The 121,896-nt window shown below is 32.2% G+C and overlaps 13 protein-coding genes and 3 long non-coding RNA genes across 20 annotated transcripts in view; 11 read left to right on the top strand and 5 right to left on the bottom strand.

Annotated features, from left to right (window-relative positions):
- Positions 1-1,584, top strand: part of LOC114411917 (histone-lysine N-methyltransferase SETD1A-like) — a 1,615-nt gene extending 31 nt beyond the window's left edge. The window contains exons 1-3 of the mRNA XM_028375663.1: positions 1-208; positions 319-385; positions 473-1,584. The exon at positions 1-208 is cut by the window's left edge and continues 31 nt beyond it. Of these exons, the coding sequence (XP_028231464.1) occupies positions 134-208; positions 319-385; positions 473-1,329 (999 nt within the window). The 5' untranslated portion in view covers positions 1-133 and the 3' untranslated portion in view covers positions 1,330-1,584. The remainder of the gene's footprint in view (positions 209-318; positions 386-472) is intronic.
- A 984-nt stretch (positions 1,585-2,568) lies between these two features.
- LOC114411918 lies at positions 2,569-4,156 on the top strand. The gene is made up of 2 exons (XR_003666553.1): positions 2,569-3,400; positions 3,861-4,156. It is a non-coding gene; the product is annotated as an uncharacterized LOC114411918 (long non-coding RNA).
- A 3,533-nt stretch (positions 4,157-7,689) lies between these two features.
- On the bottom strand, positions 7,690-8,478 carry LOC114413792 (formin-like protein 8). Its single transcript, XM_028378327.1, has one exon. It carries the CDS (start codon positions 8,476-8,478, stop codon positions 7,690-7,692), a length of 789 nt encoding a protein of 262 aa, XP_028234128.1.
- An 8,662-nt stretch (positions 8,479-17,140) lies between these two features.
- Positions 17,141-19,612, bottom strand: LOC114411919 (two-component response regulator ARR5-like). 2 transcript variants are annotated; one of them, XM_028375664.1, is made up of 5 exons: positions 19,314-19,612; positions 19,151-19,227; positions 18,983-19,060; positions 18,667-18,740; positions 17,141-17,629 (listed from the first exon to the last, which is right to left on the bottom strand). In XM_028375664.1, the coding sequence occupies exons 1-5, from the start codon at positions 19,465-19,467 to the stop codon at positions 17,377-17,379; spliced, it is 636 nt and encodes a 211-aa protein (XP_028231465.1). In that variant the 5' UTR covers positions 19,468-19,612; the 3' UTR covers positions 17,141-17,376. The 2 variants fall into 2 exon arrangements, with proteins under 2 accessions (XP_028231465.1, XP_028231466.1); XM_028375665.1 differs by having other exon boundaries at positions 18,667-18,737; positions 19,314-19,609.
- A 9,490-nt stretch (positions 19,613-29,102) lies between these two features.
- On the top strand, positions 29,103-32,412 carry LOC114411920 (arginine/serine-rich coiled-coil protein 2-like). The gene is made up of 6 exons (XM_028375666.1): positions 29,103-29,705; positions 30,272-30,323; positions 30,786-30,869; positions 31,380-31,444; positions 31,545-31,700; positions 31,780-32,412. The coding sequence occupies exons 1-6, from the start codon at positions 29,202-29,204 to the stop codon at positions 31,828-31,830; spliced, it is 912 nt and encodes a 303-aa protein (XP_028231467.1). The 5' UTR covers positions 29,103-29,201; the 3' UTR covers positions 31,831-32,412.
- Positions 32,413-34,218: 1,806 nt separating this feature from the next.
- Positions 34,219-37,786, top strand: LOC114411922. The gene is made up of 3 exons (XR_003666554.1): positions 34,219-34,680; positions 34,858-34,949; positions 35,331-37,786. It is a non-coding gene; the product is annotated as an uncharacterized LOC114411922 (long non-coding RNA).
- Positions 37,787-38,844: 1,058 nt separating this feature from the next.
- LOC114411923 (E2F transcription factor-like E2FE) lies at positions 38,845-42,378 on the top strand. 2 transcript variants are annotated; one of them, XR_003666555.1, is made up of 12 exons: positions 38,845-39,127; positions 39,209-39,276; positions 39,359-39,411; positions 39,491-39,568; positions 39,650-39,709; positions 39,822-39,930; positions 40,598-40,665; positions 40,774-40,846; positions 40,941-41,002; positions 41,118-41,523; positions 41,941-42,029; positions 42,117-42,378. XR_003666555.1 is itself a non-coding variant. In XM_028375667.1 (11 exons), exons 1-11 carry the CDS (start codon positions 39,048-39,050, stop codon positions 42,203-42,205), a joined length of 1,146 nt encoding a protein of 381 aa, XP_028231468.1. In that variant the 5' UTR covers positions 38,848-39,047; the 3' UTR covers positions 42,206-42,378. The 2 variants fall into 2 exon arrangements, 1 of the variants encoding a protein (XP_028231468.1); XM_028375667.1 differs by lacking the exon at positions 41,941-42,029 and having other exon boundaries at positions 38,848-39,127.
- A 948-nt stretch (positions 42,379-43,326) lies between these two features.
- LOC114411924 (betaine aldehyde dehydrogenase 1, chloroplastic) lies at positions 43,327-47,617 on the bottom strand. Its single transcript, XM_028375668.1, has 15 exons — positions 47,424-47,617; positions 47,202-47,344; positions 47,047-47,127; positions 46,814-46,962; positions 46,601-46,693; positions 46,361-46,484; positions 46,000-46,065; positions 45,752-45,818; positions 45,518-45,594; positions 45,297-45,410; positions 44,829-44,906; positions 44,572-44,723; positions 44,404-44,464; positions 44,212-44,318; positions 43,327-43,663 (listed from the first exon to the last, which is right to left on the bottom strand). Exons 1-15 carry the CDS (start codon positions 47,530-47,532, stop codon positions 43,573-43,575), a joined length of 1,512 nt encoding a protein of 503 aa, XP_028231469.1. The 5' UTR covers positions 47,533-47,617; the 3' UTR covers positions 43,327-43,572.
- A 5,624-nt stretch (positions 47,618-53,241) lies between these two features.
- Positions 53,242-53,869, bottom strand: LOC114411925. Its single transcript, XM_028375670.1, has one exon. The coding sequence runs from the start codon at positions 53,714-53,716 to the stop codon at positions 53,474-53,476; it is 243 nt and encodes an 80-aa protein (XP_028231471.1). The 5' UTR covers positions 53,717-53,869; the 3' UTR covers positions 53,242-53,473.
- Positions 53,870-63,120: 9,251 nt separating this feature from the next.
- LOC114411926 (protein JINGUBANG-like) lies at positions 63,121-67,756 on the top strand. Of its 2 annotated transcripts, XM_028375671.1 has the most exons (2): positions 63,121-64,364; positions 66,732-67,756. In XM_028375671.1, exons 1-2 carry the CDS (start codon positions 63,216-63,218, stop codon positions 66,771-66,773), a joined length of 1,191 nt encoding a protein of 396 aa, XP_028231472.1. In that variant the 5' UTR covers positions 63,121-63,215; the 3' UTR covers positions 66,774-67,756. The 2 variants fall into 2 exon arrangements, with proteins under 2 accessions (XP_028231472.1, XP_028231473.1); XM_028375672.1 differs by lacking the exon at positions 66,732-67,756 and having other exon boundaries at positions 63,122-64,595.
- A 602-nt stretch (positions 67,757-68,358) lies between these two features.
- Positions 68,359-74,332, bottom strand: LOC114411927 (ribosomal RNA small subunit methyltransferase G). 2 transcript variants are annotated; one of them, XR_003666556.1, is made up of 8 exons: positions 73,989-74,332; positions 73,719-73,911; positions 73,517-73,626; positions 73,037-73,115; positions 72,878-72,945; positions 71,913-71,979; positions 71,505-71,607; positions 68,597-68,702 (listed from the first exon to the last, which is right to left on the bottom strand). XR_003666556.1 is itself a non-coding variant. In XM_028375673.1 (7 exons), exons 1-7 carry the CDS (start codon positions 74,181-74,183, stop codon positions 68,590-68,592), a joined length of 825 nt encoding a protein of 274 aa, XP_028231474.1. In that variant the 5' UTR covers positions 74,184-74,328; the 3' UTR covers positions 68,359-68,589. The 2 variants fall into 2 exon arrangements, 1 of the variants encoding a protein (XP_028231474.1); XM_028375673.1 differs by lacking the exon at positions 71,505-71,607 and having other exon boundaries at positions 68,359-68,702; positions 73,989-74,328.
- Positions 74,333-83,975: 9,643 nt separating this feature from the next.
- LOC114411928 lies at positions 83,976-84,741 on the top strand. The gene has a single exon (XM_028375674.1). The coding sequence runs from the start codon at positions 84,055-84,057 to the stop codon at positions 84,400-84,402; it is 348 nt and encodes a 115-aa protein (XP_028231475.1). The 5' UTR covers positions 83,976-84,054; the 3' UTR covers positions 84,403-84,741.
- Positions 84,742-90,273: 5,532 nt separating this feature from the next.
- Positions 90,274-93,313, top strand: LOC114411929 (putative DNA glycosylase At3g47830). The gene is made up of 4 exons (XM_028375675.1): positions 90,274-90,699; positions 90,789-90,989; positions 92,632-92,688; positions 92,760-93,313. Exons 1-4 carry the CDS (start codon positions 90,343-90,345, stop codon positions 92,997-92,999), a joined length of 855 nt encoding a protein of 284 aa, XP_028231476.1. The 5' UTR covers positions 90,274-90,342; the 3' UTR covers positions 93,000-93,313.
- Positions 93,314-95,103: 1,790 nt separating this feature from the next.
- On the top strand, positions 95,104-101,456 carry LOC114411930 (alpha-mannosidase I MNS5-like). Its single transcript, XM_028375676.1, has 15 exons — positions 95,104-95,353; positions 95,716-95,758; positions 95,841-95,906; positions 95,991-96,052; positions 96,190-96,289; positions 96,468-96,650; positions 97,872-97,920; positions 98,001-98,180; positions 98,381-98,501; positions 98,641-98,722; positions 98,813-98,898; positions 99,025-99,125; positions 99,576-99,717; positions 99,853-100,003; positions 100,945-101,456. The coding sequence occupies exons 1-15, from the start codon at positions 95,223-95,225 to the stop codon at positions 101,161-101,163; spliced, it is 1,716 nt and encodes a 571-aa protein (XP_028231477.1). The 5' UTR covers positions 95,104-95,222; the 3' UTR covers positions 101,164-101,456.
- Positions 101,457-103,521: 2,065 nt separating this feature from the next.
- Positions 103,522-105,372, top strand: LOC114411440. The gene is made up of 2 exons (XR_003666437.1): positions 103,522-104,074; positions 104,958-105,372. It is a non-coding gene; the product is annotated as an uncharacterized LOC114411440 (long non-coding RNA).
- Positions 105,373-114,417: 9,045 nt separating this feature from the next.
- Positions 114,418-115,939, top strand: LOC114411931 (snakin-2-like). The gene is made up of 4 exons (XM_028375677.1): positions 114,418-114,570; positions 114,717-114,779; positions 114,911-114,953; positions 115,512-115,939. The coding sequence occupies exons 1-4, from the start codon at positions 114,514-114,516 to the stop codon at positions 115,694-115,696; spliced, it is 348 nt and encodes a 115-aa protein (XP_028231478.1). The 5' UTR covers positions 114,418-114,513; the 3' UTR covers positions 115,697-115,939.
- Positions 115,940-121,896: the final 5,957 nt, after the last annotated feature.

A 121,896-nucleotide genomic window follows, 5' to 3' on the forward strand; every position in this document is an offset into this window, starting at 1 on the left:
GAGGATCAGAGGAGTTACCGTGATACATTGTTTTCATTTCCTGTCTCTAGAATTTTCTATCCGCTCATCCCCCTCACAAATTAGGGTTTTTGCGAATCTTTTATCGTCTGAAATCGAATCCAACGTTTCAGCCATGGTTTCCGATTCAATCGCCGCCGTACCGATTCCCTCCGCCGCAAACACCAAGAACCCGGGGAAGAAGAAGAGGGTTCGATATTCAATTCGATTTCGATTTTTCATTTTTTCTCTCTCTTACATGCATTCCGTTCTCCGTTCTCCGTTCTTATTAATTTCATCGTAATCTTGTGCGTGTTTCAGACTAACAGGTCCGCGAAATTGAAGCAGTACAAAATCGATGCGCGCCGCGAGCAATGGTTATCTCAAGGTACGCGATGTTCGCACTATTTGTTTTCGTTGATCCATTCATTCGCTGATTCCGTTCCGTTTTCTGATTCGTATCTGTGAGTTTCAGGTGCGGTGAAGAGCAAGGGGTGCAAGGACGGAGTGGACGATGACGGCCACGCACCGCCGCCGTCTCCAGCGGTGGTGAAACACTCGTTGGAGCCGCTGAACACGAGGCGCAGAGGCGAAGAGGACGATGGATTGATCCATCATGACAGCGATTCGGAGTCTCCGAGCAACTGCCCCGCGGGCGTGTTGTGCGGCACCGATTCGGGGACGAATTTCACCGGCAGCAGTAGCGGCGGCAGCAGTAGCAGCAGTTCCAGCAGCGGCGGGTGCTGTTCCGGGAACGTCACCGAGGAGGAGGAAGAAGAGGAAGGTGATGACGATGATGATGATGGATGCTTGGATGATTGGGAGGCTATGGCAGATGCTCTAGCCGCCGATGACAAGCGCGAAAACCCTTGTCCGGATTCGCCTCCAGTGGTTTCGCCTTCAGAGGGTTCCAATTTAGGGTCTCCGAATTCGAAACCCGAGAGTGATGGATTGGTTCCTTGGGGCTCTGGTAATAGCAGAGCGTGGAGGGCAGATGATGCCTTTCGCCCTCAGAGTTTGCCCAATTTGTCTAAGCAGCACAGTATGCCAAACCCTGATCGGCGTGGGGTGCCTTGGGGTCGCGCCCCCACGCCATCCTCGTGTCCAATTTGCTGTGAAGATCTCGATTTGACTGACACGAGTTTCATGCCTTGTCTCTGTGGGTTTCGGCTTTGCCTCTTTTGCCACAAGAGGATTCTCGAGGAGGATGGGCGTTGCCCTGGGTGTAGGAAGCCCTATGAGTGTGAACCTGTTGAGACAGAGGCCAGTGTGCTTGGAGGCAGCCTCACTCTTCGGTTGGCACGTTCGTGCAGCATGATCGAGAGGTCCTGAGCCCGCGGTCTGTCCTTTTTTTGCTGCGTTGTTACATCATCGTCTGTACTTTTAGGGAAGTCTAATTTTCATAGATTTAGTTGGCCTAGTGTTATGAGGCTTTGGGCACCTTGAAATCAACTTGTTTCTCATTTGATCTTATGGTGCATGTGTTAATGTAGAGTACTCTTGTTGGTATGTGAATAGATAAGGTGGTATAGAAATTCAATACATTGAAAATGGTTAAATAATGCAGCTTATTTCTTTTCCTTTATACTTCTACAGTTCTACTTACTCATGTTTTGGATTCAGTTTCTCTACTCCAAATTCTAATACTTCTATTTTGAATTTCAGTTTTGATTGAACATGCTCATATTTCTGATTATGCAAATTCAATTTTTGGTGGTGTTGCAATGTGCTATGTTTATACTCTCTGTCTATCTCTTACAATTGCATTTATTGCACTCTGGGGCTACTGATGAAGCCATCCTGTTTCCTCTTCTCTCTCTATTTAAGATATTTTATAGGTATATATCAATGAATTGAAGGTATATGGGCTGATTAAAAAATAGAATTATAGGTATGTGCTAATAATGATCATTAGTCAAGTCATAAACTATGTTTTTCCTGTCTTTTTATCGTCTGTGAATGGTCTTTTGATTTATGGATTGTTTTTTGTTTAATGTAGGGGGATGGGGGGGAAAATAAAACCCACCCTTGGAGGGGAGTTGAGAGCAATGTTGCCCCTCTCATTTTCCTTTCCCTCTGCTAACCAAACAGAATATTAATGTTTCATTGTCTCTAGTGATAGGTAACTAAAGTTTTTTCAAAAGCAAATATTTAATCATTCAACTGGCCTGCGGATTGTTTCTGTCCATCAAGGATGGTTCAAAAAATCTCTGTTTGTTTGTTTTGTTTCCTTCTTCTCTTTCATTACATTTGACGGAATTTCATTAATGCAAAACTAGAATTTGTTAACATGGATGCATCTTTTTGTTGCTGGACCATCTTGCACAAACCACAAATCAGATATATGTCATTGTTAAAAGCTTGGTCCTTCTATGCCTATAACTGACATTCCCCATACTTGAAAGGGATCTGCGATATCCTGTTTTAATGTGAGTTAACATTGTAAATATATCTTCTTTCTTGACATTTGAACATTGTTTTTTGTTTCCCATTGATTCTCTTTTAGGAACCAATATACTGGTGTTTAGTGTAAATATGAAGACAATCATTAGGGTTTTCAAGGTATGGGAATATCTTTATGGCATTGTTGTATGTGAATCTTATGAGTTTGGTTCAGTCTTAGTCAAAGAATAATTTGTCCTTCCTTATTCCTTGGGGTTTTGATAATTGGCATTTGACTTACCTTTCATTTTAATCAACCTACCATCAGATCATTGTCCTGACTTTCAAATTGGTACTACTTTTAAATTTTGTTTGTATGAGTTATGAGTAGTTCTTGTGCAAAACAATCATTTATTATGTATACAACTGCTGACTTATTCTACATTGATATGATTTGTTTTTTGCTCCTTCCTTTTACTGTTTCCATCGATGATTAAGATACCCTCAGAATAAGTGAGCCCAATTCTAATCTCAACATAAAACAGGTGGATTATTTGTATAACTATCTAAATATTTATAGAAGTGACTTACTTTGAAAATTCTTTCTACAGTAGTAGTTTGGTTCTATAATATGAAAATTGGATCTTAGTTACTTAAAACAATCATTTTCTGATAGAACAGTAGGCTACTTTTATGAAAATGAATGACACTTGAGACAATGAATATCTTTATACTTTAGTCCGAGGGCCAGCTTGATTGAGAAGATAGAGTGTGGGAAGGTGGAAATTTGGGAATGAAAATCATTTTCACTTGCTTGTATATTGAAAGTATGAGAATTCTGAAGATTTAATTGGTTGACGGTTGCATGTTTTGTGCTTCTCTCATTGTTTATCATATTCTCATCTGTGGTCCTTTTCCATACTTGGTAGCATGCTTTTCACAACCTTTTTCTCTGTCTCTCCTGCAGTTACTGGTTTGGGGTTTTGTTGTAGTGTAAACAATGGAATCGATCACATGAAAGGTACTAAATTTGTCATTGCCTTGTTAGCTTTGGGTTATACAATCTGTACTTGCATTAATGTTACTGCTCATTTGAAGATGATTTGGTATGATTTTCATCCCCTATGAAAAGATAAAATTATTTATGATTTGTCTTTGGTTGTTGCCTTGTTAGCTTTGGGTTTATACAATCTGTACTGGCATATGTTAATTCTCATTTGAAAATGATTTGGTCTTATGAGAAATATAAGCCATTTACTCTCATCCTCTAAGAAAAGATAAATAATTATTATTACCAATAAATTTGATGCCAAACAAATGAGACACTATTGTTCAAGAATTTGTGATACTTAATAAGGTTTCTCTGCTAGTGGTAGGTCTATCTTTTTTGTTTGGTGATGTTTCGAAAAAAGCTATAGATTGGGAATCCCTTGGAAACTAAGATAATTTAGTTCGAATGTTACTGATGATTATTTAATTAGTGTGAAAAAGTAACTACAGTTGCTGGAACGTCGCATTGCAAACTGAAGGTCTTTGGGCTATTGGGAGTGGAAATATGTACAAGAAATTCGCTCTTGGAAATGTAATTGAACATGCTGCGCATGGGAGTAAATTAGATATGGGACGTACCCCTTTATAACTTTTCTGGTTGCCTGGTTGTTTTGTATTCTTAAACTTGTTGGTGTAAGGAAATGACACGAGACCTTTATTTCCTAAAATGTGCATGTTCTACACACCAAGAAACCAACTATAAGATATCCTTTTATTGTTATTGGTATTAGTTGTTGTGGTAAGAATAGGACGGTGGGTAAGATTTGATGAACTTTGATCTGGTTTGCTGCGTTTTTTTTAGCGTATGCTTGTGGTTTATAAATTGAAGATTTTTATGGACGTCCAACTAATATCTTGAGAGAGAACTTTTTGCTGTCTTTAGCCATTGTGTTTTCCCTTTGCTGGTATGTTTCGTTTGTAGTTTGTAAAATATGGTTTGGCACAATAGTAAACTAATTATTTTTACAATGCTTGAACGCAACTCAACTGTGATTTTTCAAACAAGATATTTAAGGATAAAATTCTGTTTACATTCTCCACGTTGAAAGTTTGAGCGGTGAAAGCTATAATCCTAACCTGCATTTAATATTTGAGTTGACATTGTGCATTTAATTCCCTTAATATCTTTGCTTGTTTTGCAATATTCTTGGTTGTTTTCTTTCCAGCTCAATAAAATTTTCTGTTGGCGGCTTGCTGTGATTAACAATCAATTGGTTGCTTATTTGGGTTGCTGCAATTCACGAGCATGCTAGCATACTGTAATTGGTATGTTGAAATTTAGTTTCGCAGCAGCCAGGCTTTTGTAACGCGTCTGTTCTTTGTTGAGCCATATAGTTCTTTTAGGATAAGATTCAAGTGCTGCAAGTAATTGCGTTGAAATTCATAGTTTATTTTCTTGCGTAAAAATCGAGTATTTTAAACAGGATCCGATAATGTATTCAATGTCAAGTTTTCAACTGTTTGCGATAAAGTGATCGTATCTAGTTATGCCCAATGTTCTTAGAATTAGAATCGGATAAACCGGTGAAGATATTATTTCAAGGATCAATAGTTGAATTTAAATCGAATTTGAATTGGTTTTAATAAAATATATTTTTTAATATTTTAATATAATATTATAGTAATATTAAATAAAAAAATAACACAATATAAATTAATAATAATAATAAAAAAGAAATTTCACTTAAAAGTGTTGTAAGTCATTGTATTAATTTTTTTTTTTTGAACGGACGCATAAATTTTATGAAACATTAGACACACACGTGATCGGTCCCGGTGAAATTGACCTGTGTAATCCAGATTTCAAAAGCATGGTTATGCCTTTCCCGTGATGGTCTGTTAAATGCATGTACTTCATTTCCTGGCTAGTTTCTGTTTATGTTAGGCGCATCTTACCCCTTTGAGTATTTAAAAAAGAGAGAGAGAGAGAAAAGAAAGGGACTATTTAGTTATCAATCTGAATTCTTAATTAAATTAACTTTTAGGATACGTTTCGCTTAAACAAGAATCGAATCTTTTAATTTTGTTAAATGAAGCTGGGTTGACCTTTTAAGCAGGGTTGTGCTTACAGACTTGTTATTTTATAAGTTTTGAGTAAATAATTCTAAAGAATTTTACATTTCATTATTAATATTAAATTGTATATGATAAAGTTAATTTTTATAATATTTATCTTAAAAGTCATATTTATCATTGGATAATTTTTTTATATTATTTATGCATACAAATTAGTTAACTCTCGAGCAGTTAAGTTTTGAGAGGGGGAAGAAGTAAAGGACGTAACTAACTTTTTGGTAGAACGAATGGATAGTGGAGTGGAAGTGCATGATGTATGCTGCACGAGTGTCTTGGAAAACAAATGTGTGAATAATAACAAAGAAAGAATAAATGACATGGTTACTTTCCATGAATTGATGCGTTTATTGAGGGAGTTAGTTCCAAACTTTGACTACTTCTATGCGTCCTTGCACATATACATCCATTATATTTGTCAGTTTCCTTCACTGCCATGGACCATGGCTAATAGCATGCAATGGAGGTGGCTTTGGCGCTTGCATCTCCCACAAAGGTGCAAGATCTTTCTATGGCTAGCCTTGAATGATAAACTCCCCACAGCAGTTCCTCACGTTGCAGATTTTGCATTTTCACCTTGTCCCTTTTGCCGCGGACACGAGACTCTCCTTCATGTGTTGCGTGATTGCCCTCGAGCCGCAAGCGTGTGGCTTCCTCTTGTTGCTCCCCAATACCAACGTGGTTTCTTCTCTTGCTCTCTATGCAATTGGATGGTGACTTATCTTCAGCAGCCTTGGTCCAGTGTTAACTCGGATGATGAGGATTGTGTTTTGTTCGCTGCCACAGTTTGGTTGCTGTGGAAGGATAGAAAAAGTTGGGTCTCTGATGGGTGTGGTTTTTCTTCTTCTGAAAGAGTGCTTCATCGTGTGGGTGCTCTAGCTGATGATTATGGGGGAGTTGTTGAGTTGGAACACTCTGCTCCTAGTGCTTCTGTACGCTATGTTTCATGGTGTTTCTACTGGAACCAACCTCCTTCGCAGCTTCAGTTGCGGTCGGTGGCAGATGGTTCAAATGTCGTGTCTCCCAAGTTGTAGATTTGCATGGCTTTCATTTGCCTCTTAGGTTGTAATAGTGAATTAGAAATTCAGAATAAAAATACTATTTTTATGTGTTGTCAGATTATGCCAAAGCTATTGATACAGTAATTCAAAAAGGATGAAAAATGATAAATTAACAGTCGGGGACAAGTGGGTAAGAGAAATAAATTCTAGTTCAGAAATGTTGTGTAATTTCTTTTTCTGAAATAGAACATGTATATTTTCTTCGAGCAGCAACTGTTTGATGTTGATTCCTGTACCCTTCATTAACTTTGAACCTTCTTTGGAATCTCGTATGTTTTACTTTGCTAGCTAGTCGAGCAATTAGTCGTTGCCTTCACTCTTTCTTTACAGAGATAGAAGACATTACTTTGCAAAGATTGGATATATTATGCCAAAAGAGAAATGCTAAGTACACATTCTCTCACACGTTTGAACACATGCTTTTTGATTGATTATAAGCACAAAATGTAACTTTTTTGTGTGTGTTCACTTGTCCATTGTCACTCTTTATATTTTCATTTTGACCAAACGCCATAGATAACAAAGGTCCCATTCAAATCGATAGTCACAATTCCATGCTTATCGTGCTTTGTTAGAAGCTATATATTAGCCGTTGGATATAGCATTACCCCAATAACATGTTGGTAAATATTTTGTTGTTAATTAATGTTCCTAAAAGAATTATCAACTCTACAAGGCTCATAACGTTAAAAAAATATATATATCTACTCAATATATAATCCCAACATAATAGGACTTAACGGATTAAAAAATATTGAGTTGGTGAACATAATTTTTTAGGAAGACTAATTAAGAAAAAGATATTTTATCTTTAAAATATTAAATTTCAAATAAAACATTTACCGGCATAATATCTTCCAACCTTTCACAATCACAATTGTTTTCTCCAAATTGTTAATCATCTCTGGCTGTAAATAGAAGACACAGACAAAACATTTACTTTCATTTTTTATATATTTTTCACTCCCACTTTGCTTTAATTAAGTTTTAATGCTTCTTTGGTTACGTTCATATTTCATCAAAGTGAAAGTTCTTATAAACCAAACTTTAGATCCAAGAGCCAACATGAACCCTCCAATCAACAATATGCATCAGCCAAATTGATACAAATACATAAAATATGGTTTTAAAAATCATCATCAGATTGGCTGAAAGATGTTGCTCCTGACATGCTTGGCAGAAATGTATAAATCGAAGTTTGATAATCTGAGTGGTGCCTTCTTTGATGGAGAAAGAGGTGGTGTTGATCAGCTTTTCCTCCTGCATTATTCCTTTCTAGCTTCTTTCTAAAATCTATGCAAACCTCATCTACCATGTCAACAAATTCTTTTACGGTAACAAACAGTTGAAAGGGGTCTGATATGTTATCTTTGGAACCTCCTATTAGATAGTACTCATTGGTTTTCTTCACAAGTTCCATGACTCTTATCTGTTCCTCTCTCACCACCTTAAGCTCCTCCTCACATTTCTCTAGAAACCCTTTCATTACCTTAATAAATCCATCTCTCTCACTGTTACCACAGCATTTTATTATCTGTCGAATTTCAGTAACATAAGCATTGGCAGTAGAGTACATACTAATGAAATTTTGATGCTCAATGATTGCTGCTTTCTTTACTTCACATAACTCATCCCTTAGACCTACCAACACTGGCAAATCTAGCATTAGATACTCTTTGACTTCCTCTTTTTGTACCAGGTTATCTGAATGTAGTTCACTGGTGTTGCTTGTTTCACCAATGCTAAGGTTGTGCTTTTGACTATTAGCTTGTTGTCTTCCTTCAAATGGAGCTAACTGCTCAATAATAAAGTGAAGCAAACTAGTCTTCCCATCTGTGCTTTTTACATCTGAGAGCTTTTTAAGAGCACTGAAGTTGAAACCATGAGCATTGCCTCTTGAAGTTCCAGCATTCATTCGATTGCCAGCTTTGAGAATGGCCTCAAGGAATTTAAAAAGCAGACCTAGTCTTCATCTCATTACAACCCATTTCAAGAGTTTTTGGGTGTTCTTTAAGCTGAATAACTTCGCAACCATAACTCGATCTTATAAGAAATGCTTTTAAACGAATGGATGCCATTGGAATAAGGTTAGCGCCATTCCCTCTTGAGCTCTCCCCAACCATAGCCTTTTTAGTGTTTTGTATGTTTGCTTTGTCTTTAGGTGGTGATGGTGGTTTTAACAATGAAACAAAACCACTGACCTTTGGTGGTGACACTGCACCTTCACTATTCATGATAGGAGATGAATGCAAAGGTGATGCTTTTGGAATTTCCATTCTTAGAGAAAATGGTAGCAGAGGAGAAGGAGGTGGCGGTGGCCGAGGTGGTATAGTTCTATTCTTAAAATAAGTCAATGCTTAATTTTCTTAAGAAATGAACCTACGAATCATAAAGATAGTTTCTCTTGTAACGAGTAATATTATTCATGTATTACAACATGCTTAATATCCCAAGTAGTATACTCAATGTGGTAATAAAACTTAATGAATAAATTCAATGTTTATTCTTGGTCCAAAACATTTTTTTCTCTCAAATAAATCAATGTTCACCTGAATATGAGAAAATATCATAATATAAAAGTTTCAACTTTAACTTGTATGTATACAATCATAAAGTGGAACCAAGTCTCATCCTCACTATATGATCCTTGAATTTAAAAGGCGGCATGCCCTTAGTCAAAGGATCAGTGATCATCAACTCAGTGCTTATATATTCAATGTCCACTTTCTTGTCTTTTACTCTTTTCTTAATGGCTAAGTACTTAATGTCGATGTGCTTACTTTGACTTCCATTTTTGTTATTCTTAGTCATCAAGACAACAACTGAGTTATCACAGAAAATTCTCAAAGGCATTGAAATAGTATCAACTATCTTCAGTCCAGAAATGAAACTCTTAAGTCATACACCATGTGATGTAGCCTCAAGGTAAGAGATAAACTCAGCTTTCATGGTAGAAGTAGTAGTCAAAGTCTGCTTAACACTCTTCCACGAAATAACTCCACCAGTCATCACGAAAATGTACCCAGATGTTTATTTGCGAGAATCAACACAACCAGCAAAGTCCTGAGTCTGAATAAGCAATCACATCTAGATTGTTTGTTTGTCTATACATAAGCATCTAATCTTTGGTCCCTTGAAGGTACCTCGTCACTTTCTTTGCAGCTCTCCAATGGTCAATACCTAAATTACTTTGATATCTTTCTAACATTTCAACTGCAAAAGCAATGTCAGGTCTTAAGCATAAATGAGGCTTCCAACAACTGAAGCATAAAGAATGTTTTTCATCTGTTCCCTCTCAAAATCATTCTTTGGGCATTGGTTCAAATTAAATCTATCACCCTTCACAATGGGAGCGATACCTGGTGAACAATCTTTCATCCAAAATTTCTCTAAAATTTTATTAATATAGGTTTCATGTGATAGACCTAAAATACCTCGAGGTCTATCTCCATGAATTTTATGCCAATGACATAAGATGCATCACTCATATCCTTTATGTCAAAATTCTTAAAGAGAAATTATTTTGCCTCATGTAACAAACCCCAATCATTGGTTGTAAGTAAAATATCATCTACATATAAAACAAGAAAACATATTTTACTCTCACTGACCTTGTGGTAATACATTGACCCATGGGGTTTCCATTAAAATCAAATGAAGAAATTATCCCATAAAACTTAAGTTACCACTGACAAGAGTCTTGATTTAAATCATATATAGATTTCTTAAGCTTGCAACCCAAATGCTCACGACTGCTAGAGGAAAAGCCTTAAGGTTGTTTCATATAAATCTCTTCCTCTAAATCACCATTAAGAAATGTTGTTTTCACATCCATTTGTTGAAACTCAAGGTCAAAATGAGCAACTAATGTCAAGATAATACGAAGATAATCTTTCTTAGATACAAGAGAAAATGTCTTTGTATAATCGATTCCTTCTTTTTAAGCAAATCCCTTAGCAACCAGTCTTGCTTTGTATCTCTCAATGTTGCTTAATGAATCCATTTTAGTCTTAACGACTCATTTATAGACAATGGCCTTTGCCCCATTAGGCAACTTTACAAGGTTTCAAACTTCATTACTCTGCATGGAATTCATTTCGTCCTTCATGGCATCATACCATAAATTTGACGCTTTACAACTCATGCTTGATCAAAAGTTTCAGGATCATGTTCAACTCCAATATTATTGTGAAATTCTTGCAAATGTATATTATAATCACTAGGAATAGTTGGTTTTCATACTCTAATAGATCTCCTTAATGTTGCATCAACATTTTCTTGGGGATCATGTTGTTCAGTTGGTTGTTCATCATTTTCAGGAATTTGATGATCTACTGAATTATCAGCAACAGGTTATGGAATGTCAATCATTTGTTGAGACTCTATATGAATTACAACTAATCTTTCACTTAACGTGGAAGGTTGAGACACTATATAATCAATTTCATAACCTAAGTCCCTCAATTGATCACTCCTACTGATCAAGTTATTTTCAAGAAACTTGAGATTTCTTGATTCCACAATCCTAATAATATGATAAGGATAGTAAAACCTATAACCTTTAGACCTTTTTGGCATATCCAGTGAAATATCCACTAATAGTCCTCGGGCAAGTTGCTTCTCTTATGGGTTATATTTTCTCACCTCAAACAAACAACCTCAAACACGCATATGTTTCAAACTCAGTTTCCAACCTTTAAACAACTCAAAAGGTGTCTTTTGGGACAACCTTGGTTGGAACATAATTTAATATATATACCGTCATTTTTAGTGCTTCAGCCCACAAGGATTTAGGAAGATTGGAGTTGCTAAGCATACCTCGTACCATGTCCAATAATGTTCGATTCCTTTTTTCTGCCCCACCATTCTGATTTAGAGAACTAGACATAGTGTACTAGGCAACAATCTCATGTTCTTGGAGAAATTTTGCAAAAGGAAAAGGTGTTTCTACATTCTCAGTATATCTGCCATAATATTTTTCAACTCTATCTTATCTCACTATTTTTATTTGCTTGTCACGTTGATTCTCAACTTCAACCTTAAATACTTTGAAGGCATCCAATGCTTCATTTTTGTTATGAAGCAAATAAGCATTCATATATTGTGCATAATCATCTATAAAGGTGATAAAATATTTCTGACCATGTGCATCCATATCTGGACAACAAATATCAGTCTGAATTATTTTTAATATGTTAGAACTCCTATTAGTACCTTTCTTAGACATGTTGGTCTGCTTACCGTTAATGCAGTCCCCACACAAGTCTTAAAGTCAACAAAATCTAGTGTATTGAGTACCCTATCTTTTACTAACCTTTTAATCCTCTCAGTAGAGATATGTCCTAATATCTGGTGCTATAACATAGAGGAATTCTCATTAATATTACATCTTTTAATACCAATTTGAACATGCATTGAACTATAAGTGACATCAGTTTGTATACCAAGAACATAAAGACCATCAAACAAGATATCATTCCCAACACATTCAAAATTATAAAGTAACTCAAACGATGTATCTTTAAAATTGAAGGAATATCCAAAAGGTACTAGTTTGGAGCCAGAAATCAAGTTTCAAGAAAAAAGTGGCACATAAAAGGTCTTTTCTAATTTCAAAATAAAGCCACTACTTAAAGTTAAAATGCAAGTTCTAATAGCCTCCACAGGTAAGCCTAGGTTATTGCCTGATAAAATGTTTTGTTCACTTTCCACTAGTTTCCTTAGGTTTTGCATACCCTGTAAAGAATATGAATTATAAATCTAGAATCAATCCACCAGGTGTTAATATTAACACTAGCCATATTAGATTCATAACATACTAATGAGATTGATTTACCTTTCTTCTCAAGTCATTTATGGAATCTGGGGCAATTTTTCTTTATTTGTCTCTTCTTCTTACAAAAGAAACCCTTTGTCACCTTCTTAATATCAACTTGAGGTGGTATTTTACCGTTCGCCTTCTGATTAGCTTGAGACTTAGTTAGCAATGCACTCTCACCCATCTCCATTACAAGCATTTCTTCTTCCTGAATGCACATGGTCATTAATTCATTGATAAGTCATTTGTCCTTATGTGTGTTGTAGGAAATCTTAAACGGCCTATATTCCGACGGAAGGGTGTTTAGAATGAAATGCACCAGGAAGGACTCAGACATATCAACCTCAAGTTTCTTAAGTAGAGTTGAAATATCGCGCATTTGCATTATGTACTCACGCACACCTTTCACACTGGTGAGCCAAAGAAAGGAGAACTTCATGATCAGGGTGTTTGCTAAAGTCTTATCTGAAGTGATGAACTGGTCATCAATAGCCTTAAGTAAGTCTTAGACCTTTTCATGTTGGTTGACAAAACCATGTATCCCTACTGAGATTTAGGTCTTAATGAGCATCACGTTGAGTCGGATGGATCATTCCTACCGCTCATATAGCGTAGCAGTAGCTGTGCTACTTTTATTATTGATTATAGGTGGTTCGTCTTTCCTTATAGCATAGTCTATGTCTATCCATCCCAATTGGAGAAAAATTCTCTCCTTCCATATCTTATAGTTATCTTCTTTGAGTTCGGGAGCATCATATTGAATATCAGAAAACCTAACAATTTAAGAAGCTACAAAAATTCAAAGGCCTATGTCAAAATTTGAGGCATATTAATCTTAATTGTATGTTTTACCAATGTAAACATACCAGAAAATCGAATATTGTGACATAAAAATTGTCTATGGGCTAAATTTTTAATTCAATAAGATACAATTAAACTTTATGATAGAATAATCAAATTACATATTCAAATTCATGTTTTACGAGTACAACATGAAAATAATTTGATTTTTTATCGCAAATATTTACTTTATGATAAAACTAACAAATTATACATACCTCATGATCCCTATGGATAAACCATGAAAAATAATATGACATTTTATCCTAATTAATAATACAAATATAATAAAAATTCCTATGGGATAAAATTCATTATATAAAGTATAATTAATCACAATATTATGTCTAATTCCTTATATGATCTATAAACAACTTAATATATAATTTTAATCAAATTATAAATGTTGTGACTAATCCATAATTACTCAAAATTATAAAGATCACTTACACATAAAACTTAATCATACGAGAATAAATCATATTATGCACTTCAAGATCAAGATATAATACAATGATAAATAAAATTCTCATATATATAATTGTATAATTAAAACATAATATTATGCATTTGATTTTATATATATATATATATAGAGAGAGAGAGAGAAAGAGAATAAACTTTTTCAGAATATATTCATACATAAAATAAATCAAAAACTGCACAAATTAAAAAAGTGAACAGAAATGCATAAGCATATAAGATACAGGAAAACAAATAAGTATTAAAGAACCTTAAATGGCAAGATGGCTCATGCAAATTTCCATAAATAGCAGAAAACAAGAAAATCAATCAAAATAATAATTTTTAATCTTATTTTTTAACAAATGAGGCTCCAAACACCAAAAACGAAATTAGATAAAAAAAACACCAAAAATCAAAAATGGAAAAGGTAGAGACTACTGCGGCTCCGATACCAAATGCAAAACTAAAATATCAAACTTTTGATGTTACAAAACAATAAAAATGAATACACATGTCATTAACATGATGGTGTATTAGACGAAAATGAAATATGTGAGCTAAGGTACCAAACACAAGTATTATATATAGACATTTTACCATTAAAAATGTATTTAATAGCGATTATCACAAATTAGTGGTATTTATCACCCATTAGTAATTATTTAATATTTGACTTTTCAACTTCAAAACCATGAAACACTTCACCTTCTAAAACATAGAGACCAATTTTAACAAAATTAGTATAGGCTGGTGTTGAGTTGGTGTCAAAGATGCTGAAACTGAATAAGGCACAGACGATTCTTCTGGTAATGGCTTAACTAGATTCTCGTGATCAATCAAACCTGGGCCTAGAGTTTCACATAACAGCGGAACTGTAACCTCCTGAAGCTTAATTCGTTTGGATCTTTGGACCACTAAATCTTTTCCCTTTTCTTCATCATCTTCATAACTAGGATTATATCATCTATTTGGGAATCTAGTTTTGAATTGACTACCTTCTGTTTCCTTCATATACAGAATATCAATGTCATTTTCTTCAACAAGTAATCCTTTCATATTGCCACCAACTTTCTTTATATCCTCATGGTTCATTCCTGCTTCTCTAAGAAAACCTTCTGCAACTATGTGCCTATGGGGATATCGAGCAAGAACAAATTTTTGGAAGAAGTAAAAAAATGTCACAGCAAAAAATAACATAGCCGCAGCAGTAGCTGCCACTACTATTGCAATTGTTTGACTTGGGGTCGACATTGATTAGTTTGGAGGTTGAATGATTCATGTGATTTGTGTTGAGGCTCTATTGGACCTTTAGGTGATCAAAGGCAAGAGACACATCAACAATGGATAGTAGGTTGAAACATTATAGAGAAAGAACTAAGTAGTACGAAAATAGAATAAGAACGGTTGGATGAAAAAAAAAAACGCATGATGGTAAAATTTAAAAGAAATGAACATAGTATGTTGTAGAATTTTGTAAAACATCTTTCATTTCAAATTTTCGATGTTTCTAACTAGTAAATAGGGAGAAATTATCAGGATAAATAATTTCTCCTAACTAGGACCGCCGATAATTTCAAAGTGACAGTTGTCAGCTTTGTATTAAGCTCTTTGTGAGGGCCTATGGCATGTCAATAGGGGCATAAATTGCCATCACAAATGTCAATTCATAATTGATGCCAAATGAGATCATACATAAGTCAGACAATTTTTTGATGGTGGAGTATAATTGTTCCTTTTGTTTGTTTATGGTGGGTGTGGGTGTAATGGTGGGACTGTACCACCTCGAGATCTATTGCCATTGGAAATTAGGTACAAAATTGATTACCTTACTGTTGATATATTATAATGCTTCTTTGAATGATAATATTTGTTATGCTTTGTTGGTCAGAATGATGCTGGTTCTGAAAATTGTAACTTGGAAGGTAACAATATTGCAGCAGCTGCTGCATTGGGTAATAAGCTTTTGAAGGACTTTGAGTGCTACTTGTTTGTCGTACTGACGGTCGGTTGTGCTCACTGAGATTCGATTGAAAACTCGCATCTTCAAAGTATTGTGGTGAGTCCTTTTTGGTAGGTTGCAAAATATTAATGAGAATTATTCCGTGTAACTGAGTTGAAAGCACTGAGTTTGTGGAAAAAGATTTGATTTAATTTTCACAATTGAGAAAGAATGAAAAGTTTAAGTGTGAATAAATTGACTCACTCAAACGGCTGAAACATGCGGAAATACCTCGAGATTTACAGAGAAGACAAAAATGCTAATTATGTAGTTAAAAAATATGCTAATGAGAATTCAATAATAATTAATGGAAAGTGCCATCCAGTTTGGACTCACTTGCGAGCTTATGAGCGGCAAGATTATTTAAATTACTTTGCAATAATGGGAATTGATTAATAACCCAGGCCTAGTTCTTCTCCTCTTTTTTATGTAATGAAAAGTTTTGGCCTTTTAAGAATAGGAAACAGCAAAAATACAAGGAAAACTTTCCCACTATCGGAAGGAGGGCGTTGATAAAATCTTTTCATTCAAGATTGTATCATCTTCCTCGTGATTTTCCCTAAAAACTTTCAAGACTGACTCCATTATTCTTCCAATTTTTTTAATGTTGAGCATGGCATGCATGATGCATTGCTCTAGTTTAGTTTTTTTTATTATTCAATTTTTACAAGATTCAGACACTTTAGAAAGTTAAAATAAAACCAAAACCGGTGAAGAACGAATAAAATAGAATGAGGTATTTATGTAAAATTGTTAGATGGATGGAGGTAAAAGAAAAAAAAATAGAATGAAAATTTAATAAGAATAAGATAATAATTTTTGAATTATTGGAGAAATAAATTTTTAAGAGATGAAAACAAGTATTATATTTTTTTTAGAAACAAATATTACATGTTAAAAACATCTTGTTTTTATTTATTATTTTTTAAAATTAGAATGAGTATATTTTCCTGTCTCAGTTGGAGAGATTTCTTTCTATATATAAACTTTACAGTATTTTTTTTTTAATTTTCTCCTGGTTTTAGGAATGTTTTTTATGTGTGTTTAATTTCATGTTATAGATTTGATTTTAAGTTTAAAATTAATTTTAGATAAATTTTCACGGATTTAGTTTTATGTTGAAAAATCGATCAGAATTCATTATGAATCTAAGCAATTTTGGATTATTTTTAAGTTGGATAAAAAATAATTTTTACTTCTAATTTATTTTTATAATAAAAATATTCAAACATAAAATTACATTATTTTAAACTCAATTTTAACTAAAATTAATTTTATAAAATAAATTCTAAACAAGACTAAGAGAAGCACTTTTAATTTTTGTTTTCTTTGTCTTAATCAAACAAAAAAAGATTTATTTATTAATTAGTTAAATTAATTATGAGTTAGATGTTCCTACTTTTGATTTTTAAGGTTATTACAAATAGATTAGGAAATATTTATTAGAACTAAAAATTGTTGGTCAAAATAACGCCCTATTTTATAAATTATTGATAAATTTCCTCTGTACATAATACATAGCAAGATCAGGAGACCAAGTAGAGGCCAAAAAATTAGTGATTCTGACATTAGCTTTTCTGATTCCTAAGGTATAGAGATTGGTGAACAAATGCAAAATACACTACATACTTTGATATGAACACTAGTGTAGGCAAAATTGGAGACATAGCACACTACTACTCAATCTCTGATCACAATCTAGCCTTCTTTGAGGATAATGGTGAGAGTAATGATGATGAGGATGATGATGGAGGATCGCATGGAAGAGACACTGGTGAGCATGTTGCAGTTAGAGGTGGACTGCAATCAATTGACCTCATTCTTTTGTTAGATATTTTCTCCCCTTCCTTCACTTTCCCTTTCATGATGAAATCTTTTAAGCGTCTTACATCAGACAATTTGACTGGCTTCAACAGAAAATCCTCTGCTCCTTCCTCCAGGCACCTGCCAATATGAATGAACTGTTAAGAAACATGCCTAGAGGAAATACTCGTTACCAAATAGAAGCACACATTATTGCTAGGTGTAGAATATGATAATATTTTAATAAAATTTGATATATTTCTTAGAATCTTAGCATGTGAATTTAGGCCTAACTCAATCCCCAAAAGGGGTAAGAGTTGTCCCTCATTTATATATTCTAATTTGATTTTATTTTTAGTCGATGTGAAACTTGAGTTTTTCCCAACAATATTACCAATAGGTTTATATCACCAAAAATGCTTAATATAACAATACAAATGCATATAATTTTTGGTAGAATGGCAAGTTTGGTTCACTAATTAGAACACTTACACATGATTGGCAACGAAACAGAGCATCAGAGAATTTATGACACAACCCTCCTTAACTTAGGTAAAGGATTTTGTCTGTGTTTTGTTGAGGGAAGGGGGACTTATTTTGGAAATTTTGATAAGAAATTTGGTTACTATTTAATATTGGAAAAGCACAATAATACGCAAACACTTCACGCTTGTATCCCTAATCCCTATTATGATTTATGATGGGTTAGTGGCTTCCTGCATGATTATTATCAATCATGGCATACCCAATCAAGGTGCCAGCTTATGCCCGAGTGGCTATCAAAGATTTCTAAGGAACAAAGCACTCTTGCCTCCATATTATGATTATTATCATTTCAATATTCCGGATCTACACAGAAGTTTATTTTCTGATTTGGCAAGGGACAGGTACATGTTTAGTGGTAACTATTTCGGTTAGAATAAGGCTAATAGACAGGACTCCTCAACCATGTCCAAATTCGCATCTTATTCAGATTGTATGCAATACGATGGTAGATCTCAACTTCCATGAGACATTTGATGCCTTAATCTAGTCGGTTAACAAACACGATCGACAAACAACATCCAAATTGTAATTGTTACCATAATTAAGAAATTATTTCAAGAGTTCTTAGAAAAACCAATGTTCTTCCTAAGATTCCATTAGATCCAACAAGTGTAAACTAATCAAGAGCATACCTATCAATTCGGGTCAAAACATTCTCCGATGACATGATCACCACCGGAATCTCTCTAAACACAGAAGACTCCTGCTGAAATTAACACAAGAAAGTATAATTAAGAATCAACTTCCTCCTAGTTCACAATTTAAATGGCAACTTCAAACCCAACCAAAAAGGCAGAAAAACACACTAGACCTCTGCCCAACTAATTAATTCAGGAAGCTCAACAACACAGACACTAGCAGTCATCAATCCTCACACAAAAAAAACTATCCTAATATCACTAAAACCCTTAAAAGATAAAAAGTAAAATCAAATACACAACTACACACCTTGATTTTCTTGAGTAATTCATATCCAGTCATCCCCGGCATGGAATAATCCGTCATTATGAGATTAACCTTAACACTCTGTAACCACAACCAAGCAAACAAACAAAATAAGCACCAATTTCAACAACCAACGACAAAACAAACTCAAAATCATAATAATGCACTTACATCAAACCCGAGAGAACTGTTCCCTCCGTCCAACCCCAGATACTGAAGAGCACGCGTTCCACTCTCCACAACCGTCACTGAAAAAAAACACACACAACACTTCATAAACAATCTCAATTTCCCAAACAAATTCACAGACATACAATTCGCAACGCCGGGTTACCTTTGCAGGAAGAAATCCTCAACAACCGCTCTATCACCTTCCGATCAACGAGGCTGTCGTCAACGGCGAGAACTTGAAGTTCCGGCGCACCGGAAGGAGACTCCTCAAGCATTTCCTTTATGCTCTGTCGGAAAATTTCGCCGGTAATAGCCATGAGAATAAGAACTCGAACTCTACAAAAGTGAGTTTTCTTCTTTCTTCTAAGAATAGAAAGTACACAGATACATGGAAATGGAAAATGGTGGGCTTTATTTACATGGTGAAAGGAGAGAGAAAGAAGGACGCGTAATAAATAATGAAAAAAATAAATGGGGAGATGAAAAGTAAAGGGTTACAGAAAATAATAAAGACGATAGATTCGGAGGATCCAAATCTGAGAGATCTTTGCAAATCCATGACAAGCGATTATGCCACCTCCACTTGTCTCTTCTCACGTCAATATCAAAATCTTATTTTTATTATGACATATTTTGTTTTAATTAATAAAGACTTAAATATGATTTTCATATTAAAAAATTATGTTGTTTTTAAGTTATTATTTAAAATTTATTTTTTCTCAATTATATATTAAAAAAAAAAGGTATTTTGTTGGTTTTGTTAAGTGATAACGTGATAAACAAAATGTTATATCATCAAGTCTAATCACTTAAATCTAAGAAGTCATGTTATTATTTTTCATTTAAAATCATTTTCACTACTCACTTCACCACTTCCTTTCGACTCTTTGAACCGATGATTAAATCCTATAATCTCCGATGAATCGAACGTAGTCATAGAGAGCTCCTCATTATAGTCACCATACATCTCCAATATGTTGGAATCACTTTGGTCGCCACCACTGCGATTCACCTCTATGACGACTCCTTTTCCTAAACTGAAATTCTCGAAACCATTGCCTGTGACAATAGAAGCAAAATAGAAATCGGAGAAATCTTGGAGGAGAGGGACATTGCGTGAGGGGTTCTGGTGCAGTCGACGTCACACGTGACAAGCATGCAAGCAGCAACAAGTCATGTGTAGAAGGAGAAAGTGGTGGTCGAAGCCATGAATGAAATCCAAGGGTGTGGTTGCAAGCAAGCGAGCAAGTGAGTCAATGAGTGAATGTGCCTAATCAACAACAACAACAAGTAGAAACGATGAGACACATCAAAGTGAAGTAATGCGTCGTTGTTTTGGTTTCAAAGAAGGGGGTTATTGAGATTTTGAGAAACCCCGACCTTCATTAATGCATTTTGTCTCTCTCTTTATACTCATTCTCCAACACGATGTTGTTGCGTGCCCATCACCGAGTTGGCGCTACAACGGATTTGTTTGAGCCCCGAACACGTAACGGAGAAAATAAATCCAATGAAACTGACCTCACCGTATAATAATTCAATTTTTAAAATAAATTGAATAATAAATAATGACATGATTTCAAATTGATTACATATTAAATGATTAGATTTGATGACGTGACATCAGTTAATAGAATGAGACTAAACATAAAAAAAAATCATATATATAATTAATCAAAAGTAAAATTAAGGTAATAACTTGAAAAAACCTATTTTTGAGATATGAAAATATTTAAGTCATTAATAAATAGTAACGTTGGTCACGGTCAAAGGAGGCGAAACGTATCTCGCTTGGGGTCAGTGTCCCTGTTCTTGTTGCAACTTCACAATGCTAAGTTTTGACTTGGTAATGCCAATGCCACTTTCTTTTATTTTATTGGGTAAATAGTCATTTTTGTCCCTAAATGTGTATTTCGCTAACAAATACATCCATGTAAGATGAAAATACAAAATTTAGTCCTTAAAGTGTAAAAAGTGAGACAAATATATCCGGTCGTTAACTTTTCTCTGGCGCCGTTAATAAAATAGCCTATGTGGTACAAAGAGACAAATTTGTCACTAAAATGATTGTCAACATACTGACTAGATTGGATAAAAATGTCAACAAGATATCATTTTTGGACTTAAATGTCAGTACGTTCCATTAGACTAAAATGTCAATAAGTTACCATTATTGGACGAAAATGTCAGTAATTTTTTATTGACTATATATCAGTATGTTTCTATTGGACTAATTTGTTAGACCTAAAATTTCATTTCATTTAAAGGTAAAATATAATTTAGGGTAAATTTTGACCATTTTTTATCATTATAAACATAACATTACAATAATCATTTAAAAAATATATTGGTAAACATAATCTAAAACAAACATAATAATAACAATAATATTGATTATCAACTATAATTTGTCTGTCATAATAAAAATTATCCAAAATAAACATTGTACCAGTTTACCAAAATAAATATTGTAACAGTGTACCAATCATTATAAAAATTTTCAAATTATAATTAGTCACAATCTACTATAAATAAAAGATAAATATATCATATATTTTAATTCTTTGAATCTTTTTATTTTATTAATGGTGACGGACATGAATTAACGTCCAGATATATTTGTCGCACTTTTGGGGACTAAATTTTGTATTTTCATATTTCAGGGACGCATTTGTCAATGGAATGAGAAGACGAAAAGTAAAAAAAAATATTATATGATAAATATGCCCTTGTGTTGCAATTAGAGATTACCACATTGAAAACCATTTCAGTGACAAATTCGTTCCTTTGTGCCACGTAGACTATTTAGTTAACGGTCGGATATATTTGTCGCATTTTTTACACTTTAGAGACTAAATTTTGTATTTTCATCCTTCAGTGACGCATTTGTCAATAAATTACACATTTAGAGACAAAAGTGACTATTTATCCTATTTTATTTTTTACAAATTAAAAATATTTTTTATAGCACAATTCTATTTGAGTTGCTATTTTTTATTCATAAAAATCATATGCAGCATCAAAAATTTATAATAATTCATATATTCAAAATTATTATAAACTTTATAAAAAAAGTAAAATATGTTTTGAATTTGAATCCTGTAAAATTTAAAAAACATTAATTCCATCTTAATAAAAAATTTCATATTAATTTGGTCTTTATTAAAATAAAATAGTTTTTCCTTAATGATAACTTTATTAGATAATATTTTAAAGCGTTTAACAAACTTACACGTGTAATTTGATTAGGAAACAATTTGTGGTGGTTAATCCCTTTAAAATAACAGTAAATTTTAATATTGAGAAGGTAAAATATATATATATATATATATATATATATATATATATATATTTAATTTTTACTAAGACAAAATTAATAAAAAATTATAAGAAAAAAATTAATATTTTTCAAAGATGTCAAACAAAATATTATTATAGAGAAAAAAATTCTAAATATTTAACATAATTATATATTTATTTAAAATCATCATACTAGAACAATATTTAATTAGTTGATAGATCTAATCAATAGCTAATGCCACTTGTTTGAAAGTTCAGCAAATCTAGATAGGGAAGAAAAAGAAGAAAAGAGGTTGAACGGTCTTTTTCGATCTTCAATTCTTGGTTTGATTTTTGGTGGGGCTTAATTGCACTGTTAGGATTGGAATTAGGGTGGTAACTGGGAAGAAACGGATAAACGAAGGACGCTTAGAATATTTTGTGATTTGTCTTAGTCACTGCATGTTAACTGCTAGATTTTTAGTCTTTCTTTTTTCTTTTTGCTTCTTCGTACATGGAGTCTTTAGGAAAGAGATGATAAAAGAAGAAGAAAAAAAAATAAAGCATTTTATAAATCCAATCACACGTGTCTTACTCTTGACAAGCCGGTTGAATTTTCAATATGAAAATGAATTTTAGGTTTCTTTAGTAGTATTAGTTAAATAATACCTAGTTTTTTTTTTTTACAAAAGTTAAATAATACTTTTAATATCATAAGATGTGTTATGTTCTACATTTCATTAAATAAGTAGAAGTATGAGGTAACACCTAAACTATAAGGCGTACAAAATTCTCTGGTGTTATAGTTTTTCAAGTTGGGTTCTTAAAACATTACCAAAACTCCTAAAGTTCTCATGCTTTTAAAAATAATTATCATATACATTAATAAATAAATAAATAAATATCAAACACATAAGTAAAGTGAAAAAATGAGATAGTGAATTCAAACACATAAAAATAAAATATGTACGTAAATATAAAAATTTAAGATAAATATTTATAATTTTATTAAAGTAAGGAATATTCATTTATTCTCACGTAAAAGTAGACTGAGTGTTCAAACATATAAGATTAAGGTGTGCAAGATATAAAATTATAAGATAAATATATACAAGTTTATTAAAATGAAAGGCGCATTTGCTCACCTTCAAATAAGTGTAGGTTCACCCTTCATAATAAGATTACTATAGGCAACATAATTATACATTTAAGATAATATTTAACATAATTAAATATTCAAGACTCAAACCTATTATTTTATTTTTTCATAAAATAATCAACTAAGAATGTGTTTAGATTTTCAGCAAAATATTTTAAAAGTATATTTGAATCTAAAATTTATTTAAGTTATATTCATTTTTAATTTTAAAAGTAAATTTGAGATTAAATATCATTAAAAGCACAATTTATAAAAAATAAGTTTAATTCAAATTTAAATTTATACTAAACTTTAATTCAACAATGCATTCAGATATTTCAGACGGTTGGCTATGAAATTGATTATGTTTTTCGTATTAATTTTGCTACGCTTGTTTGATGTTGTGAAGGCGGCGCAGCGTATGGGAATGAGCGATGGCGTTAGTTATAGTTATAAATCATACGTACAGGATCATATCTTAGGATGATACGATAGCAGGTGGAGCCCACACCTGATATTGTCCCCAAACCACAATCTATATTGAATAATCACATAATCAAAGATACATTATCTCATTCATCCATTCATTTCCTTCTTGGGATTCGCTGCTTTACGCTCCACCTGCCTTTTCATGCTCCATTCATCATATCTTAGGATGAGAGTAGGCACCTATATTTTTTATACTTATTTATATTAGTACAAGATTTGAAAGTTTCGGATTCTATAGCTTTATAAGATTTTGGATTTTTTTTCAATTACAACAGTGATATGATTCTCTTACACTGTGTTTGAGATTATTTTTTTAGTTAATTGGTAGGAGACAAAATGAAAAAAATAAATATTTTGTTTGATTAGTTTAAAATAAGAAAAAAGTACATTTATAAAATAATATCAACATCCTTAAATAAATATGGATATATGGTAGTATAATGAAAGGTTTTTTTTTTGTCCTTTCAATTTAAAGTGTCTGACTCCTCTTTCCAACTTTATTTTGTTTAGGTAAGAAAAGAAAAAGAAAATGAGTAAAAACTATATAAAAAAAAAGTGAGATGAATCATAGATTGTTTGGTACAAGAAAAATTGAAAGAAAGAAAAATATTTTCTCTCTTGTTTGATTGTAGATATGAATAATAAATTCCTATTTATGGGTATCGCTTGCACATCTTTTTTTTTTTTTTTTCTAACTTTGACGATAAATTTTTGCTTTGATTGGGTATAGAGGTAGGTAATTTTCGATACCTATACCTATATATAATTACTGGGTTTAATGTCAATTTTGATTTATTATATTTCACAGTTATTTCATTTTGGTATATTAAATTTTTAAAAGTTTCGTTATGAACTTATGATCCTTTATATTTTCAAGATGTATTATTTTGTTCATTTTTATAATTTTTGGTTAAAAATATTAGTGTTTTATTAACTTTTTAATTTTAAAATGATTTAATGTCACTTTTGATCAATTATGTTTCATAGTTGTTTCGCTTTGGTCAATTATGTTGTAAAAGTTTCATTCTCATCCTTTATATTTTCGAAATGTATCATTTTAATTATTTTTACAATTCTTTTTAGAAATGCTAGTGTTTGTCATTATTTTAAATTTTAAAATAGTTAAGTTAACATAGTGACACTTAAAAATCGTTACTATTTTTTTTATTTAAAAAATTAAAAATTACTAAGTAAATCAATAAAAGATGGATCTGAAATCACGAATAATAACCACTTTCACTCTCATATTATTATTATCATCATCTTCATTCAATTTAATCATTTAATAGTAATAATAATTTCATTCATAAATTATTTTCAATCACAATAGGTAAGGACCTTTTTTTCTTCTACTGCTTCGGCTCTTACCATCAACCAAAAAGAGCATTGCCCTACTCCTGCTTCCATCTCTGCCACAATCTCCCTACATGATCGGAATAGTCACCTCACCTAACAATAACCACCATCTCATCAACGTCACCCACAGTAGCGCATTGACGAAGGCAAAGAAGAATCCCTCTTTGTGTTGCTCCTATTCACCCGACCCAGTTGTAAATATTAGATGGAAAATCCTTTACTTGCTGGCCCAACCATGTGGGACAAAAGAGGTATTGCTTGTAGGCCTCAGCAATAGCAACATTATAACTTTCTCATCCAAATCTGGATTAATTTGCAAGTTAGGTTAATTTTTTGTCTTTTATCAAAGATAACTCTTGCTTTAATGTCTCTTGCTTCTATTTTCAATAGCATAGTTGTATGGAAGGTTTTGGTTTTCCAAGGAGGAATATACGGATTTTTGATAATTTCAATGAAATTATGTGATGACGATCTTTGAGCTACATTTGCTATCTTTTCAAATATGAAAAAAAAGTTGAAAGAGATGATAATATTTTTTGTTGTTTATTTTTAAAAACATAAATGAAAAACAGTGGAGATTTTTAACTGTCACTATGCAAAGGTTAATTATTTATTTAGCTGAATGTCATATTTTTTATTCATTATGTTTCGTAATTATTTCTATTTGATATATTAAATTTTAAAATTTTCATTATAGTCCTTTATGTTTTCAAAATGTATCCCTTGATATTTTTTAAAATTTAAAAATTAATAAAATATTAACGTTTCTAACAAAAAATTTTAAAATAATCAAAATAATATATTTCAAAAATATAGAAAATCATAATGAAATCTTTAAAACTTAATATATTAAAGTAATATATTAAAGTGAAATAATTATAATGCATAATAAATCAAAAGTGACATTAAACCTAATTACTAAATTACTATTATTTTATGTTATTCGTATTACTTAATTACTTTTATTATATCGTTATCTATTCTTTCTGTTATTTTAGTATGAGGTTTATACGATCTTAGGGTGATAATTTATAATTTGATGATTTTTTATACTATTAATGTATTTGAATTAAATTCTCAATTGTAAAATTACAGCTTAATAATTGTCATTACGTGTCAATCACGTTTTAATAAAATCCCATTCCTTTTAAAAGCTAAAGTATAGGTATAATTATTAATTTAAAAAATATAAGTGTGGTTTAAACTTCTCAAATTTTATTATATATGTTTATCGAAAATATTTATACATTAGAAAAAAAGTAAAAAAAAAATAGATATAAGAAATACATTTTTAATATTTATATTTTAAAACATTATTTTGGCTGAAAATATCATTAATTTGAACATATAACTTACGTATGAAAGAAAATTCACGCAATTTTTACTAATTAACAAAGAATATATAAAAATTGGAATATTAAAAATATGTTACTGATATTTCTCAATAACATCGCAACAACTCATTGTTGTTTTTTTTTTTTTTGTTAAGCATACTTTATTATCGTGGAGAAAACCAATAATTTTCAATGGCAAAACAAAATCAATCCAAATTCTTATAGATTTGATTTAGTTTGGTTAATTAAAATTTTTCATAAGCCTAACCAAATCGAATCCAGACCTAAATAGATTTGAACTTTGTTTTTATTTTACTCTGAAGTACAATTCAACTTCCTGGTTGCTGTCCTAGGTAAAATCACAAAAAGAAACATTATCTTAATCTCGTGGAAATCTACCACATACCACACAAGGAAAAAGTCGAATACAAACAGAATCTAATCTTGTTGATTGTGAATGTTTAGTTAGGTTTTTTTTTTTTTTATCTGTATGTGAATGTTTAGTTTAAATTTGATATAAAGGTGGGAGATAACTTTGTTTCCTCCCTAATTTTGGCTCACCTTATACTATTAGCCGTGCAGGTTTTTTAATTAATTATTTTAAAAGTAAATCACACTTACCTTTTTAAAATTTTGTAATATTATACAAAAAAATATTCTTCTATTTTTACACTAATTCTCTTTGAAACATCTATATTATTGAGTTGCTTATTAATTTACATAAGTTTTGGTGAGTCTTACACAACACCTCACATTTACGAATTTTTTTCTGTTTTTTTTTCTTTCTCCAAAATGATGAGTGATTTAAATCTGATGATGGACTAGAGATCACAGGTCTCTTGTATTTATGGAATAAAAAATAATTAATTTGACTTGTGATGCGTAATTATTTTTTATTTAAAAATATTTTATATGTAAGGATAATTTAAAAGTTACTTAAACATACTCAATTAAAAATATTTATTGAAAAAGTTATTTATTATTTAAAAAATTGTTAAACAACTTTACTAAAATAAGTAATGCCAACTCACTTCCTCCAATGCTAAAATCAATTAACCACTGTTGCTCAACACTAAGAATTTTACATAAGCAATCATGTTGGAGTTGCTTTAATTGTTTGAGAACATATATCGCCATCATTTATACATTACACTATCTTTCTTAATTATTTCAAAATATTATACGGTGTCTTCCTATAAAAGAGATTTTTTTTTTAAAAAAAAGAAAAATTGGTGTAATCTCACAATACTTAAAAATATTAGAGTAATTGCTCTTAATTTAATACTGTGTTTAATAGAAGGGACAATTTGGGAGCACACCCACCAAGGCGGGTTGCACCTACTTGAACTTTTCTAGACTATAAATTTATTGCTTTAGTCCAATCTTAATCTGGGGCACTAGTCATATTGATCTCAATAAAATAAATAGAAAAAAATTATATATTTCAAATATACAAATCCTAAGAAATATGTTTTTACGAAAAAAAATCAAGTCAAGTTAAATAGGTCAAATATTTTTAATATACAAATCCAAAAGATTGGGGTAATAGTATAAAATTTTATTAAGTGAAAATGATTTTTATAGTATTTTTTTACAGCAATATTTTTATAGTCCTTTTCCATTCAAATCTGGACAATTGATTATAAATTTATAATCCATGAAACACAGCAAACTCTTTTTCCATCCTTTAGTACACAATACACTCATAACAAAAAAAAAAAGGTTACGGTGGTGATGTATATTGTTTTTCTTCACCAAATCACCCGCTTAGTCATTTTTAATGAAATATTTTTATACATATTTTTAATTTTATAAAATTTAAGTTCAAGATCAAACTTAAAGAAATTTGGTAAACAAGTTACGAGAAATTTGTAAAATGTATTGAATTAACGTGCAAAAAGATTAAAATTTTACATAAATTTAACTTAATTATACTTATAAGATACTCAAGAAGCGCAAATCCATTGTATGAACGTCTAATTAGATGTCTAAGATTAATTTTTTATCATTATAATCAGATGGAAGAATTCAATTAAAAAAACAGGGATTCAATTAAAGAAAAAAGTGTCGACACCTAATGATAAATTCAGTTAAAAAAAAAAAGAGATCCGCGGGATAATTAACCTATAGTTAAAGTTTAATTTGTATGCACGACTAATGTAACAATTTTTGTATTTAATTAATTAAAAATTATGTCAGAAATGATTTTTAGAAATATTTATTATAAAATAAATAAATTGTTATATATAATAAGTTTATGATTAGTGGTGAATATAAATTATTTTATACATTAATGATTAACGCATATATTATCTATTCATATAATAATACATTTAATTTATTTTTATTTTACGTTTTCTGGGGTCTAATTCTATTGTGTTTTCTTACAATTCATGGAGAGTGAAGAGTTGTTGTGAGAAGGATGAAGAATGAAATTGAAAAGTGAAGTTTAGAGATGGAAGAAGAAAAAGCAGCGGCGTACTACGACGAGCTGGCCCGTAAGGGCGAGGGAGCTGCGAGGTTCAAGCAAGGTCTAGGCTTTTCCTCTTCAGCACCAAACGACGACGTTCCAAAACCCTCCTCCTCCTTCCTCTCCAAATTCGTCAAAGCCTCCTCCGAGTCGGAGAAGCAAGCGCAGCTCCAATCCATCCACGACAAGCTTAAGAAAAATCCCTCTTCCGAGTCTAGGGTTTCGAGCAGCGACAGAAGCAGGAGCAGAGAAAAACGTAGGAAAAGGAGCAGAAGCGGAGATAGATACAGGGAAACGCGGAGGCGAAGCAGGAGTAGAGAGAGACATAGGGATAGTGAAAGAGGGAGACGGAGGAGTAGAAGCGTTTCTCCTCGCAAGCAACGCAGGTCGGAGAAAGACGCGAATTATAGAGGGAAAGTCAGTGAAACGAAGAAAGGGAAGAATGCTGAGATTGATTATTCCAAGCTTATTCAAGGTTATGACCGCATGGTACGTTCAACCCTTTTAATTTCATTATTTTTTTTGTTCTCGTCGTTGGGCAGATGAAGATGATGTTTTAATGTTATGCCATAGGGCTAGTTGGTGCATGATTGATATGAGATTCAGGTGATTGGTTTTGAAGAATAAATTGAAACAGAATGATTTGTGCTGAAGCTGCATTCTCTAGGGACTCACCATAATGCTGAATAAAGGATTCACTACGCGTGATACTTTTGATTTTTATATTTCAATTCGAATGATTATGCCATGCCAAACTAATTGTCTGAACTCTGAATTTAGGATATGCCAAGCTAGTAGTGTCTTCAAAGTTGAAACCCTCTACTGGATCTCTAACTTGGTGACTTTAGGATATGTTAGTCAGTAAGAATTTGGAAGGAAAGGGATGAAACTCATGAAAGGATCAATTTTTCATTTCTAATGAATATTCTCTATTCCATAATTTGATGATATTTTATAGAAAAATGTCAGCAACATGCTTTTTTCTAAACTCTCTTTACTATTGGCTGAAATTTGTGTCAAGATTCATGGACATCTGTTGTTGCTATTGTCTACAGTCATCTGCTGAAAGAGTCAAAGCCAAGATGAAGCTTCAGCTTTCTGAAACTGGTAAGGCAATAAATAGATCTTCAGGGCAGAACTTGTTCATACCTCATAAATACATTTTCTTCATATGTTTTGAAATGAATTACTTTTCTTGCTGTATGTAACTCTGATATTAAATGTTCTCAAAATATTTTCTCTAGTGAACTAGTTTAAGAATGATTTTCAATAAATTATCATGTTAATCTACATGGAAAACTTAGTTTTTGACTTGAATGTGTTCTTTTCTTTCTCTGATCTTCTTGTAGTATTTGATCATTTGATATTAGAAACTGGGTTAGGTTGCTACTATCTAGTGATATATATGATTGAGACTTGGTATTATGAACCAAAATTTTAATATTTCATACTTGAAGTGTTGATATAAATTATAATTTATAAATATTTGCTTTCTAGCTTGCCAAATGAGATGGTTTATACATATGGTAGTTATTTCTTTTCTCAGATTCTTAATACTTTTAAATGCAGTTGCACAGGATTCAGAAAAGGGTGTGGGCTGGGAGCGATTTGAGTTTAACAAGGATGCCCCTCTTGATGATGAAGAAGTTGAAGGTCAGACTTTTTTCTTAATATTGCATTTCAAATTTATTTGTGGGATTTCTTTCCAGTGTGTACCTATGAATTCTTCAATTTAATCCTCTTTGTTTTTAATTCTTTTTTAAGGCTGTAATTACAATTTGCTTTGATTGGTGGTTGTTTTCCATTCTTGGTAAAAGTTACTAACATTCTTACATTTATCATTTCTATCTAGACAGACATTTTTTGGGTCTCCATGTGCTTCTCCTCAGCTCTCCTGTTAATGTAATTAATATGGTTTTAATATAGTGTGAATGTTTCATTCATTTTGTCAGTGGAAATTAAAGTAATGCCTTTCTCAATATTGATCACTTAATTGTATGCTTGTCAATCCTTATACTTCTAAATTATTGTGTTTTTAATTGTTTATAATTTTGCATCATTGGATGATGGTCTTTCTAGCTATATTTGTTTGTAATTGACAGTAGTAGTGATGGATTTGGGTTGAACTTAATAGAACTGATTGTACATGCCTTCCATCTGCAGTTGCTGAAGATGACGCATCCTTAGTCAAGCACATTGGCCAAAGTTTCAGATTTTCTGCAGTTGAGGTATCTTCCTTGTCTCTTATGCTCAAGCAGTCAATTTAGCTCCTTTTTATGTACATGCCTGATCTATGTTTGGAAGACTGAATCTCATTTTGTTATGTAGGCAAGAAGGGAGGAGCAAATACAAGCTGCTCATGAGGAAGCTATGTTTGGTGCTACAGCACTTCTGCCTCCCACCAGTACAGACAGTGAGCCTGAAAGGGAGAATGAGAAGGAGGCTGATAAAAAAGAACTGGTTGCAAGCCTTTTAAGTGAAACAGTAAGCATTTTTCTATGCCACAGTACACATGGATAATCATAACAAATAATTTAAGTAATCCCGCTATATTTGGTTTCAGGTGCTGGCCAAGCAAAAGGGGTCTTGGCGTGATCGGGTTCGTCAAGCTTAGAATTTGCACCCTTAAAGTTGATGCTGATGATAGAAAAGTTGGCTGAATGCTGCATGGAGTTGAGCTTTAACCATGTCTAAAGCATTCAATTTTGCATTGCTCGGTCTCTATATGGTGTGAGATGGGCTTTAACCATGTATACTACTTGTATCAGGTTCCTATGCAATTGCCATTATTGTCAAGCCTACAATATCACTAGTGAGGTAGGCTGTGTGTTACTGTTTATCGTCTTCAGAGAGGAAAGCAGGATGATGTGTGAAACGCCATTTGTCTTTTGTGTAATGTCAGTTTCATAATTAAATATTTAAAGGGAAAGCTTGCAAATGGATCTAGAATAATGTTATTCATCTCTGATCTTCACAGTTTTCATCATCTGATTACAGTTGGTCACTTGGTCTGATATTGGAACAGTTTTCTCAAGAATTTCATTTCAGACTGTCTGATATTGGAACATTTAAGGCAAGAACTATTTGTTTTCATTGAAAGTGTCGCTATCTTTAGATCAAAGCATGCAAGTAATTCAAATTTTATTGAACGTGTCAACATGGTATCAAATGTAGAAAATATGTAAACTTAGTTCAACTGCTTTTGGTTAATCACGTGTACTGTATGATATATCTTGATATGATGAGGTGCAGTTGGCTATGATCTAGTTACACAATTTTTTTATTTTATCATTTAGCAGAATAGCCGGCTCTGTTAGCATTTTGCACATCACAATTGTTTACACAGTATTTATTATATATTTTGTTTAATACTTATATTTATATACATGCGTGTGTGTTGGAATCTGTGTTTTTTGTAAACTAATTCTTAAAATAAAGTGATCTTACTTAATTTAGAAACCGGCAATTAGAGTAACTTAAAAAAAATAAAAATTAAATGGGTTTCTTAAATTACTTTTCCTGGTTTTCACATTATTTTTTCTGATCTCTAAAACGTCATATCATTATAAGAAATTTATACATAATTTTATCCTAATAATAAAAAACTCTTAAAATATTTCAAAAAATTCACATTTTTATATTTTTATTTTTACTTAATTATGATTTAATTATAATGTTGTTATATATCAGATAAATATTATTTTTATTATTATTTTTATTATTAAGAAACAGTTTCTCACATATGATACATATTTTATTTTTAAAGAAACTTTCTTTACTAGGTAAATCTACTCAAAGTTAAGAAATCCTTCAGTAAATCTCCATTGGAGATGCTGTTAGATACTTGCATAGACTATGAGAAAATTTTGAAGTACACGTTGGAAGGGCTGTAAGTGCATCTTTGAAAATCCGGTGCAAAATAAGTTTTGAGGCAAAAGTTATGCGAAAGATAATGATCCTTGATTTTGTTTTTACCCTTACTTTTACTTTTATTTTATATTTATCCGTTGAATTTCTATTAAAATATGTGTCATGGCATTAAAACGCGTAAGTCATAAGATGATTCAGTAATGAAGAGAAACAGAGAAAGTATCAAAGAATAAAACAGTGATGAATTTAGAAATTTTGGAATTTGGACTTAGTAAATAAAGTAATGCAGTAAAAATTACTGCGGTGATGAAGTAATACAGCGAATCAGTAATGACAAACATTTTCTGAAGTTAGCAAATTAAAATAAAATGAAAGATATGTCTATTATTGATCTGGATTAAATTACTTCTAAATTAATAATACTATATTTTTATTTTCTCGTTAAGAAAAACCGTTACAGAAAAAAAATTATTTTCTTATTTTACATATTTATTCACTTTAGACGTTAAATTTATATCTATATTTTTAAACATGGATTCATTCTTGAAGTAAAGAAAAGTGGATGAAGATATACACATAAATTTTGTAGACAAAGGTAACACATATACGATATCTTATGCTTCTTTTGGAGGTCAAGATAAGAGAAAATAAGATATCATAATTATTTTATTCTGTTAGTTATTTCTTGTGCCAATAGGATATATATGATAAGATTATTCTGTCACTCATCCTATTCTTTTGAGAGAGAGTTAAGTTATGACCAATAAAACAAGATTATTCTGTCACTCATCCTAATTTGTTTATAATTGTAAAAAATAATAAAATATAATTTTGTAGTTTAATTAAAATTATATCTTTTATAATTTTGATAGTTTATAAAAAAATTAAAATTTTATTTTTAGAAAATTATAGGTAATTTTAATGAAAAATAATATTTTTTAAATTTAAACATATCTAATGCACATCAAATATTGGATGGAATTAAAGTTTATCTTATTCTTATCATATTCTGTTCTCATCCTGATCATATATGTTATCCTATTCTATCCTCACCATCAATCGAACCCTCAAAGAATATATAATACACACTCTCTTCTTCTATGCTGTTTTGAAGTTTGTGTTAAATTAGTTAGTTTTATTTCAAAATATAAAAAAACATTTAAAAAATTTGATTCACCCCCACCCCCATAAAATGTTCTACAAAATTTTCGAACATAAAAGAAATTGTTATAGCAAAACAAGGTTCTGAATAAGCACAATATGTGATTTTCTCATTTTAAAATGCAACCTTGTATTTTTCATTGTTACGTTGTGCTTGGTAGTATTGATTTTAGGAAAAGCATACGATACAGTACATGCAATAAGCCTACAATATCTATGGACGGAATACCATGTCCACCAACCCTTGGGCATCCTTTCTTTTCGACGTTGTCACAGTTTCACGTAAAGTTTGTGCTCTAAGTCTACTCTTACCCACTAATTATCTTTGTCCATTGCAAATTTGCAATTTGCAAGCTCTATAACCTGTGTTCTCTCTCTCTCTCTTCCATTTGTAACGCTACCATAGATGGCCAATCGATGGCTTAGGCCTGAGGTATGTTAATGTTCCCACAGTTGATATATATTTCATCATTTTACATATTCCTTTGTGGCATTTACCTCATTTCAGCTGTCCTTTCTTGGTTTTCACTGATCCTAATCTGTCTTAATTTTATTCATGTTTATGAGAGTTATTGATTGTGTCTATGGATGCATTGCATTTGTATTGTAGGTATACCCTTGTTTGCAGCTGTTGGAGTTGCTGTTGGGATATGCGGTTTGCATGCAGTTGGTTCGCAATATCTGCATCAACCCCGATGTCAGGTCTCTGACTCTCTCTCTCTCTTTCTCTGCACTCTTGTGATTTCTAGCTGTGGTAACTTTTGATATTTGAAGCGGTTGATTTGATTTTTCATGTTTTTTTGGGACTCCATAATACATATATGTTTTATTGATAACCTTGAGTTGTCTATAATTTGAGAAAGAAAAGAAAAGGCGACAGATAAATTATCGATTTAGCTTGTAATGTGACAGGAAGAGAAAGAAAATAGAATTAACTTTGTGATGTTTAGAATTTTTGGTTGGCAAAATATAGTCACTTATTGAATTATTAGTGTTTGGGGGGTTCAAGAATATTATTTTACTGCTTCCAGTAAAAATTCTGACTTGGTTACTTTGCCCTTGTAATTCACACTGATTGAGCAGGAGAGAGGAGGATGAAGAGGAATTATTTCACATATTTTGAAGGATGTGTCTGATGGTTATGCAAGGGAAGGGTTACCATCACTGGGTTTATGTTTGTGCATCTGTTATTAGGAGAGTATTACACTGATTTAGTATAAAAACAAACACATGGTATAAACTATAAACTATAATGTATAAAACATGAGTAGATGTCATTTGATTAAATTTATAATATTATATAAAAAATTAAACATAAAATATGGATAGTTGAAAGTATTACCCTTAAACATTTATAAAGAGATTCAAGGATGTTACACAAAAATAGGGATCATTTGTAGTTGAAAAACAGTTACACTTCGATGTTATGCGCTTCACCCTTCTATGTTTTGCAAAGATGAATAAATGTGTGCATGTATATTAATTGTGGTTGAGATTTTGTAGAGTTTGAAGTTGTTGTGCATATCTGTTTGGTATTCAGAGCAACTTCACTGATTTTTAAAAATTAAAGCAATTAATAAATCGATGAAGTGATTAATTAATGTTAAAGTTGGGTTTAATTTCCTGTTAAGAAGTTTCAAATGGTCATTTAACTCAATGACACAAGATCTGTCCATTGGGAGCATGTAAACTGAAACTAAACGCGTAATATTTTAGTTAAGGGAACCAATGTGTGCATATTTTTTTGCTTCGGGTGGAAAAATAAAAACAAAGAGAACAGACTACCCTATGCCATCACCAAGCAGGGAAGCATACAAGGTAGCATGAGGTTGCTCCCTCCGATATTACCTAGGCTATGACCTATGAGCCACTCTATTGGCATCACGTCCCCAAAACCATCAAACGTGGAGAAACCACCTTCCAGTTTCCTAGTAAAAATAAACATAGAACGTATTAGACTTAGCTGAAAAATTAACTTAAAAAAAACATTTAAGAAATAAAATCATTTTCTCTTTAGATTTTTCCTATCAAACAATCAAATAATTTTCATCTTTCTTTCTTCTTCCAATTTCCTCTTTACCAAACAATTGGGATCTGCTTGTTGAAAGAAAAAAGAGAGAAATTTTGATGCAGAGGAGGAAAAGGAGAGTTTTTTTTTTATATAAAAAATATTACTAAACAATTATGTATGCTTGAGAGGAGAAAAAGTAGTCATTTTCTTGTTTGATTCACAAGATGAGTTTTAAAAATTAATTTACTTTTGTATATCCTTGTAATTTTAAATCTCAAACCATAAGGAAATTTTAATCCTGTTGAAATATTTTAAATTTCTTTCCCCAAAATGAGGAAGATTTTTGTTTCCCTCTTAACTCTTACAGTAAAAGAAAGAATTTTGTCCCCCCAGTAGTCTCCCTTTCATTTTCTTTCCTTCATTTTTCTTCCAACCAAATACTATTTTAGAGCTAATACATTTATAGATATAAATTTCTCTGCCTATGGTTTAATGAAGTTGAAAATTGCTATTAGATGAAGGACTTTCCTGTGAATATCATGTTTATGTATGCATCTGATGCACCAAATAAGTTCCCGTTAATAAAGGAAGGATAAATTTAAAGAGAGAAAAAAAGTGACAAAAATACTTACTTGATATTTGATTTTAGACTTATATTTTGAGTATTGTAAACATGACTTTTTCTACCTGTACTTACAAGTAAATTACAAATTACAAAAAGTAATGACCAAAATAGAAGAGATGAATTTTATAAGAATTATTTTAGTTTCAAAATGTTAATCTTTTCTTTCATTTTGTTTCTACGGCAAATTCAAGCCTCGAAGTCGAAGATTTGCAACAAATATAGGGGGTGGAAGCGACAATGGGTAAGGAACATGAGGAGGATATCTTCGAGATCATTATAGTCATCGTCATCAAGATCTCTTTAACACCAATGTTGTTCTTATACACAAGAAGTTGTCACTTGATATTTGTATTCCAATATTTCTTCCTCCTCCCCTTGGAACAATTTGGCTTTGGCTCTGGAGATGTAGACGTGATTCATGGCAAGGATGTTGATGAGGATTTAGAATAGATTTGTGGTGTCAAAGATGTGAGATCAGAGCGAAGTTGTGACGTCAGAGTTGCAACGTGGGAGTCACGACGTTGTGCCAAAACGCAGAGCCATGATGTCAGAGTTGGTATGGTGAGAGGGGGTGGTGACGGTGGTTTCTTAGGTTTGGGGTTTTCTTTTGTTTTGAGGAGTTATTTTGCGTTAGGAAGATGGAAGGGTGGAAAGGTCAAACATGCCAATGGTGTTGTCACCATGATGGGTTTGGGATGTCAAAAGATACCGCTGAAATGCCATCGAAAATCACCTCCAGCGATGATGAATAGTGGTTGGTGGCGATGAACAATTGTTGGGGTTGGGGAGAGAGTTGGAGGTGAAATAATCAGACATGTAAGACACATACTCTATTTAGATAGATTAATCTAATGTCTAAAATTTATCAAGGTGGTCCACCCCAACCTTTACCTGCAAAATAACTTCCACACATTTGAGAGAGAATTGATGACACATGTCACTTTTATCTACAAATTTGACACCGTTCATGTGTCTAATATGCAATTAACTTAGTTTTCCTTAGTTTAAACTAATAACAATAGTAATATATTTTAATTGAATATTTTTTTTCTTTTCTTGCCTATTAAACAATTTAAATCCAAAAGTTTTATTTTTCCTTTATTATATTCCTTTTTAACTAAACACCCTTTTTTCTACCATATCCATATTTTTTTTTATTTTCCTTCTCACCTATTTTCCTCTAATTCTTCATTTTACTTTCTCACAACCAAACACACGGGCACTTAGTGATCTAGGTTGTCTAAAAAAAACACTACAAAAACACCAATAGATTATTATAGGTGTTTTTATCAAACTCCATAACTCTCCGACATGTCAAGATGGATGTGGTTAAGTGGAATCCCGAATTTCATACGTCGATCGTGAGGGATGCCTTTGACAAGAGGGGTCCCGAATTTTAGACTTTGATTACATATTATTGCTCAATAACTTCTAGTCTTATAATCAAGGACTTTAATTACAATTCAATTTAGACGTGAGTTATGTGTCCTTTTATAACTTTTTTTTTTAACTTTCCTATTACGTTTCTACTCCATGAAATATTAAATATTTATTGTGATGAAGACTTTTAAAGAGGTTACCCGACCAGGCTTTTAAAAAGGTTAGGCCGAGCCAAAATAAAAGTCTTTGATAGGCTATAGGCCAGGATCAGGCCTCAAAGATTCATCGTAGGTTAGATTCGGGTCTTTCAAAGTCTGGCCGGACCTATTTTCACCCCTAGTCATGGACAATAATAATGATAAATAATCATTTTCGATCCTCACAAAATAGATTGTTGACAAATTCGTTCTTGAAGAATAAATTTTCAAATTTTAATCCTCAAGAATATAAAAGTAGGACAAATCTAATATGGGTAGGGTATTGTCATATCAGAATAATTATTTGAAAAATAATAATTATTTACCCTAATGGGAATAGTAACGGCAGCATGATGTAGCAGAATAAAACGGGGGAGCGTGGTGACTGGTGAGTGATCGCGGTTGATAAAAACAGATTCCCGCTTAATTGGTTGTTTTTATTTGAAAACGAAAAAAAGAACAAAACATCCCTCCGACTCCCCCGTTTGAGATCCAAACGCAACTTTCAAATTTTTGGCTCGGCTCCGCCAAAACACCTTTCCCATCCCTCACTTCTTCTGGTCTCATCTCGTTTGCCATCTTCATCTATGGCTTCTTCAGATCCTATCCCTTCCCGTCATTGCACTTACAACCGCAAGCAAAAATCCCTCGGCCTTCTCTGCACCAAGTAATTATTTATTCTTCTTCTCCTATCTTTTTCCTTCCTTAATTCAATTTCCGATTTCACTTTTCTCTCTCTTCAATGCAGTTTTTTGAGTTTATACGATCGAGGGTCTGTTCATCTGATCGGCCTCGACGATGCTGCCATCCGATTAGGTCTTTCTCTTCTCATCTTCCTTCTTTTTCCTTACTCTGCTTCGTCTATTGTCCCATCTACACTTTGTTTTCTTCTTCTCAGGCGTTGAGAGGAGGCGGATCTATGACATTGTTAATGTCCTCGAGAGTATTGGGGTATGCACATTTTTTCTTTAATCTTCCACTTATTTGTTTTACCTCGATTTATTCATTCTGATCCGTGCGCGTGTTACAGTTGCTATCAAGGAAGGCGAAAAATCAGTATATTTGGAGAGGTTTTGTCGCAATTCCTCACACTCTTCAGGAGCTCAAGGTAAATCTCGTTTGTTTTAACTCATGATTAGCAAGCTGCTTCAAAATCTAAGGGTGTAATCTTTTGCTTATGGTTTCTCAGGAAGAGGGGTTGAAGGATAATTCCAATTTCTTGCGTGGTTCTGGAAACGACAACGACAAAGTGAGTTTGAGTTATGCGCCAAATAGTGAAAGTGGCTGGTTTTAATATTTCGGAACAATTAGGTTATTATTTTAGTTTGGGAAGTTAATTTGTTGTTGACGGCGTGTTTTAGGTGTCCGACGACGAAGATGACGAGGAAACACTGTCTAATCCCGCTACTGGAAGTCAAAGCGACAAGTTGAACCCTAATTCTTCTACTCTTACTAAATCTCTGAAAAATGGCAAGTATATTCTAAACAAAGAATTAAAATTCAAGCTTTGTCTTTTGATGTCTGAAAATGCTTTACTGTATATCCTCATACTCTAATTCTAATTAAGATTATTTATGCGTTCGTTCCATATTATTTTCAAGAAACGATTTTTCGTTTTTAATAATTTTATATGTTTTCTAAAATGCACACATTTTTTTCCCCATTTATCAGTTTGCTCAAGGTTGAATATTTTTTTTGTTGGGAAATTACATAAACACCGGGAGCTAAGTTTTTAGACATTTCTAGATATAACATGCAACGATATGATGTGCAAGATTCAAAAGAAAATTGACATTCAATTGGACCGGCAATTTTATATTAAAACTGTTATTATTAATTTAATTATGATGGTATTTTCATTTTAGTTTTTCTTTGTTACTGGCAATTTCAATTATTATTATTATTATTATTATTATTATTTGGAAATCACTAGTTAAGAAAATTGCAAATCTGAAGTGTGGTTTATCTTTGTTGCTGGCAGCGGAACCAACTGTTGCATTTTGGTTAGTACTAATCCGTGCTTGTAACTTTTCTTTGTGAAATGGCTGTGATAATTACAAAAACATTCGGGAAAATGTAGTTTCCCAATTGTAGTTTTTGCAAATGTGGTTTATAGTGCTGCTTCAAAATTTTGCAGAAAATCGAAGGGAAAAATCTCTTGCTCTGCTTACCCAGAATTTTGTTAAGCTCTTTGTCTGCTCTAATGTGAGGGTTACCATAAGTTTCCTGGACATTCCAATTTCATGTATCTTTTTATTTGCCGTGTAACAAGCTGTTATGTTGAAAATTAACAATGATGACTCTACTCTACAGGTGGAGTTGATCTCCCTTGACGAGGCTGCAAAATTGTTACTTGGGGATGCCCATAATACTTCTGTAATGAGAAGTAATACAATGATTAATGTACCATGTTCTTTATCTGTTGACAAAGGTATAAACTACTTACATTTTTTCACTTACACTCCGATATGGCCTTGCAGCCAAAGTTAGACGCCTATATGACATCGCAAATGTGCTATCCTCCATGAATCTTATTGAGAAGGTGATGCTCGCCAATCTTTTAATTCTTATTTATGTGCATATATGCTTGTCTTTGTTTTGTTTAATATAAGTGTGTAACTAAGCATATTCGTTCTTCTGATTTTACAATTTGACAGACCCATACGACAGATACAAGAAAACCAGCATTCCGGTGGCTGGGTTCTGAAGGGAAGACATGGAATGAGACACTTCACAAATCAAACCTGAACGAGTCTAGGAAAAGGGCTTTTGGAAGTGATATCACAAACATCAGTTTTGAGAGGAATAACGTGGAATTGTTCACGAATGGCGACTCAAATCCGAATCCTAAGAAGCCAAGAATGGAATATGGCAGTGGGCTGGGTCAGGCAGATGAAAACAATTTAAAACAAGGCACAAAACAAGCTTCAAAGAACTATCAATTTGGTCCTTTCGCTCCGGCTTGTGTGCCCAAAGTTGGAGCCTCTGAGAATAATAATCTGAAGCAGGTGCATGGCTGGGACAGTCTTGCAACTGCAAATAGCCCTCAGTATCAAAATGAAGGTAATATATAATATCTAACCTTTCCATGACACAGGCAGATATAAAATGTTTGGCATTGGTTGTTAACCCATGTTTCTATTTTTACGTAAATGAATGTTTGGAAGTTTTTAGGAATTTGTTGATAAATTATCTTGTATTTTCATTTTTTTAATATTTATTTTGTTTCATCTCATTGTTCACCCGTCTTTCGCCCCCATACTACAAACTAACTTGCTAATTCCCCATCTTTCACCTCCGTTGTGCTTCTCTTGCATAAATTGATTGTTTGTATAGTTAGGCGTGCCTCCTTCGTGTGATTTTCAGAGCATTCTTATGCACATCTCTCTTCGAGCAAGCGATAGCCAGGTTGCATGCATTTATTGTTGCGTTTTCTGCATACGATTTTCGTACTGAATAGTAACACTGTTTTTGTCATAGCTGAGGGATAGGTCAGCTTCCTCCAACCGTTATCCTACGTAAAAAACTGGTTCTTAAACATACGAACCTCGTAAGAACTGGCGTTGGAGGTGCTCTAAGCCTCATTTGACCTCTATTATTCAGTATTTGGTGCAGAAAATTCAACCAATCTGATGTCCGTTTTACTTGTGAAACAGCCTTGAGAGAACTGTACTCGCATTACATGGAAGCATGGAAATCGTGGTACTCAGAAATTGCTGGGAAGAGGTCATTACAAATTTTGTAAATGTCTGCCAGTCGAACATGTTTAGGAAGATGGAGGATGAAGGAGAAGGAGGTAGGTGAATGGCTGGTGCCATGACGACTCAAAAGGAGATTCTCAATTTTTGATTTTTTTTCTTTAATTGAATTTGGTGGTTTCTAATTATCAAGGAATTGTAATTTTAAGTTTGAAACAAATATAAATAGTTTCTAAGTGGTAACAAATTGTATCATTAATAATTTAATGAACACATTATTAACTGATGATAAAAATCTAACTAAACTTTTCAAATGTTCAAATGTTAGGGAGCAAATGTTAAAAAAATTATTAGCAAACCAACACAAAATTTGACATTTGACTATATATTAAAAATAAAAAAACATATTTAAACCTTAATTTTATAAACCTACTTACAAGTAATTGGGGTTTTATAGAGGTGACATCAACAAGAGTTACATATTCCTTTTTTTTAATATTATAATTATAAATTTTATTGTAGCCTTGATAAAAACTTATTTGTTTTTGCCTTTTTTATCTTTACTTTTATTAATAAGATTATGTGTTTTTAGATTTTCATTAGGAATTAAAATGAAACAATAAATTTCATTATTTTTCCTAACATAAAAATTAAATGAAAAACCATTTTCTCCAACAAAAGCCAACATCTTTCTCATGAAAATCAATGTTTTTTTCCAAAGTAAACATCATTCCTTAAAGGGAAATTAATCATCCTTCTATTGAATGACTGGTGCTATCCCATTAAACACCCACACCTTGAGATTATTATTTAAACATGACAACACGCCGTACACTATAATGTAAAATACACACAAAATACTATTCATGATATTTATGGGAATCCTTATTGTGCAAGGAGCGTGTAAAATGGCATATCTTCATTGTTAGATAACTTACCGTTGTGTATTCTCTCATGCATAGAGTTTAATTGACATGTCCAAAATCCCCAATAAAATGACTTAGGTTGTACTATTCTTACATATTTTTGGGACTCGATTTGCATTTAAACCAGACAAGGGACTAAACCAGACAAGGGACACTTGCTAGTAAAAAACATTTCAGTTTGACTGAAGGGTTGGACATTTTTTTCAATTTTAAGTCAGATCTATTGATGCATGATTCGTAACTTAAGCGCAAGAAATGCTTCAATATAATGTAATGATGGAAGTCTTCCATGATGAAATTCAAACATTAGAAGCATGTGGTGGAGCCAACCATAAACAAATCAAATAAAAACACTACCAACATAATCTTGACTGCAAAGTGCAAACCATTTCAATGTTATACATAGACATCATGTCTTCTCGACTTTGGGGTCATAATCGTAATTTGATATTACCCACAACTTATTAATGTTAGCTTTTGGATACCTATCACAGCCTTGAAGGAGACTGGTACCAGCCCCACGGTTCATCAGAGATATATTGGGTCACTTGCTTCACACTCAAGTAATTATCAAGTCCCCTGAAAAAGTTAATAAGAAAAATTACTCAGAAGCTCAAATAAAAGCTTAAAAGTTTTTATTTTCCACACCATATCTGAGAATGATCGAGGTGAAGGTATGTTTTCTCTTTTGCAATTGTGCGTGAGTTTAATCTACTGTCTCTGTGACCCTATTCATTTTTTATGCTAGCTTCAAACCAAAGGAACGTGACAACTTAGAATAAATTCACTCAAATCGTAGGTGACTTTTTTATTATTAGTTTATTAATTTAAATGTGTCAATGCATCACAATCCCTATGATTTAAAATTACTCCAACTAAAAAGTGCAAAGCTGCACCAGTGCCACGATGTTACACAGCTTTATCGACCTTTTGATTAAATTTGGTTGTACAAAATCTGATGGTCAACAAACTGTCAACGGTTGAGTGGTACAGGAGCATTCAACAATCCATGGACTTCAACTTATAAATGTAAGTTTCTTTTGCATGTTAGACATGATATCCAGGCAAAGAGAAGAAAGGTATTTGAGGTTACTTGCATTTGTTAATTTAGGAAATAAGGACCATACCATTCTCCTAATTCACGACCAAAACCACTGCGTTTAATGCCTCCCCATGGGGCTTGAGTGAAGCATGGTTGAGAGCAATTAATCCACACAATTCCAGCCTTAAAAGCCTGCATTGAAGCAAGATGAACTATTTAGCTGCAGAAACAATCCAATCATTTTTTGTTTTCTGTGATAACCTAGGATTAGTCTCACCTTAGTAATGCGCTCACATCTTTCTAGATCATTTGATATTACAGCAGAACCCAAGCCATATCTGTGGAAGGTTAAAGTATATAACTTAGATATCAAACCAAAAATGAAGGGAAATTTTTTTTTACAGAGGAAGTTAATGTCGCCAGTTCACAGAAAACATCAGCTCACACAGTGTCATTTGCTAGATCAATAGCTTCTTCCTCAGTGCTAAATGTTTTTACACAGAGAACTGGTCCAAATACTTCTTCTCTCCAAATTTGCATGGAGGTAGTTACATCAGTTATGACAGTTGGTTCAACAAAGAATCCCTTCTTTAGATGCTGCCATTGAATTTCAGAAAGAAAAAAAAAATCAATTCTCACAACAATTGCAGAAGCACATAACCAAAACACACCTTCAAAGAAATTATAAATGTATAATCATACCTCTGGGCGAGACCCACCAGTCAAAATGGTTGCACCCTCACTCTTAGCATTTGAGATAAACTTCAATATCTTTTCATACTGAACCATATAATATAAATATTAGATAATCTTTGTTCAAGAAAAATATGCTTATATCAATAAGATGTTTTAAGTTATAAGAACAGAGAGAAAGCTAAATCATAGGAACATATACAACAACCAGGAGAAGGTTCCTTCTCTGACTCCTTCTCATAATATATATATAGCCAGCCAACCAATAATTCTTCTAAGGAAGCTTATGCATTATTCCATACTACATTAAGCTTGATCATAATTCATAATTAATGATGATATCATATTAATCACATTCTCATTTTGAATATTGAATAAGGGCATTTGAACATACCAAAGCATACCTGCCCTTTACTTTAGAAAGAGAGTAGGACGTAAATGCATAAGATATACAGAAATGAGAAACAGAAAATATACCTGTCCTTCACTAACAATAGGGCCTAGTCTGCAACCTTCTTCCAAGGGATCAGAAATTTTGATGTTTTTGACCCATTTCACAATCCTATTCAAAAATTCTGTTGCTATACTTTCCTGAAAAATGAGAGTATCTTAGTTTTTGAAGATAAATGCCAACATAATTTCTATCAAGGTGCTGAAAAAATTCAACCACAGTTGAAGTTAAAGAAGACAAAACTTGCATGTACAATAAGGCGGGAAGTTGCACTGCATATCTGACCATTTGTCCAGAAGCAACCAAATATGGTCCATTCAGCAGCTGTTTAAATCATGGAGAAAGGATCTAAATCATGCAATAGGAAATAGATGAAAAAAAATTACTCATCCTCACTCAGTATTTAAGGAAATGTGATTTTGTGATGCAAGTAGACAAGTGCTGTCCATAACTAAATCACTATACTTGCGAAGTCACTGACCCTTGTCAAGGTCAACATCCTCAAAAACAATGATTGGGCTTTTCCCACCAAGCTCTAGTGAAACAGGCTGCCAAGAAACCACACATTTTATGTTAGAGTGATTCATGAAGAAAACACAATTAAAACATGTAAGGGGAAAAAAAGGGGTTCCTATCTCTTTCTGAGCATGCCTTTATTTGTTCTTTGTTCTATCAAAACAAATGGAAACACGAACTGTTCATAACTTACAGATAACTGCTCAAAAATACCTTGATCAGCTGAGCTGCAGCTGTCATAATTTTGCTCCCAGTTGCAGAGCTTCCAGTAAAGGCAATCTATTGGAAAAATTACGGCCACAATGTCAAACTAGCATTGCAAACTCAAAGAAATCTCAGTAATGATACACGCAAACGAGGTTTTTCAAAAACAGCGCGTGGCCGCAATTTTGGCTGGGACATAAAGTTTTTTTTGGCTTTCCGCGACCACAATTGTGACCACATGCATCTGTTTGTAATTGAAGGATTGACAAAATTGCGACCGTGACTGCAATTTAAAACCTTGTGTGCAACAATGTGAGACATAAAAACAAGATATAGCCCCATACAGCTTCAATTCTTTTAAAAATTGAACCTTGTCTACATCGGGATGAGCTGCTAAAGGAGCACCCGCTTCAGGTCCTAATCCAGTGAGAATGTTCAACACGCCAGGAGGAAGCCCGACTTCTTTGCAAATTTCAGCGAGCTCCAAACATGTCCTAAAAATTGCACACAACAACACATGACAACATAGAATGAGAAGAAACCAAGCAACGAACAAAACAAAACAAAGAAGCAAGACAGCAACAGACAGTCATGGAGAACAAAAACATACACAGATGCCAACTCAGAGGGCTTCAATATTGCAGCACAGCCGGCCGCCAGAGCAGGAGCAACCTTCCACGTAGCCATCAACAGAGGATAATTCCTAAAACGCCATCAACAGAGGATGATGATTCACAAATGCAATGCAATGATTAAAGTAAAGCATCGGATTCAGTTAAAAAAGAGCAGAGAGAGAGAGAGAGAGAGAAGGAGAAGGTAGTACCAAGGAGTTATTAAAGCAACGACTCCAATCGGCTCCTTAAGAACATAACTCTTGAATGTGTCCATGGGAAGAGACACATGAGCCTTTTGCTGTGCGTCCAATTTTTCAGCAAGGTCAGCATAGAACTCAAAGCAACCAGCAACATCGTCCTACAGAAACAAATAACCGAACACACAGTGATACAACTTTAATCGGTGTTTCTTTGCTTGCAATTTAGGGATGTGAGAGATTACGATGTCCCAGGCGGCTTCATCGAGCGGTTTTCCACAGTCAATAGCTTCGAGTTTTGCTAGTTCAGGCTTTTTCTCGGTGATCTGCGAGGGAGGGAGGGAGAATAATGGAAATAAGGAAAAGAGCGAAAATAGAATAAAAGTGAAATAAGAGGAACCTTGGCAGCGATGGCGCGGAGGTAGCGAGCCCGAACGGAGCCGGAAGCGGAGGCCCAATCGGCGCCCTTGTTGCGGGAGAGGGCAGCTTTGGCGGCAGCGACAGCGAGATCAACGTCTTCCTTAGTAGCTGCTGGGATATCCCCTGCATTGAGAAGACAAGGAAGGAGATTGAGATTGAGATTGAGATCTGATGAGAGACAGAGAATGGGAAAGAAGAGAACCGATGATGTGTTGGGTGGAAGGGTTGATGATGGGAATCCGATTCTTGAGGACGGGGACTTTCCAGTCTCCGTCTATGAATAACTGCCGATGGGGAATTGGGATGCTCATCTTGTCGTCAAAGGAGAGATGACACTGCCTGCAACTCACCCTAACTCAGCTAGTCCAGTCTCTCCTTCTTTATCCTAAATAGAATAGTTTATCGTTAAGTTGCAAAGATAAAGTATGAATTTGTCTGCAAATTTAATTTTTATTTTTTTCATATTTAAAATATTAATTTTCAATTTTTTTTTATTTTTCAAGATTAATTTATCAATGTCTCACATGAGATGTAAGTAGGCATGAATCATCTCTGAACTCGAATTAATCCAGACAATTTGAATTGAATAATTTTTGAAATTATGTCATATTTAGACTAAACTAATCAAATACGTTGAATTTTGGATTAGATTACAGATTTTAACATTTAAATCCCACTGATTTAGTTCGTTGACTTGCTAATTTGTATTAAATTATTATTATTATTATTAATATATCTATATGTAATTATAATATATTTTCTAAAATTTTTAAAAAATCAAATAATATTGAGTATTTGATTACATAGACTTATTAACTTGAATTGAGTAAATATTAGTGCATTTTTAATCTTCAAGATCAAAATGATAAGAATTTTATTGATTAAAGCCATTTCAGATAGGTTTCTAAAAATATTTTAGGTTTATTTATAAATAGTAAGCATGACAATGTCTTATTAATTATGATAGAAAAAAGTGTTCATTCTCATTTATTGAAATTTTTTATCTTAAATATGATATGTTTAATTTTTTCTCTCGATAGATATGAGTAAGTAGAGTGAAATAGGGTGTGACAGTATCACAATTTTTTTAATAAAAAAATCTAATAAGAAATAATTGTTTTTGATTCATTTAATAAAAAATATAACTTATAAAGAATATTACATTTTATAAAAAATTGACAAAATTAAATGTTTTGATATGTTGACTTAACTCAACCCAATCTAAACTATTTACAAATGTTTGGATTGAGTTTATTTTTTCGTAGAAAATCAACTAAAATCAACCATTTAAATTTAACTGGGTTGAGTCACAGTTTTTACGTATCGAATCTAAACCAACTTGATTACACTTGCTAGTCTCATGTTTTAAGGATAAATTTAATTATTTTCTTAATAAATTAACTTTGTTGAAAAATAAATTAATTTATATTTTCCAAATACACTATATACACTAAGAGCCTGGAGTAGTTTTTAGTTCTAAGTTTTTAAAAATCAGTTTTGATTTTTTTTTTCTTTTAATTTATACTTTCAAAATAAACTTTTTTTAAAAATTCTGTATCCTTTAAATTTGAATAAGATATATTTGTTTGATTGTGGCAATCACTGAAATAGTAGTCACAATTATGATAACAATCACCATAATGAAAACAAAAATAATGGTTACAATGATATATTACGCTCTCAATAATGTGTTTTCCTAATATAAACATGTTCTATTTTAAAAGTTACATGTAAAATTATTGTAGAACAGATTATTAATTTTTTGATCAGGTACCTATTATATTTAAAACAAAGAAATTCGTTTAATGCTATTTCTTATATTTTTTTTATCGATCTACTTGTAAAAAATAAAATGTTTCTATTTACTTATTCATTTACAAGTTTAAGATAACATTATTTTTTCCTTTTATTTTTTATTTTTCTTTATAATTAATTTTAAATTATTTAAATAATTATCATAAACAAAAGATAATTTTTAATATGAATATTAAGAAAATAAAATGATTTTAATTTCAACAAAGTTATTAACTATATCTTTTAATTTGTGCATTACTATCTTTTAAAAGAAACGAAGAAGCTATTTTCATTTAAAAATTCATTTCTTCATAATAATTCCTCTTTGTCGTTGCATTCTTTTTCCTTAGCACAATTGACTAGTAAGATGAATAAAGAGTATTTTTTTTTTAAAGATGGTTCGGGTATTTACCACATATTTGTCCTCATTTACAAAGATAGATTTTTTTTTTCTTTCTAAAACAAAGATAGAAACATGTTTTTCTATAACACAGGATATGCTTGCCAGAGAGGATATTATAATTAATTTCTCGAGATACTAAAGTTTATATAAAAGAGTTATCATTTTTTAACGGATCTCTCTCTCTATATTGATTTCGAACCACGTATTTAAAAAACAACGCTATCTATGACTATGCACACTATCATAATGATAGAAATATGTTTAGTTTCGCAAATATACGCAACCAAGGAGTAGAAATGGACATATGAACTTATAATTTCATTGAAAAAAAGAGAGCATAGTTTGTTTCTGTGACTACTTACTTCTTTATCAAAAATTCATATATATCGTGAGGACTAGTTTTTCATCCTCTACGGAATTTCGACTGCAATGTGTCAGGGTTTAACCGTGAAACCTCAATCGACAATGATTCTGACATTTCTGTGATTCAATTTTATTTTTCTTAGCACATGGTAGATATGTGCATGATAACTGATAAGTTTGATAACGAAGTTAATGCCTTTCTTGCACTTTAATATATCAACTAGATGTACTGTAAAATTGAATAGCTAAGAAATGATATATCATATATGCCATTTTAATTGAGTAGTTATATATAGTAGACTTGCTCTAACACGCAGCAGTATCTATGTTGAATTAGTTTTGTTTGGCACAAGCACATGCAGGACGGCATCTCTGTCTCTCGCCTATATATAGATCTTGAACCTACTATACCCACCAATCTTTTTTCCAGAACGTGAAATACACTAATGGTCCCCATCATCTTTGTGGGTATAGACTGAACTTGAAAAAATCGATTTTAAATGAAATTAATTTTAATAGAATTAAATTTTATTTTTTCTTAGTTCAACTCTATCATAATTCTTATGTATCATATTTTATCATGATTTTAAAAACAATTTAAACATATAAAATTCCATTAAAATCAAAATTAACTCATCAATAATGATTTTGGAAACTATCCAAACACACTTTATCCTGCCTATAGCCTAGTATTATAAGTTCACTCACAGATTCCAACAGAGCTAGAGGACACATGGCTTTTCTTTTTCATATGTTTTTTCTTATTTGTTTTGATGCATCTGAGATGAACTGTTAAACTTTAATTACAGCCACATCATTTAGCAATTATGAAGTTAAGCAATACAGTATGTAATAGTAGGGACTAATTTTCTATTAATTATGGAAGTGAAAGCACTAAAACTCAGTTTTTTTTCCAGAAACTAATGGAAAAACAATGCCAACAATGGTGAAAGAGAGGTGGGTAATTAGTATTAATTACAATGATACTCTTATGTTTAAATTAGTGTATAATACAAGTTTGTGTACTAAGGAGTGCTTGTTTTAATGTATAATATTATATTTCTAGGAATCACATGCATTCTCAAAAATATTATATGAACATGTTTTATTGAAATTTAGTAATTTTAGAAAACAAATTAAAAATTGAAAAAATTAAAGTTGAAGAATAAGCTTGAAAAAATGAAGTAGAGACAGATAATTATTGTAAAAAAATGACTTCTATTCTCGTAAAAATATAAGATACTCGTCTTTTATTATGCAAATAAAAAGTTAGAAAATGATGAATATTCTACAGTACTGAAAATTAACAATTCATGAGAATGCTTTTGTTTTTTCAAGACTTATACAAATATAAAAATGCGATATTTTCAAGTTTAGTTTTATAGAATTTTTTTTATACCTTAAAACAAATGCAACCTTGGTGTTTCTGTCGTTAGTCTCATAATCAAGGTATTTGGGTGGTGCAGTCATGAGATAAAATTTGTGAGCGTAGATCCCTTTAACTACTGCATATTTTGGAACTCTTATATAGCATGTGCATACCGATGATGCTCTAATAGGCTACAGAGAGTAATTAGCGAAGTAGGCCTTTATAAAATTAGTAAAATATCATATGAAAATATTTCGAATCTATTTTTACAAAAATTTAAATATGTTTTTTTTTCTTATAAAATTAAAATGTTACTTTTTATTAAGAGTAAGGTTCAGATAATCGAACTTACGTGTATAACTTTTTTACATAATTATATGTCTGATGTAAAAAAATATCACATTTTACTTTGATTATATATATAATGATATAAAAAGTCATCATCGTAGGTTTGGATTTATTTGAATTTACATTTGAATAAAAAAACATACATTTTAATTTTGTGGGAGTAAAAAATGTACTAAAAATTTTACAAAAATAAATTTTGAACATTTTTATATTTATGAGGACAAAAAACATATTTTAACCTTATAAAAATAAACATTCTACAGGTTTTAGAGGCTAAAACTTTAGGGGAGTTGATATTAACCCCTTAAAAATTGTTTTTGGTCCTATTATCAATGCATAAATACCAAAATATCTTTTATTTTATTTCCTCCAATACTAATCCCTCTAAAAAATAAATATACAATCGAAACATAGTTTTATTGTGATCTTCGTTGATATACACAACATAATCATATTTTCGTCGTGTATTTTTTATTTTTTTAAAAAAATACACAATGGAAATACAATTACATTGTGCATTTCAACCAAGATCACAATAGGAGTGAGTTTTCTTTGTGTTTTTTTTTTGTTTTTACATTTTTTATTAATTATACATGCAAGTTACATTATTTAAAATAATTAATTTAATTGTGATATAATTTACTATTTTTAATAGTACTCAGTATCTTTTTTAATTAAAATTAAATTAATTAGATATAAGTTATCATTTATAAAGGTAATCAAATTAATTATTATAAGAATTACCTCTATGATATTAATTTATTATAGTTAAAAGAGTAATTTATGATATCACTAATTTAAATTTAAATAAGAAGGATAATTTATGTAACAATTAATTTAATTATTGTTAAAGAAATTAATATGTGTCGTTATTAATATAGTTTATAATAAAATTAATTAAGTAAAAAAGATAAATTATTTTTATAATTAATTTTTTCATGAAAAAATATCGGAACCATGATTTGCAAAATTTTTGGCACCCTCTTAGTACAAGAGAGTCATAATTCTGCTATCTTTGCAAGAAAAAGTATTTTTGGAATTTAAAAATATTAGTAGGGACCAAAAGTAATTTGGTTGGGACCAATAATAATCCCCGAACTTCTGATTACCCACGGCCCAACGTTTGGTATTGACTGTCGTGGGCTCTATTGGTGTTTGGGCACATGATGGAGCATACCACCTGTATGCCTCAAAACAAATTTCATGTAAACCTCTTCCTATTTGTTGATTTTGTTTTTATATGTTCGAAATTGAAAATAATATTAAAAATTTTATAATAAACATGTATCCTTGTTTAACTAATTAAACTAAACCCTTTTAGTTATTTGTTGAGTTTTATATGATTTTTACTTAATAAAAAAAATCGGTAACACATCTCTAATAACTTTTTTTTTGGGTTTCCTATAATATCTTCTCAATTGATAATCTTCTAGCTCTAGGACACCATTGGCGCTGAAACGAGAATTTCTCCCACAAGAATATCTTTTTTTTTTCCCATACAAATGAATGACCAATGATATGGGTTCTTTTACAAGGATGGTACCTCCGTTCTAGGACGCGCATTTTTGTCTTGCTCATATAACAAGTTGCATCGGTTCAATCACGTATACTATCAATTTATTTTAGACGACCATGACAAGGGTAAAGAACTTTGAAGAATTCAAACCATTCCCATTTGCAGAGTTTGGCTTATATATCCTTTATGAATTATGATTCATGATCCTTGTCAAAACACAAGCAAAATTAAATGCAATCTTTGAGTCTTAAAGACGGATGACGTAGAAAATAATGTGTAAGCTAACATATATAATTAAACTTAACATAACAACTATGAAACTAATACAGATACACCATATACATGGATCACATATACTTAATTACACACTACCAAGAATAAAGGAATTCAAAGGCCAAACTGAAGACATAGACACGAATAAAGAAAAACAAAAAACTGAAAGTAGCATGTAGTTTACAATCAATGTTTCTGTGTGGCTTTGGAATACTTGGTCTTGATCCAGTGGAGGCCAACGGAGGTACCATCCTTCAACTTCTTCACACCGGTGGAGGCCACTGCTTTGGTCTTGCCAAAACCCTCACCGAGCTTTTGCTTGTATTTGGCGGTGTTGTCGTTGCTGTTTTTGTTATTGGAACCAACCATCACAGGGTCTGGCCCATCATCCCACTGATCAGCCCAGGAATTGTAGTTGTTCCCATCCATTAGAATTTTGAGGGAAAGGAAGTGATGATCAATAAGATATAAGGGTGTTTAAGGCTATAGAGACCAAATTCAATGCTTTTTATAGTGATAGACGCTTCTACTAGTAGTTGATCATGAAATTAACCAACTATATATCCAAGTGCATTAAGGGTCTTAGGTTATGTAATCGTGTGCATTTTGGCGCGTGGAATCTCCTTTTTATTTGTTATATAAATTGCAATAATATTTCGAAGAAAACTAATAGTTTATGATCCATCGTAAAGGATTAACAGGGAAATTTCACGCGGTCATGTTCAACACTGACGCCTGGAAGGAACCTTCTCCTAAAGAAGTTTATTTGACCAAGTTAGAAAATAAAAATCTGCAAGTTTTGGATCAACTCCGTCCACGGCTGCGCTTACGTTGCAAATTATTTGTTTTTTTTGCATGGTTTTCTCACATGCAGAAGCTTCGAGGACCATCTGGGTGATTTAACTACGGTCATATTCAACAAAGAAGTCAAATAGCACCACCCAAATAAGAGAGAGAGGATAAACTATGATTACGTATACCATCTGGGTATATATTTTTCAATTAAGCTGATAACCGTTCCCACCAGAATGGATTTTTTTTTTAAACCAGCAAAAATAAATTTTATTTAAACGAGGGTGAAAAGATTACTCGCTCCAACCCAAATATTCCTCCAGAATGGATTAGTAGACCTGAGTTTAATTTGGTGGTAGCTAAAGATGCTTATGATATTGCGCCTTGTAGGTTGTAAGATATGGTGCATTACATTAATAATCTCAGTTAAATTTATTGATAATGAAGCTTTTTTTTTTTTTAATCTTTTCACTTTTTTATTCGGTTGCCATGCTGCTTAAACACAAATTCTATTTGACTTTTTCTTTCCTTATTATGTGATTTTGGTGGTGGGTGAAAATAAATTCGACTAAATCTATCCATTAAAATTGAAACTTCTAATTATTGTGACTTTTTTAAGTTGTTTTTTTGGATGATTTCGGTTGTGTTTTAAAGTAAAATTGATTAAATTTCTCCATTGACAACAATGTTTCTTTTGATCATTGTGCCTTTTTTATCTTTTTATGCGATTTTGTTGTTGCATGAAAACAAACTGGACGAAATCTCTCAATTGAAAATGAAGCTTCTTATTGTTGTAACTTTTTCACTTTTTTGGGTGATTTCAGTAATGGGTTGAAGTAAACTCAATCAAATTTCTTCCTTGGTAATGAAACTTCTTTTGATAGTTGGATTTTGAGTGGTTTCAATAGTGTGTTAAAATAAACTCAATTAAATTTCTCTATTGACAATGAAACTTTTCTTGATTGTTATGGCTTTTTTACCTTTTTACATAGTTTTAGTGGTGTGTGAAAATAAACTCGATTAAATTTTTTCATGTAGTGCATTAAAATAAATTTGATAAAATCTCTCCATTGACAATGATACTTTTTTTTCGATTTGACTTTTTCACCTTTTTACATAATTTTAGAGATTCCGGAGGAAAACAAACTGAATTAAAATTTTCAATTGATAATGAAGTTTATTTTAATCGTTATTTTTCTTGTTAACTTTTTTTACTCAATTTTGGTAGCACGTGAAAATAAATTCAATTGAATTCTCCATTACAAATGAAACTTCTTTTAGTATTGTGATTTTTTCACTTTTTTAAGCAGTCGAAGGAAACCCACCACACAACCAAACATGTGATTTTAGTTTATCATTAAAGTTTTAAAAATGTTGAGAATTAATGTTAGTTGATACATTAATATTAAAATGTGGATAAAATACTTTATACATTCTTTGAGATTATTTATAATTTTAAAAGAAAAAATTAAAACAAAATAGGAGTATAAAGTCCCAAATAAATGCACAAATCATTATCTAACTCTCAACACAGTTAGAACCAATCAACCAAATATCGCCTTTTGAAGCAAATATCTCCTATCGCAAGCAACAAATCAACAATCCAATTGTTTAAATTGGAGAATCACATGTTGTGAATCTGCTAACAAAAGGTTAATCTGATCCAATAGTTGATAAAATCGCAAATGTGATTACAAAGAATGCTTTCTAAACCGTGAGAATGACTTTCTCTCTTATTCTGTCTCTTTATGAATTTAGTTAATTGCTGGCCAACTGCCACAATACATGGTCATGGTGTCTGGGAAGAAACTTGGGCTGCGCAACTGCTACAATAATGCAGTCTAAGGTATAAAGAGTATGGGACAATCTAAAAAAAACATGGAGGCTTTTGTTTCCTACACATTCAAGTTGCTTCTTTAATGCCTTTTTTTGGCTTTCGGAATGACAAATATGAAAGGTAAAAAAAAATATTCTGGAAAGGATGCAAGAAAAACCTTAGAGGTGCAAGAAGCAACAACCAAACGTGGACTATAGTATGAATTAAGAAACTTGGGCTAAAAAAGAAAAAGGTACACCAACCAGCTTATATGTCGTCAAAAGCAAAAAGAAGAAAATCGTAGAATGCTTCTTCTTGGGCCACAAAATTTGTTTCTGGACCAAATACAATACTATTATACCAATCCTAAAAAATATATAATCTTGCAGTTCTTTTTTTTTTTTTAATAAACAAAAGTTAAAATTCAATTTTGGTTTTTCTACTTTACCCAATTAATAATTTTAATCTTCAATTTTGTCTCTATTTATTTTTTATATTTTAATTAATTAAATAACTTTTTTTGGTACCTTAAATGAACATGTCAGGACTAAGGTTTAATGGGACTAAAATAAAAAATAAAACTTATATAAAATTAAAGATTTGACCAAAATTAATGATTTTTAAAAAATTAAAGGACTAAATGTCTCTATTTTAAAATAAAAGGACAAAAATTACTAATTGAATAAAATAAAAGGACTAAAATTATATTTTAATCTAAAAGAATTAAAAAAATATTAAAGTTGACAGTGTTAGTTGGAGTAGAATAGAGCTCGAATCCGTTAAACAAGGTCTCAAGTTCGAGTTGAGTGAAAGTAAAAAAATTGGTTGAGGAAAAAGATGCTACTAACAATGGTTAACTAGATTTTTTGATGGATGGTGACATTGCTTCTTATACAAAATGGGATACTTTTGCACTAATACCAAAAAAATAAGAGGTAAAAACAAATTTCATATACAAAAATAGTGATAATAGAATGGTCATTTCAATAATAGAGTGTAAATAAAGTCATCAATTAATTTTTTATAAAATAATATTTTTTCTTAATTTTAAATCATTGATTTTTTTAAAAATATTTTCTAAATTCATATCTAATACCAAATTTTAATAAATCTCATAGAGGGATCAATTCCACTAACCATTCTAATTTTAAGGACTAAATTGGTAATTATATACATGAAAAGAAAGAAAAAAAACACTTTAGACATTTAAATAAAACTAATCAACCTAATTTAATACATACTTTCTATCATGTGAATTATTTTTTTGGTATAATATATCTTTGTTTGATTGAAGAGTATTTTCAATTTCTATAGTATGCATATACATAAAATACATTACACTACTAGAATATAAGAGAACCCTGAAATGCATATCTATTTTATATTTGAACTCAATTACTTAGTATAAATGAAATACTTTAATTCAATAGTTCAGAAATTAAAAAACCCAAGTAGAAAACAAAATGGATACTTTGATCCCTTAACTCAATTTTGAATATCCCTAGAGTCCACTTCTTCCCTGTACTAGGAGGGAAAGAGAAAATGAAAAAATTACCATCGAAGCAGCCCTAACAAGACTTATTATGTCCATGTAAATTTTGTCTCCTATCTCTAAAAATATGAAAGAATTATTTAATTATTATTCAAAAAAAATTCTTCTAATATTTTCTTTTGTATTATTCACTAAAAAGACTATAATAATAGTGGAATTGCTGTTAGTAAAAAAAAAAGATTATGGGCTAACACCATTGAAGAAAAACATGTGAATTTAGTACAACATGAAATACATACTTACTTTTTAAATTCTTTTTTTTGTCATTGTAGTGTGTGACTCAAAATCACAAATGGTACAAGCGAAAAGACTTTAAGAGGTGCTATCATAACTGAATTCAGTTATGATAACTGAATTGGTTTTGGCACCAAAGCATAGCTAGAGTGTTATACATATATATCCTTGATCATGTAATTGGGTGGGTGGTTTTTGAGAGTGGCTGAAAAATAGAGAAACTGAAAAAACTGCAGAAAAACAGAGAGTTCAATAGAGAAAGAGTTAGGAGATTGAGAGAGGTTTTGGAAAAGAGAAACCAAGAAAGATCAAAGCTATCTGCTGCTTGTATTGAACTTGTAATTTCATAATCAATGTGATGATGAGGAGTTGCACTTTCCCGTGAATGTAGGCACATTGTCGAACCACGTAAATCTTTGGTTCTTGCTTGCTGTGTTTTCTATTTTTTTTCTTTTTTTTTTATCTCGTGCAGGTTTAAGAGTTGCAAAACTGATTCAAAGAACCAACAGTTATGTTAATAATTGATGTAAAATATCTATTAATTTTGTTGATTATTAATCTTTGTTGGATAATTTGATTGAGTATTTTTAGTTTAATTTTCCTTCACAATCTCTTTTAAATACTTTTAACTACTTAAAAAGGATATTGATAATTTTCTAAATATAATAATTTTTAAATATTTTTTCAATGAATATTTTAAATACTTTGTTACATTTTACCTTAACAATTTATATCTACTTATAAATAGATTATGTTTTTTTCATTAAAATACGTTTTTATCTTATATTTTACTTCTTTTTTTTCGATGGCACCTTCTTTATTAAATTCATAAATACATATATTTAACTTATTTTATATTTTTATTTATTTAATTTTAATGTATATACACGGGTGATATACAAGTATTGCTTGAAGAACAAAATCAAATATAACACACCGACACACATTTCTTCCCCATTATGTCTGAAATTCATTGAACCCCTAGGGTGTGTATGCAGTGCTGTAATTAGGACAAATCAAGCACAAATAGAAGTTGCAAGTAAGATTCAACGTGTCAGACGAAAAATCGACCTTCACTTATAAATGGTGGGACATACAAATTGAATGGACGACCCCAATCAATATTGGATCTGTTCCAATGGGAGCAAAGGGCGTGGAAAACGGAAACTCCTAGTATGAGGGTCCAAATTAAATGAGTGTCCAGTGGTTATGACTTATGATTTATGAAGAAACTGACCATAAACTGCAAAGGATATGGGGCAAGAAAATTCAATGACCAGTTGAAAAAGAAAAACAACGAAAATGTTTGATAGAAATCCAATATATTATTCAACATTTAGAGAGGGAAAAAAAGATCAAATTATAGATATAATAAAAAGAGATAGATTGAGGGGAAACAATATTAATAAGATGTGTAAAATAAATGATAGTTTATGTATGATTGGTTAATAGCCAGGGTCGTGGGTTCCCATCAGAGGTCACTATTATTATTATTTAATTGATGCTTAGAATATCACTTAAGGAAATGAAAGTCATTTTATAAAAATAAGTGTTGTTAATATATTTTCATTATAGTTAATGTCTTATCCATTTCTACCACCAAGTACTGGCCAGTGAGATCCTTACTATTATTGCGGTATCACATGTTCTTAAGAAACTAGAACGTATACATATTTTTTTCTCAAGAAAAGTCACATATATGAAGGATTGAGTGAGACATAAATGAAGACAAGCAGACAAGCAGAGCATGCATGGATACATATGGGGCCAGGGGCTAGCCCAAGCCAAATGGATCGAGTTGACCTGTCCCGGCTAGGGTTCTGATTAATAAATTTTTTATATTCTTTTTTCTTTCTCTTTTCTTCTATGAAAAAGAAAAACAAGCCAGCACTTTTTCTTCGCAGTGTCAGCCGTAATCACCCCATCAACCAAGACACAAAAATGAAAGAAGAAAAACATTGATACGTATATGACTCCAATTGTAAGCATATTTAGATGATTTATTGATTTATTCTAAAATTATGCTTAACAGTAAAACCTAACATAAAATTTTATATATAGCGTAAAACGTTACCTAAATATACGTACAACATCTATTTAAAATTAGGAAAACAATAAGATTGTACTATTTAACACACTCTTTTAAACATATTTTGTTGAAATTTATTTGAAATCATAAAATTAAGTGGATCTCACATCTTATTTAATGTTTCTCTCTCATAATTTTATAGTTTTTAATACATTTTAATTAATAAAAAATAGTGTGTTAATGATGCTACTCTTAAAATTATATTAAATGTGGGTTTGTATTAGGGTTGACAAAATTAATTTAGAATTGAATTAATTTTATAAAATTAATTTTGGAGTGATATGATTTATGTATAAATATTTTTATTATAAAATTAAATTAAAAATAAAATTTAGTATAAAATTTTAGAACCAAAACAAAAATGTCACTCAAAGTTACTTCAATCCATAGTTAATTTTGTATCTAAAATTAATTTTGAATTCTTCTCTAATGTAAAATCAAACTTATAAAATATATTTAAAGTTAATTTTACACTCAAAATCAATTTTAGAAAGACAAATCACATGTGAACTTAATTTCGTTGTAAAATCTATTGGTAATAAGCCTTTTTCTTGTAGTGACACACATTAGTTGATATTTAACTGTGATGTAGATGATAATCCAATATGATTTGAAAAGGGTGTATCTTACTCATGTTGCCCAAAGTGTATGGGACCTGGACCATGAGTAAAATAAATGGTGTAATACTGGAAGAGACACAAAGACAAGTAGACTCGAAATCCTCCACTATTGGTGCAGCCATCACAAACCTGATGTCTTTGCTGTTCTTTTCCCATCTTTTCCGCTACAGGTCTGCTTAATTTGTTTGTACCTTACTCCATCAGTTTCATCATTAAGCTAGCCAAGTCTCTAAATACAAAAATATTGCTTAATAAATTAAACCAATGCCTACTTAATTAGCTTGGGACATCAAGAAATAATCAAAAGGGTGCCTTCATAGCTTTTCATTTTATTTTAATATTTTTTTCTCATTATGGCCGGATCACTATATGGTTGTTAGCTTATCTATCCTCAGACATATCGATCAGTCTCTGTCTATGATAACCGACAAATTTCTTTCATTCATTTTTTTAAAATCTGGAATATATATGGGAATTTAATACTTTATTTAAGGGATAAGATTATTGATGAATCAATGTAACACTATTTTGGTAACCTTTCTTTCGTTCATATGGACTAATTAATCCGGGCAATTGATTTCATGATTTGCTTTCCAGCACCAGCAGCTGCTAGAAAAGATGATGGTAATGGACACCTGATTCTAGTGCACAATGTATCCATATAGTCACTGACAGATCATTCTGCACAGATTATTTTATGCGGTTTGTTGCCAACTTGTCGAATTTCAAGTGGAATCACTTACTTGTACTTGGAAAATAACACAACCTGACACCAGCCGGACCTCAGTGTTGGATGAGAACTACTTTTGCTGAGATTAGCAACAAACAAGGCTAAAATAATTGAAGTTTTAATTAACTTAAAAGGGTTTGTAATATATATACATTTTCTTTTGTTGCAAATTCTCATTTCATCTGTTGCGCATTTTTTTTTTCTTTCCAAATTCTCGTGTCATCATTTTTACGCAATTATTGCGCGTTTTCGATTCAGACACGTGACTCCTTTATTATGGATGAACAAAAGTCTATTAAGGATTGACCCCAACTTTTAATGACGAAAGTAGGCCTTCCTTACCTAACAGTATGGAGCCCGTTAATAACTTCAAAGCTCGCCTCATGTTTCTCGACTTTCTTGTGTGTTATTGTTTTGCGAAGTATATATATACGTGGATACTTCAAACCCAACAAAGGTATTGATACTTGAATGAGGTTAAACCCCACTGTAACTCATTAGTGCAATTAATATATGTAATTAACTCTCTTGAAGTACATAAGAAATATAATATTTCATTATTTTTTGCTTTCACTTTTTCCTATATACCTTTTGAAAATCAATAAGACACAAAGAGTAAATAAAAAATATTTTCTCTAATCAGACAGTCCAATTAATTAATCATTAGTTAGAATCGATTGACTCAAGTTTTGTTCAAATGTGAAAAATAATCTATTTAACAAGAAAATCTATTTAAAATGTGTAAAATTTTCAATAATAATCTCTTACTATGACTAAAATTAGGTTTTAAATCATGAATTCAAATAAATTAACTTTGCAACCCCAAATCATTATTTTACTCTTTCTTTTTGTGAAAGTATATACTAGGTCATTATCAACTACACATTTATATATTAATATGTTGTTGATTCGAGTTAAATTTCTTAATCAAAAGATCTTGAATTTAATTTTATGTATGAAAAAATTGATTGAAAAAATACTCTACTGAAAATCGTGCATGGTCAGTCAAATTATTCAATCAAGATTAATAATCAATTATCTTTAGTTATGATGACTCAAAATAATACTATATACAAATTTATATAGGAAATCTAATTGGACACGCCGGATTTGGTTTATCTACAGACATGAAACACGTGCACATAATCCAAATGAAAATTATTATATTGCACTTTTTTTTTATCATAATTTTCATTATAAAACTAAAATTCAAATAATGACTATTGGATGAAACAACTGCACCTTGTGTATGTAGTTTAAAATTTTCGGCAGTAAAGAAGACTTTGATGTTTGAACACTCGTTTTAATCATGTATGCATTTCTGTAGAAATCATTGTCTTCTTTCCTATTTCTTCAATTGAATCATTTTTAACTCAGTCAGTGGTATAAATCTGAGGAGTATACATAATTGCAGTATGACAGTAATAAAATAATGAAACATGTCGATTTAATAAAAAAAACAGTTGACAGCAACAGAGAGTCTTACTCTGAGTTGAAAAAGTGGAAAATTTTACCAACTTATAATCAACAATTTATCACTACTGTTCAATTATTAAAAGGAGAAAAAAGAAAACATAAATGGATAATATATATATATATATATATATATATATATATATATATATATATATATATATGATTAAATTATATTTTTCTTCTTTATAAATATAAAATATTCATAACTTATTATTGTAAAAAATTTAATATATTTTTTATCATCATAAAATTAAAAGATTATTTTTTCAGAGATTTGGACGTTTGAACCTATGTCATTGTTTTTTTTATAATGATTATATGCACAACCAAGTAAGTTTTAATTTATTGGAAAAATGATACATTTTATGAGAAAATGAAATACATATTTTTTATAGCATAAATAGATTAATCTTCCCAACCCAAGGGTTAGGCTAGGTAGTAGCCATTTATATGGCTCCATGGCCCCCACTCAACAAGCTCTAATGGATATAATATAACCCTACACATGTTGGAGGGAATCTCTCTACGTACCCAATACCGCCAAATCAATTTTGTTCAGCATTTATATAAAGTCAATTACCCCCCAACCCTTTTGGCCACACCCTCATCTGATCTCTCCATGGAACACAGCGCATCCTTCAACAATAACAGCCTCTCTTCACAACGCAGCCTCGCTTCAGTCCCTTCCCTCAACTCACACTCTCACCTCTTCATTCCTTCCACTACCTCTCACTCGTGCCTCACCACTCTCAAACCCCACACTTCCTCCTCCGTATACATCTCCTGCCTTACCCTCGCCGGCAACTTGCTCTACACTGGCTCCTCCGACAGAGAAATCAGATCCTGGAACCACACTCATTTCATCCAAAAACCAACCACCACCAACAACAACGTTGTAATTGCAGGAAAAGGTGCTGTGAAGTCCATAGTGGTCCACTCCGACAAACTCTTCACCGCCCACCAAGACAACAAAATCCGCGTCTGGAGAGTCACAAACCTCGAACACGACCAGAACCAGAAGTACACACGTGTGGCCACACTCCCCACGCTCGGCGACCGCTTGACCAAACTCCTGCTCCCGAAAAACCAGGTGCGCATTCGCCGCCACAAGAAGTGCACCTGGGTTCACCATGTGGACACCGTCTCCTCCCTCGCACTGTCCAAAGACGGAACCTTTTTGTACTCCGTTTCATGGGACAGAACAATTAAGGTTTGGCGAACCAAAGACTTCGCGTGCTTGGAGTCCGTGCGCGACGCGCACGACGACGCCATCAACGCGGTCGCAGTCTCCTACGATGGGTACGTCTACACCGGATCCGCGGACAAGAGAATTAGGGTTTGGAAAAAACTCGAAGGGGAGAAGAAACATTCACTAGTGGACACGTTGGAGAAACACAACTCTGGGATTAACGCGTTGGCGCTTAGCGCCGATGGCTCTGTGTTGTATTCTGGTGCATGCGATAGGTCAATATTGGTTTCGGAGAAGGGTAAAAATGGTAAATTGTTAGTGGTTGGTGCTTTGAGGGGGCATACTAGGTCGATTTTGTGTTTGGCTGTGGTTTCGGATTTGGTGTGTAGTGGTTCGGAGGACAAAACGGTGCGTATTTGGAGAGGGGTTCAGAAGGAGTATTCGTGTTTAGCTGTTTTGGAAGGGCATAGGAGTCCGATTAAGAGCTTAACTGCTGCGGTTGATCGTAGTGAACAAGACCCTAATTCAGAAGAACCGTCTTTTCTTGTCTATAGTGCCAGTTTGGACTGTGATGTTAAGGTTTGGCAAGTTTTTGTTCCTCTTCTTTCAACTTAATTTTCTCTTATATATATATATAGTGATTTTATACGATATTTTTTTACATGTCAAAGTGAAAGATAGGAAGATTAGAGAGAAAGGGATAAGATAACATAAGGAATTGTAAAGAAAAAAAAAAACCAGAGTGTGTGATATGGGTTGTTGTATAAATGCAATATTTTTAGAAAAATGATATTTGAGCATTTCTTTTTATTTCTTCCTCTACTCTCTTACTTATGTGAATAATCTTAAATTTTAGGCCAGAATTCTTCATGGGGGTATTTACTGAAAGAAACATACAGATTTCGTAAAGAAATAACCCATATATTAATATTATTTGTATTTCTTTATTGTGAATGGATTGACAGTATTTCTACAAGGGTTAACGTATAATTTTGTTCAGAACCCTTTTTAGAAAAAGAAGTGACAAGATATTTTGTGGATAGATCCGTTAATGTAGTAAGTTGTAGCTAGGACTCCATTAATGGCGCAGGGAGGAGAAAGGGACAAGGTCATCTGTAGAGCATTTTTCTTCATTTTTTTTCTCTCTTTGATTAAGCAAAAAGAAAAAAAAAGAAATATATTTCTTTGATTCAAACATTCAAACATAATGTACAAACCAATCCCACTTAAGGTTCCGAAGAAAGGGGAAAGAAAAGCACATAACACGTGAATTCATGAAGCGGCTATATATAAATATAATAAAGTGATTACAGTAACTATTATAATAATTATACCTTAGTTTAAACATGTAATTGGTAGGAGTCAAATTTGATTTGGTCTCTTTAAGTAGTGATTTAAGTGAGAGTCTGTAGATGAAAAAAAATAAATATTATATTTTTTTTAAGTACACTCAAAATTTCATTCTTTTTTTTAAATTTTATTCTCTTTTCCACACCGTCACACACTTCTTTCCCCCCTGCGATAATACATTTCTTTCTTAGGCAGCAAAACACTCTCGTCTCTTTCATTAGAATTGTTCCTTTCTTTCACTCCCCTCATGACCTTCAATTCAATATTTTACTCCAGTTTTTCTTGCTTGCTTGGGATGTTTGTGCTCCCTTTTTTGTGATTTATACATAATTAAAAGAAATAAAATTATGAACAAAAAAAATTAAAAATTAAATTCGATAGTGATATTTTGAGCATTCATTTTAAAATTTTAAAAATTATTTTTCGGAAGTGTTTTATATTTTGTATTTCAAAAAGTAGGTTCCAAAATACTAAATGTAAAATAGTATTCTGATAAGTAATTTCCAGAATCTTACTCTTTATATATATATATAGTAGGTTTCAAATTTTTATTTTAGATTTTGTATGCTAGAAACTACTTTCTAGAATACAAAATATAAAACAATAGTCTGAAAACAATTTTCCAGAAGAATAACAATAGGATAGTTTGGGTATAAAAAATATTTATAATGTCATGTTGAAAGAAAAAAAATAGTGATATGTCTAAGATAATTGGTGTTGTATTGGACTCCTAAGAGTGTTGCCTCTAATATGCATGATACTCTTGGAGCAATTATATCCCACTTAATTTGGTGTTGCGACCGGCTAATTTTACTTTTGACTTAGATATAATTCATTTTTCAAGAGTGTAGACTAACTTTCCTACTAATAGTGTTTACTTAGGCCAAAACTTGTAGTTTCAAATTATCCCAATGTTGTTTAGGCATAATGGAGTCTTTATACATTATTAGGCTCAAGTCTAGTCCGCAACAGTTGATAAAATTATTTTTTAAGTTAATATTTTTTATCATAAAAATTTAAAATATAAAATAAATTAATTCAAATAGATACTTAATTTACATATTTAAAATTTAAAAGTTAATTTTGGGTTTTATCCAATAATTTAGAATTTTTAGATAATTATTCTTTTACATTATATCAAAATTTTACGTGATTAAATAATTAAGAAACCTATATCTTGTACATTTTCCATAATTTTACGCTTAAAAGATTTAAAATTTTCATCTCTAGTATTGATTGTTTTTTCTCTCCCGCTTTTCAATGACCCATATTCGCTTTATGAGGCTGCCCTGCAAGGCTGCAACAATCATTTTCTTATTATGAGAAGTGTCCTTTCAAGTTAAGCATAAGTAGACAAAACCAGATTTCCAAAAAGAAACAAAAAGCAATCAATTTGCCTTATCCGAATAAAACATCAACCATGCAAGTTGCAACAATCGCAACTAAGAAATCATCATTTGTTTTCCTATGTTATTTCTTTCATAACTTCATTTTACGAGAATTGTGGAAGTCACTTTAGCCTTATCCTTTTTTAGTGTAGTAATTTTGCCTTAATCTGAATAAAAGTAACGTAATTTTTGTATATGTTCAAATTAGAAATGCCAATTTTGCCATCTGCGTTGGATAAAGCTTTTATAGATCTTGTTGCTCATTCGGACTTCGGAGGATCGATAGACGATAGGGGTATGGATTGCTTATGGATAAGCAATTTGTTATGTCCCAAACCGAGCAAGAGTATTGTGCGAGTCACCCCCTTCCATGATAACGGGTTCTAAGTTGTTCAACGATTGTGGCTACTGGCTGCTTATTCATAACATTGGAGTTGGCCTCTTAGTGGTGCATGAGAGATGCCTTTGTACGTGTTAACCATCTTGTTAATGAGAAATTCACGGAGGAGAATTTATTTCTCACAAATGATGTCAATGTTTTGTCAAATTGAAAATGTTGGTTCCGTCAATGTAAGTCGAATGGAGCTTCAATGGTTTTGGACAGTTACTCGAATGGTGATCACGGTTGGACAAATGATAGTAGTGGAGACCTACAAGCACTCCAATACTCAAGGAATAATAGGTCCACTAAAGTTGTAACATTAGAGTCAAGAGAGCATACCGGGGGATGTGCATGCTTAGAATATTTAACTATTTATAATAAAGAGATTACGGGACATCTGTTTTGAGCATTAGCAGCCTCTATGTTGTTTTCTGAGCATAGAAGAATTGTCCATCCTATGTCAAGGGACAATTCTGTAAATTGTGGTGATGAATCTGTTCCTAAAAGAGGGAGAAAGATTGATGTCTGTGATGCAGGGCCATAGACCAATATGTCTTGTAAGGCGTGCCGATCACAAAAAAAAATGTCTTATAAGGCGAATCTCAATCAGTCATAGTACGAAGGGAGGCAAGAGAAGAGTCAAGGTATACCTTGATGGATTAAGCCATGTAATTGGGACCTTATTAAGTTTGAGACAGACCCAAAACAATAGATATGAATGAAGATCTTCGACAGTTCCTCATCCAATGATTCACATTTAGAAATTGTTTATTATTACTTTTCTAATGTATAGGTGCAAGAAGACAAAAAGCAACTTTCAAACTGAAGTATAGAGGACCAAATAGTTGGTTTGATCCATTATACACAGCTTAAAAAGTGGCATGCAAACTTTAATTGGATGGTTACAAGTTTAGTGCTTCATTATCATAACTATCCTAGATCCATTCGAAAGGACCACGCACCAAGCCCAAAGAGTACTGGGCGTGAGAGAGTGAATTAAAAAAAACCCAAGTCCCACATTGACTAGAGATAGTCTCAAGATAAAGTTTATAAGATGATGACAACCTCCACCCTATAAACTAGCTTTTAGGGTTGAGTTAGGCCCAGATTTTTTTTGGGTCTCAATCTAGAATCTTATTAATTACTTTTTATTAGATTTTTTAAAGAATTTTCGCAATTTAAATGCAGACAACATAGCAGTCATTTTTCCAATGCCTAGACATTTATACGCGGCATCTATAAATCATCATAGTTATGTTGTTTATTAGTATAAAATCTTTGACAATGGATGTGCGCAAACCATTTGCCTCCTGATTCCAACCATAGAGAAAGAGCAAAATGTGGAATGCATACATGAAACGCGAGGAGAGGAAGATAAAGACAGCTAGCAGTTTCCATGTCGTTATCTATACAATTATACAGAGGCAAAAAATATTGTAAAGCCTAACATATATGCAGGCAAAGTGGCATCATAGAAAGATAAATTCCGAATAATGTCGAATCAGTAGAAATTATCAAAGCTTAATATGAACTAAAAACCTAAACACTGGCGCACATTACATTGTTGTACACAGCTGGCCTCTCTTGGTAGCAAAATGTTTCAAGTTGGTTCAAGAATAGTGATAGGAATGGCAAGAAAAAATAAATAAAATAAAAGCAGCCAACACAATTAGCATCAACTTGGTTATAATGGCTCTTTAGCTGGTGTACCTGGATCACGGGGATATTTCATTGGGGTAGGACGATCCTTTGAACATACGACAGCAGTTCGTTGACCATATGGACTTTGCGATTCCACTGGACATGACAATATCAATTTAAAGTTACTTCTACAAGCTAAATCATCCACTTACGAAAACAGTAAACTGAAATGAAATTCATACTCTTTCAATAAAATAAAAATGTGTACCCAAAAGAAAGAGAAAAAATCAAGAATACAAGGACATAGCCAGAATTGAATATTTCTGGAAATATAAGAATTAGCTAGTACGCATGATAGGAAAGGCCCAATAGTAGAAGACTTGATCGTATAAAGCTAAATAAAAATTAAATATTATACGGTGTTTGGAATGGCATCAAATAAAACATTGCATTGGATAAGAGAATTTTCTTATATTTAGTGACGCGCATATAACGGGTGGATAGGATAAAACACTTTCGTTTTTGCAAAAAAATATTCACTTAAAATATACTATATTTATATAACTTATGTTATACAAATTTTTGGAGAAATAAAAGGAGTAAACCTCTAAATTAGTCCTCAAAAACACACCGATTAGGCATTTAGGTCCTTGAGATTTTAAAATTTCTTCATTAGTTGTACCTTTGCAAAAAATCATGCATTTTAGTTATTTTTCACTGTTGTTTAGCACTAAAAAAGACTAAAATTAATATCATTTTACAAAGTTGAGCACTAATAGAGTTTTTAAAATCTGAGGGACTATGCAGTAAAAAAAAAATCCGAGGGACTAAAATGTTAACGGTTAAAATTTTAAAATTAATTGTCACTTAAAAGGAATTTGATGGATAGGGCTGAAAAAAAAATCCAAATATATAAAATCAGTCCATATCCAATCCAATCTAATCCACTTTAAATTCATTTAAATGGTTTGGTTTCATATTCAAATCTAATTTTTGAATTTTAAATCCAATCCAATTAATTGGACATGGATTTGATATTTGATTGGATTTTAAAATCCAATCAATTTTTGGGACAATGATGGCTAGATTTTTTTGGTCAATCTCGTTTAAAATTATTTTGGACAACGCCAACTGATGATGTTTTAAAGCCGTAATCGATTGAGACTATTTTTTTGTTAATGTCGGTCAGGGTTTTATCGGCCAACATTGGTCGGAACTATATTTTGGTAGATGTCGTAAAAAATTTTTTTGGCCAACATCAATTGAGGTTATTTTTTGGTCGATGCTAGCTAGGATATTTTTTTTTTTGCCGATCTCTGTCATGATTATTTTTCTGTCAACGTCTGGTAGGTTTTTCGATCGACATCGACTAGGATTTTTTTGGTCGACGTCAGACAAAATTTTGCTGATGTCGGCTAGGATTTTTTTGGCCGACATCAACCAAAAATCATCATCGACCGACATCGGTAAAAAAAAACCTAGCTAACATCGGCCAAAATATTCCCCTAATTGACATTGATCGAAAAAACCCTAGTTGATGTCAACAAAACATATCTCTAGCTAGCACCAACCAAAAGAAATAGTCATGGTCGATATTGGCCAACAAACCCTAGCTGACGCCAACAAAAAATAGTTTCAACCAGTGTCAACAAAGAAACCTAGTCAACATCGACCAAAATATAGTCCCGACTAATGTTGGCCAAAAAATATCAATGACCATCATTGACAAAAAAAAACCTTACCGATGTCGGCCAGAAAATGCACTGATTGAAAACCAGTCACGGTTAATGCTGATTGAAAACCCCTAGCCGATGTTGGCCAAAAGATATTACCGACTGACATTGAGTAAAAACCCTAACTAACCTCAACAAAAAAAAATCTTACCTAAAATCGACCAAAAACATCCTTGACCAACATCAAATGAAAATACACTGCTGACGTCAACTAAAAAATAGTCTTGGTTGACATCGGTCTAAAAATGTTTGGGCCGATGCCAGTCCAAATTGCCTTAGTTGAGGTAGGTAAAAAATACTCCAACCAAGATTGATTGAAAATAGTCTTGACCAAGGTCAATTGAAAATAACTCTTAAATGAACAGGTGCTAAGTTTTAACTTTTTAGCGCTTAATTACCAAAATTTGTAAAAAATAAATAAAAAATCCTTATAACATTTAAGTGGATATGACCAAATCCATCTCCACTTAAATGAATTGGATCTTAAATCCAAATTGTTTTTGAAAAAAATGTGAATATAGATTTAAGATCCAATACATTTAAGTAGATATGAATTGGAAATAGATTAGATTCTTAAAAATCCAATCCATGTCCACCGCTACTCAAAAAATTGATCAAAGTCACAATATATTGTACAAGCACCCTATCATGTGTACTACGGCGAGATAAATCCCTAACAGAAGGAGAAAAGGAGGGAGGGAACAATGGTTGATGCTCTAGTCTAGGTGTGAAATAGCAATGTGTGAATTTAAGTTTATGGTCTCTTGGGCATAAGAATTGTGTATTTATGGTATATGGGTATCAAGTTTTTGTTTAAAGAAAAGCTTAGATCAAGTTCTTTGTATCCTTATTCCTTATCAAGTTCTCAAAACAAATGATGGCACAAGGATGTTCTTTCTCATAATAAACAACTTCCATTAAATATGTATTGCAGAATTTCAAATAAACATCTACATGTCATCATTTGATTGGAGAGCTAAATGACAAGGACATAAGAAACTTGATCTAAGTTTTGTCCGTTGTTGAATCTAGAATTACTTGTTAATATTTTGTAGCAACTTGGACTTTGTTTTGTTGTGAGGGATTAAGGACTATGAGTTGGTTTCCTTAAAGAGACAGATACATTTTGAACTCGCCTGTGAAATTAAATAGCTTATGTTAACTCCATTCTTCCTATCAAATTTCTGCAACAGTTCACTTCAATGCCAAAAGTTCACCTATGCACCTGGATACAGAAACGCTTTTTGTCGAACTTCTTCATTTTACTGGTGTGCCTCCACCAGTCATGGAACATCAGCAACCATAGCCACTAACATTTTCTTTAAGCTCTATCCCATTTCCAGTAGAAAAGAGTCATTACTTGCTTAGCTCCAGCATACTCAACCGAAGAGGGTGTGGGAAGGGGGTATCAAATTCTTATAAATCAGTGTTACAGCTTAAGCTTGTAATAAAACAAATCATTTTACATGATGGTTAGTGGCTTAGTGCTGTTGAGCAAGGAAACTATCAATGTGTCCCCTTCATTCAGAATATAAACTATATCCACAGGAATACAAATGTTATTTGAATTTTTTTAACTCGGTACAAAAGTCTACATTGCAAAAGCAAAGTTTAAAGGTTTAAAGCTGTGTACCTGAGCATACTTGCAATAGAGATGCACCCACCTTCTGGATGGCACTTTCAGCTTTCTTAATTTCATCCTATCCAGATTCATCATGTAGGAAATAGAAGAGAAATAGATGATTAACAACTTCAAAATCCTATCCAGATTCATCATGTAGGAAATCGATGAGAAATAGATGATTAACAACTTCAAAAGTTCAAAACCATGGGACATGAATAGAAAAGCTACACAATAATGCAGCTTGATTTACAATGTACTTCGTACCCCATTGCCCAGAGACTCTTCGCTATGCGAAGGTATGGGAGAGGGATATTGTACGCAGCCTTACCCTTGCATATGCAAAGAGGTTATTTCCGGATTCGAACCCATGACCAACAAGTCACCAAGGCACAACTTTACCGCTGCACCAGGGCTCGCCCTCCATTACAATGTACTTATTTTAAATAAATAAAAAATGGATTCAATTTAGATTACTAAAAGAGTTTGACCATCAAAACCACTATGCAGGAAGTCTAACTTCTTTAATGATGTGCCAACTGCCAACATATTATTAAATGACAGTGTAAAAACTTTGTGCTGACGGTAAATCATATTTAAACTCAAAGAAAATAAGCACAATTGAGATATAATTTATTTATATAGTCAGTAAAATGAAGTTCTTTTTTATTAACTTCCAAGTGTATAGACACATAAGTCATTTGTCAGTGTAGTTGGCTAGTTGCAATGAATGATTGAGTTGAATGTGTGTTTTATTTGGGTCAAAGAGGAAAGAAAAACAAATTCAATAGATTAAATAAATTATTTAAGGGGATAAAACCACTAAGGGCATTATCAAATCAGCACTACAGCACGAAAATGAACTCAAACCAGAGGAACAAGCTTCTCAATTTATGGGCATGGTGAATCAATACCAATTAAATACAAGTATTATTAATATAAGTCAGCAAAATAAATTTCTAATAGCTGTTACATACCTCAGGATCATGACCCTTGGCAGCAATAAACAACCCACCGACACGAACCAAAGGAAGACAATATTCAGCTGGAAATGCAACAAGAACAAACACTAAAGCCATAGCAAATCACGAAGTGTCAAAGCAATAAAGAATTAAATCAGGAACTCCTCAATTTACCTAATATTCTCATTTCAGCAACCGCCCTGGCCACTGCTATGTCAAATTGCTCTCTGAAGCAAGGATTCTGCCCTAAACTCTGCCCTATGCACAGAACAAGACATATTTTCAGCCAGTAGAAGGTATACGGCGATTGGCAGAAGTTGTGATGCCAAAAGTAAAACAAAACATAACAGCAAGGTGAATGTCTTTAATAATTGAAAGTATTTCAGTTTAAGAACCGCATTCAATGTTATTCCAAGCTAATAATCTCCACAGTGATTGTTTTCATAAGTATAATATACCATGGAAAACCATGTTAAGTTATTCTCTCTTTTTTTTTTTCATTTTTAACGGCATTAAATAAGAAAATTATCATGCAACACACTAAGGAAAAGAATTCAAATTTGCATAGAAAAATGCATCTAGATTGTAGACTTGAACAAAACTAAGAAACATTCAGATGGAAATGGCCATTAAAAGAACAAGAGTGAATGTTACCTCTGCTCTTCCTCTTACAATTTTAATGTTTGAGGAACCGATAACACCGACAACGTGCTCCAAGAAGACGCACCGCTTGTTCATAGACTCCATCAGCGTTACATCCCACTCTATTCCATTGAATCGCAATTTTCAAGTCACAACGAACAGCACCGAACAATTAACACAATTCAGATTGTAAATACATCACATAAGAACTCACCAGGGCGAGCTATGGCCAGAACTACTCCGGGAAGGCCAGCGCCGGTTCCGACATCGACGAGACTCAGCTTATCGCACGAAGCGCTGCAGTGCGAGCGGTAACAGTCGCTGAGCGGAGGCAAAATCGCGAGGGAATCCTCCACGTGCCTCTCCATCACTTCATTTACCTCTCTAACAGCGGTGAGATTCATGCGCTGCAGTTGCAATTGCGATGTGTGAGTGTTAAGGGAGAAGGTGCGTTTGTGACGTGTGAGTGGGAGAAATTGAATACCTTGTTCCATTGAAGAAGAGTTTCGACGTAGAGATGAATCTGGTCTTTCTGGCGGGAGGTTAGGATTCCGAAGTGAGAGAGAGTGGCTACGGATTTGTGCTGACAGAGTGGTGGAGCTAATTTGAATTTCCGTGGCGTAAGGTGTTTGAAGAAAGTCCACCGAGAAAACTGTAGGTTACTGGTACTCAGCAGCATTTCCTCCCGCGCGCTTTTGCGTTCCCGCGTTTTACAACTCGTGTTGCTTATGCTTAGCTAGCTGCCTTGGGTTCAGATTGAAGTTAAAGGCCAAACTCTATTTGTGACCCATAAGGCCTTATAGCCCTGAAGATGAAGATCACAAAAACTGAAAGATAGAGTTGGGTACAAAGGAAGTTTTTAATTTTTTTCCCAAAGAATTTGAAGTTGATAATGCTTGATTTATTATTTTTAAAAATATTCTCATGAAATATTGTTTTTCACAAAAAAATTGTTCTCACGATTGAAGTGAAAATCTAACTTTTGTAAAAATGTCACATTATCCTTTTTTTTTATATAGCAATTCCATGCTAACTATATTAGCTCATTTAATATAATTATATAAAGTTTTTGAAATAATTTCTTTGATCCCGAAAAACATCTGTAAACATTCTTAAAATGTGTATGACCAACCAAATATATTTTAATCATTCCTCTAAATCATAATTCTCAAGCATAAAAAAGTTTCTTTTCAACTAAATGTTCCTTGAGAGACATTGTGTTGCAATCTTTTTTTTTTCTCACTCATCATTTTCTCGTTTATTTTGCTAAAGGATTAATTCAAAGAATACTCCCATTCATTTTACTCAACATAGAATCTGTAGCATTGCAATATCTTTATATTCAGTATCAGTATTCAATAAAATAATTGTTATGACTTAAGCATAGAAGGGTAACTCAACCCAAAAGTTTTGTTTAGTAGGTGAGAGAGCATCTTATCTTAAGTAACATATTAATTAAGTTTCTTATTCTACGATCAATATAGGAATCATAAAACCCACCCTTTCAAAAATTAAATAAATAAACCCTATTTCCCTCACCTTACACCTTTTTGCCTCCCTCACACCCATCGCTCTCTTTCTTCTCCCACTTGTTCCACACACACTTTCTCCAGCAATTGGTGGCATAGGAACATCAACTATTTCCACCTCTCAGATAGGAAAATGACCAACACTCTAACGATGTCTCATCTTTCTTGCATTCATTGATATTTAGCGAGTTGTGTTAGATTCATCAATTCATTGATATTTCAAAATTTTATTGAAACAAACTAGAGTATTCGTCATCTCCCTATCTGTTTCCATATAATTGTCAGATATGTTAAATACTCATCTTTCTTACATTCATTGAAAACAAAAAGTATTTGATAAATGATTACATTTCATTAATTTTTAACATTTTTTTAAATTTTATTTGTTGTATTTGGATCCTTTTTTTCTTTTTACATTTGATCTTTATACTTTAATACAACTTTTCAATTATTATATTCTTTGATAAAAATACTGTTATTTTGATAAAAAAAATCTTCTTATAATATTATTATTCTATCTATTTTAAATATCATACTATTTGTATTATTTTATTTTATTTTTTTAATTTTTATTTATCTTTAAACAAAACATACGAGACTTAAAAATTAAATAAAAAGCATCAAATTATATTTTTTCTATAAAATATAAACAGATGGATCAAATAAACAAGTTTTTTGTATCATTTATATTTAATTACCTACAGTTCTACGAATTATTTTCTCAAATACTTTCAACTCAAAAAGTTAGCTTAATGGATTTAAACAAACAAAAAAACTTAATTTTTTAAACAAACTTATTAAATATTTTTGTCAAACAACAAAGCAACTATGTACAATTCATTATTGTGAAAATCAAATAAAATATCAAACTTTTATACAAAAAAAATCCTTTTAAAAAATACATTAAATTATTTTGGTCCCTATATTGTAGTAATTTTCAATTGAATAGTGTGACACTACAATTTTTATAAGCATTAGTATTGTTCTATCCCAATCTTGAGAAAAGTGGAATATTTGCGAAGAGTAGTTGAAATTTCAGTTGAAGTCTTCAAAATATCCTTCGAGGCAAGTCCATGTATGATCACCTGTATTGAATAACAATAATAGAGAATATTTGGCTTCTTTATTTCATAGTCTCAAGTGTGTATATATACAATAGTTTTGAATCAATTTGATTCTACAGAATCAATGCTATTTAATTCACAGAATCAATGCTATTTAATTCACATAAAGCTATTACTAAAAATATAATAGACAAGGAATATTACAAAGAATATTTTATATTCTAATACACCCCCGTAGTCGAAACGGGAGGAGGACGAATGTTGAGACTATCTCTGAAGTCGCTGAATAGCTGCAGCGGAAGGCCCTTTGTGAAAATGTCAGCTATTTGGTAGCGTGAAGGAACATGTAGAACGCGTATCTGGCCACGAGCAACCTTTTCACGCACAAAATGAATATCCATTTCAATGTGTTTAGTGCGTTGGTGTTGAATGGGATTTCCTGATAAGTAGACAGCACTAACATTGTCACAATATACTAGTGTGGCTTTCGCAATAGGACACTGAAGTTCTAAGAGTAAATTTCGAAGCCAACAGGATTCAGAGACAACGTTAGCAACACCACGATACTCTGCCTCTGCACTAGAACGAGAAAGAGTTGGTTGACGTTTGGCAGACCATGAAACTAAATTATCTCCAAGATAAACACAATAACCGGACGTGGACCTGCGGGTGTCCGGACATCCCCCCCAGTCAGCATCAGTATATGTGGTGAGTTTGTCAACTGAGGAGGGAGAGAGATGTAAACCGTGAGTGATGGTGCCTTTGATGTATCGAATGATTCGCTTCAAGGCAGTCATGTGTTGTGTTCTTGGATCATGCATGAAAAGACATACTTGCTGAACGGCATAAGAAATATCAGGTCTTGTGAAAGTAAGGTATTGCAAAGCACCAGCAAGACTTCTATATTCAGATGGATCATGATATGGGTTGCCAGAGGTTCCACTGAGTTTTGCTTTTGTATCCACTGGAGTTGAAACCGGTTTGCAGGAGGACATGGAAGCTCTCTCAATGATTTCTTCAGCATATTTATGTTGAGAGAGAAACATACTACTGGAATGCCTGGTAACTGAGATACCTAGAAAATAACTAAGAGGACCCAAATCTTTCATAGCAAATTCGGAACTCAGTTTAGACATGATAGATTGGCGTAGAGTGTCAGAGGATGCAGTGAGAATGATATCATCTACATAAAGAAGGATGTAGGCCGTGTCATTGCCATTGTGGTAGGTGAATAATGAGTTATCACATATACTATGAGAAAAGCCCAAGGTAGCAACAAAATCAGTGAAGCGTTGGTACCAAGCACGAGGTGCTTGTTTAAGACCATAGAGAGACTTCTTCAACAAGCATACATAATCAGGGTATTGCGGATCGCGGAAGCCAGCAGGTTGGTACATGTACACGGTTTCATTGAGATTACCATGTAGGAAAGCATTTTTGACATCCAACTGATGAAGACCCCATGATTTGGAAAGAGCAATACTGAGAACCGTTCGAATAGTTGCTGGTTTAACTACGGGACTAAAGGTTTCTCCGCAATCGACACCAGTCTGTTGATTCGAACCATTACCTACTAGCCGAGCCTTGTACCTTTCAAATGAACCATCAGCTTTCTTTTTATGCCTGAAAATCCACAAACTTCGGATAACATTAGCATCAGTTGGACGGGGCACTAAGTCCCACGTCTTATTTTCAATAAGAGCATTATATTCGTCGGTCATGGCCATTTTCCAATTAGGATCTTGTAATGCATTAATGGGATTGGTAGGCAAGGGAGAAATTGAGTGTGAAGCTGATGCGTGGAGATTGAAAAGTTTGCGAGGCTTAAAAATGCCATGTTGTGCTCTAGTGGTCATTTGAGGGGAAGGGGGTGATGGTGATGATGAGCTGATTGGTTCGGTAGTTTGTGTGGAGGAAGGGACAGAGGTTGATGATGGCATATGTTGGGAGGTGGGGGTTGTAGTAGTGTAATTGGGTAATGAGATAGGTGTTGGTAATGGGGTAGTATTTGGATGAGGGGAATGTTGGTTAGGCGTTGGTGTCATGAGGGGTGAAGAGGTTGGGTCGGTGTTAAGAAATGGTGTGTCGCTTGTATCCAAAAAATCATAACTAGAGGTTGGAGGAGCATTCAAGGCAGAAAACGGAAACGTATTTTCATCAAAAATAACATGCCTACAAAGAATAATTTTACGACTCGACAACTCATAACATTTATAACCTCGGTGATTTGAAGGATAACCTAAAAAGACGCATGGAGTTGAGCGAGGCTGTAATTTATTTCTAGTTACAGAGGGAATAAGAGGGTAACAGAGACAACCAAAAACTTTAAGGTGAGAATATGACGGATCTTTTTGGTAGAGAATTTTAGTAGGGGTTTGTAGGGCAAGCTTTTTGTTAGGGAGTATGTTGAGGAGGTAAGTAGCCATCTGTAGTGCATGATGCCAAAAATGAGATGGGAGAGAAGCATGGGCCAGGAGGGTGCGAATGATATTATTGATGGTGCGAATTTTTCTTTCGGCTTTTCCATTTTGGGGTGAGGTGTATGGACAAGAGAATCGAAACGTCATTCCATTTAGTTCACAAAATTTATGAAAATGTGCATTGTCATATTCTTTTCCATTATCACATTGAAAACATTTGATTTCTCTTTCAAATTGTGTTTTAATATGAGCACGGAACTGAATAAAGATGGAATGGACTTGAGATTTATTTGCAATTGGAAAAGTCCACAAAAAATTCGTGAAGTCATCTAGGAACAAAGCATAATAACGATGTCCACCTGAGCTGAGCACAGGGGACGTCCAAATATCACTGTGAACAATATCAAAAGGCATCATAGTATAAGAAGAAGATTCATAAAAAGGTAATTTTGTGTGTTTTCCAAGAGGACAGGAATGACAAAAATAATGCTTTGGAAGCTTATTACATAAAATAAAATTGTTTCTTTGTAGAGAATTAAAAACTGGAATGCCTGGATGTCCTAAACGATTGTGCCATAATTCTTTGGATAAAGCGACAAAATTGGATGGGTAGGTAGTGGTTGGTCTTGAGGTGAGTGGATATAGATCGCCTGAGCTATCACATCTCATTAAAATAATCCCTGTCTGAAAATCCTTCACAGAAAAACCAAATGGATCAAATTCAACAGAAATATCATTGTCAATGGTAAATTTTCTTACAGAAACAAGATTTTTAATTAACTGAGGTGCATGTAAGACATTATGTAGGGTTAAGGGGTGGTGAGAATTTGGGATTAATGCATTTCCTCGACCAATAACTGGAATATTATGACCACTACCAACGATAATATTATTGCTCATATTGGAATAAGAAGTGAGATTACCTCCATTTGCAGTCATGTGAGAGGTGGCCCCGGTATCCATGTACCACTGATCATCAGGAGGAGCCATAGAAAGAGTATGCATTGCAGCTTGAATGTCGGTTGATGCATATGATGGTTGAGCATTATTTGCTGATGTGGCTGCCATATGAGCTTGTGGAGGCTTTGGTCCAAGAATTCCTTGCTGGCGAGGAGTGGACTGATGTTGCCAATTTGGCGTAGTTGGGTACGGACATGGTGGCGTGGCCCATGGTTGCCACGGTGCAGCCCAAGGTGGAACAGCCCACTGTTGTTGTTGCGGATATTGGTAATATTGTGACCGATTATTGCGACCTCCGTTGCGACCCCTACCACGATTACCACGGCCACCACGGTTGCTACCACGACCGCGGTTAGAGGCTGTATTGTCGCTGCCACGACCTCCATGATTGGTGCTGTTTGGTGTATTGTTATAATTCTGTTGAGAAGAATTATTAACAGTGCTGACATCTTGAGAAGCGAGAAACGCAGAATTGTCTGTAACGGTTGCAGCCTTTTTCGCCTTTGCTGTTTCCTCTAAAACAATCATTGAACGGGCTTTGTAGAAGGGCGGGAGAGTTTCTCCATGTCGAATCTGTGATCCGACGGCGGCATAGGCATCTGTTAGTCCAGAAATAAGTTGCAACACCAATCTTTCATTTGATACTGGCGCACCAACATTTGACAATTGATCAGATAGTGTTTTCAAATGTTGACAGTATGATGAAGCATTAGGGAATTGTTCCATCTGCACTCGCGAAAATTCTTGTTCGAGATAGAGTGCTCTGGAATGCTTATTATCAAAGAAGATTTCAAACAAGCGGTTCCACGCCATTTCTGCCGTCGTGTCACGTTCAATGATTGTGTTCAGCAAATCATCGGAAATAGTTCCGTAGATCCATTGGAGAACAACAGCATCAAGGCGTGACCAAAGCTTGGGGTCTGTTTGTTGGAGAGATATATCACGTGTATCATCAGCAGAGGAGGGAATAATGTGATCAATAACTTGGTAGGCTCTTGCATGGATTTTGAACAATTCTGACCAAGTGTTGTACTGACTCTTTTCTATATCTAACTTAACTTTGATAAAATTGGTAATGTTGGGGACTGTGAGTGCAGGATGTGTAACAGAAGATGGTGGAGAGGGAGGATTCGAGCCAGCCATGGATGAGGAAAGTTGAATTTGATTCAAGAGTTTTTGGGATTCAGTAACGAGAATGAGGGCGGCGCTAGAGATTAGGTTTGGAATGAGAGATCAGTACCAAACTTATTGATACCATATTGAATAACAATAATAGAGAATATTTGGCTTCTTTATTTCATAGTCTCAAGTGTGTATATATACAATAGTTTTGAATCAATTTGATTCTACAGAATCAATGCTATTTAATTCACAGAATCAATGCTATTTAATTCACATAAAGCTATTACTAAAAATATAATAGACAAGGAATATTACAAAGAATATTTTATATTCTAATAACCTGCAAGGACTCAAATACAATATCTAAATCAATGTCCATGAGGCGATCAAAAGTAAAATGGAATGAAATTAAGTGACCTTAGGTTTCCCGTGTAAGTCTTATATATGGTTGGTCATAATTCCCTACGTGTTACATAATTATTAATTGCATCACATTATTAATTAAGTTGGGATCATAAATACATGATGATCTTAAACTACATAATATAGGGACCTACGATTCTAGGATGCTCGTTAGAATATATTTATGAATAGTATCTGGTGTGGCACAGGTGTATTAATATTAGTTATGTTGCACAGCTTCGTGGAATGATGCTCGATTAATTAGGGTTTGGACTGGGTTGATTTCGTTATTTATGCGTGGGCCAACAGAGGCGAATTTACCATAATTAGAGGGTTTTGGGGAAGCTGCCCCACAAGATTTTTATTTTTTCTTGATATAAAAGGAATGTATATAGAGTTATAAATTGTCTTCACAATTTAAAATATAGTTAAAAAAATAATTTATAATAAGTATTGTACCCAAAAATTTATAAATGTGAGAATTAATTACCTCCAGAACTTAAAACTTTTGGATCCGTCATTACAAGCCAGCAGCATGTTTGCTTTGTGAATTTGACCCCAAGTCCCCAACATAGATATGTCAGTCGAAAACAAGCTCAACATGTCAGTGAAGAATATAGGTTACTCCTCTTATGCTCTAGTAGTTAACCTACTCCTCTCCTGCTTTGCTGCTGTTTTCAAGTCCCTCAATGATTCCATGTTTGAAATTAATGATTCAAAAAGTGTATCGGAGAATAGATCGAAAAAATCAAGATATGCCGGATTGTATGGTGAAAGATGGAAGGCTTAATTACAATTTTTGGAACGTACAAATATAGTATTGATCTAATATGTCTTTTTATCTAATTAGTTAAAAAAAACATTTATTTTCCTTCATAATTTTTATAAATCTTCTGAAAAGAATAATGCTTTTCTCTAAGATAAACTTTTTCAAATATATAATTTGAAATGTACCATCTTCTTAATCTGCTAAAATTTAAAGATAAATATAATCTTAATTATTTTAATTGAAAGAATGTTTTAATTTACGCACTTTACTTTTTATAACTCGTAGTAGAAAATTTACTAATATAATGATTATAACCCTACAGGTTTGACTACTTAAAAATCAGAGAAAGTAGTTTTTTTTTTTACTATCCTAATATTCATGAAATTATATATACAGTGTTCAGGAGTACAAAAACATTGGGTGGTTGCTCTATAAATGGCGGTCCAACTAATTAACCTCTGTATAAGAAAATAAGGACAAAGGACACATGGCACACTGTATGTGCACTTTATATCTTTGGGGCTTAGACTGTTTTGTGCCAAAAAGATTTGAATCTCTAAAAAAGAATTCCACTTTTATTCGAGAGTTTCACTTTTCCATCAAACTAATTTGGTTGCCACATTTTCCTCCATTCATGAGAGGAGAAAGTGGAAGAAAAGGCTGGCTAATGCGTGACTTTATCTTAGTCAAACATAAAGTCATAAGCGAAGGGTTTAGATGGGTTATTTTCCAAAACTACTTTTGTCCTCTCTACATGCTCAAAACAGAAACCAAACAAACACACAATACTTCATAGAACCGCAAGTGCCTCTAGGATGAGTATAATAGTGGAGTAGAAAAAATAAAGAAATTAATTATTGAGATTCTAGAATAAGACCAACGGAGATAAATTAACTTAATTGTTCTTACTTGGCCAATTTTGTGAAAAGGGGACCCAAAAAAGGAAATTAGATAGGATATAGGTTTTGAGGTAACATACATAGGAGGAATTTTGAGTTAGATAAAATAAAGTGAGCTAGCTAGAAAAGCAAGGGTTGGGGGCGTGCGGCAAAAATGTTGAAAAGCAAGAAAGGAAGGGCAATATAAAAACAAAAAGAATTATGCAAAAGATGTTTTACACACATATATATCAGACTGTTGAGTAGTGCGAGAATCAAGAAGTATCATCAGACCAAGTATATGGTACTGGACAAACATTCAAAATATGCTTATCTGGGAATCTTTTTTCCTCTATCTCTGTAAACAATGAATTATTGCTTTCAAGCCTCAGAATGCCGGGAACATTATTGCGTTATGTGTACAGTAACTAACATTTTTGTCCCCATAAGTTCTCTTTTGCAGCAGGACAACCATTACCTTCACAAGGCCACATATTCTATTTCTATCTTGTTCTTATTACTATGTGCCTTCCTCCTCTTAACATTTTTTTTAACACTTATATTCTCTCTAACTCTGCCATAGTCAGTTCTTTTTATGACTTTGTCATTCTTTATTCCCATGGGTATATATGTCTCTCTGTTCTGCCAAATTCCATCTTTAACTAAACCCTATAAAGCTCATATAAGCATATTTCAATATTCATCCACTTCATATACAGTCACAAACAGCCTTTTACTGTTTTTCAATATAATAATTGCCCATCATATAAAGAATCTTAAACCCTCAATTAATTAAATGTGAAACTGATTTCACTAATTCAGCTACCAGTCTAGACAAGCACAACTATATCCATATATAGGAATAATAATATTACAACGACCCAATCATTCTGCACCTTTTCTGAACCCCTCAGTATTTTGCAATTAGGTTAATAATTTTGTTCAAAACAATTGATCCCGTTCCACATGTGCACTTAAATCTGATTGGATGTCACAATGCGGACAGCAACAATAGAGGCAGGTGATAATTTCTCTATGGAAAACGAAAGGGAAATACTATTATGATATGATGGACAGATAATTATGATCTTGAATATTTAACTAGGGTTTTGGTCTTCAAATTCATGTGTACAAGAATATATATCAAAAACAAATTAATTCTTTAAATAAATCTTCATGGTTTGAAAGATAAATCACTGACTTTTGGTCGTGGAACTGTATGCCTAAAAAATGTTGCAATGGGGTCATCTTTCCTTTTCCTAGCGAACAAGAGCTGGAGGGCATAAAAAAGTTGGCACCACGGTTTTCGTGATAGTATAATTCTTTTTTTATTTCTATCTTCCCACAATAGAAAAAGGAGAGAGAATAGAGAGCTATCAAGTAGTCTCTTTCTCTTTCTCAGAGGGATGGCACGAACTACCTTGGATTTTTCTTCAACCTTTCAACGCCCTCACCCAACAGCAATCATCATGCCCTCACCCTCCTTGCCCTTCTCTCTGATCGTCCATAACCATCATCATCATTACCCCCTCAAGGCTCCCACTCCTTATTCCTTTATCACAAACATCATCATCCCCCAACCTTTTGCTCCTGATGCTGCTGATGATGATCATCACCTTCACCATCACAAGCACCACACAGCACAAGCCCAAGAAGAAGACGACGAACACAACCAAGGAAGATCCAAAGTTGCTGCTGCTGCTGCTTCGCTCATGCGCATGAGAAAAACCCTAAGTTCGCATCTAGCTAGCTAGCTTCAGCAACTTATATATATTGAGTTGTGAGAAGGGTCTTGGCTCTTTTGCTACGAGGATCCCAACTACTCACACTCTTGGGGAATCAAGCGTCTCGGTCCGATCCATTTTCTGTTTTTGTTTTTGCTATAAGTATATTAATTGCATGTTACTAATTAATTAAGCAGCTTTTTTTGTTTTCTCTTTTGAATTTTATACCAATTTTTAGTTTGAAGGATTGTGTTAGTTTGCTTTGTCACCATCTTCCTTCTCTCCTTCTCTATTTCTAAGTGTGCAACTGTTCTTACTTTGTGATTGATAAACTTTGTCTATATCGAAATTCAAGGCTTGGGTACGATATACAACATGCTTCAACTTTTTTCCCGTGAGAAAATGTTAGTGTAGAAACTCAACTAATAATAAGGAGAACGGAATATTGCTATTCATTAATACTATTTAATGATTGTTGCAAGTAATAATGAATGGTTTTTCTTACGTACGAGCAATCATAGTTGTGAGAAGAGTCAAGGAGCACTCTGTCACTGGATACATATTCTCGGGAAAATATTAATGATGCACCTATTTGCTGGGTCTAGCTAGGGTTTCCCAGAAATAGCATTTTTAATTTACACTAGTTTGTTTACTTCCTTTTGTTATAGATTCTGAGTGATGATGTCTGGCAAAGAAAATATATGGATACACAGATGCATTATTATTGGTAGCTAGGAACTCATGGATGAAATTATTAAGATGAGCGAGAGAGACTTTTGTAGTTGTATAATTGAAACGAGTGTTACCTAACCGAGATTCAAGAGTAGAAAGTCTAAACTCTTGACTAGAACTCCTTTTCCATTGAATTTTCTGCATCTTCTACTCCTTGCTTTGAATGTTCCTTGTCTGTAACTCCATATATATTCGTCTATAACTTTCTCTAACCTTGAATATTTTTTCCCGGTTCTTGATGTGTTGTACGTCTAGTTGTATATTTCTTAGCATGTACGCATATATATGTATGCAAAAAATTATACAAAAATGCAATTCGTAACGGACGATACGCGTGCTTTGAAGGAGGTAAAGTTGTAAGAGTCATCGTTAACAAAGAAAGAAACAAAGCATCTGAAATTAAGTGCATGCTTCTTTCATTATTTATTAGTTACTAGTTTGAAATTTCTTACTCGTAAATTAAAATGCATGTATCTCTCATCATTTTTACTTCGTGACTCGTAATATATATATTAGTATAATTCTATATCAGTGTTTAACGCAGCGCTGCAGGTAGAAGGCTCGAAGCACACTTACCTGCAAAAAGTAATTTATAAAGTACTAAAATGGACCCAAAATGATAAAACATATGCCTATGCATAATACATAACATGAGATATTAATTATCGTTATATATCTATATTGGAAAATTAGTACAAATAGTCGATGCAAAACAAAACAAATGGTGGCACTGACACCCATTATGATTGAATGAATACTTCACCCTCCAGCCCTAACATATAGTGGCCTACAATAACAACCAGGAAAGCTTCAAGGTTGCTCCCTCTCGTCCATTTTTATTAGCTGGAGAAAAAGAGATTCCTGCCGCCACACTCCTTCATACTTGTGAAGGAATAAATAGAATTACCATTAATTAATTATATGTTGAATTTATTTACGGAATAGAGAAGGAGAGAGAGAAAGAGAGATGAATTGCTAGGAATTGAAGTTTAATTTGTGGTGGCGTGTATAAATAAACTTCACATTTAGAAAATTAATAGGCAAAATGATGATCATATTAAGGGTCAACGATTTTAATGCTTTACGATTTAAGGTTTAATTTCTTTTGTTTTAATTTTAAAGTAAATAAATTCAATACATATTGAAGTGGAAATAGTAAAATACATGTTAAAAAATTGGAGTAGTATTCCATTAATCTTATGATACTCTACAATAAAATCAAGAGTGAAAATGAGTTGAATCAAGTTATGTTTTATAAGGCTTGAACTTAACGTGCTGTCAAAAAAAGGCTTGAACTTAACGTAGCTTTCAAATTTAGTCTATGATATACAAACTTTTTTAAGGTTTTCCTTTTTAGAATTCTGACATAGTCTAAAAGTCTGTTTAAAAATTTACTTTGTAAAAACACCTTTAAGTTGATCAATAAACCTACTTTTAAATATATTAACTAACGGGATTCTAATGACTTATATATGTTTGTTAGTGAATTTATGCTTTGAACAAACAAGGATACAAATCTCAGAAAACTATTATAAAATTTTAATAATAATAATAGTAATAGTAATATTTTTATATCTTAACATTTTTCATTGAATTAGCTTTTAAAATATTCTTAAACTAATGTATCTAATAAATAAGTCTAATCTGACTTAAACCTAATATGGATGAGTTATAACTTATAAGCCCGAAACAAGCGATGCGAGTTAATCTATTATCTCTAAATAAAATATGTTGTAAAATGTGAAAATAAAATTGTTAATTTTGTTCTCCAAAAAATATTCAAATGTTATATTCTTCAAATTAAATAAAGTTAAATTTTATTTTCTAAATATAATATTTTTATCTCTAAATAAAATATATTGTAAAATGTGAAAAGAAAATTGTTAATATTGTTCTCCAAAAATATTAAAATCTTACTTCTTCCAATAAAATAAAGTTATCTTTTCTTTTCTAAATATAATAGTTTTGCTTTATTTTCAATTTTTAATTAGATTAAAGATGAAAAAAAAAAACATATTCAATTCCTAGCGAAAAAAGTCGAGCCGCGACAACATGCACTAATTTTGAGAAATTCTTATATGCTCATGAAGCAAGAAAGAAATTCTATTTTTGTATCATTCAATTATATTACTAATTACTTTAATTATGATATTAAAAATATTGTTAAAACACGAGACGAAATCAGTGAAGAATAATATCTGACTAGTTTATTAGTGTTGTGACTGTGGGGATTTTTCTATCGATTCAAAATTGGCAGAACTTAATTAGATGATACTCAAATGTGAACCACATCTTCATCTTCCGGCTAAAGTCTAAACAAGCATATATTGCATATTGTGAATTTTATTTCCTTTTAAATGAAAAAAAATAAAAGTATTCATTCTTAAATTCAATTGAAATATCTCGTAAATTCCTCATCTTAATTGTATTTTTTTGTTTTAATTCTGAATCAAATGAAATGTTGAGATTAATTTACTTTTTTTTTTTTTACAATAAATAGAAAGATAAAAATTAAAGCTAGCTTTGCACAGCCTTCAAATGGATTCGCATGGTATAGCTAGCATGTGGTGTAGCTGGTTTTGGTTGCAGTCCTGTGGTACCTTGCATTGGATCTCTGTGGCCCACCCACGATTTCTGCGGAGTCAGATCTGGCGGTCTCAAACCTCTCATATATTGTTATTCAATAGGTGTACTTCAGCCAGTAAAATACGTTGAATTTTGAATTTATGGGAAAGGACATGAAATTTAAATCTCGAAAAATAAGCTTTTTGAAAAGGATGAAATTTTTTAAATATGACTAAAAATTGAATCAAGTGATTAGGATCGTTATTAATAAAATAAAAAAAATACCTCTCAGTGTTCTTCAACATGCGCGCAACACAATTCGTACAATTAACGTACGCGCGCATTTCATTCCAGAAGCTTTATTATATTTTAAACACAAGAGAATACATAAATCCATCGTTTACTCAATTTTGTTTGATACATCAAAACATTAAATATTTCTATTTAGTTAATTTTTTTAAAAATTAATTGTTGCTTATTTGAAATCCGATTAGATATTTTATCTAATGAGCAACCCAATTCGATTAGACCTTCGATTCACGGTATAATGGGTCGAATCGGTCTAAATTTTTAAGTTATGCTCTTGCTTTTAAACTTATAGTTGTTTCGCTAAAAAAATGTTTAAAGTTCACAAAAACATAATTCACCATTTTTTTGTGTTCTCTTATTTATTTTAATTGGTATCACCGTGTCAAAACTCAACCTCTAGGGTTGAACATTTAATAAATCCAACAGATTTAGAAAATCCATCAATCAATTTTAAAATTCATGAAATCAAATGAGAGAAATTGAGCACACAAAAATTAACATTTTTTGTAAAGAGATTTTAAATTTTTATGATTTTTAAAATACTATTGAGTGGCTAAAAATTGCCACTTTGTTAATTGTACAAGCAGAAAAACACGTCTAAATTTATAAGTATTGGTTTGGGGTAACTTCTAATCCATAAACATGTAAATGCATTATTTCCATTTTTTATTAAGGCGAAGTGTATAATGCATACATGACACATTGATGCTAACATGATAAATTTAAGGGTGTAAAAAATATTTCACATCAATCAATAATATTTTGGACTAATTGTTAGTAAAAATTATTTTTAAATTTATAAAGATAACGTATATTTTGAGAAGAAGGTTGCTCTTCCTAATTATATATTATTATATAATGACAAAAGTGATTCATAACAAATATAACCTAATGACCACATAATCCACGATAATTATGTGAATTTAAAAACATATTCAATGATGAGAAATCTCATTTCTTCAATTTCATTCTATATCCAAATTTGAATTGATTCAAAATTTTAAAATGCAAAACTCCAAATTTAAAAATTAGGATTATTAACTTATAATCAACAAATCTCTTAACCAATTAATTTCAAATTTCAAATCCTCCAAAGTCCAATCCAACTCATGCACTTAAAAACAACAACAAAGAAACCAAACAAATTCACGACATTAATAAGCAAAATAAACAAATACAACAAATAAAAGAAAGAAAAGTTGAAACATCAATCAATGGACGATTATCATCGAGAAACTGGACGGACTAAAGTTGAAGACGCCTTGTCATGAGTCATGGAGAGGAAGGAGTATCATTTTGACATCGTTGTCAAAGGCAACAGGTTGAGTTCATGTAGGTCCTTCCTGGAGTGGCCTTGCTTTATGACGACGAAGGAGCCCAAGATGGGGGGATGAGGCAACAAAGAAATCGAAGATGTGGAGGTCGTATTCACAAAGGACCTTTTTGCTTCTGTCTCACTCTAAGGTGGAGATGGTTTGGTCATGAAAATGAAGTAAATAGATGAATGGTTACTTTGTATGATGACTTGTAGATGTAAAAAAAATGATAATTTGATTTTTCATGTGTCACGTTGGAAAAAAAAATATTAACAAAATTAGAGATAACTTGATAATCCAACTAATTTGTCATTATATTTATATATTTGTAAACTAAATTGATTATTTTCACATTAAACTCATGAAATTATTTTCTTTTTTAACAAAAAATGACGAAATTATCCGTGCCCGTAAAATGCAAAAACTAAAGTGAGTATTTATCCATTTTGTTTTTCAACTTTAGGTATTTGCAGTAATTCGTATGAGTTAATTCGTATGACTCATATGGATCACGTAATTCATAAGTGATTTTTTTTTAATTTTTTTTCAAAAATATGTTTCTTTAGTTTATTAATATATTAAATTTTTTAATAGTAAATATTTTTATTTATAAAAAAATATATAGATTAAATAATTCATATGAATTATATCAAAATTAATTATACAAAATTTATTATTTAAATTTACATGCACATTAAATATATTAGAAAGTTTAGTATTATGTATAATAACATTCTTTATTTTATAATATAATTGGTCTATTAATTTAGTTGATTAGAACGTTATACTAATAACTTAAAAGTTACAACTAATTCATATACAAAAGGATAAAATGAAAAATTTACGAAATTGTTGAATGTCAGCAACTTGCTGGGTGGACTTAGCAGTTTCCTAAGATACCACGCTAAATACTTCAATTTTTTATTGATAAAAAAAACACGCCACACTAAACACTTTTTTTTTTTATAAGAAATATATCACCTAAAAAAGTAAAAAACCAGTCAGGGACCGGGGAAAACACACAATTCACAAAGGCATTCGACGGAGAATGGAAAAGAAGCGGAAGAGGAAGCAGCAGGTGAAGCGCGACGGAGAGCCAAAGCCCAAATCGGTTCGTGCGGGTTCAACCCGAACCGACAATGTGAAAGATCCATTTCCATCTCACGCTCGACCCACCCCACAGGAATGCGAAGCCGTGCGTGACACTCTCTTAGCCCTACACGGCATTCCCCCGGAACTCGCCAAGTACCGCAAACTCCCACCGTCCGATGAACCGGTCCAACTGCAGCCACCCGAACCGGTTCTCGACGGTCTTGTCCGAACCGTCCTCTCGCAGAACACCACCGAGGCCAATTCCCAAAAGGCTTTCGCTTCCCTCAAATCCTCCTTTCCCAGTTGGGAACAAGTAAGTCACAAACATAGACATTTGTAATCGTACGGTTTTGTCTCGTATTGGTGTTGGGTTTGAAACGGTGTCGTTTTGTGTGTTGGAAGGTTCTCTGGGCCGAGTCCAAGGACGTGGAGAATGCCATTCGGTGCGGAGGTCTAGCTCCGACTAAGGCTTCCTGCATTAAGAACGTGTTGCGTTGTTTGCGCGAGAGAAGAGGTGAATTGTGTTTGGAGTATTTGCGGGACTTGTCAGTTGATGAAGTTAAGGCTGAGCTTTCTCTTTTCAAAGGAATTGGTCCCAAAACGGTAATCTTCTTTTCTTTGAGCAGTTTCTAGTTGGCTATTCACTTTGCAGTAATATTTATTATTTAAGCATGAAAATTGTTAGCTGTACCCACTTTGCAGCTTTGTCAAATATTCAGATATATGGCAACTGATGAATAGTCTTGCATTTGGGTTTTTCCTCGTAGTCCAGGATTTGGTCTCATGGTGTACTATATTGATTTGTTATCCCATGCCATTTTAGTCATCCGAATCCTACGTTGCTGTCATTTGTTAAGACTTAGGAATTAGAATTGCTTTTGATAGCATCCCCAGAAATTGGGTTAAGTAATGTCAGTATGTGGCTTTATCTTGTATATATTTTTGTAGATTCAGCCATTTGTGATAGCATACAATATCTCCTGCCTGGCAATATGCAAAATCTTTGTTGCGTTACTTCTTAAATTGCCATGTTTCCCTTTTCATTTTTTCAATACAACACAGATTATGAAAGCTGTTACCCTGAGTATCTGAGTGTTTTCCTTTAATTATTTTTAAACGAAAATCTTCAAATGTAGCTGCTAAGCTAATTCCTAGAGTCTTTGTGAAAGTTGTCCTCTAGCACATATTGTTGTTTCCCTCCCATTCAAATTTCTGTACTGGTCTGCTTTCAATTGTAATGCTTATTTCAGTATTTTGTATGTTTCCCACTCAGAGGCAACTATTATCCAAGATTTTAAATTGATATCCACACACGTTTACAATTTATCTACAAAAGAAGTGACAACTGTGAGAAAATTATAAACATTCATTGTAGTGGTTTTCTTTTATCAATGATGTTGGTTTTCTATTTTATTTTTTTAACTTAAAAGGTTCTACCTAGTGGAGCTCAAGTATGTCACGGTAACATTAATTTTCAGGCACATGCATTGTGACTGCCTTTTAGAAATAGGTAGCATATGAATTATGAAATCAAGGACAGAGAGATTGAGACATGTACAGCATATTAACACCAAGCAATTTAGCATGTATAGAGGACTAGATAAGTCAATCAGTCCTACAGACCTCTCAACACCAATGAATTCATGTGATTTGAGATGCTTCTGGCAGATAAGTTTATTGAGGGAACAACAAACTTGATTTTGATGTTATGTGATTGCTACTAATGGCTAGGGCAATTGCTTATAAGTTTCTCCTTATAGGTTTCTCTTGTAAAAGATAGTGGATTCTCTCTTTCAGTTTCTGACTTGGTCAAGGGAGTAAAATTATAAGCTTTCCTGTCACCATATTGCTTATTTTATTGAAATAAGAAAAAATTTCCCCCTTATTAGGACATTGTAATATTTTTCATGAGAAGGAGGATAATTTTCAAAATACATTGAGGAAAGACTTTCCCTGTTTCGCATTCTGTTATTGGGATATCATGGTAGTACGTTGGTATTCAGTTCCTTTACTTTTGTGTAGGGTGCTTTCTCCTTGCAGTGGATTAAGTATGAGCGTATGACTCATGTTATTGTTGAATAATTGATTGTGTGAATAATACATCGATGATGATTGTATTTTATTGCATTGTTTGTAAACATCATGTCAATCTGCAACACTCTAATCCTAAAACTCAATTGAACACAAATCTGTATGGCCTTTCCCCCTTTGTGCTGGTTTCTCTAAACTGCGTGATTGATTATAGGTGGCTTGTGTGTTGATGTTCAATCTTCAGCAAGATGATTTTCCTGTGGACACTCACGTAAGCATGATTTCATCTTTTACTGCATTTGACTCCATTGAGCTATTTATAGCACTTGAATGTTTATGCAGATATTTGAGATTGCAAAAACCATGGGTTGGGTACCAGCTGTTGCAAACAGAAATAAGTCATATCTTCATCTAAACCAAAGGGTACCAAATGAACTTAAGTTTGACCTGAATTGTCTTCTGTATACGCACGGGAAGCTTTGCCACCAATGCTCCGGTAAAAAGGGTAACAAGCAAGGAAAGAAATGTGACGATAACTCCTGTCCTTTATTGAATTATGATAAAGACTCAGTTGAACTTTGAGCTGGGGAAGCAAATTATTTTTCAATTATTTGTTTCTCTAACTAAATGAAGTCAATAGGGGCACTCTAATCTTGTAAGTTGTAAGTGTATAGAATACTACTAGTATAGAGTTAGGCTGTTAGGCAGGAGAACCAATTTTGAGATTAGATGAAAGAAAGGTCAACAATTGTGAGCTAGTGCATCAAGCACTTGTAGGGTTTGGGTTGCCTAAAAATTGCCCATCTTTAATTAATTCTGTAAAGGGATCTTGCTGGAAATGGAACATTATGTTTATTTCTCTTCTAATGGACATTAAATGTGTAGGACTTACTTAATGGGCTGCGTATGAGATGGTCCTGTTCCAAACTGGTCCATTGTGGACCAGTTAATGGATCTACCTTTATATCATCCATGAAAATAATATTAAAATAATAAAATAATCTACGTTTATCATCCATGAATGACATCTACATTTTTTTTCTTCTTTTTTTAGTATAACTGATATAAACTTACTTTTCTTGGTTCCAGTTTGATTTATTTTGAAGTGTAATTCTGAGTTTAATGAATTAATATTAATATTAAATTGTTTTACTTGAAATATTTTGGACTTGATTAGCCGAGTTTGAATTTCTAAGTTAATAAATATTTTACTTCTTTTACAAAGCAATCAGTCAATGCAAAATATGAAATTTAGTTTATGCTTAGGTATATATATATATGAACTATGATAACTTTTGCAAATACTAATTAAATAGTATTAGTAGTCGTTTAATTGAAAGTTTTCATGAAGTAAAAATAAATCTATAAAATTTCATACAGTTCTAAAATTAATTTATATTTCATCACGTCACTTTGTTTTAAAGCAAACTAATGTGTCTCTCATACATTACATTGGAGTTTGTTACTTAAAGCAAAATTTAAGATGTAAATAAAATAATTAAAATTATAGTGTGTATATATATATATATATATTATAAATTGCACGAGTTATCTAAAAAAAATCATTTTCATTTTTTTTATTTATAATGGAAAACTTTGTTTCTTTGATGATTTTATCAAGCAAGTAGTACAATTTTTTCAAAGCAACTTTAGTCCTTTAAAGAAACATTTTCTCTTTATCCAAACATGTTATCTCTCCCGATTTTATGTTGTTTCAAAATTATAGAATTTTATACTAGTTCAATGTCTTTTATGGACTCATGTAGATGTTGGTGATAGTCAAATAAAAGCTGTTAGTACAACTCCCTGAAGATTAGTCAAAGGATAGGTGTTAATATATGCATTGAGTTTATGAACACCTAATATAAATATTTATTTTCTTTAAGGGGAGATTTAGTAGAGGATAAATTTTTTTATGTTTGAGAATCATAATAATTTCTGATAATTTTGTTTTTTTGGAATAAAAAAAATTTGTTAGGTTAATTATTGAAAATATTTAAATAAGTATTTTAAGAATTAAAAAATTAAGTGATATTTTTATCAATTATTTTAATTATTTACTACATTAAATAATTTAATAAGTGCAACATGATGTTTTTATTCTAAAAAAAATAAATTTGAGAAAATATGATTCCCACCTCCTTCTAGGGAATGTTTTCATGAAAATATGAGTTAAAAGTGATTCTCACGCATCATAGTTTCTCGAGAATATGTTTCTTGAAAATAAATATCAAATATGAAAAACAAAGGAGCCTTTGACCTTCCAAAACATTTAGAAAAAAAAATTAAGAATTAAAAAATTATGTGATATTTTTATTAATTATGTATCATATTATTAAGAGTAGTGTGATATTTTGAGTGTAATAAAATAAAAATTAAACTTACGAAAATAAAATTTATAAAACTTCCACAGAAAACAAAGGAATCTTATTTTTAAAATGAATATTAAATATGAAAAATTAAGATTTGTAATATAAAATTATTAAAAAATTCAAAACTTCTCCTTTATCAAACACCTTGTAAGTTTCTCAAGTTAGAATGCCTGCAAAAGTGAAAATTTCATCCCCACACCCCTAACTTTTAAACAATAATTCATTTCTTACGTTTAAATACATTTTTAAAATTATGTTTATTAATTTAAATTTCAATAATTATACATGTCATGTCACAAGTGTCATATTGATCAGAATCAGATCTTACCCGGTCCTCGTTCACCGCGACAACATAGCAGCATAATCCACTCCGTTTCTTTTCTTTCCTTTCGCCTTTGTTTCAAACCAAAGTCCGCAAAAAATCGAAAATCCCATGTTTCCTCCTCGCCATTACACAACATGTCTTCTTCTCTTCCTCCTCGTACTCTCCGACTTCTCCATTTCCGAATCACAATCCCCCTGGGCTGCCAAGAAAAAACGCATGAGAGACAAAGTTCGCAATATGTACGTAAATTAAATTAAATATTACCACCTCCAATGCTCATTATTGTTTCCGATTTCCTAGTCTCTTTCACATTTCAATTTTCTATCGATTGTTCCCTATCCCAGCAATTTTTAGCTCATGTATCTAAATTTCGGATTTCCTAGCAAAATCCTAGGTGTATGAAACATGAACATATTGATTGTTTTCTATATTCTGCAACTTCAATTCTTGAATTATACTGATTATGAGTTTTTTAGAAGAGGCAATGAAGGTGGTAAGAATTGACATAACCTTTGAAGTAGGCCGAGTAGTATTTTCTTCCCTGGCATTTGGCAACAAATACTTATCGATGTTATTGGCTTATGGTACTCCTGTTTTGTAGGTTTTACCACGCATATGACAACTATATGACTCATGCATTTCCGGTCAGTTGGTGTTGTTATCCATCATTTTATTATTTTGTAACGTACAATAGTGTGCAATGTTAAGGTTGTCATATTCTTGCAGCATGATGAGCTTAAGCCTATCTCTAAAACTTTCACCAACTCTCTAAGTGAGTTGGGAAATTTGAAGGTAATTGACTTCTGTATTTAAGAACTTCAGAAGAAAACTAATCCGAGGACCATGGAAGTAACTGTTTAGTGTTTACTGTTGCAGCTTGAACACTTGCCTCAAGACTACAACGGCTCTGCCCTTACGCTTATTGAATCACTGTCTAGGTATATGAATCCAGCTACTACATGAGCTGTTAGTTTTGTGTAATACTGCTTTTATTCAGTTTGTTCCTTTTTGTGATGAGCACATCTTGTGTATCTTATTGAGCTGGAAACTGATACATATTGTTCTTTTGCCTTAGCCTTGTTATTATGGGAAATTATACTGAATTCGAGAGGGCAGTGCTCTGGCTTTCAGAAAATCTGACATTTGATGTTGATGCGCGCATAAATCTTTTTGAGGTAAATATTATATTTGGTTGAAATTATTGAGTCTAGAGATGATGGCAGATTGCTCAAGATTTGAAAAGGTGGTTGCTTTAATTTAGTTCTGAATGATTTTGAAAAATATTTATTCTGAACACTTGAATTCTCAAGCACAATGATGTGTTTTCCTTACCACTTGATTGTAATCATTCAGTGCAACATAAGAGTTCTTGGAGGACTTGTCTCTGCTCATTTACTTGCATCTGATTCTTCAAAGAAGTTTTTTCAAGGAGCTTACAAAAATCAGTTGCTAGCTCTTGCTGAAGATTTAGGGAAACGCTTTCTACCAGCATTCAATACGCCTACTGGATTGCCGTATGCATGGATTAACTTAAAGGTACTACATAGAGCATTGAAAGTCTGACATTCTGTAAATTTTTCATTTGGAGGTCAAGACATTGGCTTACAATTTATTTTCATTTAATTTGGTTGCGAGCATTTATAATGTTTGAAGATACATATGGTAATAATACTCCTGTACCCATCAGTCAAAAGTTCTCATTGCATTACCAATATTGAAGAAAAAAGTTAGTTAAGGAAAAATCCTTCCTCCTCACCATTTGAGCTAAAGCCAAGATGGAAAAGGAGTGATTGTCACTCTTTGTAGTAAAGAATTGTCTCTGTTATTGATTCTTATAAGTTTAAGAGTTTTATAAATTGGTCTATTAAGCTAGTATTTTAAATCTGATATGAAAATGTCTTTATCTTTCCTTTATCCTTTCCATCAACTCCCAATAATTTGACCTTGCTACCAGTGTAGTACCAATACCATACTCTGTTACATGATCTTGTCTCTATTTACTTTGGAGTTCCCCCTAATATCATATGATTCATATCTTTTTTCTCTCACTCTGCTTTACATTTTCGTGGCTGTGTCACATTTGCAGCATGTTTTTTCCTGTCCATTGCAGCCGCTGTCTCTAGATATTGCCCTTCCCATTGTCAAGTCAACAAACAAGTTGACCCATCATTGGGTTCAACATTAGCCAGTTTGGGGGCTATGAATTTTTAGATTCATCAGCCCATCCATGCTTGTCACCCCTCTCCATTGGTCTCTAATGTTCTGGCATGAAACTGTGCACCAGTCCACCTTTTCAGCAAATTCCTCCCTCCATTGTCTACCACAACCCATTGTAGTGTGTTGATTCCACCACTCTAAGGGGCTGTTTGGCCTTGTCTCTGTTGTGTGTGGCAATCTTTGGCTCTGTTTCTGTCTATTTGCCTTGGTGCTGCGTGGGTTATTCCATTCCACCCCTATTTGTTTGCCTTCCTATCTGTTTGGCTCTGTTTGTTTTTGTTTATATTCCTGCATGAATTGTCATTCTGTTTGTGCCTATACTTGCATCTAGTTGCCATGTTCATGACAATGTTTGACTGTTTAACTTTGGGCTGGTAGGGCTGTTTATTGAAATGTTATGAGCCATATTTGAACCATGTTGCTTCAATTTTTTAGGTATACAAAATTTATAAATTATACTCTGTTGCATTTTCCTTAATTTTTTTGTACTCTTTTAGAATGATATATAACTCCGCACCATGCAAAATATTCTGTGCACAGTATGGAGTAATGGAGAATGAAACTACAGAAACAAGCACTTCAGGGTGTGGTGAGAGGTCTAGCTTAGTGCTTTAAGACTAGGGTATAGTAAAATGATGTTTGGTTTTCTAATTTTCCATCTTTGTGCAGGTTCTCTGATTCTTGAAATGGGTGCCTTATCAAAAATGACTGGTGACCCCATATATGAATCAGTAGCTTTACGAGCTCTTCGCAAGCTATGGAGTATGCAGAGCACATTAAAATTATTTGGAACCACGCTGGACGTGACAACTGGGCAATGGATTGAATATTCTTCAGGAATTGGAGCTGGTAGGTTAGCTCTGACTCTGAAATTTGAACTTGGATATTCCAATAGTTCAGTTCATTGGATAACATAGCATATCATCTGTATGTTTATTGTTTGTTGAAAGTATTTGATATTTTTAGTTGCATTACATCTAAACTTACAAATGGTGATGGGCTGGCCTTGATGTTTCTTATGTTGAATTTTTTTTCCTGGATTGTTCTAGGGGTTGATTCCTTCTATGAGTATCTACTTAAAGCCCATATCCTTTTTGGGAAGGAGGACTTTTGGAAAATGTTTCATTCTGCTTATGTTGCTGTGCAGAAATATTTCAGACATGGTCCTTGGTATCACACTAACTGCAAAAATCTTTGCTTTTATGTTATGCTGTCTATAACAGTATATTTATAGTTATACAGTACATAAAAAATATTAATGGGAGGATGTGATCAGCAGTTGTAACCTGGACTAGTTGGCCTAATGCAGGTACCACGAAGCTGATATGAGGACAGGAAGAGCAACTTATTGGCAACTTACAAGCCTTCAAGCATTTTGGCCTGGTCTACAGGCTAGTAGCTGGACTTTGAATTTTTACCTACTTAAAATTAGGTTTGATATCTTTCTGAGTTTGTAACTGTATATGACTTATGGAAACTAGGTTCTTATTGGGGATGTTATTGCTGCTAATTCATCTCACCGGGAGTTTTTTCATGTGTGGAAGAGATATGGAGTGCTACCGGAGAGGTATTTTCTGATTTTGCTAGTTTCATTATAGCATTGGTCTCTTTGTATTTTACCACCAACCTGTCCTCGGGTTTTTGTTCTTACAGTACTATAACATATCACATTGAATCATAAATCCATGTAAAGGTATTTGCTGGACCACCAGATGCTTCACCCTACTGAAAAATATTACCCATTACGTCCTGAATTGGCTGAGTCAACATTCTACTTATATCAAGCCACTAAAGGTCTGATAGTTCTATCTTTTTATTTTAAGTTTGTTGATATTGTGAGATTAGGTTTGACTGCTTCTAAAATAGCATACTCTTAAAAAGATTGGTGCACATGTAATTACTTCTTTCAATGATAAAAATGGTATTGGACTCTAAATTTAACAGCATATGTATTAGGCTATTCGCAAATAGCAACATTTAAGTCAAATAATCTGGCAGCTTGGCTTGTTCAAGTTGTATTACATTAGTACTTGATCTAGAATTTTAGTATAAAAATGAGTATTATCTTTAGTATTTTGTATCAACAGTTCAACACAACATCATAACAATATCACAATTGCTCAGTTTTTATTAATGAAATGTATTCTCTTTTAAATTTAATCTCTAACGTCAATAGAGAGATCGTATCTGACCAATGGTGATATAGTCACGTCACTTCTTCACATCAACCTTTGTTAATTTCAGACCCCTGGTATATTGAAGTTGGTGAATCAATAGTCAATTCTCTTAATTTATACACCAAAGTTGAAGGTGGGTTTGCAAGCATTAAGGATGTGACAACTATGCAGTTGGAAGATCATCAGCATAGTTTTTTTCTTGCTGAAACGTGAGACCTTGTTTTCTTTCCTCTTGTCTCATGCAAAAATTAAAAATTACAAAGAAAATAAAAAAAAAATGGGAAAATTCTCTCTCAAATAGTTATTGGATTTGAGATTGAGTAGTGATCCTGTGTTTTCTTCAGGTGCAAATATTTATATCTTCTATTTGACGATTCATTTGTCCATGAGAACAATTATGTATTTACCACCGAAGGTCATCCCCTTCCAGTACTAAGCACTTGGCATGAAGAGCTTCCAGAAGCTTATATCCCAACTAATTGGACTTTCGTGAAGGTATTTTTGCAATTTACCATAGTGATTGTAGATTTTGTTTATATAGATAAACGGAAAGTGTGTATAAATCCCCTAAACTTTTCCTCGTTTTTCCTCATTTGCAAAACGCCTCTATGAACCTTAAAAGTTGTCCCAATTAGTCCCTAAAGTATAGCAGTTACATCATTAGACCCTTCCATCCACTGGCTGTTGGGTACTCTTTATTTTTTATTTTATCAATTAGGATAATTGTTAGATATTATTATCTTATAAATTTGGGATATCCTTGCAGTCTTTTTAAAGAGCAGACCTGATTGGAATATTATCATGAGAAATTATTTTCAGAAAGAACTTTGTTAGTCTAGTAGGAAATCTGTTAACTAGGGGTTTGCTTCATGTGTTTAGACCTGTGACTTGATCCTATATGAAGGTTCATAATAGAGACCAAGACGGGTATTGGGGGAAATTATTATTATAAGGATTTCATGATGAATAGTATTTGAGATTAGTTTTCACCCAAGTCAAATGACGTCATATGATCCATATTGCCTTGCCAGTCTCACCTAGTGAGATAAAGATATTGTTGTTATTGTTGATCTCTTCTATTAGTAACTTGGCTGGTGGATTAAAGGATCTAATGATCTGTTAGTGTAATTGTTATGGTTTAAGGACTAATTTAAACAATTTTAGAGGTCTTGATGGCATTTTGCAAATGGGTCTAAGTTTAAGGGCTTTATGTACAATTTCCCTAAATAACACATTTTGCTTTCTATTTCCTCCTTTTCATTTGCACGTGATGTTTGAAAGGCACTAACATACTAGTATTTTCTAGATTTTTTTTCTTAGAAAAGAAAACAAGACTTATCTTGTTAGTAGTGATGTGTGGAAATTCGCTTCAACAAGTTGTGTGGTCCTCTCCTACCCAAAACACCTTAAAAATGCATATTTATCTTACTGTGCAGAGGCAACCAAGAGTGAATCGAATCTGTGCAATGTCTTTGCAAGTATGTCCTGCTATGAATTTAAAGTCAGGCCAACATATTGAGAGTGCTTGCCACATCCCCGATGCTCGTAGTGATTACAGGTGTTTGACTGATGAAGATTGTGGAGTTGATGCCACAACATGCAGACCAAGATCATGTAGCATTGCTGGTTATTGTGGGTTATGGCTCATCATATGATACCATGTTTACAGGAAAATTTTTAGGAACAGAAAATATAAGTGAAAATTACATTATACAAAAAATAAGATGCTATCCCAGCTTTGTCAACCATTAATTAGCACCCATCTAATGTCACAGGATTCGAGCAAATTGGTAGGGTACACATTTGACAAGTTTTGTTTAGAAGGTATTAGTTTTTATTCCGAGGCATGCTTTGACAAAAGTAAAGATGGGAGAAACACAAGTTCATTGTATTTTGCCATTACACATGCCTTAATTTGATACATTGAAAATTTGTATTTTTTTTCTCATGCAGCTCTTATCCTTTCCATTTTAGACCAACTAAGCAACTAAGTTTATCTTGGTAAAAAAAAAGAATAAATTTGAATTAAACGACAAAATCATATATATATATATATATATATATATATATATATATATATATATATATATATATAAAAGGAGAGATCAAATTACACTGATGTAACATTGACAACTATTACACTGTTTTTTATAACTTGATATAGAATGTGATTGTTAAATTTTATCAAAATTAGACAAGAATAAGAAGATAATTAAATGATTTATAGTTTAGTATTTTTAAAATGTTTATATTATGTTGATTTTAATTTATATAAATGAAGTAACAAATAATTTTGAATTAATATGAAATTTTGTATATGTGATCTATGTGAAAAGAATTTTCAATCAAAAACATTATTCAATTAAAAGTTATAGAATGATGTAATAGTTATCAAAGTTACCAATGTAAACTAATCCCTTATACACATGTATAAAAGAATATTTGATTCTATGGGGTGATGTCATGCGACAATCTCATATTCATTCTCTCCAAATAATCCAATTAAATAATATAAATTTTATTTTATTTGATTAAATTGATTTGATCATTTCATTAAATCTTAAATAAATTGATATAATAAATATATTAATTGATTGATTGGTTCAAAAATATATATTCAATATATTTTTTATTAAATAATATTTATATTATATATTATATATGTGTCAGTGAATGAAAATTTTGTATTGTTATATCTTTCCACTTTTTTTGACACACTTTATTTCCTCTCATTCTCATTTCTTATTTGATTACAAATTTTTTCATTTTATTGTCTCTTGACTTTTTTTTTCCTCTAAGTTTTGATTTTTTTACTTCTATAAAACTAGTTTTTTTTTCCTGTAGAATTATTTCTTCTATATATAGTCGTATGATCATGCAATTGACATGTTTTTCCATTTAAATGACTAAATGAAACTTTTTTTAAAAAGACAGTTAAAAGGATTTACCTAGGACAACACCCCAATAAAAAAATATATTTAAATAGAATAATTAAAATATATTAAAAATTCAAAAAATACTCATAAATGATAAAAGTGAATTTAATACCTGTCAATCACACTAAGCTAGTAAGTTTAAAAAGAAAATGAGTTTAAATTGAATGTCAAGTAATGTGTAATATGTGTACATGCCATATTAAAGAGATCTAGTTTAATTGGTTGAGTAATGTATGTGAGTAGTTAAATTTTTTGATATTTGAATTTGTTTCTTATGGATAAAAAAACATGTGTGTATGACATAATGTATTTTTTTATTAAAGTTGAAAGAGCCCAAAAGTAATTTTATTGTGCAAGTAACAATTTTTTTTCTTTCTTTATTTGATGCATTGGAATTTATAAAAAATGCTTTTTAAATTTTAATTCAAACATAACATTACATTTTTAAAACTTTATTGTAGTCAACAAAATTTTTTAAAAAATGATCAAAAAATGTCTCTGAACATAAAACAAACAGCATATTAACATAGAGTAAGAAATTGGAATTGTTCTAACTTTATAATATAACTTACAAATCTTATTTAATGATTCAAGTTTTATAGATGAAAAAATATGATTAAGACAAGAGATTCACTAAAAGTGATTGATTAATCAAGTTTTTTGACATAAATTAATCATCAATAAATTATTGAATGTCATACAACATAGTGACTACTGATCCTTACTATTGTCATCCAAGGATTTCGTTTTTGTGAGTGTTGCAATACTTTTGTGTGATGATTTTTCAAGTTTGTTGAAAATATTATTAATAAATATTCTAACTATTTAATCTTTTCAACTACAAAAATGTAAATTATGAATTTAAGTGAGTATTTAGTACTCCATAGAGTATAGATGAACATAAAACCCTAAATTCATACAAGTATAAAGTACAATTTAACATATACAAGCAAAAATTGCATAGAGATACACCATGTAAGAAAAACCGTTAGATATTATAATTTTTAAATGAATGGTTGAGATTGAAAGGGTAAATATATAAATAAAATTTTCTCCCACCCAATCCCTCTCTCGCCTCCCTTTCCCATTCAACCCTAGTTTCTCACTCTTTACCGTCACCGAGATCTAGCCAACACTCCTCTTCTAGAGGGGGTGGGGGAAAAAGGGATCGAGTAGGAGATCTCCTTCCCTCACTCCCTCCCCTATCCAACCAACGCTCCCCTTCTTCAATTCGACCAATCTTCCCCATCTTTTACCCTTCATTCATCGATCCATAACCCTATCGTCTTTTCACATTGAGCCATTGAGTCAACATCCCATCAACACAAATCTTCATTGTAACATTAATTAACACCAAATCATTGGAATCAAGAGTTCATTGTCCATTTTCCTATGACGTGCCTCATCCTCTTTGACTTCAATTCACCATACAAAATCATCAGTCACTACACAAGATTTTATTTTTGTTCGATCTCACTTGAAAAAAGTTTGAGAGAATCTAGAACCTTGGGAGTCGAGAAGATCTAGAATCTTCCTCCCAACTTTTTTCAAGAACGTCATTCTATCATCATATGCAGTGACACCAACCTATGATACAAAAGATTTGTTCTTGATTGCAGTTGAATCTCAGGTCAGCAACATATGAATTCAAATTTTGTGATTGATGTATTTTTTAATTCTATTTTTACTGGTATTCAATTTTTACCTTGGTGTATCCATATGCAAAATTCTGTTTTGTGCACTAAATACATCACTCCAAGTATAACAAAAATTATTATAGAAAAAAAATTATTCCAGAATCGATGTGGGAGCCACCTAAAACACTAATTTCTTTACGGAAAATTGATAATGAAGAAAAAAATACTAAGACAACTAAACTTGACTATATTTTTTTACGAAAAACATGAATGAAAAATAATTTTATTATTTAAATATTAAATAAATAATACCATTTTAATACTATATAATTATTTATATATTTTTCTTTTATACATAATTTATAAAAAAAATATTTCACCACAATTAAAGAAAACAACAAAAGACATGTCATTTTTATATATAAAACAAGCATTTTCTAGCAATAGAAATTAGAATGTGTTTCACCTTTTTTGGTAGATGGTGGAACCTCCCCTTATAGCAATAGGCTTGAGCTTGAACTAGACATTTTACGGTGTTAATGTTTCGATACACTCAGTGTCATATTTCTAGTAATAGTGATTCATATTAAAAATTGTAATTAGATTAAAAAATAATCACATAACAATCAAATATGAATCAGTGTTAACAACAAGCTCAATTAATACATTACATATTTTTAATTAGTTTTAGTCCCTACAATTTTTTATAATAGGAAGCAAAACATATTAAACAACTGTTTTTTAGGGACTTGAAAACAAATTGTATATTTATTTATGTACTTAAATCAAATGATTTATTAAACCTTAAAATTAAGAAATGAGTTTTGATATATTTGTTTGGTAATGCTTTTGTCATATATGACTATGACTATGTAGATTGTGGAAGACAAGGCACATTGTTCATTGGAGGCTGAACGTGTGCCATAGCCCATAGGGCTTATGGAACATGTTGTGTGAGATGCAAGTGTATCCCACCTAGTACTTCCAGCAATAAGGAGCTATGTGGAACTTGCTATATAGATATGATTACCCACAACAAGACAAAGTGTCCTTAGAGTCCAGTCCATAGAAGGTGAGCCCATTGGGCCCTTCATGCACCCGAGCTACTCGCACCAAGCAAAGTAACTAGTCAAGATTAGTAAGTACTAATAAATATTTGTTATGTATTATGTAAACTTATGTGAATTTGGATTTGTCATCTTAAGACCATGTTCTAGTTTCTTTTTTTGCTTATACCATATTCTAGTTTCTACCTTTGTTATAATGGTATGATACTAGTTTGAACCAATTATATAAACTTCGCGCTTAGATTTTTTTTTTTTTACAAGACATAAGATTGCTTAATATATGAAAAAATATTGAATTTCTTTCTAATTCGAATCTCATCCATAATGTGTTGTTTATTATAAATTCTTGAAAGGAGTAGTATTGTTATAGATAAATATGGGATAACTTGTCCACTCAGTGGTTGAGTAAGTAAATATAAAGGGTGAGGTTAAAATCTCATTGTCTATTTTTAGGTAAAAAAAACATTGAATAAACTTGGGGTTTTGAGTTTTTTAGTTTGATTTTTGTGTAGCATACTTTTTAAAGTTATCATAAATGTTAAAGTAAATTTTTTATCATATACTACTATTATTTTATGATTATGAATTTTCATATGTTAATTTATGATCATATGAGTTTTATCAATGCTAATTTATGATTGAACTATTAATCATGTAAAAACTAGTTATTATATAATTTTTACGATTGACTTGAACTTTGTTATAAGTTGTAAATCTCCCTTTTGGACCCATATCAAACTTGATTTTGGACTAAAAACAATTCACTTCTTGTTGAAGCATCCAACTTTTGTGTTGAAGGCCGAACTCTTTGACAAAAAAGAAGGTCAAACTCAAACATTGAGCACACAACAATCAAAGTTTTCTCAAGTTTGTACTTTCAAAATTGAGAAATAGACATGTTCATGCTACAAGGAAATAGTATATATATATCACATTGTAATTGGTTTAACACGGGTGTTTATTTCCAAATAATAATGCTAAGTTAATATCTTACAATATTTTTTTTAACAATCAACTAAAAAAGATATTTATAAAAGTAAATCTAGGACAAATACAACAAGTAGTCAATAGAACAATTACAATAGGTATAACTTTTTTTTAATATGTAGAAATCAAACTTATGTATCAGGAAACTTATAACAATTCACACACTACTTAACAAAAAGTATAGCATTTACAATAATTATGTTAAGAGTAACATTTACTATAAATTGAAATGGGTTAATTACATTACACAAAATATAAGTGACAATTACATTATACAAAAAATAAATATGCAATTGTAGCTTTGTCAACCATTAATTGTATTTGGCCAAGTTTGTTTAGAAGGTATTAATTTTTATTCTAAGGTATTATTTGACAGCAGTGAAGATGGGAAAAACACGAGTTCATTGTATTTTGTCATTACACATGCCTTAGTTTGATACATTGAAGTATTGTATTTATTTTTTTCATGCAACTCTTATCCTTCAAAATTTGTTTTACATGGATCCAAATTGAACTCATTTTAAAAAATAAAAGACCTAATTAAAAAAATTTAAAAATAAAAAGACCAAATCAAACCTAATTTAAGTGGGTTAAAAGTGAGTCTCAACAGTGGTTAACAAAAAAAAACGAGCCACACCATATATTTCATCACATTTAAATAATTCACTCATATTTTACTTCGATGACACAACTTTTAAGTAACTCATACTTCTATATTTTTTTATAATTTTAAATTAATTTTATTTCACTAGAAAAATATTGTTTTTTAAGCAAGAAATTGTTTTTTTTAAATAACCAATGCTGCTTGAATAAGGTCAAATGGAAAAAAATAAAATAAAATAAAAAGTTCCTTAATTTAAACAATTCACTTAAGCAACACTCTATTGGAGTTGTTTTAACTTTAAGATATAACTTACAAATCTTATTTTACCAATTTAAGTCTATGATGTTTAAGCAAAAATCTAATTTCCAATGTAATTGTTTGAGTGGCTATGTTTGGATCTCTTAAGCAAAATTTTGGATTTGAGTTTCATGGATGAAAAAAATGTGATTAAGAAAAGAATTCCTACTAAAGGTGGTCAATCAAATTTTCCAACAGAATTAGTTATCGGTAAAATTAGTGATTTTTTTTATCAATGACATAGTGACTCTGTCATCCTTAATTACAATCATCATCTAAAGTTTTCATTTTTGTGACCGTGTTGCAATACTTTTGTGTGATGATTGCCTAAGTTTGTTGAAAACATTGTTAATATACTATCTAACAATATCATCTTTTCAACCACAAAAGTGTGAAGAATGACTTTAGCTGAGTACTTAGTATTCCATATAGCAGACATGAACATAAAATCAATAATATATACAAGTAGAAGCTATGATTAAACATATGCAGCTAAAAATTTGCATAATGATGCATTGTGTAAGAAAAACCGTTAGATGTATTAATTTTTAAATGAATGGTTGAGATTAAAAGGGTAAAAATATAAATTAAAGATTTCTCTCTCACTCAATCCCTCTCTCGCCTCCCTTTCCCATTCAACCCTAGTTTTCTCACTCTTTCCCAACATTCCTCCTCTCTAAAGGGGGTGGGGGAGAAAGGGATAGAGTGGGAGATCTTCTTCCCTCACCCCCTTCCTTATCCAACCAACGCTCCTTCCCTCCAATCTGACCAAGCCTCAATGTCTTTCACCCTTTGCCTATCAATAGACAAACCATATATTCTTTTCTCATTGTGTCATTGAGTCAACATCTCATCAACACAAATCTTCACCACACCATTAATTAACACCAAATCATTGGAATCAAAAGTTCATTGTCATTTTTCCTGTGACATGCCTTATCGTGTTCGATTTCAACTCACCATACAAATCACTGGTCACCACACAAGATTTTATTTTTTTTCAATCTCACTCAGAGAGGATCTAGAACCTTGGAAGTTTAGAGGATCTAAAGCCTTCCTCCTAACCACTTCTCAAGGATATCATTTCGTCATCATATGCATTGGCATCGATCTATGATATTCTATAGAAGATTTCCTCTTGATTGTAGCCAAATATCTGATAGGCAACATATATATAAATTCAATTTTTGTGAATTTTTTTATTGTTATTCAATTTTGCCCTTGGTATATCCATACACAAAATTATATTTTGTGTACTAGATACATCAGTGCAAGTATAAATATCCAAGACAAATATTTTTTAAGAAAACATCATATATATATGTTGGGAAAACACAGACTTTTCCGCTTCATAAAGTTAAGATAGACACTTAGTAATTAAAGGTAGTAATGGGAGCACACGATTATAATTCTCCAATATTGAGATTCTTCCACTATATAAAAGAATAGTAGAGTTACAAGGATGTGTTTACAAAATTGACGCATTCTATGGTGGATCACTCAAGAAGGTTCTAGAAGGTTCCACACATCTCTATAATATTCTAGAGGTTTCCACATTCTTTCACAAGCTTCTAAAGAGTTCTACACTACTCTAGAGTTTTCTAGGACATTCTAGAAAGCTCTATAATTTTCTAGAACCTTTCCAATTAAGGAGGGATCCCAACAAATCTCCTCATCCCCACTTAATTGGGGGGTAGTAGCAAACCGACACCTTGACAACAATCTTCAAACTTCTTTGTCGGTAGTACTTTGGTCATCATGTCTGACCAGTTCTCGTCTGTGTGAACCTTGTCGGATCCAATGATACCTTATGTCAATGTGCTTTGTGCGGGAATGAAATGTTGAGTTCTTTGCCAAGTAAATTGCACTTTGATTATCGCACTTCAACACATACCTATCTTGATCTATTCCCACTCCTGCAACATGTTCTTCATCCACAACATCTCCTTGTAAGCTTTAGTGGATGCGATGTACTCCGCCTCAGTGGTGGATAATGCAACACACTTTTGCAGCTTTGATTGCCAGAAAATAGCTCCCCCTGCAAAACTAGTTAGGTATCCCGATGTTGATTTCCTTGAATCAATATCACCGGCCAAGTCTGCATCTCTGTATCCTTCTAACACATGTTTTCCTTTTTCCAAAGCATAGACATTTTTTGGAAGTTCCACGTCGATATCGGAGGATCCATTTGACAGCAACCCAATGTTCATTCCCCGGGTTGGCCAAGAAGCGATTGACGACTCCAACTGCATAGGCGATATCTGGTCTTGTGCATATCATTGCATACATGAGACTGCCTACTATAAATGAATACGAAATCTTCTTCATTTCCTCAATTTCTTTCTCACTTGTGGGACTTTGCTTCGAACTCAGCTTGAAGTGTCCTGCAAGTAGTGTGTTAACCCGACTTTGATTTGTGCATGTTGAATCTTTCCAACACCTTCTCAACATACCTCTCTTGGGATAGCCATAACAGTATTTTCGTCCTACCACGGGTTATTCTCATCCCAAGGATTTGTTTAACCGGTCCCAAATCTTTTATGGCAAAACTCTTGCTTAGATCTTTCTTCAAAGCAGTTATCTTTATGCGACCTAGTCCAACAATCAACATATCATCCAGATAGAGTAGAAGTATGAGAAGGTCACCACTTGCATACCTCTTTATGAAGACATAATGATCGCTTTCCGTCCTTTTGAAATCATGTTCTACCATGAAAGCATCGAACTTCTTATACCATTGCCTCGGTGCTTGCTTAAGGCCATATAAACTCTTCGTGAGGCGACACACTAAGTTTTCCTTGCTCGGAACTTTGAATTCCTGAGGCTGCTCCATGTAGATCTCTTCCTCTAGATCACCATGAAGGAACGCTGTCTTGACATCGAGTTGTTCAATCTCCAAATCTTGCACTGCTGCTAGGCCAAGGACAACTCGGATGGATGACATCTTTACCACGGGAGAGAATATTTCTTCAAAGTCAATGCCTTTTTCTTGACCGAATCCTTTGACAATCAACCTAGCTTTATAGCGAGGCTTTGATTTACTACCTTCGGTCTTGATTTGATACACCCACTTATTCTTCAAGGCTCTTCTCCTTTTTGGCAGCTCCACCAATTCATAGGTGTTATTCTCATGCAAGGATTGCATATCTTTTGCATGGCTCTTCTCCACTCTTCTTTATGAATATAATTGATTGCTTCTTTATAGCTTTGAGGTTCCCCGTCATCAGTGAGCATCATGTACTCCTCTGTGTTATATCGAGTGGATGACCTTCTTTCCTTAGAGGATTGTCTCGGCTATGGCTCTGACAGAGAGCTAGATTGAGGATCTTCTTGAGTTGGTTCACCATGAGTTTCCTGATTTCTTTGCTCTAACACAGGCTCATGATCTTCAGCATCACTATTTTCTATCGTGTCATTATCCTCACGTCGAACTGGAGTAAGTTCAGTGTTCTTGTTGCTTCTCAATCTTGGCTTCTCTGAATTTTTAATGTCTTCGATCGTTTGGTCTTCGAAGAATACAACATCTCTACTATGAACAACCTTCTTATTGATTGGATCCCAAAGCCGATAGCCAAATTCATCTTTGGGTGAGTGAAGGTAGATACATTCCTTTGTCTTTGCATCAAGCTTAGCTCGCTCATCTTTGGGGATGTGAAAAAATTCCCTACACCCGAACACCTTAAGATGATTGTATGAAGATTTCTTGCCCATCCAAACTTCCTCTAGAATAGCCCCTTCCAAAGGAATTGATGGTGTAAGGTTGACAATGTCAACCACGACCATTATAGCTTCTCCCCAAAATGATTTAGGTAATTTAGCATGAGAAAGCACGCATCGAACTCTTTCTTCAATTGTTCAGTTCATTCTCTCAGCTAGCCCATTCAATTGTGGTGTCTTAGGTGGAGTCTTCTCTAGCCTAATGCCATATTTCTTGCAATAGGCTTCAAAGGGACCTCTATACTCACCTCCATTGTCAGATCATATGTTTTTTTATCTTTCTTCTAGTCTCACGCTCCACTAGAGCATGGAATTCTTTGAAGGCGCCAAGCACTTGATCCTTTTATTTTAACAAGTACAACCACACCTTCCTTGAATGGTCATCAATGAAGGTGGCAAAGTACAATGCACCACCAATGGATCTCTCGGACATTGAACATATATCAGTGTGTACAAGGTCAAGAATGTTCTTTCTCCTTGTGGGCGGAGAAGATCTTTTGAAAACAACTCTGTTGTTTTCCAGCTAAACAGTGAGAACAAGGATCAAGTGGCTTACCTTTCACGTTAGGGATGGGATGTTTCTGAGCTAGCAAGTGAAGACCCTTCTCACTGATATGCCCAGGTCGTTTATGCCATACTTCCATATCATCAGTGGTTATGTTTACCTCTCCTTTGCAGAGCTTAGCTTGCATCACGTATAATGATCCTTCCTTCTTTCCTTGAGCCATGACTAAACTTCCTTTGGTGAGCTTCCACTTTCCTTCACCAAAGTAGTTCATCAGACCAACATCGTCTAGCTTCCCAGCGAAGATAAGATTGAGGGGCATAGCCAAGACATGCCTCACATCTTTTAGGACAAGCTTGCATCCGGTGCTTGTTGTCAGAGTGATGTTTCCTATTCCGACAATCTTGCTTCTATCTTGATTTCCCATTTGCATCGTACCAAAGTCACCGCTTTGGTAGAATGAAAAGAAACTTCCATGTGGAGTAACATGGAAGGAGGCACCAGAATCGACAATCCAAAAACTACCATCACAAGCAATGTTTAGGATATTACCTTCACCAACGAGATATAACAAATCTTCTTTTGAAACTACGGCAGTAGTATTCTTCTCTTCTTGCTTCTTTGTTGGGCTGACTTAATGTTACTAGCCTTTTGATCTCTCTTGAAGGATCGACATTCTATTTTCTTGTGGCCCATCCTTCCACAGTAGTAGCATGTAATTTTTTAGCGTAATTTGGATCTATCTCAAGATTGATGTGGATCTCAACTCTTATTACATCCACGAGTCTTATTCCTACCCCGATTCTCAATAACATTAGCCTCAGGATGGATAGACTCACCTTGTTCCATTCTCCTTGCTTCTTCATCGAGAAGGCTGTCACTGACTGTATCCATGGTGAGCTTTCCTTCCGGAGCTGAGTTACTAAGTGTAACCACGAGTGTGTCCTAATTTTCCGGCAAGGAACTAAGGAGTAGAAGGGCTTGCAACTCATCATCAATCTTCATCTCAATTTTGGTTAATTGATTTACGAGCCCTTTAAAATTATTCAAGTGCTCAATCATACTATGACCATCCTTATACTCCAACTTCACCAACCGTCAAACTAAATTGGCTTTATTACGAGGTGTTTGCTTTTGAATCATGGACTCAAGCTTTGTCCATAATTCATAAGCATTTGTGTAAGTAGAAACATACTCGAAGAGAGTTTTGTCAATGTACTTACGGATCATAGCAACGACCTTCTGATTTAGTAACTCCCACTGAGTGTCACTCTTACCTTCTACCTTGTCTTTGTAGATGATAGGCTCATGCAAATCCTTGCAGTATAGATGATCCTCCATCATCAACTTCCAATATGAGTAGTTGTTAGCCGTGAGCTTGAACATGTCTCCATCATGAGCGACGTTATCCTCCATCTTGAACTGCACGAGCTAATGACGGCTCCGGATGAACTTGGCTCTGATACCACTATTGGAAAAACTCAGACTTTTCTGCTTCGTGAAGTTAAGATATACACTTAGTAATTAAAGGTAATAATGGGAGCACACGATTATAATTCTCCAATATGGAGATTCTTCCACTATACAAAAGAATAGTAGGGTTACAAGGATGTGTTTACAAAATTGACTCACTCTACGGTGCCTCACTCAAGCTTGAGGATAGAGACTTCCCAAGCTATTTATATTCTCTCTCGAAGAGTCTCTCTAACTTTCTAGCTTTCTTATTTATGTTCTCTTTCAAAGAGGCTCTCTAACTTTCTAGTTTTCTCACTCTAAGAAGTGGATTCACTCTTGTCTTGAATGGTTAAGAATAAAGACTCCTACCCTTATTTATACTACTCCACCTCCACAATGAATGGTAGAGATGACTTGTCATTAAAAATAATTATAAAAGTGAGAGATTTTACATTAATTAATAATATGTTTAAAAGAATATTATAAATTGAAAATAACTTTCATTACAAGTGGATCTTCTGAAATTGAGATAGATTCAAGATAGTCTATCATAATAATTACTTTTGAAACTATTAGGCTACCCACTTGAGATATTTATTTAAAAGAATGTGTTAAAAATTTTAAATTAGTCATTGATATGATCAAATTAATATATATAAATAAGAAATAATTCTTCCATTTTATAATGTGAAGTTGAATTAGACTTCAAATATATTGTAAAAATAATTCTATAATTTTTTTAATTTCATTTCTTAAATAGCGGTATGCGTTTGTGAATGTGATTAGCATTACGTAAAATGAAAAATAAAATAAAAAGTTTAAATTAAAGTAAAATATAAAAATATAAATCTAATCCTATTTTATTATTTATTTTTTTTTCTTTTCGATTTTTTTCCCAAAACGAACGGACCCTGAAAACTATTATCTGATAACAGTTTTGCTTTTGAAGCATGCTTTGCTTTGATGCATGGATGGATGAGTACGGAATGTACTTTACCCCCACAAAATCATTATATTCTCTTTCTTTTCCTTTCCTTGTTGCTGATACTGAAACTAACAGTGTCAGAGTTAGGCTTTTCCTTGTTGTCACCGACTAATAGGATAAGGATGGCAAGGAAACCGATAACAGTGTTTACAGCCTTCATCCAGCTGTATGCAATCAATTCAACAACTTGGATTTGGATGCATTGAACCATGTTGAACTACTTTGACCTCAACACTAGAAAACGAAGCAAAATAATACAAAAGTAGTTCATTCATGGACCATTGCAAGCGTTTTTGGCATCTTGTTGAGTATGTTACTCAATACAAAAGAAGAAAATGTTGGACAGGATTGCTACTTGCTAGTATCTAAAATTTAAATATGAAACTTTGCAAATATATATACGTACGTACTCCAACATAAAAAAACAATAATAATACTGAAAGTCCAATGCTGTATCTTTATGTTAAAACTTAAAAATATAAAATGTAATCTTTATTTTTTAGTAGCTAAGAAGATATTTATGAAAATGTTATTATTATGTATGCTAAAGTAGTGTACTTAACGGCCTCCCGTTATCGCAAACATTGACACGAAACACGCAGAAGTGTTGTGGCATTCGGTAGATAAAAATCTCTCGAAACATAGGCTTATAAAATGCCAAAGATTGGGCCATTTTGGTAATTTCATGTTACAAGATATGTTTTCTGAGTTCCCCTTTTGCCTATATAAATGCTAGTATGTAGAGTGAGCAAGTCACTAACTCAATTAGAATTCTTCAAAAAACTCTAGAATTTGCATGCACTGTTCTTCATACAATGGCATTACGCGAGCTTATTGTGATGGGGTTATTGCTGCTGGTTTGTCTTGCAAAGGTACACAAATTAGCATTACCTTCATTTCTCAGATAATTCAATTCTTCAAATCAAGTTCTTTTTGTTAACGTTAGTTTGTATCCACTTAAAGATGAGAGTGACGATTTTTTCTTTTTCTTTTGTTATTGTTATTTTGTCTTGTACAGGTTTCATCTGATGTTAACATAGAAAAGGAGCAAGATGAAGAATTTCGCTTTCCTGTTGACCATGCATGTTATTTATTTTTTTCCTTGGCAAAAATATTAGTCAAAATATTTCTTAAATTCTGTGATTTTCTTATGTGCTTGATGTAACCGTATATGTCATAATATCCTTACTGGAAATATGAAATTCTCTTCAGCTTATCGTGAGAGGCGGGAACAGAAGGCTAATGCAGGACATAGGTAAGCAAAACAGAGTATTTTGGATGCTTTATTAGGTTAACTTTGATCTTGTGCTTCCGGTTTTAAGTTTTAAGCATGAGTACTCCATTTTGCATTTTCACCAATGTATATATCATATATACATAAAAATCCTCTAGAATCAACCTAGTGGGTTTTCGTATAGCATACCCAAAATTTTATCTTCAAGAATGAAAATCAAAATAAGGTATAATTATTTATTTGATTTCTATACATGTATCCTCTTTTGGGTTTTAGTCTATATATTTAAAAATTACCTGATTTAGGTCTCTAAACATATATTTTTTTAAATCTATTTTAGTCATTACACATACATTTTTTAATCTTTAAACAAGTAGTAAATTGCTTTATGTATTTGGATCAAATGAGTTGAGTTATTAAATCTTAAAATAAAGAAATGTTTTTTGATATATTTGTTTGGGGTTCATCTTCTTGTTGTTTAATGGAGGATCCATTAGGAGAGAGATAAACACAAACATGGGGTATCGGAGACCCAATATTTTTCCATTTGTTTGGTGGTGATTAACTATAATTATGCAGATTGTGGAGGATTGTGCAAGACAAGGTGCAGTGCCCATTCAAGGCCAAATGTGTGCAACAGGGCTTGTGGCACATGTTGTGTGAGGTGCAAGTGTGTTCCACCTGGAACTTCCGGCAACAGGGAGCTTTGTGGGACCTGCTATACTGATATGACCACCCATGGTAACAAGACCAAGTGCCCGTAAAGCCCATAGAAGGTGAGCCCTATCCAATTGGGCCCTTCACACACCAAGCAAAGCTAGCATAGTTTAGTAAATAATAAATGTGTTATCTACACTTTTGTAGATTTGGATTTGTCATCTTTAAGATGTGTTCTAGTTTTTATCTTTGTTATAAAGGTATGGTACAATATGAATCAAGTATATAAACTTTGCGCTTAGATTACTTCATATATGAAAAAGTATCGAATTCCTTTTTAATTTGGGTTACATGATGTGTTGTTGATTATAGATTCTTAGAAGTACTAAAATTCCTATAAATAAGACATAACTTGTTCACTTAGAACCTGAGTTAGTAAATATAAATGTTGATTATAGATTTTTATTTTTTAAGTTATTTTTTATTAGGATTTGTTTGTTGGTGTCATGACTTTGGAATGAGAAATCGTAACACTTGTTACGATTTATTATTTTTTTAATTGAAGTTATAACATTATTTACGATAATTATTTTTTTTATGATTATGAAATTCTAAGGATTTTTTTTTTGTATTTTTGGGTTTATCACTTTAAAATTGTAAAATCTTTTTTTATAATTAATATTATGATTTACCACTTGAAGTCCTAATTTTTTTTAAAACTATTATTATGGTGTTTTTTTTATTTAACGTTTAAGTTTTTTGTTTTAAAAAATTATTTAAATGTATAATAAATAAACATGTTATATATTTTAATATTGGTTTTTTAAAATGTTTTTATTTATTTAAAAATTATATAATCTATTATTAAAAATAAATAATAAAATTAAAAACAACATAATTAATATATTTTAAAAAATAATATTAAAAATATGTAACATGTTTTAAATAATAAAATATTAAAATAAATTAATAACATATCAAATAAAATCATAAAAAATTTACTAATAATAAGTAAAGTTAATATTATTAATTATACATTTAAATAATTTTCTAAAAATTTTAAAAAACAAAAAACATAAAAAAAATTATAAATTTAAAAATAAAGTTAACTTAAACATTAAATAAAAAAACATAAAAAAAGTATACTAGTTAATATTATTTATTATACATTTAAATAATTTTAAAAAAATTTTAAAAAAGAAAAAAATGTAAAAAAATTATCAATTTGAAAATAAAATTAACTTAAAGTCATAAACCATAATAATAATTTTAAAAAAAGTTTTACAAGTTATAAAAAAATTTTAAAAAAGAAAAAAATGTAAAAAAATTATCAATTTGAAAATAAAATTAACTTAAAGTCATAAACCATAATAATAATTTTAAAAAAAGTTTTACAAGTTATAAAAAAAAAAATCCTTACGACTTCAATTAAAAAAATAGGAGTCTTAATAAGCATTACGACTTCTAACTCAAAAGTCCTAACATTTATTGCGACTTATCCCTTTTGAATAATTTTTTAAAACATATCCCATCAAAAAATAAAGTAAAAATTTATCTCCTTTCGATAAAAAAAAAAAGCCAAATATAAGGTATGAGGTTAAAATCTCTTTATTTATTGTTTAAATTTAAAAAAATATCGAATAAACTTGGGTGTTGAGTTTTTGATATTTATTTTTTTGTACCACAATTTTTAAAATTATTGTAAAAATTAAAAGTTAGTAATAATGCTGAAGTATAAATTTTATCTTATGTTAATTCATGATTTGTTGAATTATGATTGAAAAATTCATCATGTAAAAGCCCCTTATCACATAATTTTTGCAATAGGCTTGACTTTGCTACCAATTCGAAATCTCAATTTTGGGCCCATACGAAACCGAATTTCGGACTTAACACAGCCCACCTATTATTGAAGCTTCCTACTTGTTTTGAAGCTCAAACTCAAAACATTGAGCATAAAAAAATCAAAATTTTCTCCAAAAAAATATATTTTCAAAAATTGAGAAATGGACCTGTTCATTTTATGAGAAACAATGGGACGTGCCTCTATATATTTTAACAAAAAAATAAAATAAAAGAGATTTAGAAATATAAAAAAAAAGTAACTAACTAAAAAAGTAGTAGAGTTCTTCCTAGAAAGAGAATACCATAAAGAGAACACGAGATTAATGAAAATGTAAACATCAAAATGGGATATTTTCATTATTATTAGTATAGATTATACTCTTATTTAATTATAAATAGTCATCATTAATCTTTTACTGATAAAGGATTGGTTGATTTGGATCAATTATCGAGTGATAAAAAAAGTCATTTATACTTTTTAATTTGTATTTTTTGTTTACTTTATAATCGATTATTTTTTTTATAACTCGATAATATTTTTACCTGAAAGTTGCAGAGCATCATAATACAAACGTGATTGGTTATAATTTATAAAGCATTGCTCTTTCTGTAACATCAAAGGTGTTCTCTCTTTACCAGCAAAGAAAGAAAGGTCTCTAATTGTTAGGTAGGAGGTTATACTTTTATATATATATATATATATATATATATATATATATAAATGATCTTAATCAAGTCAAGTAGAACTATTATCCTTCACTTTTCTCTTCAGAAAACAAATATAACTAATTTTTGGACCGAAAAATAATCCCATAGAAATCTAATAAAAATACTTTGAAGAATTATGACAAAACTAAAAATCCTAACTACCATGATTATTAAAAGAAAACAGAAAAATACCTATTTAGTAAAGGATACTAGTTGGAGATTCTACTGTTATTGTTAATCATGGGGCATGAAGTTCACGTTTGGGGACGGTGTTCTAATTTCTAAGGATGTGCGTGGACTCTTATTTTGTTTGCTTTAAAACTTTTTGGGTGTGGGTCCATCTCACACCGGCCCATAACCCAATGGTCCATCGGCCTATTTTTTAGTGCTTATCATAGCCCACCCACCGACTGAAGCAACATGTTGCGTGTTTTTTACGTGGTAATAATAATAATATAATAGTATGGCCTAAGAGTGTTTGGGTCTATTGAATTCAACTTAATTATTGAATAATAGTAAAAAAAAAACATAATTATCGAATAAATTACATCTCCCCCGAACTTTGATGAAATTACATGCGGCACTCTTCCGTTTTGATACATTACTTTAACTTCTACTGCAAACAGTGTTAGTTACTACTAGGTATCCTAAAACTAAAAAGACTAAAAATATTTGGGTTGATAATTTTTCTCTTCAAAATATATCCAATTTAATATATGAACACCCCTTTAAAAAAGTGTATACAGTGAGAAGGTATTAGGGTAAAGAGAGGAAAATGATATTTCAATTCTTACATTTTTATAGAAAATTACTATATTTTATTTTATACAACTTTTCACTTTAAACAAACGAAATTCATTACATAACCGGCCGGCTCAGAGCATAGACAAATAGGCCCAAAGCCTATGTATTTTATACAATGAGAGGGTTGCCCTTTTTAGGGCAAAAATAATTAACATAAAAAATAATATTAGTATTAACTATACATATTACTAGAATTTTAAATTTTAAATTAATAAAATATTATTTTCATTCGAATACATCTAAAAAAAGATTGAGTGATATAATTATTTTATAAATTATAGCAGAATTAATTTCTAAACTTAATTACACCAAAGTTATTAACTAATTTTATATCACAAAATGTAAGAAAAATAAAGTTTTCAATAATTTTTAAAATATATTAATTTAAAATAAGTTTAATTACATAGCAATGAGCAAATATTTGTTGGAGGTGGCAATTTATAGTTCTCCAACAAAGGTTCTGTTTCTCCTCTGGTGACAAAGTGAGTTTTCAGAAATCATGTGTATTTTTCTGCAATAATACACAAGCATAAGAATTCCCAGTATTTATGTCCGCATGGGCAAGCATGCAAAGAGAAATATAGTTTAGGAAGAAGCTATCCAAGTGGAAAGCTAATTATACTCTCTATCATTAGCTAGCACAGTCCTCCTTAATGTCTCTACCAGGCTACATTATGCAAAGTTGCATACTATTCGTAAGAGAGGTATTTCATTTGGGGCACAGTTGTAATAAAAATGCCACTATTCTTGAGAGTCAAAAAGTTACTTCAGCTTTAGGATTGGATTAAATTCTCTACTATATATATATATATACTGCACAAAACGAAATCAACCACCGATAGGATTCAAAACATGATCAAATTATCTTTGTGGCACGAGAGATTTGGCTAGTGTGGAGAAAGAACATACGTACGTAAAGGGATGTGCTCCAATAATAGAGATGCATGTGAATGGTCCACTATCTACCTCCATGCACGTTCTTACTAATAGATTGCGAATTCTATAAGGAACTACTGTGGTCCAAGTTTAATAATGCATGGAAGATTCTGATTAAATTGTTGCCGGTATTGGATAAGCCGTTTCGGTTGGGAAGGTTCTGATTAAATTGCACTCAATACGCTGGAGAGGGGATCTGGTTGTAATATATACTATTCTGGCAGTTTGATGTAGGAATGCTATGCTAAGGGATAAATTCATTCATGTGTATAATGTTTCTCTAATCCTGTAATCCTTTTTGGTACTGCTGGTACCCTTAATAATATACTTTGTTTGCTGATGAAAAAATATATAATAATAATGCATGGAAGATGATGGAGTTATTTTCTTTAGTTTGGTTCTCATAATTGTTCTAGATTATCCAATAGATGAAGGAACTATTAGGTTGTCCTTAGTTCACACATATCGGGAAGCTAATACTAGTATATTAGATCTTTATTTGCAACTCGAGCGGTTAGTTTATTTTGTTTTCTCATCTCTGTTAATTATGTGCACATTTATACTGATATACGTTATTTTTTCTATAATTAAAGGGATCTTTTTTTATGTTACGCTTAAGAGAGTTCAAGTAGTTATTTTTATTTATATTAATTAATTTTAGAATTTCATTTCTGACAAGTTCTTGTACACAATACACAGCTGAGTGAGAAGTAAACTTATATTTGTTTGAGCTTAGTCCACATGCTGAATAACTTATATAGTTTAATTGTGTTCAATTTTTAAGCAAGGAAAACTTGTCAAATCTCTAAAAAGTTGAAAATGAAAGTCTTCTAATCTTGCCAACAATCTCCTATCTGGATGCATGTTGTACCTTTTAATATAAGAAAGGGAGGAGAAGGGGAGAAAATCAGCCGGTGAATTTGTTTAAAAATTTAAAAAAGTTAATTTTAAAATAAATGTTTTTTTATATAGATATTTTTTAAGAAGTAAATAGATTTTTTTTCTTAAAATAAATAACAAAATTATTATTTTTAAATAAAAAAGTTTAGATAAATATATTTAAAAAATAATTTTTTTATTAAAAAAATACTTATTTCATCAAATAAGTTTAAACAAGTAAGAATGATCATTGACCCTCGCACTAACCTACATAACAAACAATATCATTTAGTCAAAAATCAACTTTTTATTATCACAGAACAAACTCATGCCATAGTGCCATTGCTTTGGTCTGTGAAAAACTTGGACCGAAATTATGTCTAGCGAAGGTTATTCACCGTGGAATAATTGTTGCAGGGCTTAAAAATCTACAAAAGCTAAACTTAGTCCAACTCCAACCACCAAATACCAACCATTTAAATGGCGTGAAGAATAATATAGGTGCATGAAAACTAATAAAAAGCCACTATACAATTTATGCATCAGGGCAATAAATTAGAAAATTGAAGTTGCGATTTTTCAAAAGCAATCATATTAGGTGTATGTCAGATATGAAGTACATCAGTATAATATTTTCCAATATGTACTACCAAAAAAGTATAGACTGAATTTCAATATGTACCAAAAAAAAATAATATTAGATGTATGTCACATATGGAGCATAATATTTTTCGGATCAAACAAGTGATATTTTTTATTCATAAATAAGTTGTATTATCTTATGCTTATCTTATTTAAAATTTAAACTTTTTAAAAATATATTTGTTTTACTATTTAAAAAATTACAGCAATAGTGAATAATGTAATGAAAATGACAAAAAATACACAAATCATTATGGATAATAGATAGAGACTACTAGATTGTAGGTACTAACATTCAATTATATGTGTCGTTAGCATGCTTAATTATTTAGCTCTTTGATGCTTATATACCTAACGTCGTGTTACGACTGTATTGCATGAAGAGGGTGGATCAGTGTACAGTACACAAATGTCTTGTTAAATCAATAATCTATCTATCCTCAGATATTACATCAGTAGTCGACTGTTATTAATGGCATAGGCAATTTCTCAT

This window comes from Glycine soja, chromosome 5 (genome assembly GCF_004193775.1).
Source record: "Glycine soja cultivar W05 chromosome 5, ASM419377v2, whole genome shotgun sequence".
Lineage (NCBI taxonomy): Eukaryota > Viridiplantae > Streptophyta > Magnoliopsida > Fabales > Fabaceae > Glycine > Glycine soja.

Bases quoted from the DNA above. Each gene is read 5' to 3' on its own strand.
- LOC114413792 (XM_028378327.1), bottom strand. From the start codon at position 8,478: ATGAATGCTGGAACTTCAAGAGGCAATGCTCATGGTTTCAACTTCAGT.
- LOC114411919 (XM_028375664.1), bottom strand. From the start codon at position 19,467: ATGGCTATTACCGGCGAAATTTTCCGACAGAGCATAAAGGAAATGCTT. The intron at 19,061-19,150 runs GTAAGTGCATTA...TTGTGGTTACAG, and splicing joins ACAGTTCTCTCGGGTTTGAT to AGTGTTAAGGTTAATCTCAT. The intron at 17,630-18,666 runs GTATGCTCTTGA...TCATATTGGCAG, and splicing joins GTTTTGACCCGAATTGATAG to GTGCCTGGAGGAAGGAGCAG.
- LOC114411920 (XM_028375666.1), top strand. From the start codon at position 29,202: ATGGAAGAAGAAAAAGCAGCGGCGTACTACGACGAGCTGGCCCGTAAG. The intron at 30,324-30,785 runs GTAAGGCAATAA...TTTTAAATGCAG, and splicing joins GCTTCAGCTTTCTGAAACTG to TTGCACAGGATTCAGAAAAG. The intron at 31,445-31,544 runs GTATCTTCCTTG...TTTGTTATGTAG, and splicing joins TCAGATTTTCTGCAGTTGAG to GCAAGAAGGGAGGAGCAAAT.
- LOC114411923 (XM_028375667.1), top strand. From the start codon at position 39,048: ATGGCTTCTTCAGATCCTATCCCTTCCCGTCATTGCACTTACAACCGC. The intron at 39,277-39,358 runs GTCTTTCTCTTC...TCTTCTTCTCAG, and splicing joins CGATGCTGCCATCCGATTAG to GCGTTGAGAGGAGGCGGATC. The intron at 39,710-39,821 runs GTGAGTTTGAGT...GGCGTGTTTTAG, and splicing joins CTGGAAACGACAACGACAAA to GTGTCCGACGACGAAGATGA.
- LOC114411924 (XM_028375668.1), bottom strand. From the start codon at position 47,532: ATGAGCATCCCAATTCCCCATCGGCAGTTATTCATAGACGGAGACTGG. The intron at 45,595-45,751 runs GTCAGTGACTTC...TGATTTAAACAG, and splicing joins GGATGTTGACCTTGACAAGG to CTGCTGAATGGACCATATTT. The intron at 44,907-45,296 runs GTATATTTTCTG...TATATGGTTCAG, and splicing joins CTATTGTTAGTGAAGGACAG to TATGAAAAGATATTGAAGTT.
- LOC114411925 (XM_028375670.1), bottom strand. From the start codon at position 53,716: ATGGATGGGAACAACTACAATTCCTGGGCTGATCAGTGGGATGATGGG.
- LOC114411926 (XM_028375671.1), top strand. From the start codon at position 63,216: ATGGAACACAGCGCATCCTTCAACAATAACAGCCTCTCTTCACAACGC. The intron at 64,365-66,731 runs GTTTGGCAAGTT...TGTTCAAATTAG, and splicing joins GTTTGGACTGTGATGTTAAG to AAATGCCAATTTTGCCATCT.
- LOC114411927 (XM_028375673.1), bottom strand. From the start codon at position 74,183: ATGCTGCTGAGTACCAGTAACCTACAGTTTTCTCGGTGGACTTTCTTC. The intron at 73,912-73,988 runs GTATTCAATTTC...TTGCAACTGCAG, and splicing joins CTCTTCTTCAATGGAACAAG to CGCATGAATCTCACCGCTGT. The intron at 71,980-72,877 runs GTATGTAACAGC...GAATCTGGATAG, and splicing joins CCAAGGGTCATGATCCTGAG to GATGAAATTAAGAAAGCTGA.
- LOC114411928 (XM_028375674.1), top strand. From the start codon at position 84,055: ATGGCACGAACTACCTTGGATTTTTCTTCAACCTTTCAACGCCCTCAC.
- LOC114411929 (XM_028375675.1), top strand. From the start codon at position 90,343: ATGGAAAAGAAGCGGAAGAGGAAGCAGCAGGTGAAGCGCGACGGAGAG. The intron at 90,990-92,631 runs GTAATCTTCTTT...GATTGATTATAG, and splicing joins AAGGAATTGGTCCCAAAACG to GTGGCTTGTGTGTTGATGTT. The intron at 92,689-92,759 runs GTAAGCATGATT...ATGTTTATGCAG, and splicing joins ATTTTCCTGTGGACACTCAC to ATATTTGAGATTGCAAAAAC.
- LOC114411930 (XM_028375676.1), top strand. From the start codon at position 95,223: ATGTTTCCTCCTCGCCATTACACAACATGTCTTCTTCTCTTCCTCCTC. The intron at 98,899-99,024 runs GTATTTTCTGAT...ATCCATGTAAAG, and splicing joins TATGGAGTGCTACCGGAGAG to GTATTTGCTGGACCACCAGA. The intron at 99,126-99,575 runs GTCTGATAGTTC...TGTTAATTTCAG, and splicing joins CTTATATCAAGCCACTAAAG to ACCCCTGGTATATTGAAGTT.
- LOC114411931 (XM_028375677.1), top strand. From the start codon at position 114,514: ATGGCATTACGCGAGCTTATTGTGATGGGGTTATTGCTGCTGGTTTGT. The intron at 114,571-114,716 runs GTACACAAATTA...TGTCTTGTACAG, and splicing joins TGCTGGTTTGTCTTGCAAAG to GTTTCATCTGATGTTAACAT. The intron at 114,780-114,910 runs GCATGTTATTTA...AATTCTCTTCAG, and splicing joins TTCGCTTTCCTGTTGACCAT to CTTATCGTGAGAGGCGGGAA.